At 49.7% G+C, this 126,536-nt stretch overlaps 3 protein-coding genes, 1 long non-coding RNA gene and 4 gene segments (V, D, J or C); 6 read left to right on the forward strand and 2 right to left on the reverse strand.

The window, feature by feature from the left end:
• The window catches only part of LOC119002873 (T cell receptor beta variable 24-1-like), a 609-nt gene extending 149 nt beyond the window's left edge, over positions 1-460 (forward strand). The window contains 1 exon segment of the V gene segment in view: positions 57-460. Within this exon segment, the coding sequence occupies positions 57-460 (404 nt within the window).
• Positions 461-5,788: 5,328 nt separating this feature from the next.
• Positions 5,789-6,442, forward strand: LOC119002874 (T cell receptor beta variable 24-1-like). The segment is given in 2 exon segments: positions 5,789-5,932; positions 6,063-6,442. Coding segments are annotated over 2 exon segments (429 nt in total).
• Positions 6,443-11,159: 4,717 nt separating this feature from the next.
• Positions 11,160-11,879, forward strand: LOC119002875 (T cell receptor beta variable 27-like). The segment is given in 2 exon segments: positions 11,160-11,252; positions 11,380-11,879. Coding segments are annotated over 2 exon segments (549 nt in total).
• Positions 11,880-17,892: 6,013 nt separating this feature from the next.
• LOC119002880 (T cell receptor beta constant 1-like) lies at positions 17,893-45,753 on the forward strand. The segment is given in 8 exon segments: positions 17,893-17,956; positions 18,084-18,382; positions 38,683-38,700; positions 39,676-39,712; positions 44,189-44,578; positions 44,995-45,012; positions 45,140-45,246; positions 45,519-45,753. Coding segments are annotated over 8 exon segments (939 nt in total).
• LOC119002882 (uncharacterized) lies at positions 18,045-44,175 on the reverse strand. The gene is made up of 3 exons (XR_005069832.1): positions 44,103-44,175; positions 34,605-34,620; positions 18,045-18,055 (listed from the first exon to the last, which is right to left on the reverse strand). It is a non-coding gene; the product is annotated as an uncharacterized LOC119002882 (long non-coding RNA).
• On the forward strand, positions 32,000-35,371 carry LOC119002878 (anionic trypsin-like). The gene is made up of 5 exons (XM_037068959.1): positions 32,000-32,047; positions 33,041-33,203; positions 34,214-34,467; positions 34,883-35,019; positions 35,160-35,371. The coding sequence occupies exons 1-5, from the start codon at positions 32,008-32,010 to the stop codon at positions 35,310-35,312; spliced, it is 747 nt and encodes a 248-aa protein (XP_036924854.1). The 5' UTR covers positions 32,000-32,007; the 3' UTR covers positions 35,313-35,371.
• Positions 45,754-86,155: 40,402 nt separating the features above from the next.
• EPHB6 (EPH receptor B6) lies at positions 86,156-101,405 on the forward strand. Of its 4 annotated transcripts, none has more exons than XM_037068974.1 (19): positions 86,156-86,458; positions 86,740-86,938; positions 91,792-91,955; positions 93,960-94,159; positions 94,430-94,494; positions 94,761-95,514; positions 96,239-96,394; positions 96,699-97,049; positions 97,160-97,284; positions 97,487-97,649; positions 97,863-97,977; positions 98,197-98,249; positions 98,466-98,585; positions 98,701-98,948; positions 99,199-99,372; positions 100,095-100,244; positions 100,501-100,694; positions 100,826-100,981; positions 101,087-101,405. In XM_037068974.1, the coding sequence occupies exons 4-19, from the start codon at positions 94,060-94,062 to the stop codon at positions 101,193-101,195; spliced, it is 3,033 nt and encodes a 1,010-aa protein (XP_036924869.1). In that variant the 5' UTR covers positions 86,156-86,458; positions 86,740-86,938; positions 91,792-91,955; positions 93,960-94,059; the 3' UTR covers positions 101,196-101,405. The 4 variants fall into 4 exon arrangements, with proteins under 4 accessions (XP_036924869.1, XP_036924870.1, XP_036924868.1 ...); XM_037068975.1 differs by having other exon boundaries at positions 86,777-86,938; XM_037068973.1 differs by lacking the exon at positions 86,740-86,938.
• Positions 101,406-101,764: 359 nt separating this feature from the next.
• On the reverse strand, positions 101,765-116,665 carry TRPV6 (transient receptor potential cation channel subfamily V member 6). Of its 4 annotated transcripts, none has more exons than XM_037068978.1 (16): positions 116,424-116,665; positions 115,612-115,766; positions 107,784-107,881; positions 107,533-107,655; positions 107,043-107,180; positions 106,670-106,768; positions 106,408-106,583; positions 105,750-105,896; positions 105,454-105,666; positions 105,058-105,144; positions 104,904-104,980; positions 104,537-104,702; positions 104,121-104,187; positions 103,527-103,795; positions 102,348-102,454; positions 101,765-102,189 (listed from the first exon to the last, which is right to left on the reverse strand). In XM_037068978.1, the coding sequence occupies exons 1-16, from the start codon at positions 116,598-116,600 to the stop codon at positions 101,913-101,915; spliced, it is 2,376 nt and encodes a 791-aa protein (XP_036924873.1). In that variant the 5' UTR covers positions 116,601-116,665; the 3' UTR covers positions 101,765-101,912. The 4 variants fall into 4 exon arrangements, with proteins under 4 accessions (XP_036924873.1, XP_036924876.1, XP_036924875.1 ...); XM_037068981.1 differs by lacking the exon at positions 116,424-116,665 and adding an exon at positions 116,027-116,091; XM_037068980.1 differs by lacking the exon at positions 116,424-116,665 and adding an exon at positions 115,867-115,990.
• Between the last annotated feature and the right edge of the window lie 9,871 nt (positions 116,666-126,536).

The raw sequence follows: 126,536 nt of genomic DNA on the forward strand, positions 1-126,536 counted from the left end.
CAGTGAGAGGACCCTTCCTGGACTTTGTCTTCAGTTTCTGTGTGGTTTCCCCCCAGGGTCCATGGATGCTGGTGTTACCCAGTCCCCAAGGAATAAGATCGCCAAGACAGGACACAGCATCACTCTGCAGTGTTCTCAGAATATGAATCATGACTGCATGTACTGGTACCGACAAGACCCAGGACTGGGGCTACGGATGATCTACTATTCCCTCGATGTCAAAGACATTAACAACGGAGACATCCTCGATGGATACAGTGTCTCTAGAACTGAGAAAGCCAAGTTCCCCCTCACTGTGAAGACTGCCAGCCCCAACCAGACAGCTGTTTACTTCTGTGCCAGCAGTTACTCACACGGTGGTTCCTGGGCACCTGCTGTCTACACAGAAAGACAGACACATGGGCAAGTCACTTGCTCAGAAGGCACACAAGGCTTCCTGCATGAGGGATGTGGGCCCTGAGAGCTCTGAGTAGTTGCTGCTGAGTGAGGCTCCTTCTGTGCCGGGGGCCACCTTGGGGCAGCATCCCAGCCACAGGATCACTCTCCCTCCACAGGCGGGATTGAACCTGTCTCTCATGCCCACTGACCCTCTGTATCTCTCCTTTCATTTGTAGACCTTAATGTTTTCCAATTACAGTTTACATTCACTATTATTTTGTATCAGTTTTGGGTGCACAGCACAGAGGTTAGGAAATCAAATACTTACTTCACAGCATGGCCCTCCCAGTATTTCCACTAAACCCCTGGCCCATGTGCAGTTATCACCTCATTACTGACTCTCTTTCCTATGCTGTACTTTACCTACTGGTGTCCCTTCTCCAACTACCACCTTGGACTTCTTAACCTCTTCATCCTTTCATCCAGTCCCCCAAGTCCCCTCTCCTCTGAAAACCACCAGTCTTTTCTCTATAACAATATGGGTGTGTCCATTTTGTTTGTTCATTTCTTTTGTTCATTGGATGCCACGTATGAGTGAAATCATATGGTACTTGTCCTTCTCTGCATGACTCATTTCATTAATACTCTCTAGGACCATCCATGCTGTTACAAACATTCTATTTTGTGGACAAGTAAATATATAGTAAGGGTCATGAGCATATATACTGGTATTATATATACATATATATTATATATATACACATATATATATACATATATATTATATAATATATAATATATAATATATATTATATATTATATATACTGCTATTACATATATTAAATATATGTAATTAATTACATACCTATATATTACCTATATATATATAGGTATGTAATCAATTATATGCTATAATTATATATATACATATATATAATTATAGCATATAATTCATTACATACCTATATATAGGTAATATATAGGTATGTAATCAATTACATATATGTAATATATGTAATATATTATAATATAACCAATTACACGCTATAATTATATAGCATATATATTAAGGTATGTAATCAATATATATAATTGATATAGCTATATAGAGAGCATATATACTGGTATTATATATATAATATATAATACCAGTATATATGCTCTCTCTCTCTCTCTCTCTCTCTCTCTATATATATATATATATATATATATATATATATATACACATATATGCACATACACATACACACCACATTTTTATTCCTATTCATCTATACATAGGAACTTGGGTCCTATCCATAGCTTGCCTGTTGTAAATACTGCTGCAATGAACACAGGGGGCACATATTCTTTTGAATTGGTGTTTGGGGTTTCTTTGGATATATTCTCAGATGTGAAATCTCTGAGTCAGAATGCCCATTATTAATAAATCAGTAAAGAACAAATATTGGCCAGGATGTGGAGAAGTGGGAACCCTCATGCACGGTTGGTGGGAATGCCGACTGGAGTGGCCAATATGGAAAGCAGTATGGAGGGTCCTCAAAAAATGAAAAATGGAGCTGCCTTATGACTCTTTATCTCTTCTAGTGAGTCTAGCCCAGTAGTGTTCTTCTAGGAGAATGACCCTGAGCATTTCACAACAACATCATGATTTTCAATCAGAGTGTTTCTTACTATCTCAACTGCTATGTGGTTCCTAATGGTTCCTTGGCCTCTGTCTCCACCCACTGTGCAATATTCCCCACTCTCTTCTGTTCCTGCCTCCAGCCCCTTGATCCTGCCAGCCCTTTGTCTGTCCCAGTTCCTCAAAGGTCAAATGCTGCACAGGCCTATAGCCGGTTGCATTTATTCTAAGAAGACATTGACTGCCTTGTTCTCTGAAATTTCATTCTAAGTCAATTTAATTATCATTAAAACTGACTCAGAAGGTGAAGTCCAAGTACTAGACACAATGGTCTATAAAAGCTATCATTCATCTACTGGCTCACACTTGGATCTCTGCTGAGATTAATCAGAACCTGCAGGAGCAGACAGACTGGTCTTATTATCTGGATGGACTGAGTTGCAAGAAAGTTTGCCAGCTCTCCAACCTGGAGCCAGAGCAAGGAGCTTGGAGCTTCTGCTTTCCCTCAAGGCGATGGAGTGAATCCTTGGCTTATCTACAGGGGGCTCTCTGGGAGCCAGTGGATTCTTTCCAAGACTCTATATTCTTTAATTCCGGAGCGATGTCCCTCGAATGTCCTGTCCGCAGATGAGCACCATGCCTGACTTAGCAAGGGAAAGATAGAAGGAAGGAAGGGAAAGAGGGAAGGAAGAGACTCACTATGTCCTCAAGTAGTTTCTCAGGGTTTTCTTCCAAGTGACATGCTCTCGGAGTTCTGGTCCATGTTTAGTTAAGTCCTCCAAGATACCACCCTGCCTTAAAATTTACTCTAAAAGAAAGACAGTGCATTTGCTTAAGCATAGTTATATCAGACCACTAAAAGGACTGCAGAATGAGAGAGGGTGTTCTTTTGGGTTAAAACTATGTTTAGCCATATGTAGCAATTGCCTTTGATCATTCCTGTATTCGTTTTAGGCGTACAACAGAGTGTACAAACACTGAGGCATACAACAATCCTTCATTGTTGATACTTAGCACTTCTCAGCAGCTGATCCAGAGACTCCCCTGGATCCACCTGAAAGCTGGGCCTCATGGGAGTTATTCCAGTGCACAGAGATATGTGGGCTTTTATCAACTTGTCACTCAAATCCCAACTTCTTACACTTAGAACAACCGGAGACTCTCTCCTTCCTGTCTTTTTAAATTCATCAGAAAGAATCTTCCCAAATCTCTTCAGTGTCTATTTACCCATTTTGTATTTTTTCCAGCAGGGGTCAGTATCATTTTATTTATTCATTTTCCTTCCTCAACACTTTCTGTGACCTTAAGTCCAGCTTTCATTAATGACTTCAGTGATGACCTTTGCCTTAAAGGAGCCCCTGGTGGGACAAAACTGTTTCAGGGTTCGGCAGGCCATGATGCTATATTCCTTTAGGACACATGAGAAAGCAAGGGTGAGCAGGAACATAGGGGAATCATGTATAAAATATATATCTTCAGAAAGCTAAAAATGCAACTGACTTTTGAGTTAGGAATTCCACTACTGGAATTATACCCTAAGAATCCTGAAACACTAATCCAAAAGAACTGCAGCGTTCATACCAGTACAATGTACAATAGCCAAGTGCTGGAAGCAACATAAGTGCCCATCAGTAAATGAATGGATCAAAAAACCATGGTACATGTATGCAATGGAATACTACACAGCAGAAAGAAAGAAGGAGCTCCTACCCTTTACAACAACATGGATGGAACTGGACAGCATTATGCTAAGTGAAATAAGCTAGGCAGTGAGGGACAAATATTATATGATCTCACCTTTAACTGGTATGTAATCAACAAAAGAAAATAGCAAACTAAGCCGTGGCTGGTATAGATCAGTGGATTGAGCATGGGCCTGTGAACCAAAGGATCAGGGTTCCATTCCCAGTTAGGGCACATACCTGGGTTACTGGCCAGTACCCAGCAGGGGACATACGAGAGGCAACTATACATAGTTATATCCCTACCTCTCTCCTTCCTTTGCCTTCTAAAGATAAATACATAAACTATTTCAAAAAAAAAGAAAGAAAAAATCAAACAAAATATGACTAGAGACATTGAAATTAAGAAAAATCTAACAATAGAGGGGAGGGAGAAGGGGTCACTGGGGGGAATGCTTTTCAGGAGCTACTACAAAGGAAAGGTGGAAAAAATCAAGGGGGAGGGTGGAAGTAAGAAAGATAGATGGGATAGGCTGGGGTGGGGGGAAGTGGTGCAGGGAAAATGCAGACAACTGCAATTGAACAATAACAGAGTATTGAACAATAATAAAATAACATACATAAAGATTGAAGAGATGACCCCCACCTAGTGCAGCTATAATAGTCCAAATCTAAAACCCCAGACGAGCAGGATGTGAGCAAGAGTTTTATGGAATGTCAACTGTTAACCCTTGTGACTTAGGGCATGACAGGGAGCCATGACAGGGAAAGGGACTCCTAAGATTAATCTCTGAGACTCGGAATCAAAGCCAAAGGCTTATGCTGAGACACAACGAGGAACAGAGAAGAAAGAGGACAGCACTTGGTTTGGATGCTCTTTTCTCAGTAGCATCCCTACATGTTCAGCCACTGTAAACACAACGTGTATTGGAAAGAACTGCCAGTCTGAATTTTCTGCTCTGGCATGATTGATGGCGCAGACAAAAAAGATGAATGGAGTCTAAATTGAGAAATTTGGGGAAATCTGGGTGCCAAGATAGTGAGAATTAAGACTGAGAAACTTGGGTCATTACCACATTTTCTGGGAACTCAGTGAAAGTCAGGTACTGCTTGCAGCCCTTCATGGGTGTTATCCAAATGGGCTGCCTCACTGAATCCTTGCCATGTGCTCTCCTGCCCCCTGGCTGGTGGAGCCACTCTGCTCACTGGACCGTCCTGTTGAATGCTCTCTCTCAGCTTGCAGAGCTCCTTCTAGGTCAGCCTGCAGGTTGGCCCATGGACCATCACTTCCTTTTCCAACTTCCTAATGAGGCCAAAGCCTGCTATTATAGCCTGTCTAAGCTCTGCAGTCCTCATTTTCATAGCTGGCACCACAGTTGCAATTTAATGTTTTGTAAGAAAGTAGAGACTTGAGTTAAGATAAGTGAACAAAATCTCAGCCTACGTTGGATGTGAAGGGTAAGGAAAAATATGAGTCCTTGCCCTGGCTGGAGTGGCTTTGGAATGAGCGCCAGCCTGTGCACCAAAGAGTCCCTGGTTCCAGTACTGGTCAGGGCACAGGCCTGGGTTGCGGGCCAGGTCCCTGGTAGTGGGCACCCAGGAGGCAACCACACATGGATGTTTCTCTCCCTCTTTTTCCAACCATTCCCTTTCCAAAAAATAAATGAAGAAAATCTTAAAAAAAAAAAAAGAAAAACCTTTCAATCTTTATGTGACTATATTCAAATTGCATAAATTACCTTAATCTGAATTAGAAAAAAAATGAACAAATGCAGAAAGAAGAGAGATGTTAGTGTCACAACCCTCCAATGAGACTAAATTCTTTCTCTTTCATCAGTTGTTGAATTGTCCTGAAAGCCTATTCACCTGGGAGAATGATGCTTCTGGAGAGGCTGCTCTCTGATAGAGAGAAGGCAAGAAAGCCACAGGAAGGGAAGAGAAGAGAGTAAGAGTGTCAGCCTTCATTGACATAGGACATAGGGTCAGAACCAGGTGCCACCTGCTTGAGCAATAAAGAAGGACTGAGGTTGGACCTTTGAGTGAGCAGGGACAGGAGGCGTGCCTGTACCCTCCTCTGAGGCCTAGGAAGTCCTGAGGGCCCATGACATCACTCACAGAACACTTACAATGTCCTACTTCCCTGCCATGATACCCCAACACTCAGAGGTGGAAACATCTCTGCCCTGCCCCTCCCTGCCATGGGCTCCCTGCTCCTCTGCTGTGTGGCCTTTTGTCTCCTGGGAACAGGTGAGTTGGGAAACAGGTGGACAACCCCTGCCTTCCATCTCCTGGGTCCTGGCTGGCTCTTCTCCCTTGAGGCTGCAGTGGAGGACCGTTCCTTGGCTCTTTCTTCAGTTTCTGTGTGGTTTCCCCCCAGGGTCCATGGATGCTGGTGTTACCCAGTCCCCAAGGAATAAGATCGCCAAGACAGGACACAGCATCACTCTGAAATGTTCTCAGAATATGAATCATGACTGCATGTACTGGTACCGACAAGACCCAGGACTGGGGTTACGGATGATCTATTACTCCTCCGATGTCAAAAACATTTACAGAGGGGACATCCCCGATGGCTACAGTGTCTCTAGAACTGAGAAAGCCAAGTTCCCCCTCTCTGTGAAGACTGCCAGCCCCAACCAGACAGCTATTTACTTCTGTGCCAGCAGATACTCACACAGCAGTTCCTGGCCACCTGCTGTCTACACAGAAAGACAGGCACATGGGCAAGTCACTTGCTCAGAAGGCACACAAGGCTAGGAAGCCTTGAGGGATGTGGGCCCTTAGAGCTCTGAGTAGTTGCTGCTGAGTGAGGCTCAGTCTGAGCCGGGGGCCACCTTGGGGCAGCATCCCAGCCACAGGATCACTCTCCCTCCACAGGCTGGACTGAACCTCTCTCTCATGCCACTGACCCTCTGTATCTCTCCTTTCATTTGTAGACCTTAATGTTTTCCAATTACAGTTTACATTCACTATTATTTTGTATCAGTTTCAGGTGTACAGCACAGAAGTTTCACAGCATGGCCCTCCCAGTATTTCTACTACCCACCGAGGCCCACACGTAGTTATTACCTCATTCCTGACTTTTTTACCTATGCTGTGCTTTACCTCCTCATGTCTATTCTCGAGCCACTGACCCAATATTGATATAACGTTAATAACACAGAGAAAGAACTGCCCCTCTGAGTCCACCATCTCCAGAATGAGAAAGGAACATTTTCCTCTAATACTCTTGCAGACCAGCCCCCTCAGCCATCTGGGTACCTCTGTGCCTGCAGCCAACACAGTGCTGCCCAGCACCCACAGCCTGCACAAAAAGCATAGTCACAAAAGTGAGGACGTTCCACCTGCATCATCCTCTCAGCTACAGAAGTCACTGTGAATATTCCAAGATTCCCCAGCCTGAGGTTCCACTGTGGTCTGAGCATCACTCTGAGCAAAAAGCTTTCCCTGGGTCAGTCGCTCCTGAGCTGGCAGATGCTGGACCCATAGTCAGTGCTGATTCCTGCCCTGTGTCTATTTACAGTGCCCAACTGGAGCTTGCACAACACTTTCCTTCAATATGAGCGTGATATGACCCGACAGTTGCCTATGGCCACCTGCAGGACAGCCTTTGCCAGCCGGGGCGCAGGAATAGGTTCCCGTGGCTTTATCCCAATGCTGCCTGTCTCTGGTCAGTGGTTCCTTCCTCACATACAGCCAGTTACTTCTCAGAATTCCAAACCCGATCCCTCTTCCCACAGCCTCAGGTCCTCATTCCATGCCTCCAATCGCTTTCAGCACTCTACCTCTAAATCACTGGAGTTTTAACTAAATCTCCATGAGACAGAAACTGTCATTCCAAAGCAAACCCTCCACCAACTCCCCTGTCTTCATTCAGCCCTGGTTCTCTGGAGACTTCCCTGGCCACTGGGAAGCTGTTCCACAGATTGATGTTTCTTCTTACAGGAACATGCCACATCTTAGAGGCATCGGTCCCTACCTGCACGGGACTCAACCCTGACCATGCAACTTGCAGGCAAGGGACAAAAGTGCAGCCATCAGTTCAGGGGCCCTGTATCTGCTGAGAAGAGGTGAGTGTGGGCTCACAGGGGAGACCTCTGTTTTGAGGCTTCAGAGAGTAACTCCAGGCAGAGTCTTCCTTGGTTCCATCGGCTCACCATGGTACTAGTCACTATTCAAATGTTCACTAGAATATGAATTAGACTTATCTGGTCACATTTTAGTCTTGCCAAGCTACTTACCTGCTCTAAATATAATTTCCTAATCTATAAAATGAACTCAATAATCTGTGGCTCCCAGAGGTATTATTTAGTCAAGAGAATGTATGTGGAATGGCTAACACCATCCCTAGCACAAAAGTTAGACTCCATAATAAACAACAATTTTAGGAGCAGTACTACTAGTTAGCCACTTTGAACGTTAAACCTTAGTGAGTGATTGCTGTGTATTAGGCACTGTTATAACCACCAATATATTAACTTATTTAACCCTCACAGCAACTGTATAAGGTTTGTCCTTGTATTAGCACAAACTACAGGCAGTAAAACTGAGACACAACACAGTTCATTTACCTGCCTACGACGACAGACAGGCATTGGTGTCAGAGACCACATCCATCACAGTCAGAGACCACATCCATCAAAGTCCCAGAGGGCTTTTCACCTGCTGCTACATGGGTAGCAGGTTCCTCGGCTGTGTCTTCCTTTGTCTTGTCCGAGTAGGTGATTCCTGGATGCAGGTGAGGGACCCTGTCACTGGCTTACCAGGCTCCAACAGCAAAACATTTCTTCAGAACTGTAGCATCCGTGTCCCCGCCCCAGGCACTATCTTTCTTTAATCATCCTTCCCCACCTTCCATTCCCCATAAGCCTCCGGGATGCTGTAGTCATGCAGTTCCCAAGACATAGGGTTTCAGGGACAAAAAAGGAAAGAACTCTATTGTGTTCACAGAGTATGAATCATTTCGCCATGTACTGGCACCACCAAGACCCAGGATCCGGGCTACAGCTGATCTACTTACTCACCTGGTACCAGGACTATTGCAAAAGAGGTCTCCAGGGGGTATGGCATCTCTTGAAGAGAATTGAAGTGTTTTCCCCTGACCCTGGAGTTGGCCGGCACCCACCAGGCCTCTGCGCACCTCTGTACCAGCAGTGATGCCACAGCAACGCACAGCTGCCTCCTAGCTGCACAAAATAGACCTAAACCGAGGAGGAAACACTGCCCTCAAGGCTCCTGACCCCAGTTAGGAGAAGATTCCACACAAGATTTCACGGAAGCTCTGCCTTGACCTTAAACTTCCTTACTTCTCTTTTCCCAGTCTTGTCCGCTCTAAGGCACTGCTCCTGATACTTCACTGGGCATTAACTCAATGTGCATATTTTCTAAGGCAAACTTCAGTTTTTAGTTACAGGTGTGGGGAAATTTTGATGAAATTTGATTCTCATCAAGAGAAGAAAAAATAACCCCTCATTTTGAAAAGAGCCCCTGTATCCTTGGCTGTCATTGGGCGTTTCCCTTGGTCCCTTACAGTCTCTTTCCTGGCCCCTCCATCTTCAAAGAGAGAATGCTCATTCAACTCTTCTTAAGCTTCATCAAGTTCCCTGACCTCCACCTCTGTGCCCAGCTGGAGACAATGAGCTTTTAAAGGGCTTGCGAGATTAGAATATACCCATCTGGATAATAACACTCTCGCCAAAAAATATAATCTCAGGAATGATAGCTCATCATGTACATAGGTTCTACCGACACTCAAAAAAGAGGGGATTGTACCTGGGCTAGGGTCATCGGGGTCATACTTGAATTTCTGTCGTCCACACGCATGGGGAACAAGGCCAAGGAAAGCTGGACGCCTGAGAGCTGAGTCCCTCCGCACCAGCCATTCATCAATCCGGCCATGCTCTCTGCAGAAAAGTGGCAAACCCAAGGAGTGCAGTGGTCCCGCTCTCATGCGCAATGTTCCATCTCTATGTCCCTTCTTCCATGTTCATGTCTGCCTCTACCCATGGCATGGAAGGGTTCTCTACCTTTGAGGACCTGTGGGACTAGATTGGGCCCAACTGGGTGATCTGGGATCCTCTTCCAAACTCAAGGGCAGCTGATCAACAACCTTAACGGCATCCACAACCTTCATTTTCTCTTGCAATCTAATCATTTACGGGTTGTGAGGATTAGGACTTCGACACCTTTAGGGACTGTTATTCTGCCCTCGGTAGTACTATTCCACTAGAGGGCGCTAACATATCCCTTAATATAAACATTGCATTTCAGATAATGATGAAGGGGGGAGCTTGATAAAAAGGAACACTGTGTCACCAATGGAAAGAAACCCCAATACACAAATACCTCTCATGAGGTCTTTCAAAGGTCAATCATGTAGCGTAGGAAAACATAAGGCAGAGGGACTTCCTTAAGAACCAAGATGTCTTGCGGGTAAGTAAAACAGGATTTGACACGTGGTGAAAATTCTACAGTGGGCATCTGGGGCTTGGGATCACCCATGGAAAAAAAGATTTCCATATAATTAAGGGGATAAAACCTGTGTTCTTCTACAGGAGTTTCAGAGAAATGGCTCCTCCATTGGAGAAGGCAGCAGAGCAAAGCCGTAGGGAAGAGCACACAGAGAAACTGTGTGCGCCGTGAAAACGTGAGGTCACCAAAAGAAGGAGAGAGAAGAGGAAAGGGAGGAGAGGGACAGCAACCCCTGACCTTGAGGAAGGCAGCCGCCAGCGGCCATGACCAGTCTGCTGGCGAGGAGAGAGCCTTGCAGGTACGGTTTTGAACTGAGACAGACCAATCGAATAATCCAGGGATGGATTTGCCTGTTTTTACTAGTGAGACTCTTTGTAAAAGTAGTGGCTAACAGACACATCGGTGGCTATCCACAAAGGTAGAAAAGGGAATGCTTTTCTGCAGAGTAGAAGTGAGGACTCCTGTAGTTTTGATGATAGCGTGAGTTTCATGTTTTCACATTTCTAAGTGATACTCAAATATGCTGTGCCAATTTTCACTATAAAGTGGCAAAATGCAGAGATGTTTGCCAAGTTTGACAAGCATACGTGGAAAAGAAGACATTGTCAAACGCTTAGACACAAGCAGGGACGATGACAGTGACCACAAGCCTCGCCAGCCTGCCTTGGCGGGTTCTGGTTGCCGGAGTTAAACGCCTGCCCCCCTGAGAAAAGGGGAGTGGCTTCTTTCTCTCTTGGAAATGAGGGCCAGGTGGAGACATTACAGAAACCAACTGGAGCCCCCTGAGCTGGCAGACACCTGTGNAAGTTTGACAAGCATACGTGGAAAAGAAGACATTGTCAAACGCTTAGACACAAGCAGGGACGATGACAGTGACCACAAGCCTCGCCAGCCTGCGTTGGCGGGTTCTGGTTGCTGGAGTTAAACGCCTGCCCCCCTGAGAAAAGGGGAGTGGCTTCTTTCTCTCTTGGAAATGAGGGCCAGGTGGAGACATTACAGAAACCAACTGGAGCCCCCTGAGCTGGCAGACACCTGTGTGACACAGCAATGGGGCCCTGGCTCCTGGGCTGTGTGGTGCTTTGTCTCCTGGGAGCAGGTGAGTCTCAGAACTCATGGGCAGCCCTTGGCCATAACTTGCAAGTCTTAGCTGGAGCCCCTTCCTAGCGACAGCAGCACCAGGTGCCCTCCTCGGCTGTCTCTAGCTCTGTCTCCTTGCTTCACAGGCCCCCTGGAAGCTCAAGTGACCCAGATTCCGAGACACCTCATCACAGAGACCAAAAAGAAGTTGACAGTGGCTTGTTCGCAGAATATGGGCCATGAGGCTATGTACTGGTATCGACAAGACCCTGGACTGGGGCTCAAGCTGATTTATTATTCGATTAATGTGGGCCACACTGAAAGGGGAGAGGTCCCTGATGGGTACGAGGTGTCTCGAACAGAGAAGAAAAATTTCCCACTGATCCTGGAGTCGACCAGCATCAGCCAGACCTCTCTGTACCTTTGTGCCAGCAGTATATCCACAGCATGGCAGGGCCAGGGGCTCTCCCCACAAAAAGGGCAGCCACAGAGCACAGAGGCTCCTCCCCCCAGATGCCCCGCCCACCAGGAGGAAAATCTTCCCCCACCATCTGTGCCCAGGGGAGTCCCTCCCCCACTCTCCAGCTTCTGGCCTGACAGTCTGCAGGTCTGCAACCTGTCCTGCTCTCACTTGCTGTACCAATGAGCTTGTCAAAGTTCAGGCAGGACAAGAGAGCTGTGTTTGGTCTAGCGCCGAGGTAAGAAATTCCTTTCCTAGAAAAGCAATTTCACACACCCTGCCATCCTCTCTCTTTATTGACCTTCGCTGATGCCCAAGCTGAACACTCCATTCCAACCCAATCACTCAGTACAATTTTGTCCCATATTCTAGGTCCTATCCCTGGGTGTGTTGTTTCCGGGGAAGAGCGGGTTCTAAGTTGTTTGCTAAATCTGGCACCTCCCATTTTCATCTCAGCAACGGGCCCTATTGTCCAATCAAATGCTAAGGTGGCGTTGTCCTCACCCTCTGCATTTCTAAGCATTACATTTCTTGCAAATTTCACTAATTTTTCTAACCTCACTGATAATACCACGATTCAGCAAATGTCATCTGTCACCTTTCAAGTTGTCACCCTCCGCTCTAGTTTGCTGCCTGTCCCAACCCACAGACTACTCTCTTGAGCTTAAAACCCATCAGGGTCTTCCGTGAACCTAGCAAAAGTCTCAAGTTCATGTTACTTTACAAGCACCCTCCTTGATGTGATCTTGGCATGCCTGTCTACCACCCTAACATGAACTTCCTCTTTCTACACCTGAGGGGGGTCCATCTCTCTCCTGTCCCCAAGGTTGTCCCATGCTGACTCACTCCTGGGCCATCACCTATAATGTTCATTTTACCTAGAGCACCCTTCCTCTCCCTCTCTACCTGGATACCTACCTAATAATTCTTGTGCTTATCAGTTGGGAAGTTATTTCCCCCAGGAAAATGTCCTTGAACCCCCGACTGGTTTGGTTAGTTCCTCTGTTAGGTTCTGTATGGCAGCCAGAACCTCTGTCCTCATGGTAACTAAGACCCCCAATTGTTTGTTATTTGAAGTTCACACTAATTAGCGTTGAGGCTGATGAGAGCAGGGACCACTCGAGAGTGCCTGACGGAAGCACTCACAGTGTGAAGTGCATCAGTGAACCAATCTTCTCTCCATCAGCTCTCATACACCCCTCCGACTAGTCCAGGATCTAAGTCCCCTGCAAAGTCCCCTGCAAATTCCCACCCCCCCCACCACCATACAGGCTGGGGAGAATGCAGGGGTCTTCACACGGGTATATAAATCAGACAAATCATGTGCCCCAGTAGAGTTTATTGTTCCTCCACTTCAGCCCCATGTTTATCTATGCCATGTGTCACCCTGACAAGGATGTTATTGCCTCTCTTCTGTACCACTGTACCTTGGGATTCTTTTCTTTTCCTGATGGGCCCCAAACTCCCTGTCAGTCCCTGCTGATGCTTCTGCTCTGTACTGTTTTATCCCAAGCTCCACAATCCAGCAGGCCCTACTGTTCTTCCCAGCAGCTTCCACCATTACTCTGGGTACGGTTTCCTGCAAATTGGTAGGTGGCTCCATTCAGGAAGAATAAGAGGAAGCCTTTCGCTCAAGCTTTTCCTGTTCCTTTTCCTTCTCTCTGTGGGAGGGACAAGACCGCAGTTCTATTCCTTGATCCCCAATGTCTTACAGAGACTTGGGCATGAAGTCTCACTGAATCACATACATTCCTCACCAATCACTAAAATAGGAATTACAACGTGGAACCAGGGAATGCAGAGAACATCATCCAGGATACAAATCCTGGCAACAAAGCCCCAGTTTAGAATCCATTCATCCCTGCAAGAGCTATGGCCGTCTTACTGGGCTGGTCCATCCTGCCAGCCCCCTGCCTCCTCCTTTGGGATAAGCTCTCTCCTGGGGGAATCTCCACTGCTACACACATAGGCTTCTGGGGCTGCCATCCCTTTCGTTCAAAAGACTTTTCCAGACATTTCTAAACAACAGAAATTGCTGCTCTTTAGGTCTAAACTGGGTTTCCACTACACTTTTCATCACATCTCCAATATAATTAGAATTATACTAATTGAATCAGAGATGTAAGTGGAGGTTAAAAGACCAAAGACTGCTCCCTGTGAAATGAGTCCGCCACCCAGTGACATTATCTTAGTTCCCAGAAGTCATCGTCAGTGACGACTATCCCACGGGAGCCTGGGGGACGATGATGATGTAGAGAGACCCCCTTCATACTTACATAGAATTTCATGAACCTAGCCCCTGTGCCCCTGTTCTATCAGGGCCCAGAGATGGGATAGCCTTACCCTGAGCTTGGCCTGCTTTCGACACCACTTTACTCTGCTTTTTTAGCCCCTGTTTCCTAGGACCGGGAGAGTTCTCATTCTGCACTGTCCCTTAGAGGGATCCAGTCTCTGACTTCATGGAGGCTTCCAATGTCTAACTCACGCCTCATCGGCCTCACACATGCTAAAGAAATGTCTACAAGATTTAGCCGATTTTCAGGTTTGGAACAATTTTCATAATTTGTCCTAATATTAATTTGGGTTCTCTCCTTGTCCATGTTCATGGAAGACTACTATTTCTCTATTATTCCCTTAACAATGGTTTTCTTCAGTATTCCATCCGTTTATTGTACGATACACTTGTCCCGAACAATTTCACCCAGGTCCATCACTTTAACAAAAGTCAATGTTCTGATAACTCGAACGGCATATTCTAGCCAGGTATCTGATCTGAGCTCCAGCACAATTTATACAACTGCTTGCAGGATAATGTCTCTCAGTATCTCCATCAGTGCGTCAAACTTGACTCATCACCATATCCCACAAACTCAGTCCCCCTCCCAGTCATGATGAAAACACATGGACTTCACCCAGCTTCCCATGTCAGTAACCAGGGAGTTTTGGAGGACAAGCCAAGAGCCCAGTGTGACACCAACCCTTAAAATCAATTCCTGAAGTGAACTGAGTTTTTGATTGTGTGTATTTATTTCACCACGATATAAGAAATACAAAGGTAAACATGACCAAACTGCATGCAAAAGAATAGAGGAAGACACACAACCATGTGGACACACACACACACACATACATGTGAAATGTTAGATTTTCCCCTGGCAGCACCCAGTAATCCAGGTCTCTCTCAGGAGAAGCTTCTTTGTTTAGGATTCCTTACAAGTTCCTTGAACATGAAAAATAGATGTGAAATAGGTTCTTGGTTGAATAAATGTAGAAAGGAGTAAAAGGGGATGTCTAAGAATAAAAAATAAAAGTGAAGAACAGGAAACATAGTCTAGACCTGGGCTAAGCCAGGAGAACGAAGTTTCTTGGTGATTAGACTAAAATAGAGAAGGAGAAAGGGGAGCACAGGGTCACAAAGCAGAGTGGGTGGGCAGAATGGTGGTATGTCTCTGGAGGAAGAATTAAAAAGAAAAGGGGTGTGGATGTTACAGTCACTTCCCTTCCTCCTCAGAGTCCTCAGTGACAGATTGGCTTCTGTCAGCAAACTGCAGGGGACAGAGCACAATTCATGTAGTCTCTGATGAGGGGACAGTCTTGCATGGCCCCCACAAAGGAGAACTGTGGAAGACGGAAATCATTAAAACAAGACAGTCACTGAAATGAATATACATGTGGAGATTTGGGTACAGTTGTAAAAACAGTTTTGAGGAGGAGCTTAGGGAGATGCTAGAAATGATAAGGACTCACTCTAAGGATCCGGGCTATGGATATAATTGGAAAAATGTAATCACTATATATTAATAAAAATCGGTGTCATGCTGAAACAATAATGTGCACAGAGAGAAGCTTAAGCACCTGACACTAATAGAATATTGTTTGTCGACTGTAATTGAGAATAATAAATACGAATTTAAAAGTTAAAAAAGACGTTTAAGAAGACAACAAAAATAAGAATATACTGCTATAAGGCCTTGTGTAAACAGAGGCCCCCAGCTGCTGTCATTCTGAGCCGACAAGTCTACATAAAAATCTCATCCGGGGCTATGGAGACAATGGGTGTGGCTTCTGGTCTTCGGAAGATGGCTCTGAGCACAGACGCGGGGCAGACTTGATGATGTCGCAGGCTGGCACTCCAGGACCCAGGTCTTATTGTGCTAACACCAGAGCTAACACAGACCCGCTGCCCCCACCCATGAAGTCACCTGCCACAAGCACTGGGGCTTCTCTCGGATCCGCAGCCCTTTGTGTCTTTAGAGTAGGTGCCTCACGGGAACAGGTTGGATGACCTTGAACGTGGTGGGCCAGACCCCTATCCTAAGACTGTCTCCGGTACTTATACATTGGCGTCCCTCCTAAGCTCTCTCCTTCAGGTACCATCTCTTTTCATTCACAGTGTGTACGGATGGCAGTGTCACTAAAACCCCAGGGAATTAGGTTTCAGGGTCAGAAAAGAAGGTGTCTCTGTGATGTGACCAAACTATGTACCAGGACCGAAAGGTTGTGATTCAGACAAGAGCCAGGAATGAGGCTGCACTTGATCTATCGCTCCGTTGGTGCCAGGGGAACCGGCAGATGGGAAGTCTCTAAGACCTAGGGCCTCTTTTGAGGTCATTCTGAGAATTCTTCCTAACCTGAAGACATCTAGACATTCCCGCCAGCAGTTAACCCACAACACTGCACAGCCGCTTCCTCCTTTCCCAGACAGGGGTGTCACCAGGGGAGAGGTGGCTATGCCTTCCTCCGGCCAGACCCTTCCCCTGTTACCAACCCAGCCTCCCTGGTAGCACCTGGCTGGAGGGCGCTTCTCTGGACCTCAGACAAGCAGGGGTCCTCTGGGACTCCCTCCAGGGTCCCACAGCCAACCCAGCTTGCAGTGTGTCCCATTTCCAACACCCTCACCAGCAACAGTATTTGACTGTCCAGTCCGACTTATTCTCTACACAAACTGTCTTTGTCATTTTAGCTCTCGGCCCTGGGTTTCCCTTCTCCAGCTCAACACCTTATTTGCAGTCACTGGGTAACTGCATTGCTAGGTGACTGCCACCCCGCTCTGGAGGTCCCAGCTGAATGTACATGCCGCCCCCTGCGCCAGGTCCACCTGGCCGACTCCTCCTTACCCTCCAGGCCTCGGGGTTGCTTCTCTGGTTCCCCAGGCGGTATACGGCCATGCACGCAGCATGCCACTGCTCTCATGCCTGAGATTTATGACAGACCTGGATACACAGCTGGGTCAGAGGGGAAAAGATGCAGGCGGGGTGCAAAGGAATCTATGTGAGATGCTCCATGCTCTCTGCCTCCCATGAGGGCGCACACTTTCACCCAGCAATGAACATGCAGACCCTGTGGGCAGGATTTCTGCCAGGAGAAGCCCACCAGACACTCAGCACCCAGGTATTTTTGGCAGAGGGCCTTATGGGCTGAATTGTGTCCCCTCAAAATTCACGTTGCAGTTCTAACCCCCCTACCTCAGGATGGGACTATTTAGAGATAAGGTCTTTCAAGAAGTAATTCATGTTAATGAGGCCACTGGGGTGGGCTGGAATTCAGCGGGACTGGGGTCCTGATAAGAAGAGGAAATTAGGACATCGACATGCACAGAAGGAGGATCCTGCGAAGACAGAGAGAGAAGGTCGTCTCGACGCCCAGGAGAGAGGCCTCCGAAGAAGCCAGCCCTGCCGACACTTTGATCTTGGACTTCAAGCCTCCAGAATAGTGAGAAAACAGATTTCGGTCCCTTGTCCCTCATGATGGCAGCGCTAGCCCACTAGCGCAGCAGATTCCACGGGCACCCACTGCCCGGCATGAACCAACATTTCAAACTCAGAGAAGCAAAGTGGGTGTTGGACTAAACCTCTTGGCCTGGCCCGGCAGCCAGAAGCCGGACACAGCCAGCTGCACTCTCACCAGCTGCCAAATGGCAGGACACTGCCGAAACCCAGGTTCCCAGATGCAGGCCGAGAGCATGTCTTGCCAGCAGGTCCTTGTAAGATAGGCTTCTAGGGCCTGCTGGGTTTACCTTCTACACACACACACACACACACACACACACACACACAACACTGCCACGAGGAGATGGTGGTTTTCACTCTGGTCCCTCTAATCCCTCTGGGATCTGTAGGGTTGCTGCAGGCTCCTAACTGTGGGTGGTGACAGTGACATCAGAGACATTAGTCAGCCTGTTGTCTGCACGCCTGGGAGAAGACCCTTTCTGGCCATGGGACTCAGGCTCCTCTGCGGTGTGGCCTTTTGTCTCCTGGGAGTAGGTGAGTCTGGGGAATTAACAGCAAACCCCTGCCCTATTATTTCTAGACCCTGGATACAAGACTTTCTTTCCCCTTACCGGGCTTCCAGATGACCTCCTTCTCCACCTCCTTTTCCCCTCTTCTTCAGGTCTCACAGATGCTGAAGTAACCCAAACCGCAAGATACCTGGTCAAGAGAAAGGGAGAGAAAGTTGTGATGGAATGTTTCCAGAATATGGGGCATGACGGAATGTTCTGGTATCGACAAGACCCAGGTCTGGGGCTGCGGCTGCTCCATTTCTCATACGGGGTTGACGATCAACAGGAAGGGGATTTCCCTGATGGGTACAGTGTCTCCAGGAAGAAGAAGGAGGGCTTCTCCCTGACCGTGGAGTCCGCCACCCCCTCCCAGACATCTGTGTACTTCTGCGCCAGCAGTGAATCCACAGTGCTGCAGAGCTGCCTCCTCTCTGCACAGAAAGGGCAGGTGCCAGAGGGAAGGGACCAAACTCAGGGCTGAGTTCCACGGGCTCCTGTGGCACACGTGTGCCACTTGGGAAAAAAGGTGGCCCCACTGTGGAGCCAAGCCCACGGACACACGTCTTGGCCAGGAGAGCACAAAACATTTTTCATGTCCTATTCTCCTGCACTTCCCAGTTAGGGGCCATCCCCAAGTTAGCCTGCCCAAACCTGCATGTCGTTCCCACCCTAAATTTATGACACTCAACCCCAAACAGGAGGATAAGTCCTCACACCTGTTTACATGGAAGAAGCACCTTTCTACCATTTTTTTATCAGTTTTTCTTTCCCTTTCTTATTCTTGTCTGTCTTACTATCATTTGCCACTTTGTTCTACTTCTTTGCTCTTAATTAATGTTTCACTAGGGGGCGCTCACACAACCTAAACTCCTTCTTTAGGTCGATTTTATTGGCCATGTGCTAATGCAAGGAAAAGCTTGTGGAATGGGAATTCTGTTCATTCGGTCTAAAAATGGGAGAACGCTGATAAAAGTCTGTCTTTTTTCAGGTTCTCAAAGTGGTCAGTAATGCTTTACTGGGAAATTCTGGACAGGGAAGGAATAAATTATGGTGCAGAGGTTGTAAAAGTTGGATTATTCCTGTACAGATGATCATCTGGAAAAGTACTTGTTTATTTTTAAGAATGAGACACCCATCCTGTCAGTAAATACTAATTGAGCCCTTTGGGAGTGCAACAAAAATGTGGACAGTATTAGAAACCTTGGTAGACTTCCCAGGTGTATGCATTTGTTAAAACTTATTTAACGGAAGTGAAGAGTTGTATATTTATTTTACTGTGTCCAAATTTTACCTAAACAAAGAAATATAAGTAAATATTGAACCTTAGTTAATTATTGAACCTTAGAAATGAAGTGTGCCTTCAACTTTTAAATGTATCCAAAAATTTAGATGGGTAGATGGACAGTTTTATGGAAATACAATAAATAGCTTTATCTAGGTTGTGGGCACATGAACATTCATTATAACACTTTCAACTTCTCCAGATTTTGGATCTTCTCATCATAAAATGGAAAATAATAATGAGGCAAATGTTTAAGTACTGGTAATGAACTATTTTTATATCAATAAAAAAAGACATTGTGAATAACATCAGAAGCAAGGCACAGGATGATCTGAGCTGCTTGCTCCTATCTGTGTTTTAAAGAGGACCAATGAGGTACGCGTAAATTTGAATAAGTCAGGAGTATTTCCGGTAACATATATGGCAAACTTTTGACTGGTTGCTTCTGGGGAAAGTAACTTACTTTTCGCTCTCTGTTTTGTATTGTTTATATTTTAATCAGAGGCATGCATTAATTTAATAAATTCATTCAAATTCTACATCAATTTGGTATCTATGACACCCTTGAAATAAGTCTAGAGACACCACCGCTGTTTGAAGAATAGGAAAAGGGAGAAAAATATCTTTGCAGTTGGTTTAAAAGAGAGAAGATACCACCAATGGGGAGACAATTAAGAATTCAGTTAAGAATAGGAGTCACTTGGTAATTTTTAGAAAAAATTGAGATGAATGCAATAGGAAGAGATCTTGGGTTAATTTGGCAGAAAGTTTGACATATTTGACTAAGCTTTTTAAATGTATCCTTAGATGTCAAGAAAAAAATGGAGTGTTCTATACCTTTTACCAGTATACTACTTAGCAAAGTTTATCCCAAACCACTGTCTCGGGTACCTCGCATAGATGTAGGGACACACACACACACACATACACTCACCCTATAGGAGAAATGGTTACTAGAATAGTGTTATCCCTAACATGCCCCATTTCCTCTATCATAAAGTGAATTGCTTTTCCAGTTTTATTTTTCTGAAATATGGGTAAGTCCTATGATCTATATTCATTTCCAGTATAGTACTAATGACCACCCAAAAGTAATAATTGTGTTTTTCACCATGCATCTTACAAAGGAATCAGGGATATATAAGGCAGCTTCATTTTACCAGAATTTCTTTCTAAAGGTTCTTGTTTCCTTTAGGGAGTTTGGCCCACCGTCCTTAGTCACCCACCAGCTTCTGTGTTCGGACAACTGCAGATGTGAGACCGTCCTTTAGAGTACTGATGTGGACATTTGGGTTTGGGGGTCACAGCGGTATGGGTTTGAGTCCTGTCTCTGTCACTCACTCTTGGACTGTGTGAACTTGGATGGGTTAGTTACGATCTTTGTGTCTCATGCGTAAGATTCCTCATCTGTTGAGATGGGATGAGAGTAGCCTAAGTAGCCTAACTTCTAGATAGACTGAAATAATACATGTAAAGCACAGGGTAAGTGCTCAGAAAATTAACTCAGCTTTTATACAGAAGTGAAGTATTTTACTGGGAGGGAGGAAGTCAGGAGCAGAAGCCAGTTTACTGGAGTACGGGTTGAGAGAGGAATAACGGGACAGTTTGGGGCAAAGAAGATTCAACAGACAGTTGGAATTCTGAGTTATAAGGTTCCCCCATATTCTAAGGTTTCACCTTAGTTATCTGAGGTCCATGCTGCACCCCATTCTTGCTTTATACCCGAAGGGTAGCACAAATTCAGCGCTCCGTAGTGATGGACGGCAGTTGCACGCTGGGACACCTTGTGAGTGAAGAGCCAGACACCTCCACTAGGGGGCAGACTTATTTCCTCCATATTTTGTAGAAAGTCAACTTCCTGTTTACAGGAGGGGTACAGACAACCTGCAGGAAAGAAACTACACAGGGGTGAGGAAAGATGAACTTGAGTTTGACATCTTAGTGCCTTTGCTCAGGGAAGAGGTGAGGGTATCATCGAAAGATGCTGACTTTCCTGCTACTTCTCCTGGGACGAGGTAAGAGCCTTACAGGGTAGGGAAGTCTGGGACTAATGCTAATGCTGAGGGGAGGACTAGAGAGGGTCTGAGTCCAGCAGAGGATGTGGGTGGGGGGTGTTGGGTTAGAGGATTTGACAGGATAATGGTTGGCAGAACAAATTGAAGGCAGTGCCACAGGGTTCTTCGGGAGCCAAGGTGATACTGGAGCAAATAGTAAAAGATCTTCCTGCCTGGGGACGAGCTGGTCAGCCCTCATGGGTTTCTCTATCTCCCTGCAACCAGGCTCCGTGTTTGGTGCTGTTGTCTCTCAAAACCCAAGCAGGTTCATCTGTCAACGAGGGACCTCCGTGTCCATCCAATGTCAGGCTGACAGCCAACTCACCTTCATGTTCTGGTACCGTCAACTTCCAGGACAGAGCTTGACACTGATTGCAACAGCGAATCAGGGCTCTGACGCCACTTATGAAAGTGGATTTAAAAAGGACAAGTTTCCCATCACCCGCCCAGACCTAAGGTTCTCCATTCTGACTGTGAGCAACGCGGGCCCCGAAGACAGCAGCTCTTACTTCTGCAGTGCTGGAGACACAGTGCTGGGTGGAGAGCAAAGAGCCCAGCAAGAACCTCAGGTCCCTCCTCCCTAAGCCCTCCTTACAGCTCCCTCCTCCTTCCAGATGAGCCCAAACACCCAGGCTGGAGGGAGGAAGCCACAGCTTTGGGGCAGAGACAGCTGTTGGTGCGTTTGGTGAGTGCCTATGAGTGTGAATGGGAGAACTGGGAGGGAGAGAGAACTTGGAGGACTAACTGGAGGGCTCCATTCACAGACAGGAAGTATGGCTACTGAGAGCCTGAGGCTAAAACTTCTTCCAGGAGAGTGTTTAGACATGCTCAGTGAAGACAATCAGATGGCTTGCCTTCACGTGCCAGGTTCAGCAATACTTTTTAACAATTTTATCTCAGTGCTCCTTTAGCCTGTTCTTGATCAGCATACTGTATTTTGCTGTGTATAATGCACATCCCTCATTTTTGTGCACATTATACATGGGATTATTATACCCATGGTATGTAGTCATTATATCCATGTATAATGAGCACCCTTATTTTTCCCTAAAAAATTTGGGCAAAAAAGGGCATGCATTATACACAGCAAAATATGGTAGTTTAGAAGGCCCTTAGTCATCTTGATAGTGTACTGGTCCATTACACTGATGCTGATTGTTCTCGGTAAATAAAAATTATAAAGCACTCCAGGTGCCTCAGTATATGATATACGCATGCTAGACCAAGGCAAAACCTGCCAAAGTTCAGGGGCCTGCTGCATTGGTGAGCTTTGGAGCAGTCCAGAGGTATGGACATGTTGGAGTACCTGCTCTAAAGTGAGAGACCAGCGGCTGTGACTTATTACCATCTGCCACGCATGCAGAAAGTGATGAGACACTTTGAGCGCTTTTCTGGACTCTGGAGTTAACGCATACTACAGGTGGGTGTGCTGCTCTGGTCCCCTGCTGTGTCATCTGGAAGGTGGGGCACTGGCTGGGCACCAGAGAGTTCTGTAGCCCCATGGGGTTGGGATGAAAGCTGCCCCGCCTCCCGGACCAGAGACCAAGCAGGCTCAGTTGTTTGTGAAGTACCTATGGCCAATAGGAATACACTCTGAAGCCTACGGCATTCTCCGTTAAAGAGACTCTCAAGGCAGATGCAAAGAGTTTGGGGGTGTAGCTATACTCTCTTCTACCTGCCAACAGATATTCTTCCTTTGAAAAGCTGTTACCGACTCTCAACCGGAAGCCTCAATATGGCGCTCAGAACTGGGTGTTATCTGATCCCCAACACTGGCAAGTTGGACAAGCAGAGTTTTCTGTGATCAGTGGAAAATGTGTAGTCAAGATCAGACTCCAGCATAGCTGGAAGAAGGGAAAATTTAATTTCAAGAGCAAGTCCCAGTGACATGGTACCCACTTCTATTCCCACCCCCGCCCCCGCCGACCTTGGCCTTCAGTCCATACCTGAGGCTCCATGGGAAAAGCTTGGGCCTGTTTTCTGGATAGCACTGCACTGTTGTCTGGAATGCTCATCACTGTTCAATACAATGTGCTTCTGAAAGGTAGTGGTGAGAGGTAATCCTCCGAAGGGCGGGGCGTCAGTCCCTACATGTGGTTGTCTGCCTGTTATTGAAGGAGAGACCACCTACGGGTAGAGCTATCCTGTGGTCAACTCTCTCCCACACTGTCATTTCAACTCCACTACTCATATTATCCTTCTTTTTACTTCTCTGTACTGCCTTATGGGTCATTTCTTTAGACCCATTCTCCAGTTTACTAACTCATGCCTCAGCTCCAATGAGCCATTTATCCTTTTAATTGACTTTTTAATTTAAAATATATTAATTTTCATTTCTGGGAAATCTACTTGGGTCTTTTATCAAAAGGAGTGGCCATTTTTTAAAGTACCTCACTCCTTGTGTATTTTTTAATTACCTTGTTTCTTTAAGGGTATTAAGCATTGATTCAGAAGTTTATCAGTTAATGCCAACTGCTGAAGAGTTTTGCATCTGGTTTTCGAGTTTGGAGGTTCTGCTGATTCTCCCTCAGGGTGGCTTCGTTCCTTGTGCATCAAGTAACTTGATATTACAAATTCATCTTTGGGAGTATTTTAAATCCTGGAATAAGATGGGTTATTTTTTAGAAAATATTTGTTTTTGCCTCTGCCAAGCAGTTGGGATGAACAGATCTGATGTCATTTCATTTAATAATTCTCAGTATGTATCTTCTCGGTCATACAATGTTTATTCCAAACCCCAAAGGGCTGACGATTCAGTACCATGAATATTTAGAGGAAATTTTAAAATCCTCCACCCAAAGTTATGACCAAGAAAAACAATATTTGTTGTTAACCACCTGTGGGATTATTTTGTCCATTTGCCCTTTCATGAAGGGTGTGGCTCTTCCTACATCCTGGCTTCATACAGGAAAGATTTTTCCTCTCTCTCCTCCTTCAGTGAAGGGTCCAGCGGGTCTTGCCCGGTCTCCACACATGCTAGTGGGCCCCTGCCAGCTTCCCTTCCTGCCTCATGCTCCCATTTCCTGCAGGAGTGGGCACCTTCCCCTACAGGTAAGCCTTGGGTTGTGAGCACCTTCCTCTACAAGCCCACGTTTCTCTGAAGAGGCAGCAAGACACTGGTTAGAAGTTTGAATTCCGTCACCAAGCAGGCTTGAGTTTAAAACTTGGTTCTACTGCTTTATAATTGGCTCTAACCTTGAAAAAGTTGCACAAGTTCTTAACCTATCTCCTCATATGTAAAATGAAGACAATAATGATACCCATGCAATGAATCAGGAGGGTTTGCTATAAGAATGAGATGAAATTATCCACATAAACCACATGACACTGTGTTTGATAAAGATGAACCATGGGATTTACTAAGTTACTACCTAAATTTATTTCTCGCTGTAATACATGAAATTTTACCATTCCTTTCATGAGGTTAGCTATTGTCCTCTCTGGGAAATTTTTATTTATTATTACAATTGTTTCAATTATAATATAAATGCGTGTTATTGTAATATATACAGATTATTAAAATGAGAATTCAAATCATTTAAATAAAATTAGATCATAGGATACATACTGCCTTATAATTTACTCTCTTAACCCAACAATATTTCATAAGTACCATTTTATGTCAAAAAAACATGCTTTATATTTACTTCCATAAGAATATTTTAATGTGCCCTGGCTAGTGTGGCTCAGTGGATTGAGTGCAGACTGAACACCAAAGGGTCTCTGGTTTGATTCCCAGTCAGGGTACGTGCCTGGGTTGCAGGCCAGGTCCTCAGTGGGGTCCATGTGAGAGGCAACCACACACTGATGTTTCTCTCTTTCTTTCTTCCCCTCTTCCCCTCTCTAAAAATAAATAAATAAAATCTTTTTTTAAAAAAAGAATACTGTAATGTATTAATGACCACCCTTTATATATCAGTTTTTACAGTCAATTAACAGTGGCAAGACAAAGCTCCATATGCTGGATGGCAGGGTTATTTAATTTAAAAGGCAGCTGCTGTGTGTGTTGGTTCATTTCTGTTACAGACTCAGCGGGCAGTCACGGAAGCCCCTCCCTCCACCTTCACAGGGTTGAGTCCGTATTCAGATTTCAACTCAGATATCCTCTCCCCAAAGAGATCTTTCCAGACCACCTAACTAACTGTCGACTCAGCCACCAGTTACTCACATCGATGATCACTTTCCCCAATTTTAATTACACCTAATCACCACCGTCTGACAAGAACATCATCTGTCTATTGTCAGGATGGGTGGAGTAAAATGAAATAGCAGCCGGACTACAATCAAAATGGTGCACAACCAAAATGGCGCCCGGACTACAATCCGGAAAAGACGGCTGACATCAAACCAGAGAGCTGAAAGGGCAGGCTTTGCCAAAACGGATATCCCTGTAGCAACCTGAGTCCCAGGAAAAAACCACCAATGATGTATTGCGACTTTGTTCAGAGGGGACCAATCCCCCTCTCCCACGGGGAGCCAACGAAAGTAAAACCCCGCCATTTTCCCTATTCATGCAGTGACTTCTCTGATTCCACCCTGCGGACTGGGGAACTTCACCTGGGTCCACATACCCCAATAAAGCTCTATATTGCCTAACTTTGTGGCTGATTTGCATTTATTCCTCGGCAGAGCCTGAGAGAACCTCTCATCTATATCTGATATAGACAATCACCATTGTCTATATAGGCCATAGATGCATCATATATATTCTTATTTATTGTCTGTCTCCCACTGCTGTGCATACAAACCCAGATAAATGCCACAAAAGCAAGCACGGTTTCCATCTTCTGCATCACCGTTTCCTTACTGCTTAGAAAAACCACCCACCAGCACAGGAATCCAATAAATGGTTACTGAATGTTATGGGCTGAGTTCAAAATCCCTGTGTTACAGTCCTGTTCCCAAGTCCTGTGGCATGGGACTGTATTTGGAGACAGCGTCTTTAAGAGGCGAATTAAACCTAACTGAGGCCCTCAGTGTGGGCCTTAATGTCATCTGCCTGGTGTCCCTGTCAGAAGAGAGGACACACACAAAGAGACGCCAGGGTTGTGCCCAGAGAGGAAAGGCCATGTGAAGACACAGGGAGAAAGCGGCCCTCTGAAAGCCAAGGAGGGAGGCCTCGGGAGAAACCGAGCTTGTCGATGCCTTGATCTTGAACTTCCGGCCTTCAGACCTGAGAGAAAATAGATTCCTGTTGTTTAAGACACCCGGTGTGCCCTATTTTGCTATGGCAGCCCTGGCAGACTAACACACTGAATAGAGAAATACGATTCAGGAATAAAGGAAAATTGGCCAAGCAGTGCGGGTTTCCTTGGAGAAAAAAGTATTGGAATTTAGACAACATCAGCCCTTAAGGAAATGAACTAGATTGTTCTAACGGGAGGGAACAGCTGCTTTGACCTTTATGTTTGGATAGAGATGTGGCCCAACAACATGTGACAAGTCCTCTGCTGCCTCCTCCCGGGTTTGGGAAAGAAACAGGTGTAATAATTGGTTCTTGATACGTAAGCCCAGAACCTGCTCAAACACAGTAGCCTTGAAGTGGGTGGTCCTCAAACTAGAATTGTGTTGGTTGGCACCTGTGTGGATGGAGCAGTTGGCTTTGAACCTGGGGAGCCTTTCACAGATGCAGCTACAGGACAGGTTGGCCTACAGGAAGTAGGTGGGCCAGTTGGCCACCTTCCAAATAGACAAAACAGTCTAGAGCTTGACCAGCCAAGTGAGTACAGGGAGCCCAGTTGGCTTATCACCAAGCTGGGCTTGGCGAGTTCAACCTGAATCCAATATGATTTAGGGAAATAAATACGCATGTCCTTCATTAAACCCTGAGTATCATGGAGAAGTCACAGCTTCTGCGATAGCAACAGCCCACCTAGGTCGCCCTCCTGGACTCTCTGCTGGCTCTCCTCTGCTTACTCTCTGATAGACTCGGGGGTCACTTAAGCAGTTTTAGTAAGCCCAGGGAAGGGACAAAGAGTGACTGAAATGTGAACAGGGAGACATTATATTATAGGATCCAATCTATCTTTAGGTTTAAATAATAGCCTCCATTGCTAAAGACGTACCCATTCACCTCTCCATAGAAGGCCAAAGAATATATAATATACATATATTTTCCCTCTGGACATAAAACATGCCTGTGTTTTCTGGCTTCGGGGTGGGGAATAGCATGGGGCTAGGGGAGAAGCAGAGCTTACTCCAGGCAGCGGATCAGCCACAACCAGTGTATGTCTCCACCTCCCTCTTCCTTCGATTTTTCCAGATCACACTGAGCATCTCTACACTCCCCAGACTCCATGCGGATCTCCAGGCTAAGATACTCAAGAAAATAGTTCTTATTGGAGAAAAGGAAATTGTGCCATGGGGGAAATCCATTGTTTAGAAAAATAAGAGGTGAGGAAAGGAGCTAGGATGTTGGAGAAAAGACAGCCCAGAAGGTGACAATCTGGTTGGAGAGTGATAAGGGACACTGGGGACTAAGAACTGAGGAGAAATGCCTGAGCTGGGGGGGATTTGGAGAGGAAAAAATTTTTTTGAAGAAGAAATTAGTGACTTGTAGCCTGACCAAAATCTACATGTCAGACCACCGGGAGATCTGAAGGAGTCTCACATGTGGCAACACGACGGGAAACGGACTTGGCTTGAAGAGGGACAGGTTCTGGCGTCATCTGTTCATTCCTCAGCCAGGTGACCCTGGAGAAGTCCCTTCGCCTCTGAGCTTTAGATTTCTCATTGGCAGAAAGAAGAAACTGGTACCTCCTGCCCACCTTGTGAGGCCACACTGAACCCCAAGTACGGGGAAGGGGAGTGGGGGGTTCTGTGGTGGAGCACACAGGCTCTAGAGTCAGACTCCCAGGTCTCGCCCCATCTGCCCCACTGACTGGCCATGTGACCTTGAGCGGACTCCTTCACTCTGTACAGCTCATCTTAGCATCCATAAAATGGGCAACCCCCTACGTGGCTGTGAGAATAAAAACAATTTTTACAAGTTCCCTGAAAGACTTATACAATGCTTGGTAGAGTACGGTCAGAGAAACTATTCAATATTATCGTAATTAAAAGACAGTGGTTTGAGCCCTGGCCAGTGTGGCTCAGTTGGTTGGGTGTCATTCTGCAAAAAGATCTCTGGTTTGATTCCTGGTTAGGGCATTACGAAACAGCAAGTAGGGTCCTGCTGCCTACCACCACCCTCTAGGCAAAATTCCAGAGGCAAAGTTTTGGTGATAAAGGAAAGGAGTTTTTATTCAATGACTACACACTTTTGGAATAACAGCTTTCCACTTGCATTAGTCACTTAAGGCTAAAGTTCTTTAACTCTTTTAGTTACAGCTTTAATCACTTAAGGCTATCAATTAAAGCTAAACTCTTTAGAGTTCTAAAGTCCTATAGCACCATGCCCCCTGTTAGCTTTTATTTATCTTATTTCTGTAGGGTTAGTTTACAAACTAAAACAACATAGGATGCAGAAGCCACACCCTTTTGGAAGAATGGTGGGCTTCTGCCTCAGAACTCGTCCATTCTAGAACACTCTGCCAGGCCAGCCCGATCCTAGGCTGCACCCGGAGTTCCTTCCCGTCCAAAATCCACGCAAACTCCATCTAAATTACCGTCTGTTGGGAAACACAGGCAGCTGCAGCACGATTATCCAGGCATCCTCGAGGAAGAAAAGCCAAAGAGCCTGAAAAACCGCCCATCTAAGATCCTGAGAACCCTTCTTTTATTTCAAACCTTCTTGCCAGTAGTCCCATGCACTCTGGAGGCATTCAGCATCTCAGCCCATCCGTCCTAAGCTGTTTACTGTTGCCTTGGGCAACCTCCTCCCTGGGCCCCTTTCTACTCTTCCCCAGCAATCTGATCAGATCTCTCTGTAGCAAGGGCACATGCCAGGGCTGCAAGTTTGGTCCCCAGTCAATGTGTGCAAGACACAGCCAGTCGATGCTTCTCTCTCACATCACTGTTTCTCCCCCACTGTTTCTCCCTCCCTTTTCCTTTCTCTAGAATCATTAAAAGAAAAAAAAAACACAGTAGTTTGATGTTAAGCACTAAATAGGAACTAGGAGAACGTCTTAGAGATATAAACAAAAGAATCTATAGTTCAGACTGAATCGTATCAAGAGCTCCGTGACTTACCCAAACTGAACTGGGGCAAAGGTGGCCCTGAATCCACCCTACACCCATGGATCCAAGCCTACACTATGATGCCAGGGTCCCCACCCATAGCGATCTTCTCTGCCTGTAAGGTGGCCCCTGCTACTTTGAGGAAAACTAACCGCATAGTCTGTGTGGTGTGATAGCTTATTCTGAGAAGGAGTACAAAATATCAGGAGAAGGCTGGTCTTAAGGCTTTTGACAGAGAAAAGCCCCACGCTCTCAGCTGTTCCATGTTAGATAGTGTCAGAGCCACAAGCACCAATACCAAAATTCTCTCCCTGGTCTCAAAATAACTTCCTGTGTTCTACCAAGGATTACCTCCCCACATCTGCCCAGGGTGTGCTGGTATCTACAATAAGGGCCTCTCCTTGTCCTCTAAAGAGGGACTTCCTATGAAGACCCCACAAGAGGGGGATAAAACAAAGCAGGATATTTGGTGACATTACGGTACAAGCCCTGACTAGTGAGGCTCCATAACCTGGGTCTGCTACCTGTGAGCACAGAGAGGGGTGTCATCTAGGCCCAGATGTGTCCTAGAGGGGTCCCAGGCCATGGCCAGGCAAGGTCCTGAGACCAGGTGCCAGGTGGAAGGTTATTCAACCTTCTATTTCTGCCAGGGGAACAAGCCTCAGGACGGACCAGGAGGCAGTTTGTCCTCTGACTTGATGCCAAATAAACTTTCTTTAGATGGCACCTGCCATGGTTCCCAGGCGTTGCCACTCTCTCCAGGGTTCCCGTGGCCTCGAGGCTACTATTAGGTCTGTGTTCTTGGGCAAGGCAGAACCCGTCTAAGTCTCGGTCTCATCTTGTATCCAGCAAAATAGCTTTCTTCTCCATGCCTCACAATTAAAAGATTTGTGAGACGTTACACTGGAAACTCAACACAAACGAAAATTAGCATGGTGTGTGCGAAAGCTCATAAAACTCTGCCAGGCACTGTACCACAGAGCCGGAGTCCCACCTGCTGTGGACCCATGCGTGGTTGGAGGGTGGGCAGTGAGGGTGGGGCCCAGCTCCAAGCAGTGCAGCGAGAAGCTGTGCCGAGCACTGAACCAGAAGATGCCCCCAGGTCCCACTCAGCCCCATGAGTCCCCCATTTGCAGCTCCCCCAGTTCACTCTGGTCTGCATTTACTCCATCCCTCCAGACTACTTCCTGTCTCACCACCAGACTTCCGAGCTTTTCTCACTTGATCCTTCGGCTCCAGAACGTTTGCTCATTTCTACCTTTGAGAGAATTCAATGAACTCCACCTGCTCCTGCCCCTGGATAACCCCGAGCTCAGAGGAGCTCAGAAGTCTCTTCATCAGAGGGCTCCTCCTCCTACCTGTCTCCCGCAGACTCTAATGAGGCCTAGTTCCACCTCTATACTGCTGGCCAGGTTGTGCCTCAAAAAATCACAGCACTACGTCCGTCTTGGCGGCCATGGCAGGTCCCCAATTGAAATCAGCTCTGGGGAAAATTCACTCCATATGGGGCCCAGTACAACAGGCCCCATTGAGTCTAAAACAGAACATTTCAGAATCCTGCCTCCATCGGTTCACCTGCACTGTGTCATTGTTTTTGATCACCCAATACTTGACTCCTTCACGCCGTGCTAATCTGTCTACCCACCGCTGAGCCTTCGGCCAGAGCCCAGATTGATGATCTTCCAAGGCCTTTCTAATATCTGGTTTTGTAGCACATAATTCTCGCTCAGGATGTCGGCTCTTAGCAGGTAGGGCAATTTTCACCACTGTTTGTGCAGATTCCCATGGCAACCAGGAGACTGTTTAAAAGAGACCCCATCATAGCACGGGTGATGAGAAAGACCAGGGCCCCAATGGTGGGGAAGAGGAGGAATGGTCTTCTATCCCCCAGACATAGCGGGCAGACACTTATTTCACCCTTGCTCTGTCTGCTTTCCAAATACCTCCTCCATGCCCTCAGTAGGCAGGGGAGCAGTGGCATGCCCAGACTCCTAAGACACTCTACCTCTTCCTTCTCATCACCTCTTCACATTAGGATCCCGGTTCCCCAGAGCCCTGGGTTTGACCTTCCTGCCCACTGGTGTAGCGTTGAGAGAAGGGTCACAGATAGTGACTCCCTTCCTCTCAGCAGACTCCAGGACCCCCGAGCCGTCCCGTTCGCTCCCAATACAAGCCCTTCCTCAGTGTAAGTTAAATCAGTCTCCGTGAGGTCAGAGGATTCCTCAGGGCTCTGGATAGTCTCCTCTTCCCAACCCTCATCTCCTCAGCTTGAGAAGGCCCTGCTGTGATACATGGGGGCCGAGCTTGCCCTGTTGTCCCCAACCCGGAACACTCCTGGAAGCCAGCTGCCCTTCCTCTCTGCCCTCCGAGGGGGCGTGTTCTAATCTCCTGTAGGTCACAGCCCACAGAGTGGCCAAACATAACAGAAGTGATGCAAGGGCCTGGGAAGGGAAAAGCTGCAGCTGTGCTTGTGAGGGGAACAGCGGTGGCCCTCCACCTCCATGTCCATCCCTGCCCTCCCCGGGGGAGGTATAAAGGCTCTCCACCATCCACCGTCCACCCAACTTCGGGCGGGCCACCATGAATCCACTTCTGATCCTCGCCTTTGTGGGAGCTGCTGGTGAGTCCCGTGCGTCCCCACAGGGCCCTCTGGCCCGGTCTCCTGGTAGAAATACCTGCCCTGCTGTTGCCGATATTCTGTCTCCCCTGCCTAGCACCACTTTGTCCCATGTCTGGGCTCTCTTTGGGCCTTGCCTCGCCATCTTCTGCCAGACTCCACTCCCAGCCCATCATCATGCCTCCACCTCAGGGCTTTCATCAGAAAGGCTGGAAAGGGAGACCAGGGGAAGGTGGTCCATGGAATATGCCTGTGGTCTTGAGGCTTCCCTCTGACGGTGCTGGGCTAGCTCCACTGTGGCTGTTCTTAGCCCTACACACACCTAGGGAGCTGGAGGGACACTCAGCCCTAGAAACTCTAAGATCTAGGGGGTGGCCTGCGCATTGAGTTTTCAAGTTGTCCATGTCATTTTAAGATTCCCGGGTGTGCAGGCAAGGTTGAGAATCACTGTTCTATTGGCCAATAATAGTGCCTACCTATGTCCCATTGAATGGGCCTGGGGGCTGCTCTCCCTGGCCCTTGCCCTGCAGATTTGGGCTTTGGGAGAAGCTGGGTACAGTCAGAGCTACTGAACCAGGAGACATTTCTAGCTGGGCTAACCCGTCCTTACAAGTGGGGGCTCAAACAGCTGTGGGGAGTGGACAAGTGAGGAATAAGTGAGAGAAAAGTATTGAGTGGGCATGAAAACTGCATTCAGAGCCATATCACATTGAGGGCACTATGAGGACCCTCCTTGGTCCTTGGCCTCCTGATGCCCCCAGTCTGGGCCAGAGCCCTGTGAACCGGAGCCCTGTGAAGTACCTAGCTATGTGCCCTGCAGACACACAGAGAGATTCGGGAGGACCACCTCCATTGCACAGATCAGGGATGGCAGTGCACCCTGGCTGCCAGTCACCCTGCCTTTCGAGGAGCCCTAATTAGTACAATCCAGCCACAGTGCACGCTCCACCTCGAACATCCCGCTGAATCAGTTTCTCCCCCCTCTCTCCACTCAAGTCGCCTTCCCCACGAACGACGACGATGACAAGATCGTCGGGGGCTACACCTGCGAGGAGAGCTCCGTCCCCTACCAGGTGTCCCTGAACATTGGCTACCACTTCTGTGGCGGCTCCCTCATCAACGACCAGTGGGTGGTGTCCGCTGCTCACTGCTACAAGTCGTAAGTGCCAAGTGCAGGGCCCTCTCCCAGAGCTCGGGTCAGTCCTGGGGAGGGTGGGGAATGGGTAAGATGGGTGGGAATGCAGAGAGGAGGAAATGACAGCTGACCCCCAGGAGTGGGGGTGATGAGGGGCACATGTAGAAGGACGCTCACACCCCAAAGAGATAAAACAGTGAGGGGCTACAGTCCTGAGAACATTCCAGAAGGGGCTACTGGGGGTATAAGGCCTGACGGAGAAATAGGCAAGGATTTCACACAAATAACCTTTGCCAGCTGGCTGCACATTAAGAGCACCTAAGAAAGGTTAAAAAAAAAAAAAGATGCCTGGGTCCTATCTCAAGGTAATTTATTCAGAGTTTTCAGGAAGAGCATCTGAATGTTGGTGAGTGTTGAATGCTCTCTCTCTTTCTGCGGTAATTCTGTTCTACAACCGAGCTGGGAACCACTGTCTAGTCAAGCAAGGGTTCTCAGAGCTGAGTGCACACTGGAATCATCTGGAGGGCTGGCTGGACCTTGGGTAGCTGGGTCGCCCCCCACCCCCAGGGATTCTGATTCAGCAAGTCTGGGGTGGGAGCAGAGACTTTGTACGTCTACCGAGGTCCTGGGGCCACACTTGGAGACCCACCGGATTACATCATCCAGAATGGCAGTGCCCAGGATAGGAGGGAGGGAACCTCACTGCTGTACTTAGCCAGGTTGCAGAGGGGCAGGGATGTCTGGGGGACTTCAAGCCACTCGTTGGTGCCCTGGACATTGGAGACATGGAGCAGGGGGGTACAGGAAAAGGCAGCTTGAAAAAGCAGGTTGAAGAGCCATTGCAACCGGACCCCTTCACCCCATGCCCTCTCCACAAACACCTGCCTCTGAAGCACAATGGTTCTTGGTGTCATATCTGTACCATCCACCACCTCTGTACTGCCCCCTGACGTCGCCACAGCCCCACCGAGGGCAGCCCCCCGGGGAAGAGTGGGGGTGTGAGCACAGGTCCTCAGGTGCTTCCCTTTTGACAGCCGCATCCAGGTGAGGCTGGGAGAATACAACATCGATGTCCTGGAGGGGGGTGAGCAGTTCATCAACTCCGCCAAGGTCATCCGCCACCCTAGCTACAACAGCCGGTTCCTGGACAATGACATCATGCTGATCAAGCTCTCCTCAGCTGCAGTCTTCAGTAGCCGGGTGTCTGCTGTCTCCCTGCCCACTGCCTGTGCGCCTGCTGGCACCCAGTGCCTCATCTCTGGCTGGGGCAACACCTTGAGCTCTGGCTGTGAGTGGGGTCTTTGTTTCTTTACCCTCTGGCTTCCCAACATTTCCCAGACCCTCTGTCAGTGTCCTCTACACACAGAGGATTTTATTTACTTGGGGGGGGGGCGGAGAAGGGGGGAGAAAGAGAGGAAGAGAAACATCAATGTGTGGTTGCCTCGTGAGTGCCCCCTACTGGGCACCTAGCCCACAACCCAAGCATATGCCCTGACTGGGAATCAAACCAGTGGCCCTTTGGTTCACAAGGCGGCACTCAATACACTGAGCCACACTAGCCAGGGCTAAAGAGCATTGCTTCCTGCCATGGCTTATGTTCCTGGGGTCCTCTCCCAGCTGCCCTCTGTGTTCAGCCCCAGATTGTTGCCCCCCATCCTGGCCTTACTCACATTTCTCCTTTCCTTTATCTCTGCTCCTCAAAGACAACCTCCCTGAGCTGCTGCAGTGCCTGGATGCCCCACTGCTGCCCCAGGAGCAGTGTGAAGCCTCCTACCCCGGAAAGATCACCGACAACATGGTCTGCGTCGGCTTCCTCGAGGGCGGCAAGGATTCCTGCCAGGTGATTGGCCCCCTCCCATCGGAGACTCCTGCTCCTTCCCCTGACCTGCCTGGGAGCCAGATTGGAACCGCCATGGCTGTGGGGCAGTTCTCCCTTCTTTCTCACTCTTTACAAAGTGTGTCCTGTCTTCTTCGTCCCAGGGTGACTCTGGTGGCCCCGTGGTCTGCAATGGAGAGCTCCAGGGAATCGTCTCCTGGGGCTATGGCTGCGCCCAGAAGGACAATCCCGGGGTGTACACCAGGGTCTGCAAGTACGTGGATTGGATTCAGGAGACCATAGCCAAGTACAGCTAAAGCTCTTGCCCCACCCTCTGCCACCCCTATGCTAATAAAGCCACAGCTGATTCAACCAACTGTGTCTGTGCCTGCTCCCGCGGCCGCAAGGGGCTCTGGGAAATACCTCCCCTCCCCCCCCCAACCCCCGCCCAGTCAGAAGGGTCCCTGGCTCCTACAGAAGAGCAGAGTGCCCCCTTACCGCCTGTGCTCCCTGGAACCCTAGTTGGGCAGCATGTGAAGAGATGGAATCCAAAAAAATCACACACAGCGGGCGAGGACATGCCGTTTTCCTGGCGGGAAGTACGTTTCAGACTGTGGCTGCCCCGGAGCGCAGCGCTAGAGAAGGCCCGCGACAGCTCCCAGCACAGACACATCCAGGGCAGCACCGTGCAAACGCCTTGGCTGCTTCCCAGTCCCTCTGTCGTGTGCTCTGACCCAGCCTGCGCTCCCTCCTGGCAGCCCAAAGCACCACTGGGCCCCTATTTCTTGACAACCTGCCCGCATGTCTTCCCCTCAGGGTCTTGAGCCCTCAAGCTCCAGAGAAATCTGCCTTTTGTTCATCTCACCTGGCCATACCAATGCGTATGTGCCACATGGAGTGCTTTCCAGACATTTTCATGGGTGGTTTGCCCTCCCCTCTGGGGTGGATACTATCCCAGTGGTCAGAGGTTAGTTTACTCATGTCCCTTGTCCAGCAAGTGGTAGATCTGAGGGCAGTCTCCTTATTCGCCTGGCCCCAAAGCCTGTGTTCTCTCTAGTCCGCCTCACGGTCTCTCTTCTGGCCCCTGTGGTCCACCAGCTCTGCTCCCCGATGTCTCTCCAGCGCATCCCCTGCCTCACTGCATTTCCAGAGGGAGGGGTCTGGTCTCCCTTCCACTCTCCAACACTGTGTGCAGAGGGGTCTTGCACATCACATTAAGTCCTGATTCGTACCTTTCCAGACCTCCCACAGCTTCTGAAACAGGACTGGAGCTCCTGACCCTGGGGATGCAGGGGTGGGGGGGCTGTTGCCCTGGATTCCCAGCCCCTCCCCCTGGTCCTCTGCTCCCATGCTCAGAAGTCCTGGTGGTCCCTCCAAGGAGCCATGCACCTCTGACCTCGAGCTCCAGCGCCAGGGTCCATCTCGCTTGATGGCCTTCCCGCCTGCCCCTTCACCCCCTTCAGAAGAGTCTTTTCTGACTCTTCCCGTTCCCGATTCTCTTCTCCTCACCCCTGTACAGGCTGGTGGTGCTGGCCCCGGGGCCCGAGTGAGATGTTTTCCTTTCTGATGATGGCTGACAGCCTTGCTCACGCTGCTTAGTAAGCAAGCTGCGTCTAACTTGGCATTCAATGGTGAGCTCCTTGGGGAAGAAATCTCATTTTGCAAATCCTGATATATCTAGTGATTAAACAATGCCCAGAGTACAAGAGGCCCCCAATGCCTGAGTGAAGAAAGAATGCCCTAAGAGTGGAGGGAAATGTACTGAAGAAAGACAGAGCCTTCTAGGAAAAAAAAATATATATTGGTTCCCGAGGTGTGATCCCTGCACCAGCAGCCCCAGAATCACTTGGGAATTTAGGAGAAGTGCAAATTCTTGGGTCTGACCCCTGACCTACTGAGTCAGAAATTCTGGGACGAGACCCAGCGACTTGCACTTTGACAAGTCCTCCCAGGTGTTCTGACAGAAGCTAAAGCTGATAACCCCGTGCAGTAGAGAGATTCCTAGGTCATTTTCTCAGTGCAAGTCCTAGTGACTAACATTTTTACTATTTCAGGCCCCACGAGGAATTGGTCATTGTTGTTGTTGTTGTTGTTATTATTATTATTATTATTATTATTATATGAAGAGACGGGACTTGAAGAGCTTTGGCAGCTTGCACACCGTCTCATACACAGAACTGGAGGGCCTGGGTAGGGGCCAGGAGGTGGGCTTCCCTGAGGGGCAGGGCCCTCAGTGGCCTCAGGTACCAGGGCACCCAGCAGAGTCCGGACCTTAAGTAAGGAGGCCTGGGGGGCTGATTCCAGCCCTGCTTCAGCATCTGCCTGACTGGCAGCCCATGGGGCCGCCAAGTCTCAGTTCCCTCTGAAGAAATCAGGAGACACATTTTAGATTAAAATGAGAGCCTTCGCGTGCTTCAAGGATTTCAAGAATTGCACATATATAAGATGTCATTTACGTATCTCCTCCCCACATGGCAAGGCACGCCTTGAGAAAGGCACACAGGTAACCTGGCTTTCCACTCCGGTCTCCAGGAACACCATCCACATTCTTCTCACCCCCTCAAGTGGCCACGTTGAGATGTACAGTTACTTAGGTTTCAAAAAATGAGGAAAGGGTGTCCCCTGCTGTCCAAGATGATGAATGATCAAATTCAACAATAAGCTCCTTAAAAAAAAAAAAAGCTGCTAGCGTGCTGGTCACGTGACAGTGAGACAACCGCAAAGCTGGGACAAATCCCATCAGGATCAAAAATACCAAGATAGTGCTCACTTTGGCAGCACTTATACTAAAAATACCAAGACAGAGTGATGTTATTCTTTTTAAGGCCAGTTGGGATGAGGGTCCCCAGCTAGATGGTCCAAAGGCAATTTACTGAGAGGGTCAACTATTGGTAGACCCAACGGGTGAATAAGACAGGAAAATATACAGAAACAAATCGAAGTAAGCCATGACCTTGATGAAATTGATTCTCAGTGTGGAAAAGGAATAAAGACACGGTCTTGCCACCTATGGCCTTTGATTGAGGCTTGTGGTTGAGTGTTCTGAGGTCGCTATCCCTGAGTGAAATAAACAGACTGTCTCTCCTTCCTCTTTCTTTTCCCGCTAAATTCCGAGACATGTGGTTGCACCCACTGACACCACCACCAGGTAGCACTCTGGTGCTCTCCACGCTGACACCTGTGTCGGGGGACAAGAAGCAGGTCCCCAGCCTGGCACTGAAATAGAAACATCCAATGTAATTTAGGGCTTGATTGTTTATTTCCAAACCAATTAGTAAACCCAATCCTAGAATTTTTCATTGAAAAGATCCTGGAACTTCTCAGAAATATGCGTTTTTCACGAGCTTTCTAAGTGATTGGAGGCTCATTCGGCAGATTCACGGCCATGAAATAGCTTCTTACGCACACTGATCTTCTTGGGGGAAAATAGTACCTTTGGAAATTAAACAAGTAGGGTTTTTTTTTTTTAAGTAGCAGATTTCAAGGTATTACTTACAGCAGTATTTGTTATTTTTCTTTTCCTTAAAGTTTTGCTATTTTATTTTACATAGCTAATGTAGCCAGGGCTCAAGAATCAAAACAAGGTGACCCTGAACAATGCTACTTTTATTTCCACTCATGCAGGAAAGCCCTGCCTCTGGACACCTGGCAGTCGGTTCTCCGTCAGACCACCCTGGAGTGCCACAGCCCCAGGGCAGGCCCAAGGTAGAAGGGGGCTTCTGCTTCTAGACAGGGCAGCTCCCCACTACTATGACAGCAGCCCGCAGTGGGGCGGATACAGGGGTGGGGAGAAAACCAGGCCCCCGAGGCAGGCCGTCTCACAAAGACACTTGTCTCTGAGGAGCTAAGAATGTCCTGAAGACAGGGTGTGGGGTCAGGAGAGAGACCCTCCCGCCCGCGGGACCCTGCCACTGCCACCTCACACCGCAGGGCGGGGTCTGATGTCACAGCCCCCCAACTCTGACACCCTCAAAGGGCAGCTGCTCCGGCGGTCTCTTCCAGGCTCTGGGGGGCGGGCCCATGGGAGGGGCGGCTGTGGGAGGGGCGTTTTTGTACAAAGCTGAAACATTGTGGGGACAGGGGGCCACGGTGATTCATCTCTATGGGAAACCTTTACAAAAACCCCTCTGCCTGCCGTGTCCCCACAGGCAGGCCTCCAGGGTCACAGGCCCGAGGGTGGCCTGGTTCAGAATGCCTCCAGTGTATCCCTGTCTACTGCCCATTCAAGGCCAAGGATAAGGACAGGCCTGGATGGGAACTGAAACTTCCAGGCAGAGAGAGCCCAGATGTAAGAAGGACACCTCGGTGGGGGCTGTGGGGGAAGGACTGCGTCTCAGGACAAGGTCACTGGCAAGGGACGTGAGAGGGAAACCATTCTATAGAGGAAGAAGACCGAGGAAAGCTGGGTTCTGGGACCTTGTCCCCCTCTCCAGGCCACATCCCTTTGAGAGATACTCAGAGACCATTGAGAAAGGGGCCCTGGGCCCTCCGGATGGACTCGAGCCTTGCTCCGTGGCTCCAGGAGCCAGAGCCGAATCAGTCCTGTGCAACATCCAGAAGGCACGGGTTGGGGGGGCCCCATCAGCGCTCATCCCGGAGTCTCCCAGACCAGAAAAAGCCCCCCTTCCCATGCGTCCGTCTCTTTTCCTCCTGGCCCCATGTCACTGTGCGAACACCCAGGTTTTCTTTGGAAACGGCACCAGGCTCACAGTTGTAGGTAAGACATGCTCCGGGTCTTCCGGGCCCCTGGCAGGGGATGGCGGGTCCAAGGGCTGCATTTCAGAGTGGTCCTATTCTGATGTGTCAACTATGACTATACCTTCGGGCAAGGGACCAGGCTGACGGTCGTAGGTAAGGCTGGGGTCTCTGGTGGCGGGGCGGGGTGGGGGCCAGAGGGAAGTCCAGGAGGGGGGATTGGACCCCAGGAAATGTGGGCAGGAAGGGGTGAGCCGGCTCTGGGGTCCCGCCTGAGGAGACACCATCTCGGGGTCTGTGAAGGATTCAGACAAGGGTCCCTGGAGGGCACATCTGCCCAGCCACCTGGGGTCCCCTGTAAACCGAGAGCTGAGCCTCGAAGGCCGTGGGCAGAGAAGGGAAGGGGATGGTGCTGCCCCTCTGAGAACTTGCCTGGGGTAGGGGAACAGGGGAAGGGCCAGGAGGTCATGAACGGTCTCTGACATCACCCATCTTCCCTTGCTGGCAGAGGCTCAGAGATCCTGTCCTTTCTTGGTCTGGATCTCACAGGAGGCCACACTGTGTCTCTCTCCCTGGGGTGCGGGACCAGCTCGGGTAGGGTATGCAGGGTATCCAGGGCCCCAGCAAGGGGATCCCAGCTGCATTCAGCACACAAGGCGGGTTTTGAAATGGACTCAGACGGCTGTGTTCTGGAAACACCGTCTATTTTGGGCAGGGCAGCCGGCTCACGGTTGTAGGTAAGCAAATCGGGGCTGGAGGGCTGGGGGCTGACAGAGGACCAGGGACCCTGAGGAAGCCACCATCTTGGGGGCTCAGGGGAAAGCATGTTTTTATCAGAGAGATCCGACTCACTGTTTAGATGCAGACAGGAGGGGACAGACTCCATCTCCAGTAATTCCAGGGACTGGCTGTGCCATGTCTGGGTTCCCCTCCCCGGAGGCAAGTGGTCTGTGCTAGGAAGGGGCCACCTTGTCCACCTCTGTCTCCTTAGAGGGGGCCCCACCATGACTGTGACAGATGGAGAGCCTGGGGAACGTAGAGACGCCACAGTCCTGCTGTTTTTCTCCCTCACACAAAGGGGACGAACACAGGAGAAAGCGGGGATGGGGGGTGGTTCATGGGGCTGAATAGGTCTTCTTTTTGGGGGGGCAGGGTTGTCCTGCTGCCGCCACCTCCTGAAGCTAAAATTCAGCTGGGAAAAAGGAAAGAGAGCTGGCAGGTGGCCTTGGGGAGGAGTGGAGGGTCGCAGGGGCAGTTTTCCTCTTGGGCTTGCATGCTGTGCGGGTAATGAAAAGCTGTTTTTCGGCAGTGGGACCAAGCTGTCTGTCTTGGGTAAGTAAAGGTTTCTCTGGGGAGAGTGTGATATAAGGTTGGGGGCTCGGAAGGACCCCTTAGAAAGGACAGAGACTGAGAGCACCGCAGGAGAGAGGCTCAGAGCGTGTGGGTGAGCGGGGCAGAGCCCCCAGGAGGTCTGGGGGATGCTAGCTTCTGGAAGGAGTGGCCCCGCCGGTTCTGGGGTTTTGCACACGTGCATTGTGCTGTGGAACAACCAGGCACAGCACTTTGGAGCTGGGACTCGACTCTCTGTCATAGGTAAGGCACAGCATGGAGGCGGCAGAGCAGCGTCCCTGGGACCTGGACACTGCCCCTCCTCCCAGGCCTGGTGGAAGGGGCTTGAGTATGCTCTGTTATCCCTGGTGGGGGGGCTTCCAAGGAGCTGTATCTGGCCCCTTTGGTTCAGCACGGTGGACTCAGTCTTCAGTCCGTCCCCGGCCTCCTCCCCATTTTCCTGGTGCATCCTCGTTCTCACACAGGTGGCATGGCCCCTCCTGAGCCACTTCCTCTGTCCTCTCGTTCCCATTGGACGCTTTGGTCTTCCTCCCGTGGGAATCTCTTTGGCCCAGGGCCGTGACTCCAGGCAGGGAAAGGAGGCCGTCAGGTAGCTAAGATCTGCCTCCTGGAGGGAGACCGAGGCTGGGTTTTACCACAGCCCTCTGCTGCTGTGTTCCTATAATTCGCCCCTCAACTTTGGGGCCGGCACCAGGCTCACCGTGACAGGTACGGGGGTGACCTCCAGACCGGGCGGGGTGCCTGTGTTGGACCATGGTGATGGGTCCCTGGGAGGGCAGTGGGGGGTCAGGATGGGATCAGAGCCCCCCTTTCCTGCCGGAGCTCGGGGGCCCTCCCCATCCTGCCCGGAGCCTCCCCACCTCACTCTGCTGTGTGTGTGCCGCATCTCCGCGCTGGGCTCCTTGCTCGGTTTTCAGGCTCTGTGTTTCTTGCTCTGCTTTCTGTTGTTCCCCACACTCCTTCTCTCTTGTCTACTTTTTCAGTGGCTGTGTTGATTTACTTTCCTTTTTTTTCTTATCTGATCTCTGTTTTTTTTCCCCTCCTGTTTAACTCTGGCCCTGAATTGTTCACTCCGCTGTGGCAAATAGCTCTGTCTTCTATGTGAACGCCCTGCTCGACACCTGCCTCCAGCTCAGAACTCTGCCCTGGCCTTCATCACCCTCCTCCTCTGTCTCAACTGGTGTCCAGAGACCCGTGTGTGTCTTTCTGTGCTGGTTCAAGGGCTCAGGAGCAGTGGGGGTCCAGACCGGTGAGGCTGGGGTGGTTCGAAGGGTGATCCTGAGCCCCAAGGGCAGAAGTCTCAAATTGTCTCAAATTGCAAGGAAGGGGTCTCCAGAGGCAGCGTGCTTGGTCGGGGTTAGAGGAGATAAGTCAGTACAAATCACTACAACTGGAGACCCACACCATCTTAGGAACTGACGGGGTGTGAAGAGGAGAAATAGGCAGGAGGCCCCATTTTCTCAAACCTCTGACTGGGATTGCAGGGTTAGGGGTCCATTGTGAAACACTAAGACCTCATGACCATGCTTGGAAGAAAGCCAACAGTCGGAGGAGCAGGGCAGGGACAGGTGTGCCTGGGCTGGAGATGCAGACAAGGCTGGAGAAAGGGGACCCATAGGCCCCGGACTGGCTGGCTGGAGGGACTGAGCTTTGTCCACCGATGGGAGTACTGCCAGGACTGCGATGGAAACTCAAAAGTTCAAGTCACTGGCATTCAAAACGCCTGGGTCCCGGGGGAAAGGGGCTCATGCAATCAGAAAGTGACATGTATAAAATGGCGATAACAATGCCAGGCGCTTGGGGTTCTCCCGCTGGAAGGGGCTGGCTTTGGTGGGAAATCCTTGGTGAAGGACTCACCTTTGGTGAGACCATTCTTTTCATTCCCATTGTTCACCGTCCCTGGGCCACAGAGTTTGCCTTTTGCCGAACCTGTGTCTCAACTTCCGTGTCAGAAACTTGTCCCAAATTGGCATCAAAGAGAGATGTCTGGGTTTGTCCCACTGCCACTGCCAAACCTTATGCCTGTGATCGAAACGGAGCCAAATCCAGGGCTCGGGAAATTCTGACAAGAAGGAGCCTACTGGAGAGATAGACATGGTTTCTCCCACCTTTCTGTGTCTTCAACTGGGGACATGTCTTCAGACAATTCGAGAACTCCTTTCTCTCCCATCCACCAGGTTGTAAACAGGCCCAAGGGTGTGTACTATGGACCTACTGATGAAATGACCTTTGGACGTTGGGATTTGTTCCTATCCAGTGACCAAGCTCTTATTGCTTTTAAGATGGCAAAGCTCGGGGGTGAACCAGGTCCCCAAACCCGGCAGGAAGGCTTGCTGAGCACTGGAAGGAAGAAAGGGCTCAACCCATGAGAGTCACCCCTGACAAGCTACCACACACCCCATGTGCCCCAGGCTGGGAGGAAATATTATCTGAGAAGATAACAGCCACAGGCACCTTAGCTCCTCAAAGCAGGTTGCACATGAAAGAAAAGAGAAAAGAAAAGGGAGGGAGGAGGGGAGGGAAGGAAGGAAAGAAAGAGGGTTGAGTATAGTTTAGAGAAAACAATGTCATCAGATGTGATGGGAAAAGTGTCTCTTTTCCTAAGCAAGAAAAGGTAATGATTGTATGTGCAAGTGTCCAAACTGACAACCATGTACAGTTTAGGAAACAAGGCAGTGATAACAAGAAAGAGGCCATTTAGTTCTTAGGATGATGTTGCTAGTGAGAACCTTCTGCCTCAAATCCAGGCTCATTCAACTCTGCTATAGCCTGTCAAAGATGACACCATGCACCAAAGAGGGCTCTGCGCAAGGATGAAAAATAGAGAGACATACTCTTCTGAGAGATACTCGAACAAGGCCCTGAGTGTGAGACTTTGCAAAGAAACCCAAGAAAATCAGGACACAAAGTCCCCTTAGGGAGAGTGAGAGGACATGGGGTGATTGAAAAGGAGCTGGCAAAATTGAAGGGGAATGACAACAAAGAATGGGACAGTGTTCCCGAAACACACAGGACCCACTGCGTAGTTTTGCCTTGCAATGACCTTCTCAGTGCGCACGCACGCACATACACACACCACACACACAGCCTCTACCAAACCCAGACAGCTCTCAGACCAGCCCTGGTGCCCACCCCTCTCCCCCTCCAGAGGACCTGAAAAGGGTGAAGCCGCCCACTGTCACTGTGTTTGAACCATCGGAAGCAGAGATCGCCCGCACCCAAAAGGCCACGCTCGTGTGCCTGGCCACAGGCTTCTACCCCGACCACGTGGAGCTGAGCTGGTGGGTGAATGGCAATGAGGTCACCAGTGGGGTCAGCACAGACCCTCAGCCCTACAAGGAGCACCCCAACCTCACTGACTCCAACTACTGCCTGAGCAGCCGGCTGAGGGTCTCCTCCACCTTCTGGAACAACCCCCGCAACTACTTCCGCTGCCAAGTCCAGTTCTATGGGCTGGACAGCAATGACACCTGGGAGGAGAACGATGGTCCCAAGCCCACCACCCAGAACATCAGTGCTGGGGCCTGGGGCAGAGCAGGTGAGTGGGGCCTGGGAGGGCCAGGCAAGGAGTGAGGCAGACTCCTTGAGAGGTGGGGGAGGGGGGTATGTGCAAACCACCAAGGCCAGAGCCAGAGAAAAGGGGGAGGGGTGGGGACATGAAAGCCCACTGTGCAGGAAAACAGGGCCCCTCAGGCGAGTTCTTCCCCAGATCCCAGACAGAGTCACTTTGCTGCCAGGCCCCTTACTGCTGGACTGGGTGGCTCAGCATCTGTGTGGTGTGGCCCCATCCCCTTCAGAGCTGCCCCATGAATGTCAAGGACAGGATGTGCTCCTGAGCACAAAGGAAGGCAGAGAGTGCTAGACTTCTCTGGTCTGGGCCTGAAGTCACACTGACTACAAGGCTGACCTAGTGTGTCACCTGCTCACCCATTTCCCTCCTCTTTCTTCTTTCAGACTGTGGCGTCACCTCAGGTAAGTGACCCTCTGCTTCTTGCTCTCCATCTCCCATGGTTTTGCTGTGGAACCAGAGAATGGTGGGGGTGGCAGGGCTGAGACACCTGCTCCCAGGTACCTACCTGCTTTCCCTTCCTGCCAACAGTGTCCTATCAGCAAGGGGTCCTGTCTGCCACCCTCCTCTATGAGATCCTGCTGGGGAAGGCCACCGTGTATGCAGTGCTGGTCAGCGCCCTGGTGCTGATGGCCATGGTAAGAGGGGCAGGGTGGGCAGGGAGAGGGTGAAACATTATACATAGGATGGGACGGGATCTCAGAGCCTGAACTTGGCCCTGATATAGCCTTCCAGCTCCAGGGAGTGTAACAGGACAGCCAGAATGCGTAGGGATCGTTCCAGAGGGCTGCATCGGAGGATGGGGAGAGTCAGACAGCCCTACCCCAAATCAGGGCCAGAGTCAGCCCCCTCTGACCCACTTCTACTCTCCATGACCCGAAGCACCCTGAGAGTGTCCTCTTTTCTGCAGGTCAAGAAAAAGGATTCCTGAGACCAGTTCCAAAAGCACATCTACAGTCGTTCTTAATCCTCGCCCCAGATTCGCCTGTATGTGCTTCCAGTCTGTGTTCCTAAGAGGGTATTCTCTCTCTGCCTCTCATCTGCTTCCTACACACACACCTGTCCCTTCTCTCTGGGGCCCTGCAGACTGAGCCCCTCCAAACCTTGATCTAAATAGATTAAGCCAATAAAAATGTTGCGCTGGACCTGGTTGTAGTTCAAGAGTGTCTATGGAGTTCTGCCCTTCGAAGGCACATCTTCTCACTTGGGGACACCACCTCTCAGGCACAAGGAGTGATTGACTATCCTATCTGACGAATGTGCTTCCTCATGTTCATCCTGGTGAATGGTGAGCCATCGTATGGTCCATACTCAAGCATTCTGGGGCCCCAGTACATATGGTTAGTCTAAAGAACAAGGTTCTGGGCTCTTGAAAAAGGATGAGCCCAGGTGACTATAACCCCCACCTCAGTATAAGACCAAAGACAGGGTATACCTGCGGGTTAGAATGCCTGGTTGTTTCTCAATTCCAGATTCACATGCTATTTATTATGCATTTAGGTTTTATCTGTATCTCCTAACACCTACGTCTTATCTTATTTCTGGATTTTGGCACAAGATTTAGTTCTGTTCTGCATGTCTAGGTTAGAATCCTAAAGAAGGCTGCGGAGTTAAAAGTACTGAAATGTGAAACCTGAAAATTTCCCAGAGGCAGGACCCATGGGGTCAGGCCCTAGGGGAGGAATGGGGACAGGAAGCAGGGCTCACTGGGGGTCAAGGTCCTACATCTGCATAACCCTTCCAATGGGCACCTTCACTTAAAGGGACGGAGACCAGATGGCCCCAGAGGCAGCACACTGAGGGCCCCCATACTCAGTAAACTCTATGTGCAGGTTGCATTCACTGCACTGAGGAGACGGGGCATGCAAGTAGAGGAAAGAAGGAATAGATGGAGGGTGAGAAAGGCCACGTGTAAGCTACTTGAGGCTGAAGGTCAAGGGTGAGAAGGAAGTCTGAAAGCTGAGAAAGGGCAGAGAAGAGGGAGTCCTTACTGATGGCCTGCTTTACTTCAGACTTGGGGCCGAGCACTGTCCCAGTGAATGCCCACAACAACCCTAGAAGCTGCAGGGATCAGTCTCCCCACCTTACACTTGAAGATGGCACAGGTCATAGACCAACTGATGGGTAAGCTGTGACACTGGCACATTCCTCTGAAGATGGCCATTCAGGAAGTATTTCCAAGTCCTGACCAGGATGGTGTGATTGTCACAGGCTGGCCCTGCAGCAGCAGCTCCCAAACTCCAGGGCAGGACCCACGGTAAGAGCATGACGAGCCCTTGAGTCCTGAGTGTATCTGTTTCCCAGCGCTGCTGTAACAAAGAACCACAGCTTTGATGGTTTAAAACAAAAGGCTCCAGAAGTCCATAGTCATGCTGTCAGCCAGGTTGCACTCCCTTCAAAAGGTCTACGGCAGAATTCTTTCTGTGTCTTCCCATTTCTCTTGGCTCCTGGCATTCCTGAGTGTGTGGCAGCCACACGCCAACCTTACATCTGTCTTCATGTCACTTTCTCCCTGTGTCTCTGTCTAGATGTCCCTCTCCTTTTTCTTACCAAGGCAGGACTCATTGGACTGAGGACATACCCTAAATTCAGAAGGACTTCATCCCGAGATCCTTAACGTTTGTATCTGCAGAAATCTTATTTCCGTATTAGGTCACATTTGGGTATGAATTTCGGGGGGACATTATTTGTCCCCCTACAGTGAGCATCCAGGAACTGGAAGTGAGAGGGCTGTATGGATCAGCACTCTCACAGGGGCCAGGGAAGGAAGCAGCCCAGGGCAGGGGTGGCCGAGAGAAACCACCCCATGACTACAACTTCCCATCAGTCATAATTATCTCTGATTTCTCTAACTGCAGTGCAGTTCTTTTTTTTTTATTTGGTGTTGCTGTTGTTGTCTGTCTGTTTTTGTAATGACGACATAAGTCCCCAAACAAAGGACACAGAGTTTAGGCCCTAGACCAGCACCCACAAAACAGGGCCTTCCATTCTTTGGATGTGTGTCGTGGTCCCTCACAAGGTGTGGGGGTGGAGAGAGGAGTGGCTGAAGGGACAGCCAGTGCCTCAGAGGGGACAAGGCATCACATGGGCCAGAGGGAGTGGATGGGGACAGGGGCATTGGGGGATGAGGTGTAGGGGGATGGGCTGCTGGCAGACAGGCTATTGGGGGACAGAAGGTTGTTCCAGCAGCGCTGTGAGGAAGGAGCTGAGCAGAAGTAGGGCAAATGTCAAGGTGCAGGTGGGAGAGGAGGGTTACCCTCACCAAAGAGAAATGGGGTCTGCGGGCTCAGTGGCTGTCATCTTGGGGGTGCCCAAAGCAGAGGTCTTAGCAGGTGGGAGGATGTGGGAGAAACAGCTGGTTGGCCCCTGGGGCTCACCCAGGTGAGGAAAGAAGGCATGTCCCCTGCAGGATGGATGACTCGATGCTGGAGACATAACAGAGATGGAGAAAGTTACAAGCTCCATTGGGTCCCCAATGGATGACTCGATGCTGGAGACATAACAGAGATGGAGAAAGTTACAAGCTCCATTGGGTCCCCACCCAACACCCCACTCGACCCAGGGAAGGCTCCTTTCTCCAGTCTTCACAGCCACACAGAATTAGTACTTGAGACCTCTGTTGAAGAAGCTCTCTGGGTGTGTCAAACTCGTTTTCACCAGGGGCCACATCAGCCTCGTGGTTGCCTTCAAAAGGCTGAATGTAGAGCTCCTTGCCCCTGGTTACAGAGTAGTTGCATTTATACAGTCCTAAAATTGCATTTGGCCCTTTGAAGGCAACTGTGAGGCTGATGTGGCCCCCTGGTGAAAGTGAGTTTGACACCCCTGCCCTCTGTGTATGACCAGGATGTCTCTTGGACAGACAGTTAAATGCCCTTGGCGTTTAACCCACAGGCTCTGGGAACTTAGGCTCTTCTGCCCGTCTCTTTCTCTAGAACCTAAGTGAATCCTTCTGGGACAATTCTGGGTATCCCACTCCCTCATTCTCAGGTGGAACTGAGCACAGAAGGGTTAGATGTAGGACAAGCATATCATTTATTGTACAAATGGGGATTCTGTTGAGAGGACAATAGCACAATGGGACAAGTGGAGTAAATCAGGATTGTCCTCATAAGTGGCCAGGACACAGGGACACCCCAGTTAAAGGGGCCCTGAGGGGGACTCTGGGTCCAGATGTATTCCTGGAAGGGGAGCCATTAAAGCAGTTCCTCATCTACTTGGGCCTGGGGAGCTGTCCCAGTCTCAGGCTGGTCTGAGGTTCATTCTATTAAGGAAATCTATGGGCAAAATGTAGTCCAGGACAAGTGTCACCCAGTGCAGGGGCAGAACATCCTTACTTATGGGAGAGACTTAGAAGTCAATCATCTCTAGAAGAATGCCTGGGGTACCCTAAGTTCCCGCAATCCCCTGAGGTCGCAACTGGACTCTTCATGGTAGAAGCCCAGGAAATGAACCTCAACCCAAATGGCCCTTAGAGATGTATCCAGGAACTCAGGGGAGGAAGGAGGCATCCAACTGGTCACGTAATAATGGGGACATCCTGGTTGGAGGGTGGGGGGGTAGGGGAGAAGGGATTCCCATGGGGCAGGGCTAGTCAAATCACTGTCACTTGCTCAGAAGAATTCNCGGGGTACCCTAAGTTCCCGCCATCCCCTGAGGTCGCAACTGGACTCTTCATGGTAGAAGCCCAGGAAATGAACCTCAACCCAAATGGCCCTTAGAGATGTATCCAGGAACTCAGGGGAGGAAGGAGGCATCCAACTGGTCACGTAATAATGGGGACATCCTGGTTGGAGGGTGGGGGGGTAGGGGAGAAGGGATTCCCATGGGGCAGGGCTAGTCAAATCACTGTCACTTGCTCAGAAGAATTCTCCTATCCGCATCAGTATCCACTAGAGACTGCAACCCTTCCTACTGCACAGCTCATGGCCGGGCTGTGCAGGCTTGGGCAGTGGCAGTGGGGGATAGATGAGGCTGGGACCAACAGAGACAAAGACTTTCTTTTGCTTAAGTAAGTGGAAGACAGAAAAAAAGGATTTTGATGATTATATAAAGAAGATGCGGTACATATCTACAAGGGAATATGAGTCAGTCATAAAAAGAAGAGTGAAATCTTACCATTTGCAACAACATCGATGGACCTAGAGGGCATTATGTTCAGGGAAGTAAGTCAGATAGAGGAAGACAAGTGCTGCTTGATTTCACTTGTATGTGGAACCTTAAAAAATAAATAAATAAACAAAGCAGAAACAAACTCATAGATACAAAGAGCAAATTGATGATTGCCAGATGGGAGGGGGATTGGAAATTTGGATAAAAAAGTTGACATGGATTAAAAAGACAAATTGTCAGTTATAAAAATAGTCACAGGGATATAAAGTATGGGGAATATAGTCAATAATCTTGTCATAACTGGGCATGGTGTCAGACGGGTACCAGACGTCTCAGGGTGATGACTTTTTAAGTTATATAAATGTCCAATCACTGTGAAACTAATATAACAATGCATGCCAATTGTAATTTAAAAATACATTAAAAAATAAAAAAGGATTTTGGAACAAGAGAGGTTGGGATAACAGCAAGGGACCCTGAAAGATACTAATATCTCCATTTTCTGCCCTGAGCTATTTCCCCATCTTTCTTCTTCCGTGGGCCCCAGAGAGTGGCAGCCTGAGTGACCTCAGCCCCTAGCAGTGTGTGCAAACAGAGCTCCAGATGTCCCATAAAGGAGAAACTTCATGAGGTCTGTCTTCGTAGGGGTGGATATGGGAACAAAGAACTGGTATAAAGCTATATGCATACAACCAAAATGCACTCTTACCTAGGTGTACTACATTTAGGGGTGCTGAGATGTTGGTGGAGACCTCGGGAATCGCACAAAACCCCAGGTCCCTTCTTAGCACTGCCACTGACCCAAGGACGAATCTGTGCTCTGCAGCCCCACTGACCTCTCTTTCCACTCTCATCACCATGTCCCCTTTGACCATGGTCAGATGGAAATTACCCTTCGCCACATAGGACTCACAGTAGAGAAAGCCACCAAGCCTGAGCAATGGTTTTAATTACAGTTCATCCTCATGACTTGTGGCAGACTCCCATTGCTTAAAGAAAGGTTATTTCTGGGTCTTGACACCCCATCACGGGAGGCACTATCCTACCCCATCACAGGAGGCATTATCCTTCCCAACAGAGCCCAAGACACAAAGCATTCCCTGCCTCAGTCTAGGGTTGGAAGTCCTCCCCTCCCATCGTGGGACTCCCTTCTCTTGCAGTGTGCTTGTGGACCTGGAGTCCCTGGGTTCTTAGTGCCTGCCTCTCCTTAAGATGTATGGTGACAATATTTGGTTGTGCCCTGAATCATGTCCCTCCAACAGACCACATATTCTCTACTTGACACAGCCCTTCACCCCATAGTTCTAGGTACATGGCTTTCTCCTCCATCTCTACCCATGGTCTTCATCTCTGTTGCACTTGGACTCCTTGAGGGCTTCTTGGGGAAGATGGGGTCCCATTGGTGAATCAATAGATTTACACGTGAGCGAGGAGGGCCTGAAAATGAGTCCCCAGTTGTGACAATTCCCACAGAAGTTCCATCAGCCTGCTCTTACCTACCTCAACTGTCTTCCCTAAGTACAAGGTGGGGTCTTGACAGGAATACTGCATCCTGGCCAGACTTGCTGACATGAGTGAACTTTAAAGCAGTGCCTTCGTAGTGATCCTGGGTATGACCCCTTCTGACCAGGACTAGGCTATTGCAGCAATGACACCTCGGCCCTCTGCACCCTCCCTCCCATAGTGGGACTGGATCCCGACTAGATCTTAGACTCATCGACACTCTGGTTGGTAAAGAAGCATAAAATGCAGAGTCTTGAGTCCCTCCCCAGAAAACCCTTGACTTGTCCAGTTAGGCCATGTCCTCCCTGGGTAGCTCTATGAAGAATCTGGCCTGATTGGGTGTCCATGAAACTGTGCAATGCCCTTCATTGGCCATAATTATACTCTTATGAGACCCCCTCCTAAGACGTCTCAAGCTAAGGGTCCACAAGTCTATGAGAGACAGAATGAGCAGAAGCCTTAAAAGCTTGAGTTGGCAGAATGGAGAAAGCATGTGCGCGACGGGTGAGAAGGTCACATAAAGAATGTGGACGTTACTGAAACAGAGAACAGGCTGACAGTGACCTGAGAGGCGAGGGAATTTCCGGGGAAAAGGGGAAGGGTTTGCAGGAACCAGTATAAAGGACACGTGGACAATAACAAAGAGGGGTGGAAATGAGAGGGAGGTGGGGAGGGCTGGGGGGTGGGCTGGGATGGGAGTAAAAGACAGAAAACTGTACTCGAACAACAATTAAAATTAAAAAAAGAATGTGGACTTTATGAAAGTTCACTTCTGAGGATGGGAATAAGTCACTCATGAGTAAAAGTGGAGAAAGCCACTAGGTTTCCAAATAACACCCTGGAACTATGCCAGATATCATTTAAGATAAATTCGCAGTAATGTATGTATACTAATATCGTATAAAGCAAAACTGTGAATTTTACAGAAACCTAACAAAATGCACACTGTCATCACTATCAATCAAAGCAGAGTCACGCATTCTCCTGTAATCCTATAGCAGGAGAGAAAAGGAGTGTAATTCGTGTTACAGAGACGGCATTGTGGTCTGTTCGGATTCTGTGCTGGTCTTTGAACTGTAACAGGGTGTTTAGGTTTGAAACTATGTGAAAGACACCAAATTGACTCTACTGCATTATTTTCCAAGTAAGACAGAAACTAATTAAATTTGAATTTCAACAATATCTACAACACATAGATGGAACAGTAGCTTTTAAAAATGAATATATATATATATATATATATATATATATACATGTATATACTTGAAGCATATATATGCCTCAAAGCCAAAAAGACCCAGGTTCAAGCCTTAGACATGCCACTTATCAGCTATGTGGCCTGGGGCAAGGGCCCAGCTCTAGGACACAGCCTTCCTTCCTACAAAACAGGCTGAGTGACCACCCCCACTTCACACGAGGTGATTTCATTTTGTTTAATCCACACACCAGGTAAAGCTGTCATCACAGCAACAATAAGCATCGGCTGCTCTTATCATCACCAGTATCAGCCTAAAGATTTTTTTCAGGTTGAACGTGTCCAGCTGTCTCACTTCTCGTCCCGTGCAGCACAGTTTTGAGCAGCCCCTGCCCTGTGCAGCCCAGCCGCTGTGCTCTGAAAACATTCTCTAAAAGGGTGGTGTCCTGGACCAGAGCCTCTGTACCTCCTCATTCTCAGTATCCTCTCCACTGGGCCATTAGGGCAACTCTTCACCCGCCTGACGCACAGAGCTCCCTTTTCACTCCAGCCCCTGTCTTGTTCACACCCACTGCATATGTGCACAATACATGAGCCGCGTGTTACCCTGGCAGTGTTCATGGGGTTGGCACTCTCTGTTTTGGAGGACGGCTGGGGTTGGGGAACACTTGTTCCATTGTATCGTACGTCTCCGGCCCGTCTCTCCACCCTATCTCTTTTCTGCAGGATTCTAATTGTGGTTCGTCCTATTAACCCCTCCAGCCTCATGCCTCCTCAGATGCCGTGGCCACGCGTTATTCATTCTTACACAAGTAGTGCATGAAATGTGTAGGAAGATCTCAGCTCAATGTGAAGCCCGAGTTCCCTGAACGTTGTCTGAGATCTGGGAGCTGCTGAGACACAGAGAGTGGCTTTTGGCCCTCCTCTGCCCTCAGCTGCGTGGCCCTGGACACCTCGTTTCTCTTCTTGAGGCTTCTATAGCCTCCCCTGTGAGGTGCAGATCGGGGGAAGTGATCTTTAAGCAACCTTCCACCTTGCTCTTCAGATTCAGCAATTCATCGATTCATCATCTGCAGGCCTCAAACCCCATAAGGAAGGCAATTCAGCTGGGGAATCTAAGCTCATCCCAGACGCAAATCACTCACACCTGTGACACAGCCTCAGCGGGTGACGATGGTGTAAGGGGGGACGGGGCTGACCCTGGGTCCCACACTTCCCCAAGACACCAACCTGGCACCCTGGCACCTGTGCCCTGACCCTCCTCTAGGAAAGAGCTCCAGGGCCATGAATGAGGAGATAAAAATCATCTTTAAAGGAGAATGGCCTTGAATCAAAGGCCAGGAAGTAAGGAGCTGGAGTTGGGGTCTCTCAGGAGACACCTGGGGAAGAAGGCACAGGGTGTCTGAAGCCAGCGCTCACTGGCAGCCTGGCTGTTTATCTCTGAGTAACATCAGCCCAGGGAATAACAGCCACCCACCTGCCCCTAGCACCATCTCGGGGACTCACAACAGGATGTGGTTTGACATTTACCAGATCCTGCCTCTGGGGTGCCTGTGAAAGTCCCTCCCTGCCACCCACCTTCTGAGCACCAGGACAGCCACAGCACCACATCCTGGCCCCCCCCTTCCGGTGCTGCTCTCTCTACCTGCGCCCCTGGCTAGCACCCCAGCTGTGCGAGGGGAGGAGAAGAGGGGGGTCTCTGGAGAGGCATCGGGGCACCTCAGTTCCAGCTGCAGACCACCCAGCCCCCAGCTCAACTTCTACACCTGCTGGAGGTCATGCCCCAGACCCAGGCTGCAGCGGGGCCCTGCAGATAGTGAGGAATGAAAAACACTGCAGTAACTGCTCCGACCCAGTTGGGGTCCCTTCTGGCCACACATCACATGGGCCACTCCCTTCTCCCAGGGGCCCCCTAAGTGCCTGCCCCCACCCCATGCTCACCCTCCCTCTTCCTTCCACTCATCTAATGAGAGCTGCTAATGAGTCACTGAAAAGGGACAGGGAGATAATGAGCAGACTGGAACGAACAGTCTGGGCTGTCTTGGTGTTCTGTCCTGACTGGGTTTCTTTACGTGTCACCCCCACTGCTAAGGCTGAAAGGTCTGGATGATGGGTGTCCTGTGCCATCTGGGTAAGAGGAGGAGAAAGACATGATGCAGGAGAGAATGGAAAGCCACAAAGTAGGACCACCCCCCAAAGGAGGGATCGGAGAATAACAGGATACAGAACAGGCCAAGCCTGCTTTGCTGCAGCTCAAAGTCTATCTCATACTCAACCCACAGCTTACAATCCCGGCCCAAACTAAAAAGTAGCCAATGCAGCGTCACCACCTTCCCACCCTGGGTATTCCCATCTTCCTCAAGCTTCCCAGAGGCCACAGACTTTCTCCCTGTACATCCATGAGCAGCTGAGATCCAGGCGAGAGGACTTGAAAGGAATCCCATGTGTGGGACTGGTTGTCAGGGCACACCTACAAAGTCAGAGCCAAGAGCCAAGAGCTACAAAGTCCTGTAGCTCTCCTAAAAAAGGGCGGTCTCATCTCCCCAAGGGGCAGATGAGATGGATGAATCAGGGCCGGAGAGAGTGTACCTGTGCCCCTCCTGCGCCATTTTGCGGTGCTTTCTCCTTTGTCTCCTGAAATGACGAGGATGGTCAATTTTTCTGGGTCATTGACACCATGGAAACCCACAAAACAGTGATTTTTTCATCCATGTGCCTCCAGAATTTTTAAAATCTGCAATACCTGACTCTTTAGGCAGGGGCACTGACCTCTTTTCTCCTGGATTGTCAAATTAAAAAATGACAACAGTGTGTCATTTTTTTACCATTCGGTGTGAATCAATCAAAATTTTACCTACTTTTTGTCAGATTGGCAAAACATATATTTTTGGTGAATCACAGAATTTTAGTAATCAGCGTATGTGTGCCTCGAGATGAAAAAGGTTGAAAATCGCTGCTATAAGGGAACAGGTCTGAGGAATGGGGCCAACAACATTGAGAATATTAACTTGTTCTGATGAATTTAGGTGGTTTTCAGCCTCTCCTTACCTGGTATTGCCTTCCTGTCTCTCTTTCACCCCATTCTGGGACCAGGACTATTTCCTGAATGCTTTTCTGGGACTTGCAGTGTTCACCAAGACTCCACATTGCCACTCAAACCAGTTCTCCTGCTGAGAGGGTCATTTAGCTTCATCTAAAACTAGCCTTCCGAAACCCTAAATCCTGCTAAAATTCTCTCTCATCCGTGAAGTTGCCCAGAACTTGTCTGAATTTCCCACGGGAATGAAAACTCTGTTTTACTTCTCCTATGGACCACACCTGGACAGCGGGGACCACCTGGATCAGCTAGGTGCACAGAGTCCCAAAAGAAGACACCCGTGACCAACATCTGAATGTGGAGGGTCTAAGTTTCATGGCTTTGTCACCCAACGATCTTTAGCACTTTAAAATATTTACTCCATGGTTTCCAATCTAATTTTTAAAAATACAAGTATTTCTTGTGAGCAAGTTGGAATTAAAATATCTCGTAAACTTAAAGAGAGGAAAGGAATATTTAGCTGTTGAAAATTAGGCCCTGTAATAGGGCTTTATAAGGTAAATGCCATTTCATGTAATATACTTAACAATCCCATAAGGGAAATTTAGATAATTAGCCCAAGGTCATGACAACTCATATATTTAGACTTGAAAATCCAGTGCCTTAAAGCAACAGAGGTGGTGAAAAGATCAGGGTGTCCAGGGAAGAGAAGTTAGACGAAGCATAAGGGATTTGGGGTGGTGGGACTATTTTTTGTGACTCTGGAGGTCAGGACAAGACGTGCTCTATGTGTCCAAAACCATATCAATGTACGGCACAGAGCAAACCGTGGACTTTGGTTGATAATAATGTGTCCGTGTTGGTTCACTAACAGTAACAAACACGGTATGACCATGTGAGATGTTAATCGCAGGAGAGACCAGGGAAGGAAAGGGACCTATGAGAACTTTCTCTCTTATCTGCTCAGTTTTTATGTTAATCTCAAACTGTCCTAGATACTGAAGTCTATTAGCTAAAAATAATCAGACAGCACTGCTTCCAGGCGGGATCTGTTTCTGCTTGTGTTTAAAAATCAGCTCGTATCCAAACATTAGCTGGAGGCTCTGCTTACTATTCAATGAGCTGCAAATACTTGCCTTTACTTCTACGGTCTCAGCACTACTGCTGGACTTAGCAGCTAAAAATCTGTACGCAGGAAAATAAACAACAAAGCCAACCAAGTGCCTTGACTGAGCCATGCTGTGACCCTGGCCAGCATCAACCTGAACATAATTCATTTTGATATTGAATCCCTGGGAGGGCTCAGAGGGCCCAGCACTCAATGGCTGCTTAATAAATTGTTGATCCCAGAGGTCCAAGGGGAACGCTTGGGCATCGTTAAACACTGTCTTGATACTTCGTGGCTCTGTCTCAGATTTTCCTCTGCAGACTCAAACGATACTGAAACCGAACCCATCTGAATTGCCGGAACAAAGTGATGCTAAAGACAGAGCATCTTAAGGCCTGTTATGCCCCCTCGTGGAGCAGAAGGGATCTGCAGAAAGAAAACCTTTTTTAAGAAAAAAGAGGACAGTGACTGAGTAATGAGGAAGCTCGGTTGCCAAGGTAACTGTGACATCTCTTTCCAGCCACCCCTTTCTAAGCCTTTCCTCCGCTTCGCTCCCATCCAAGTAATTTCTCTTTTTTAGGACTTTTCTATCACCCAGACATGCCAGTTTTTTATCTTCTCTTGTCTCTCCTTGGTCACCAGCCGCTTCTCTGCCCCCCCCCTTTTTTTTTGCTACAGGGGAAGGGATGCGAAACCCTAGAACAGGAATTTTTAGAAAAGCTTAAAATGCAAAACAATCATCACAATCCCTCGGTGCATGTTTTTGGTACTGACAGAACCACACTTGGAGCCCGCACGGGAACGGCCCACAACCACCTTGCCCTTCCTTCCCTGGCTCCGGGCCTCATCCAAGCCACCACAAAGTGTCCAGAGCAATCAGAGGGGGCTCTCCCGGTGATGAAACGTAACCGGTTAAGTCCCCAGAAATGGCATCCTCACATTTTGTCATCAGTTCACTGCCACACCACCCCGCATGCCAGGTGCATGATTCCTTTCTCTCCGGCACTTGCTCAAACCCGCCCCCAGCGCAGACCTACAGGAACTGGGGAGAACAGTGCACTTTGAGAGCTGCAATATGGCGGCCTGGGGCTGGACGTCCACGTGTTGGGGGCTTGACTGTGGGTGCCGTTCACAGGTTCTGCAGGCATAAGCCTTTTTGTTCTCCCCGAGAACTACTCAGTAAGGTTCTTTGGGGAGATCTGGCTTGATTCAATTGCTCTCATGCTGACTGGCAGTGAGAATCCCAGTGAAGAACACCCTGCACCTGGTCCCTGAGGGAGGGCCCCTGGAGAGGGTGGTGAGGACGCAGGGGGGCGTCTGGTTTTTGCACAGAGGTCTGCCCCACCCAGCGCAGTGTGATACTCCAGGCGCAGAGGTAGAGACCAGAGTCGTTGAGGAGGAGCTTCTTAGAATGCAGGGTAAAGCGGTCATCCTGGGGCCTGGAGGCTGTGAAGTGCCCGGGCGCCTGAGACTCTACCTGCTCAACACTGACGGAGAGGAAGAGCATCTGGGGGGCCCCGCCTCTGGCCTGCCGGTACCAGTACAGGTTGGGGCTTGATGCCCCCTTCACTGTGCAGTCCAGGGAGAGTGGGCTGCCCGTGGGCTGCACTTCAGTAGGTGGCCATTGATGGATGGTCTGAGCTCTGGCACCTGGGGGGAGTATAAAGGCCACTCAGAGTTAAGAATCCAGCTGTCTGGACAGAGGGGAGGCTCACATACTTCAAATGGCTCATGCAAATGGGATCAATCACAGGATCTCACAGGTTCTCACAAGTGCCTTGGGAGAACCAAGGGTGCAGAGGGTCACTGGGTAAGGGGACACCCAGGGAGCAAACTCCTTCCCAGGGGACAGGGAAACCAAGACCCAGCACCCCAGCCATAAAGTCCCACCATATTCACTCTGACCAATTGGAGGAATGTAGCAATGACCATGCAACCAGTAGCTGAGGCTCTGGGTTCATAGGGTTGGGTGAGGGTGAGGGCTTGGGGGACACTTACCAGGGAAAAGAGCACCTGCTAAGAAAGTGCCCAGGAGAAGGGCAGGGAGGGAGCAGAGCATGGTTACAGCCAGCTGTCAGCTGAACCAGCCTGGCAGACAGGGCCAGAGAGGTGGCCGTGCCCCTCCCTCTTGGAGATCCGCAGGGCCACGGGGTAAAGGAAACGGTTCCCCTCAGCTGGGGAGGAAATGAGGCCAGTCACCTCTTTAAGTGTGTGGTGAATCGCCCCCACCCTGCCTGGGACTAGCAGCTTCACCCTGCACTTGGTTTTCCCTGGGAAAATCCTGCTGGGGTTCTGGTATGTAAAACAGGTTTAATGACTCTGTTAGGTGTCTGTAAACAAGGAATGACTCTGGCTCCCCCAGGAGCCCATCAGGACTGCACCCATCCCAGAAACCGTGATTCTGGCAGGTTCCTGGAGAGAGATTTTGGTCTATCTGAAGTTGGAAACCAGCTACAGGACAGGGCTCCTGGGTAGCTGGGGAGAAAAGCAGATCAAGGCTTGAGAAATCTAGGTCTTCGGGGTTTTCAAAGCAAAAGAGCTCAGCCCTGAGGGAAAGTGGGGAGCTGCCTTGCCAGCCAATCAAGGGATCCGCCTGTTTTTCATCCTGGCGGATGGGATCTGAGACCCAGACAGTGAGATCAGCTCCTGAACTGATCAAAGCTGGACTCTGTGTTCCCTGTGCCACTAACAACCTCGCTGGATCTAATTATCCTCTTAATACAACGTGAGGTACAAGATGCATCACGGGGGCTTGGAATCAAATAGATCTGGGCTCTAATTGCTGCTCTGCTTCTTGCTGGTTAGAAACCCCTGGCAAAGTAATCTTTCATTTTCTCATCTGTGAAATTAAAATCAGGATTATAATGCCTACAAATGGTTGAAGGATGCCTTTTGCTTGGCGCCCCGCATGCACTCCTAAGCATTGGTTGTTTTTTTAGACTACAGGGAAAGCTTCCAGCAAAGAGTGGAAGGTTTACAATGAGATGTGGTAGAGGGTGGGACCGAGGGCATGACAGAGACATCAGAAGCATTGTCGGGCCATTGATGCATAACAGCTAAGGGTGAGAATCTGCTAGGCAGCTGGTATGACCTCATTCTGTTGAAATGAGACAAAGGAACCCTATGTATTCCTGGGAACTGCCCCTTCTCTTTGAGATTCCTTTTCCAAACAATGACTCAGTTGGGGTTGGGTGTGCTGGAGAGGAGGAAGCTGGGTACCTGGGAAAAAGAGGAGAAGAAGCAGCCAATGAGGGAGAATGAGCCTGAAGCAAAGCATTCGTTCATGATGGGTTCCCATGTCATCAGGGTCTAGTGATGTATCTGTTGCTGTTGCTGAGGCTGCAGGAACACAATTTAAAGTTAATGTTGGGGTTCTTGCTTCTAACAGCCTTCCAGCTGTGGTACGGGTTTTGTTTGCATGTGAATGCATTGTATTTGTGGGAGTGTTTTTACTTTTATTCTTTCTAAATGTGATGAATCCTCTTATAATATTTACTTAGAAGATGACAAAGTGCATGGTAAGCATAGTGTGCACCCTGTGAACATTCGGAACATATGGTAAAAAGTAGCTACAGGCAACAAAAGAAGCCAGTGGTGTTGTGCCATTGTTCAACCTCAACCTTTATAAACCTGCTAATAGAACTCAATATAACATCTGTGCATGTCAGGATCGGAGGGAGTCAGCCAGAGATAGATGGTGCCTATATGGACACACACAAACTCCTTCCTCCTCTTCCTTCCCTTTCTGTTCTCCTTTGTCTTTGCTCCTGGAATTTTTGTTGAGTTAGTCCTGAGCGGGGGTGTAAATGGAAGGAGGGTGGACAGGAGAAGGCAGCAGATACAAGAAAGAGGGAACAGATCTTGCTCTAGATAGGACCATGTCATGCTTCCATAGGGCTGGCAGACTTCCACACCCACGAAGGCCATATGGGTCTTGCATAGCCCAGGAGCGCTGATGTCACTCATCAGCTGCATTAGCTCAGTGTCATCACCAGGGAGACAATCTGATGCTATCTTCTTCTCTAGAGATGGCGCAGCAGATTGGAGGGTGAAGTCAGATCAGAGTGAATAGCTGGCTCCTGACTCTCTGGTCACTGTTGTAACTTGGTAGCTTAGAGCTCCTTCCAGACGGCAGATGCCTTGGAAACATATCTCCTCATTCTCCATCCTGACCTGCCACACTGCTACCTTTTTCCTCTGCTTTCTTTCCACAGCCACTCCCATCCTCATTTTCACCCCGGATAATCCATCTCTTGAAAAGTATATCCAACAAAATGAATGTGTCATAGCGGACCAGCCTCACTTGGAAAGCAGTTCCATGACTACCTCTTGGAATATGAGCTCAGTCCTTTTGGATGGTACCCCCTTCACCAAAAATAACCCATCCAAGTATTTAGTAGACAAAATGAGTCTCTATTTAAGGAGAATTCTGTGAATTAGAAAATAAGGGTTTTCTCCCTCGTGCTACCCACAGCCATTAGTAAAATGATAAAAATTGCTTTGGAACACAGTGGGCACAATAAGTTACAGTGGCCCAATAAGTTAGAATAAGTTTTCAGTGGGAAAAGTGCCACTGAAAGATGGACTTTGGATGAGGTGTCAGGACTAGTGATGCTGATTTGGGAATCTTTTCCATAAAAATAGTCGTTGAAACATTTGCCATGGATGCAATTTCCAGAGTTACTAGGAAGGTAAAGAATAAAGGTCCAAACATAGGAATCACTGAAAATCCACATTTTTTTTTTGGCAAAGGAAGGATACTTAAAAAAAAAACTTGAGGGAGAAAGAAGTTAGTCCTAGAGGTCAGAAGAGATTTGGGATGGCATCTGGGAGTTAAGAGAAGTCAGTGACTAAAAACAAAAGGCACTGGTGAAGCTGGGACTGAGGAAAACCACTGACTGGGATTAGTGATCAGAGGCGGTCCGAGGAGCAGGAGCAGGTGGGAGCCCTCATTTGACAAGTATAGGAGTGGAGAGAACGAGGGAGGAGTCAGAGGGAACGGTGGAGTTGAGTCAAGTCTTTTATACCAAGGCAACTGCAATCTGGTTTTGTTCAGAGGAAATCTATGAGAACGAGGAAACTGAAGATGCTAGAGGCTGGGAAAAAGGAAGCACGAGGAATTAATTCTTGGGCACCAAGAGGGGCAATTTCTTCCTCTGAAACAGGAGAAAAAGAATAAGAGAATGTATACAGGACAGATGGTGTAGAAGGTCAATAAACATACTGAAAGATGCTTAAGTGAACAAATAATCAGTGAAATGTGAATATTTCAAAAAACAAGCACCATTTCACCCATCAGAGCGGCAACATTAAAGGAATCGATAATATCAGACACTGGTATGAGTGTGGGGAAATTCATCTTCTCCTCCACAGCTACAATGTGAACTGCAACGGCCCTTGAAGAGGGTGATTTGGTCACGGTTATTAAAAATACACAGACCATCTTGCTCCACAATGCCCTTCAAAGAAACAGTTCCAGAAAAATACATGTACAGGTGGGCAGAAAGTTTTGCCAGAATTTATGTTATAGCACTATTTCTAAGTGGCAAATACAGGAAACATGTAAATATCCACCAGTAAAGGAATAAACAAATAAATGTCATAATACATGATACTGTGCAGGAGAACTATTGACTGAAATAGAGCAATTTATGGTGGCATAAAAATATTCGTAAGATATACTGTTAAGCAAAACAAGAAAGCTGCCAAGTAATATTCACAAAGCATATGATTTACATCAAAACACATGCAAATATATACATGCACATATGTGCATTCATTTATTCAACCAGTAGTAACTGGGTACCTGCTATCCATTCCTGTGTAGCTTATTTTAGCAAGAGATGCAAACATACGTAGAGAAGAAGGACTGGAAAAATGGACATCTGATTGATAATAATGGTTACCTCTGAGAAATAAAGCAGGAGAGGTAAGTAGCAAGAGGGCCTTTGTTGGATTTGCAGTGTTTGTAAATTTTTTTTCAGGTAGCTGTAGTTGTATAACGTATGTTGGGTACCATCAACTGAGCCTCGGTCTCCCTCCCCTTCACCGATTTCAGCAGGAATATAAGTGAATTACAGTCATCAGGGCTCAAACTCCATCTTCCTTCCTTCCATCCCTAGTAAATGCCTATTGGGAACAGCATCAAAAAAAGGTGCAGAGTAGTTCAGACCAACAAGAGTCAGGATGCCCAGCAAAGGATGAGTAAGTAAAAGAAACAGAAGAAAGGATCCGAGAGAGGAAGAGAGACTGTGGATTGGAAATGCTGACAGAAGGCCCTGGCTGGCATAGCAGAAGGCCCTGGCTGGCGTAGCTCAGTGGATTGAGCGCGGGCCTGCGAACCAGACGATCGCGGTTCGATTCCCAGTCAGGGCACATGCCTGGGTTGCAGGCTGGTTCCTTGCAGGCTAACTACCAGCAGGGGACGCACAAAAGGCAACCGTACATTGATATTTCTCTCCCTCTCTCCTTCCCCTCTGAAGATAAATAAATAAATTTAAAAAAAAATTTAAAAAAAAAAGAAATGCTGACAGAAAAGATGTTGAGGAAGAACTGTCTTGTAAGATAAAGGCATTCAGTGTTTGGCCCAAGTGATCTGGACCCTTGAGGCGTTCCTCAACATTATGAGCCTGAGCTCATAAATAAACGCCAGGAAGCGGGGACTAGAGAAAAGAACACGAACAGGTTACTGAATCACCTAAGGTTGTGAAAATGGGTCAGCAGAGGATGCCGAGCTATAGATTTCAAGAAGGCCGTGGACATAAAACGCAAAGACTTCAAATAATGACGAGCAGAGGAAGGGTGGTAGAAATGGCCCAGAGGACAGCCTGTCCCACCCCCACCCACCAGGGCACCTCCTCTCCTGTTGGTTTTGGAGAAATCTCAGTGGAAGCCAAGAGTGAGAGGAGGAGTTTCTACAGAGGAGTAGATAGGGTAAGGGTGGGAAGCTAAAAGAAAAGAGTTGGGAAAAGAAGAAAATAGGATGTACTATTACTAACTGCATTACTAAGTAACTGCATAATGTAACCAACATTATGGGGCTGACGCTGGGTGCTGTCAGCAAGATGGTTAGGGTGAAAGGGCCATGCCCTGGGCTCTGGGTGTGGTTAATTGGGATAATGGAAACATTTGGGCAGGTGGCAAAAAGGGGAGCCATTCAGGGGAAGTCAGAATGAGAACTGGAGTGTCCGGTTGCCATTGCACCCTCATCAAGGTGCCTCAAAGTGGGAAAAAGATGTTCTAGAGGGGAGAGGCCAATGCATGTACACACACACACAGGCACACACACACTTTCTCTCAGATATACACCTTGAGTTCCTGAATGTGAGGCTGGCAGTGAATCATATCGACAGCAACAATTATCTGACCTGTCAGGCATCTGTATTCTCGACTGTGTTACTAAGAGCAGTGAGGATGTGAGAAAGCTGCACTCACAGCTTCATTTAAAATCTTGCTGGGCTCTGTTAAAAGTTGTGTGCTAGGTTAAAACTTAATTCTCTCTTACTAAAGGAAGTTGAGGCAGAAGCAGTTTGGAAAGGTTTCAGGAAGGTCAACAGATGCTAAATAAAGCACCTCATGAGCCCTGGGTTTTGTGGCTCAGTGGACTGAGTGCCGGCTTGTGAACCATAAGGTGGCCGGTTTGATTCCTAGGCAGGGTACGTGCCTGCGTTGTGGGTCTGGTATCCAGTTGAGGGGCATGTGAGGGGCAACGGGTCCATGTATCTCTTGTGCATCGATGTTTCTCTCCCTCTCTTTCTCTGTCCCTCTAAAAACATAAATAAAATCTTTTTAAAAAACAAAGAAAGCATCTCATGAAAATAAAACAATACACTTCATATGCAAATTGAAGAAATCCCCAAAAGAAGCTTAAAAACTAATGGACTAAAGAGATGCAAGGAATATGTCCAGATGCCATCTGGTTGTTTTCATATATTATTGCCCTGAAAGTAAAACTGCATAATCCTGAGAGGTGGTTGGTATTCAGCCCATTTAACAAATGAGGGCACTGAGGCTTGGAGAAGCTAAATCACTTACCCAAGGTCACACACAACACAGGCAACATCTGGGTCACATCGAATGTGGACCAACTCGGAAGCTTGTGTGTTTAATGTGCTCCACTCCATTACTTCTCGTCACGGAGCAAGGGCAGCAGAGATTCATTCACAGGGCTGCTGGGCAGAGCATGGCGTGTCCCACTAACATCTACCAGTGTGACTCTGTCTCAGACACCAAGCATTGAAATGTTTAACAACTCTATCCTGACAAAGACCTTATGCTACAGATGCTTTTATCGCCACCTCTGTTTTGCAGATAAGAAATCACAGATGGGTGAGATAACTCTGCTCATGGTCACATGATTAGTAAGTAGTTAGATGAGCCAAGAGACCAACCCAGGCAGTCTGGCTCCAAGGCTCTCAATGACAGAGCTGGGTCGTATAGTGGAAAATGGTTGGAGAGAGAAGCAATAAAAAGCTAGGATAGGAGGCAAGAGATGAAATTTTTGAAAAATTTTCCTCTTCATAGGGGTGTTGAGCAGAAAGAACAACAGAGTTGGGGGGTTCTTTTATCATGTATATTTGCAGTCTTAAGAAATTCAAGCACTTGGAAGACAATGGGAATTTCAGAGAAACTGAAAATTTCAGCATTCCCAAAGGACTCTCAAAAACTAAGGGCCTGTAAGCAAGATCAAATTTGGCCAAAGGATAAGGTGTGAAGGAATCAGAGGAAAAGAGAAAGAGAGAGAAAATTCCAAGGTAAGTTGAATCAAAGTATAATGATCATAATAACAATAATAAACATGTATTGAGTATTTATCACTACCAGCCATGGCTGCAGACAGCCTGCTCCCTGGGATGGAATGAGTGTCAATGCACTCAGAACCTCCTCCAGCACGTGAATAGAAGATGGGATTAATTGAGCAATCATATCTCTTTAGCTGGAATTCATTTAAAAATCCAATTAAGTAAATAAAGGCTTACTCTCTGAATGATTCTAGATTCAATGCTTCTAGAAATAAAACAAGATTCCAAGAACATAGCCAGAGAAACAAACTGCTTGAAGAGCTGTTACAACAAAATAATAAAACAGGGCAGGCAAACACACACACACACACACACACACAGAGGAGTTGGGTCCTGCGTGTTTCATGAAAGCCACTACCTCTAGGCTTACTGAAGCTATAATTATGAAAGAAAAAAACAAGAAGAAGCCTCTATGACGGTATTTTCACTAATAGAAGAGGCTCGTCTAGGTCAGATGAATTCCAGTATTTCTTCCTAACAATGCCCAAGGAAAGTAAAGATTAAGAAGAGAAAGATTAAAGAAAGAAGCTGACACAGGCCAACTGGCTTAGACTTCAAACATTTCGATCTAGTGAAAAACCAAGAGAGAAGTAATGAAAAGATATTGTCACGTGCTTACGCATTGTTATTTCTATACGGTGCATATCTAGGATTTATATATGTTACAAATCTAACATTACAAGAAAGTTAAAATCTGCTGTAGAGAACAAGAAAGAAAAGTAGAGGATAAAGAAACTAAGCATAGAGGTCAGGAGCTTGTAAGACATTGGCAGCATTCATAAGATGTGCTAAATACAGATAAATAAGTTAGTAATCTCTGAGACACATGCAACTAGATAAAACACAGCATGAATGTGCCAAATGTAGATAGAAATGGATGGGGGGGTGGGAAAGGGAAAAGAAGGAAGGGAGAATGGGAGGAAGGGAAGAAGGAAGGAAGGAAGGAAGGAAGGAAGGAAGGAAGGAAGGAAGGAAGGAAGGAGAGAAGGAAGGAGAGAAGGAAGGAAGGGGAGAAGGAAGGTAGGGAGGAAGTTGTTCTGAGTTCTGGTCATTATGCAGATTCTGCAGCTGCCCTGAACTACCTACACTCAGGCTTTTATAGGAAAGAGAAAAATGATCTTGTCAAAAACCACAATGCAGCCTTTTTATCAGCTCTAGACTGCCTCACTCTGGGCTTCTTTTATGTAAATAAAAGAAATACCCTTTTTTGTGTTTGCTTTAAGCACTGATTATTGAACATCCCTTACCAGCAATAGAATGCATAACCTAATAGACAGAGCTCAAAAAACGACATCCTTCCTGCGGACACGTGGCCTGGTTCATCTGCTTCCTAAGGCAGCACTTCGGAGACGCCAGAGTTGATTTCAGGGCGCAGATGGAGGGAACAAAGCAGGACGCAGGCACTGCGTGAGTGGGTCTAGTAACACTTATTCCTAATCAAATGCATTTTAGACCTGAATGTGATGTAAAACAATGGCTTCATTTCACTGAGTAGGGTGTACTCCGGGACAGGAAGCACAGAGGGGAAAGGAAGAAAAGAGAAGGAAGAAAATAAGGCTCTTGATGTAAAATGCTTCACCCAATCGATATTTCATCCCAAAGATCCTAAATGTACAGAAAAGGTCAAGGCAGAGACACGGCTGGATGATTATTCTACCCGTTCAACCCAGGTTCTCTTGATCCTACAATTTCTGGACCTAACTCTCCATTATTTGTACATTCACCTTTCTGTATCCCAGATCATCCCTTTAAATATTCACAATGCATATTGTGCTAGTTCTTTTCTCTTTCCCTTTTTAAAAACTCTGTCCGTTCCTGCCTGCCAACTGGTTATCGAAATCCCCAATGCTCTTGAGTGAGCCAGAAACATGTCCTCTCTGTACCTGGGTCATATTCATACAAACACACTCGGTGGAGTGGGGATGAGCAGAAAATCTCTTAGCCACGGGGATGGGGCACAGGGAAGAGATGACAGAAGCCTTGCAGAGAAATTGCTCACACGCAGATGCTCAGATAAATCTGTAATCAAAAGAAAATCTGGATGCTCAGCCAAGGGGAAGTGAATTCCCCAAGGCCAATCCTTTGTTGGTCCCTTTGATCTTCGTCACTAATGGGTCCTTTCTACCCCCTGCCCCCAAGCTATCCACAGGATTCCTTGCTTTCCCTGTGTCCTAGCTAGGGCTTGGCTTTTGAATATCCTTGCATTCAAGAGACCTGGATTAGAAAGACAACAATAATACTTAACACTATAATATTATATACATACCACTTCTGTTCATTTAAATGTGTACTAATATTCATAATGACCTTGAGAGACAGCCAGCTTATTCTTCTATCTTTGAAATACTGTATTGTTTTTGTAAAACAAAGTTACTCCTATTTTAGTTTGTCATAGGTACATATGAGGTACATGTTTAATCTTTACAAGACTTCAACAGCAAGGCCATATTTTACAGTTGAGGAAACCAAGGTAGCCAGTTAGTAAGTGCGACTGGCATAAATAAATTGATGAAGATTTTTTTAATGATAACTTGACTGCTGATGGACTTATGAGACAGTATGCTATTTCTAGAGGGCAATTTGCTAGGCATATATAAAGTCCTAAAAAAGCAAATACCCTTTGAGTTAGCAATTGCCCTTCAAGGAATTTGATCTAAAAAATATCGTCAAACATTTAACATCCCAGGTACAAGAATGTGTATTGCAAACTTGTTTATAATTGTCAAAAACAATAGTGATCTCAGATAAGAAAAAGCTAAGGGAGTTCATTACCACAAAGCCAGCATTACAAGAAACACTAAAGGGAGTTCTTTTATATATTTATTTAATCTTTATTGTATTTTTTCCATTCTCATTTTGTCCCCTTATACCCCCTCCCCCAGCAATCACCACACTGTTGTCCATGTCCATGAGTCTAAGGGGAGTTCTTTAAGATGAAAGACAAAGATCAAAAATATGAATAATAAAATGGCAATAATTACACATCTATCAATAGCTTAAACGCAAATGGATTAAATGCTCCAATCCAAAGGCACAGGGTAGCTGAATGGATAAGAAAACATGACCCATATAAATGCTGCCTACAAGAGACTCACTTCAGATGGAAAGACACACATGGGCTGAAAATAAAGAGATGAAAAAAGATATTTCATGAAAATGGAAATTTAAAAAAACACAAAGAAGCTGAGTTAGCAATACTTAACCCAGACACAATAGACTTTAAAATGATGGCTGTAACAAGAGGCAAAGAAGGACCTAGCAATTCTGCTTCTGGGTATTTATCCAAAGAAAACACGAATTTGAGAAGACGTATGCATTCACGTGTTCATTGCAGCATTATTCACAATAGCCAAGATATGGAAGCAGGGGCTATGGCTTTCAGAGGAGAGGTTGCCTGGCCACTTATCTCAGAGGGGAGCCTGCTGGTCCACACACCACACCCACTGACGCAGCCTGAGTCAGTTCTCAGGCAGGGAAGGGGCCCCATCTATCAGAGGAGATGGTAGTCAGCCACAGGGAACAATCTACATTTTTTATTTACGAACACGATTGGAGGACAGGGTTATCAGCAGACATTTGTTGCTGTTGTGTTTTGAGAAAACAGCTGTGGAGTGGCTGTGGTGGGGAAAAATAAACGAAACTCGGTAATGGGTGTTTAACTACACTTATTGTGATGATCATTTTGTAATATATACAAATATGGAATCATTATGTTGCACGCCTGAAACTAATATGTCAATTATACCTCAGTAAAAAAATATCTAAAGCAACAGTTACTTTAAATAGTTTGTGGAGATTTCTTAATATGACATATATGCCAGTTGATAATACTAATAAATGTCCAAAAAAGATTTGTTGCTTTAAAAAAAAAAAAACAGCTGTGGCTAAGACAGTGCCACGGATTTATCAAACCATTCCATTATCCTCTGGGGAGTATGAGGAAATGACCTTTCCCAGTTCCCTTGCATGGAGGCGGAGCCGGATGACTGATAGTTCTGAACGGGGGTGTGCGGAGTGTGAGCAGAAGCAGACGCCACTTCCAGGCTTGGTCCAGACCCCAAGTCTTCAACGTGGGACTCCCCTCTTTCTCACCTTTTGTCACACCAATGGGAAGCCTGCATCTCTCAGAGGAGAGGGGCTGCCCATGTGAGCTTCCTGGCCAGAAAGCTGTGCTCTGGCCATTACAGAAACAGAAAACAACTTTTCTACTAGCCACTAAGAACTGGAGGGCCGTTCATTATAACAGGTATCATTAATTACTCTTACAAAGTCCCTTTTTTTTTCTTTTCGGGTAAGTTTGAGGATATATGGTATTCATTGATCTAGAGAAGGATAAAGTGAAAACAAATTTTAAAGACAAAGAATAAGAGAAAGTTTGTGGAAGTTAAAAACGTTCCCTTACATGAAAATTTCAAAAAAGCTCAGATACAGATCCCAAACACACACGTACAGAGTGGAAAACATGAGGGGAAAGGTTGAAACTAATGGGTAGATGTTTCTGAGATATTTTTACAAAGTGGTCACTATACCAGCTTAAAGTGAAGTTTGCATAGTGCTGAGGAGCTGGCTCTGCCTGGAACCCCTGGGTGTTCCTCTGCCCACGAATCCCATGTAATGGAAACAACAGCCACCCAGAGAAGCCAGGACCCCACAGACTCAGATGCTCTGGGAATGAAGGTGTCGTGTTCGCCCCACCACGAAACAACTCCGTCCTGCTCAGGTGCAGGCAGAGGACAGAGGGAACGTTGAGATGACACAAGGAAGAAGTGTAACTGCAGAACCAGCTCCAAACAGCCCTTTTAAGAAAGATACTGAGTGGCTTTTCAGAGTCTACAGACAAAAACTGCAGGTTGTGCGGCCAAAGCAGGGGCAGAGGAGAGAACTTCGACCTCCAGCTGCAAATAAAAGGACCAGGACAGGACCAGAACTTGAACACAGGAACCCTTTCAGAAGCTAAGGGTCCAGTTGTCCTAGATGATGCAGTATTGATGCACCTTTACTCTAAATGGCCAAGTTCCAAGGTTCTCCAATTAAAACTTGCCCCACCAGCACTCCTGAATACCTGTTCCCCATCCCCTTGAAAACCCTTAATCTAGTCCAGAGAACAAGAAGGATCTGAGGCACCATTAAGTCTCTCCATCTTCTCAGTTGGCACCTTCTTGATCAATAAACCCTTCCTTATTCCAAACTGATGTTTTGGATTTTGGCTTTTCAAAGCACCAGGCACATGAACTTGGGTTTTGGTAACCAAAGGTCACAATGACTATTTAGACCTCATGACCAGCGACAGAGGCAAGGACTGAGGCAGCCATGTTTTGTATTATTTAATGCTTTCTTTCCCTCTCCCCCTGCCCCTGCAACATTCCCGTAATGGGAAGAACCCTGGAATAGGGGCTTAAGTTTTAGGTTTTAGGTAGGTCCCACTCAAACCCCTGCTCAGTAACCACTTTCTCTGGTCCTTTCATTCCTGCACCCACGTGAACAGCCTCTGGGTTCTCTATACACCAGCAGAATGTATTACCAACATCTGCAGCTGTAACAAGTGAATCCTAGACTTTATAATGGCACATGGTAGAAGTTTATTGCTTGTTCATGTAAAGTCCTACCTTGGTGGGTGCTCCTGGTTGGTGGGAATCCCCTCTCCAGGCAATAATTTAAAGACTGAGGAGTTATTGTTTTTCTCAACTGCCTTCTTAAAAATGTAACTTCCAAGATCCTTCTACTGATCTGTATCTACTCAGTAAATAGAAAAGAGACTGTAGATAAAGTTTCTTGGCTGGGCGGTGACACAGTTACCTTGAACTGCAAACCCTAGGAGGAACTAGTCACAGGAAGCCCTCTGGCTACTCCCCCCCAGTTTCATTGTGTCTTTTCCGTTTCATCAGATGTCCCTCCTCTATCTCAGATTCCACGAGAAATTCTCCAGGTGGCCCCCCCAGGCAAGGTTATGAGGTAATTTTTACATCTTAGGGAAACTGGTTGATGTGGCTCAGTTGGTTGGAGCATCATCCTGTAGACCAAAGAATCGCAGGTTCAGTCCCCAGTCAGGGCACATACACAGGTTGCAGTTTTGATCCCCAGCGAGGGCATGTGTTCAAGAAGGCAACAACATTGATGTTTCTCTTTCTTTCTCTCCCCCTTCCCCTCTCTCTAAAAGCAATGAAAAAATGTCCTCAGGCGAGGGAAAAAAAAGAACAGAGGTACTAAGAGATAATGACCATTACCGAAAGAAAGGTAATTCAGTCAGTGCATCTTTTCCTTAGAGATACATGTCTGCCTATACTGGGGTCATATCTATTGATACATTCTTTAGATATCTTGTTGGCTTACATTCTTGTTTCATTAGTAGATTAGGAAGAAAGTGTCTGTTAATATCCAAAATAAGACAAAATAATTGTTACTGGATTTTTCCAGAAGACTCCTGAGAAGCAAACATTAGGGTCCTGCCCCAAGGGAAAGTAACATTTATGACCAAGATGCACCCTCTCTCTTCAGAAGCCTGGGAGACTGAGCCCTGAGGCGATCACCAGTACCTCTGATGTCATTACTCCCCATCCCCACCAGAGTCCCTGATGACGATGACACAGAAGATATGAAGTAGTGTAGCTGACAGCTGCCTCTCCTATGGCCAGTATAATTTATTGGGAAGAAACAAAGTGTGATCCCAGCTTGAAGATCGGCCACCATACTATGAGTGACACAGTAGCGATGCAAACCGGGAAGTTCATGACCAACAGACTACCTCGGTGGTAGCCAATAGTCAATGTCACCCTTCACGTTGCGAAGGCAACAATACGCAGGAAAAACTAGCCAAAACATGGAAGACCTCACCGGTGTCATCTTTGTGTTCAGATTTAGAACCTGTGTTGATGACGGCCACACCGCTGGCTCTGCCATGATTTCTGATCCCTGGGATGACGCCTAGAAAAGTGAACCCAAACATAGACCTGCAAGATAGGGTCTGTGTGAGAAGAAGTAGACCTCAAGGAAACAGAAAAAGAAATGCAAGAACAGGATGAAGAAAGTCAGGGGGACTGTGAAGGCCAATGCTGGTGCAGCCAAAAGTCAGCCAGAGATGGGGCAGCAGGAGGAGTAGATTCCTCAGTGCCTTTACCTGTGGCCATTGTACAGATTTTTCAGGAGGGTTAATAGACGAAGAACTTCCAAAAGCAAAAAGAAAAACAAAAAAAAGGAAACATGATCCCCTTTGACTGCTTCCCCCTCCTCCTCCCCCCCCTTCTTTGGTATCCTGAAATTTCCAACTAATTGCTATTTAAAAAATAGATAAACACAAACCCCTATACTACTCAGTCCTTTCTTATGCAAAGCAATTTCAATACTCAAAACAACAAACCTGGACAAGAAAAAAAAGGAGGGAGGGATGAGGGATAGTCAACCTGCCCAAACACTGGATCTGGGAGGCAGCTTGGGAGCATTTTCAAGTTCAGCTTAGGGACACATTTCCTCCAAACATGACAAAACAACATTCCCCAAGGAGAATTTTCAAGCCAGATGCTAAGAAGAATGAACCAAAAACATTTCCTATCATATGATACTATTTCTATATTCTACTGCTTGAATGCTATCTCTCTGCCAACCAGTGTCTTAGCAACTTAGTTTTTTAATTATTCAGTAGCATTTAGCAGATGGAAACACCCTGGGTCACAGGGAAAAGTACCCATCACAATTACACATAAATGTATCAGGGTCCCCCCCAAAACAGACTCAAAGGCCTTAATTATTTATTAACAAAGACATAAACTTGTTTCCATTTGGAAAAATAGACTAAGTAACATAACTGGTGAATAAACTCCTTCAAAGCAGATTAAATAAGAATTGACACCTAATAAAATAACTTCAATACAATCAACATAACTACAGAGATCCCCTATTTTGAATAGTATTAAGTCTACCATCTTCACCACCACTATTACTACTACTAAAAGGAGGGTATTAGGAAGAATTGCTTTAGAAAAATGCATACGGAATAAAATTTTGTCATTATTCTTCCAGGTATTTAGAATCTAAAGCACTCTCCAAAGAAGCTATCCTGAAATCTTAAATTTCCTACTCAAATGAGAAAACAAAAATAAAACTAGGTTTAAATCTCTCTTTCTCTCTCTCCCCACCACTCGAACTATTAGCAATTGCATGGAAAGTTATTGCAAATCATTACATATAAAAGTCCATAATACTAACCCGCTCTGCTAGTTTATTGAAGCCCATTGCAAGGTAGGTAGACTCTCATAGGTGACTTTGTTCACTTACCATGATTACTAGTCTTCGGAATGAATTACGTGGAACAAAAATGTGTCCCTGTGCCCCTTTCTAATTCCTACCAAACTCAAATGAAAGGAAATGAGAGCCCTTGGAGACCACTGGGAATAACCATCCCGTCTGCAATCTGCAATTTGATCATGGATAATTACATGAAGTGACGATAGGATAATTAGACTTGTTTCTCTGTCTGTGTTTGTGTGTGGCCCAGTCATGCCACATTTGCTAAATTATATTTTAAATGACCTATTAAAATTCGTTAACTTGGTAAATGCCATACCTAGGAATGATTTAGATAATAGCAGTGTTTGTGAAACTCAAAATTGTGTTTTAGTTTCTTTCTTAATATAGGAAAAAAATAATTCAATGACAACATCTACGCCAAATTCTATCAATGGGCTAGACACTATCGGAAGGTATGTAAGCAAATGACATGGAACTCATTGTGGAGTGCACAGTCCCGGGGAAGAGTGAGACATTCCTCAAAAGCCACGCAAATAATTACATATTTACAAAGCAGCATGAATATGGTGAAAGAAAAAGCACAATGAGTGAGTGTCACATGATTTCAGAAGGGTTCCCTGAAGCAGCAATATGTGAGCTAAGATTTTTTTTCCATTTTGGTGAACTACACATAAAAAAATTTATTATTTTAACCAATTAAAGTAGTATTAGGTATGTTCTAAATGCTGTGAATCACTACCTACACCAAAAATATTTTCATCTTTCCCAACAAAAACTCTACTTCTAGTAAAGAATAATTCTCCTTCCCCTTCAGTCCCTGGAGGCCTCTATTCTATTCTCTGTCTTTATGGATTTGTCTATTCGAGGTACGTCATAAAGCTGAAATTAGATGATATTTTTCCTACATCTGGCTTAATTTCACTAAGCGTAATGTTTTCAAGGTCCAGCCATGTTGGAGCATGTATCAAAATGTGACTCCCCTTTCTGGTTGAATAATATTCCATTACATGTATACACCACATTTTGTTTGTTTATTCACCTGTTAATGGACACTGGGGTTGTTCCCACCTTTCAGCTCTTGGGAATAATGCTGCTATGAACATTGGTGTGCAAATATCTGTTCTGCTCCATGCTTTCAATTCTTCTGGATATACACACTTAGGGGTGAGATGGTTGGGTCGTGTGGTAATTCAACAGTTAACCATTTAGAAAATTATCGAACTTTTTCCCACAGCTGCTACCATGGCACATTCCCACCAACAACATGTGAGAGTTCCAATTTCTCCACATCCTCACCAACACTTGTTATTTTCCATTTTGAAATTATACCCATCCTAGTAAGTGTGAAGTGGTACCTCCTTATGGTTTGGATTTACATGTCCCTAATGACAAATGATGTTGAGCATATTTTCATGTGCTTATTGGTCATTTGTACATCTTCTTTGGAGAAATGCCTATTCAAATCTTTTGCCCATTTTGGAATTAGGTGGTTTGGTTCTCATTGTTGAGTTTCAGGAGTTTTAAATATATATATATATATTCTGCATAGTAATCACTTATCAGATATATAATTTGCAAATAATTTCTCCCAGTCTGTGAGTTGGCTTTTTGATTCCTTGATAATCTCATTTGATGTACAAAAGTTCTTAATTTTGATGAAGTCCTATTCTTTCTTTTAGTGCCACTGCTTCTGGTGGCATGTCCACGAAATCATTGCTAAATCCAATGTCACAAGAATTTTCCCTAATTTTTTTTCTAGGAGTTTATAGTTTTACTCATAAGGTTAGGTCTTTGATCCATTTTGAATTAAGTTTTGTTTGTAGAGTCAGTTAACTATCCAACTTCAGTATTTTGCGTCTTATAACCAGTTTTTCCAAAACCATTTGTTGAAGACCATCCTTTCCTCATTTAATGGTCTTGCCCCACTGGTCAAAATCAATTGACCATGCCCTGACTGGTGTGGCTCAGTTGGTTGGAGCACCATCCCTTAAACTGAAAGGTCACTGGTTTGATTCCCAGTCAGCACCCATGCCTGGGTTGTGGGTTCAGTCCCAGATAGGTCCCAGTTTAGGGTGGTTGGGGGTTGTAGGAGAGGCAAATGATTGATGTTTCTCTTTCACATCAGTGTTTCTCTCCCTCCCTCTCCCTCTCTTTAAAAACAATAAGCATATCTTCAGGTGAGGATAAAAAAAATCAACTGACTATATGAATAAGTGTTTATTTCTGGGCTGTGAGCTGAGATTTAAAGAATGAACAGGAGTTAAATAGATGACAAAAGAGAGAAAAGTCCCTCTAAGTAGAAAGATGAGTTTGAGCCACAGTAAGTGTTGACTTTCTCCTCAAGGAATGTAGCATTAATATGTCATTCTTCTATTTCTCTCACACACACTGCATTAAATCAATCTGGCATTTCAAACCTCTTTTGGGGGAGACCCTGGCTGGGTAGCTCAGTTGGTTAGAGCATCCTCCTGAAACACCAAGGTTGTGGGTTTGATTCCCAGTCAGGGGACATACAAGAATCAACCAATGGATGCACAAATGGGTGAAGCATCAAATTGATGTTTCTCTCAATCTCAAAATCAATCAATAAAAAATGTTTTAATCTCTTTTGGGTGAGATTCTGAGTTACTACTTCACTCTGGAGTCTCCAGCAGAATAACACAGGATGGCACCAAATCCATTCTCCTTCCAACTAATGTCATAAATACAACACTTCTTTCCTTCTGGTATCCAACAGGTAACGGTGATTCAGAAAAGCACAATTCGCAGGGCTGAACATTAATCCTCATGAGTGGCACAGAACAAAATTGCAAGGAGGAACTTAATTACCTAACAATTAGTGAAGCCCACCTCGCCTGCAGTAAAATTAGTAATTACCGCATTCTACAGAGCAGTGTTAGAAAAGCTCCTTCCAGGCAATTAAAGGGTTTGGGCTGGCGGGGCGGGGCGGGGGGGGGGGGAGCGGGGGTGGGGGTGGAGAAAGGGGGAATTGATGTTTTCAGAAGTGACTTTAGGAGAATAAACATGGGAAATTTCTGTCATTTATACCAGTTTAATTTAACACCTTACATGTCAAATGTCTCTGCTTCATTAATCTACTTTGAAGGGAATGAATGAATGCGACCCCATTAAATTATTCTATTTTCCAATACGAAAATAAACACTTTCGTGTTTTCATTTGATTAAAGTCTTTAAGCCTATATTTTTGTTGAACTTCAATGCTATAATACCATGATTCTTTAAAATCATCTCGTACCTTCATACCGCCTCCCCTTGGATTTATAATAAATAAAAAGTGAGCTCATGTCTTAGTTTTATCAGTATTCATGATTGCTGCTTTAGCTACACAAAGGCTCAGATGAAGCTTCTGAATTATTGATTGTAAGAGCCTAATCAATTCCATAGACACATGTCAACATCTTCCCATTTCTCATTGCATTGTGATGGTTCAGGGAGAGAGAGGGGTGGGAGAGGAAAGCTGGGACGCAGGGGGACGATGGGCATTTTTTCCTTCCAATTACATGTGCATGTATTCGTATGTTTGAACTCCGTGTGTAAATATGTCAAAATTACTTATTTAATTTTAACAGTATTACTTTGTACTGTGACTAATGGTCCCATTTTTATTTAAGAAATGAAAGGGTCAAATGTCCCCCTCAATACTGTCTCGTTGATATAAACATTTCTAGAAATGCAAAAGACAACAGTTTACTTTAGTATATTATAAAATTTGAGCCTTTTTGTTTCTTTCTACATGAAGAAATTTCGCATTTATTCCACTGCTGTGCTCGCCTCGGCAGCACATATATTTATTCCACTGCCTTACCTTAGAAATTGGTCTAAAATATTATGCTTATTAAGACATTGTACTTGGTTTGAGAACTTTCAATCAAGATGTCAGCATAGGCAGATATGACTTGCCTCTTCGCACAACCACATCAAAATTACATCTAAAATATAGAACAACTATCACTCAGGAATGCCAGAAATTAGGTCAAATGGGAGTCTGACAACCTCAGAATTGAAGAAACCACATCCATCCAGACTGGTAGGAGGGGCGCAGACACGGAATGGGCTGGCCCCACACCCACATGGATAAAAATTTGGGAGGAATATCTTTGGAGCAAGGCATCCCAGACCCACACCAGGTCCCCCAGCCCAGGATTCCAATGCTAGGAGGATAAGTCCCCACAACTTCTGGCTTCAGAAACCAGTGGGGATTGAGTCGATGGAGGAGGCAGCTGGAGCCCCAAGCAGTTCCTCTAAAAGAACCCACACACAGACTCACCTACTCAGACTCACACCCTCTGAGTTCCAGCACTGGGGTGGCAGCTTGAAGGGCACCAGTGGTATTCAGGGAGAGACTGAGTGTCTGGCATTGGGGTGTGTAAAGGCCATTGTCCCTTTACTGAGCCTGCCCTGCAAAGAGCCAGTAGGCTGGTGCCGTACCTGAGACTCCATCAACCTGGCTAACGCTGTGTGATTCACTGTGGTTATCTACAGAGGCTCTATCTTACCCAAGTCACCAGTACACCCCAGCGGCCATTCCATAAGAATGGCTCGTCTTGGCTCCTAAATCCTATCAAACAAGCAACAGCTGACCTCAGTGAGTCCTAGCAGCAGCCAGATTAGATTCACAGTTTGGCTTCATCTGGGAATCTCTAAGCCCAGCACAGGTAAGCAGCCATCTCACATTGCTTAATAGCTCAGGCAGGGTGTCCTGGGAAAAACACAGTGGGGGCTGATCTTGGCCTGCACCATCCAGGAAACTCCAGGGCCAATGCTGCCAGTGGACAGCTACAGACCATGTTGGAGCACCACCACCCTGCCCTGCATAGTTGATCCTCCATGGAGAGTGGAGGTTGGTGTTCAGTGGTCTCAGCCAGTCCTTGAAGCTGACAGACCTGGGTAAATCCCCCCCATTGTTCTCCCAACAGCAACCAAGACTCAACAACAAGAGGATGGAGTATTTACCCCACATGAAGGGTGCACCTCAAGTACCCAGCTTGGGTGATAGGGGAAGCTGTGCCACTGGACTTTACAGGACGCCTACTACATTAGACCACACTACCAAGACGCTCAGTCAAAGCAGCTCTGCCTAAACATAGAAATAAACACAGGGAGGCTGCCAAAACAAAGAGATAAAGGAACATGGCCCAAATTAAAGAACAGATCAAAACTGCAGAAAAGGAGCTAAATGAAATGGAGACAAGCAATCTATTAGGTGCAAGGTTCAAAAAGCTGTTTATAACGATGCTCAAGGACCTTAGTGAGGACCTCAGAAGCATAAAAAAGACCCAGTCAGAAATGAAAAATACACTAACTTAAATAAAGAACAGGTAAACAACAGTAGAGTGGATGAAGCCGAGAATCAAATCAATAATTTGGAACATAAAGAAGCAAAACACAGCCAATCAGAACCACAAGAAGAAAAAAAATCCAAAAAAAGTAGGAGAGTATAAACAGCCTCTGGGACAACTTTAAGAGGCCCAACATTCCCCTCATAAGGATGCCAGAAGGAGAAGAGAAAGAGCAAGAAACTGAAAATCTATCTGAAAACATAGTGAAAGAAAACTTCCTAATTTGGTGAAGGAAAGAGACACGCAAGTTTAGAAAGCACAGAGAGTCCTAATTGTGATGAATGCAAAGAGGCCCACTCCAAGACACATCATTAGTAAAAGGTCAAAGGTTAAAGATAAAGAGAGCCTCTTAAAAACATGAAAAAAGAAGTTAGTTACCCAAAGGTTACCAGATGGGAGGGAGGGGGGTGCGGGAGAATGGGTGAAGAGGTGAGGGGATAAAGAAGTATAAATTGGTAGTTATAGAATAGCCATGGGGATGTAAAGCTCAGTATAGGAAATGGAGCAGCTGAAGAACTTATACCCATGACCCCTGGACATGAACAATGGTAGGGGGTGGATTGCCTGAGGGAGTAGAGGGTGCTGGGTGGAAGGAGGCAAAGGTGAGGATCAGGACAACTGTAACAGCATAATCGATAAAATATAACTAGAAGATCAAAATTAAAAATTTTCATAAAAAATAAATAAAATGTGAAAAAAAGACATTGCTTGATATCTGTCACTTTAATTATGCTTCCACATTTTAATGCTTCCTTGTTATCTTTTATTATTTTGCCTTTGGATGAATGAATTATATTCATTTACTTTTATCTCTTATCTATGTTTCGTAAGGTTAACACCCTACTTCAAAGATAATCTTACCTGATTATCTTAACACATGAAAATTCTTTTACCCAATTATTCCAACAATAACTATTGACTCCCTTTGATAGAAATCAAAGAAGCTAACCCTGCTGACATCTCCATTTTTCCACTTCCCTTTTGTACTTTATACTATACTAATCTGAAGTTTAATTAATATCTCCTTTAAAAACAAGACTTTCTCTTCTATAGCTACATGAAGCATTTCACTTTTGTTCCCATAATTACCCTCAATTACTTAATTTTTCTCTTTTTATTGCTTAGTAATTTGCAGGTTTCTATTTTTTATTTTATTTATCCTACAATTTTAGATCGTTTCAGTGATTATAACCACTTTTCCTCAATCACAACTTCCCTAATGAAGGATGCAATTGCTTATTCATCTCTTAATTGTTCAGAGTACATTTGCAATGCATCTTACTGGAAAATGGACTTGAGTGGTAAATGTTCTCAGAATTTGAAGATCTGAGAATGACCTTATCTTGCCTTTGGAAAAAATTAAGCCCTTGGCTGGGGATATAATATTTGAGTGTATATCCAATGGGGAAGTATGAAGCTACATTTTTTTTTTAAATCACAACTATAGGCATTTATTTTTCTCATGTAATAAGACATGTAGGTGGTTGCCAGCTTTGGTTCAGCAGCCAATATGGTCATTACTCTGTGGTAGGCAGGATAATGGTCCCCAAAGTTACCATGTCCTAATCCTTGGAATCTGTTGTGTTCCTTGGCATGGTAAAGGGGAATTAAGCTCGCAGAAAAATGAAGGTTGCCAATGAACTGACCTTGAGAGGGGGAGACCATCCTGGATTATCTAGATGGGCTCAATATAATCACAAGAGTCCTTACAAGTGGAAGGGGGCAGAGGAAGAGTCAGCTTGAGGCCTTGGCCCAACGCTTGAAGATAGAGAAGGCTGTGAATTAAGAGACACAGTGACCTCTAGAGGTCGCCCTAGAAAAGAAAGGGAAACAGTCCCCCCGGAGCCTCCAGAAGGAAAGCAGACCTGCTTATACCCTGATTTTTTTCTTTTCAAACCCAGTTAGACCCATCTTAGACTTCTGACCTCCGGAACTGTAAGATCATACATTTGTGTTGTTTTCAGCCACTCCGTTTCCTGTGGCGTTGGCAAGAAACCAGTACAATATTGCAAGGACGACTACTAAGGAAGACAAAGGAGAGAGAGAGGACCACATCGGCCAAATCAGAGTCCTTTTTATCAGAAATCCATAGGTGCTCTCAGCAGAATTCTGTTTCCTTCAGGTGAAGCAGAATTAGGTCTGGTCTCCACTCCTAACTGGGAGAAAGGCTAGGAAGGGCAATAATTTAGCTTCTCAGTCTCAATATTTTGGATAGCCAAGGACAGGTGTTGAGAAGTGCTTTCTAGAAGCTGGCCAATAGGGTTTTATCCTTTTCTCCTGGAAACCCAAAATTATTCAGTAATCAGTGCCCCAGAGAAGAGGTATGGATGCATTTTAATTTTTAACTCTTGTGTGTACGTGTAAACTTACGAGGTACTGATGGAAAACCTTTATTAGAATATAGCATGGCATTGATTTCTGCTCATCAGTTTTGCTTGGAAGATGGCAAAATCTCCAAGTTTTCAGTCTCATGATTTTTTAAAGTTAAACTATTTAATAAATATATATTTAAAGATTTTATTTATTTATCTTTAGAGGGGAAGGGAAGGAGAGGGAGAGAAATACCAATGTATGGTTGCCTCTCGTGCGTCCCCTGCTGGGAACTGGCCTGCAACCCAGGCATGTGCCCTGACTGGGAATCGAACCACGATCCTCTGGTTCACAGGTCCACACTCAATCCACTGAGCTACACCAACTAGGGCTATTTAATAAGTATTTGTTGAGTACTTAATATGTGCCAAATGCTAAAATACATTTTTGAAATTTTACATATATTGTATTTTTGCCTTTTGTGTATTTAATGTCTTCTCATTCTGGAATTATCATTTTATGGTTAAAATTGCCTATTGTATTTGCAGGCCTTTTACCTTCTCTGTTATTTAAAAATAATCTATTCATGTCTCACATCTTGGATGTCTTCCCAGGTTCCTGTTAAATTTCACTGGTTTATTTTTCCCAGAGTTTTGTCATTTTTTTCTTTCTGCGTGACGGAAGTTTTATTATGGCTATTGTGCTTTTCCTTTTTTAAATTTTTTCCCACTGCCTTTTATTGCAACCTTTAAAAAGTTTCCATATCTGCTTGTAACTCTCTAAGCATTTAAGTGGAACTCTTTCTTAAGCCCCTTACATCTTGGTTCCATTTCTATGTTGCCTCCAATTTTCAAAAGATCCCAAGTTTTATAGTTGCTGTGGCCAGTCCCAAGTTTTATAGTTGCTGTGGCCTACTTATTCTTGATAGTGATTTGTACCCTGTGATATTGGTGCTTAAAAGTCTGGTGGATTAGATTCTACAATCGTTAATGAATGGAGAGAGAGAGAGAGAGAGAGAGATACACTCTAAGACAAGGGAGCATCCAGCAGCTGGAGAACAAGGAAGTGATGCAGCTGCATCTCCACCAACAAGCAGATCTTGGAGCAGGCAGGTAGGTCACCCTCCTGTTTGGAGGAATGTGGATGTTTGCAAAGAACACCATCTGGGACCAGAGCTGGAGGACACGATGGCAGTTGACAGAGGAGCAGATGGGTCCTGCCAATGTCCTATTAAGATCCAGGATGCTTTCAACTCTTATTGTTTATATGAGTAACTACATAGGGTTTGTTATTGTTCTTTTGAGTTGGTGTCAGTTATTTTAGGGGGAGAAGGCTTCTAGCGTGTCCATTCATTCTACTAACCACCGAGAAATCATCTATGAGCATTAAAAATGTACTAAAGATGATGGTCTGGGGGGAGAGGTGGATACCAGCAAGGATGCCCCGTGAAAAGCAGTCATCTTTGGGGACTGCAGGAAAAGATGTAGGTATTGTGATCAACCACAGGCTGGTGGTTGCCTGCCTAACGTTCTTACTCTCCTCTCCCTAACCAAACTTTAACTGTATTCGATGTCCAATGCAATGCCCAGTCCCTTTCAGATGGGGTCATCACAGGGCACAGTCTTGGCCAGTAACATTATACAAGGAGATGTCACAGGGTGGAGCTTCCAGAAAGGTTCTTTAAAGGGTAACTCGGTTGAAGCTATGCCCTTTATTCTATGCCTATCTCCTTTTTCTTGACTACAATTAATAGAATGACAACTGGAGCTCGGGCTGACATGCTGAGAACTGGGGAGCAAGGCCACCCCTAAAGACGGAGGGGCAGAAACCTAAGTCTTATTGACTTGGGGCTTCAGAGCAGTGCTGAAGCAGTCCATGGAAATCACTGATGTGGAAATACGTTTTTTTCTGTTTCACGCAGCTGACTCTCCATCCCATAAAACATTCTGTAATGAGAGAATAGCCTTCCTCTCTCTCTCTGTGCACCAACACTTCCGAGTGTCTTTCCCTTATTACTCAAAGTCATGTCAAAGTGTGGACTCTCATGGGTAACTTTTGAAGATCGTTCACATTCAGCGTGCATTAGGGTACCAATCACCTTTAGTCTACAAATCAGTGGCAGACCAGGTGTGTCCTGAAAACAAACCAGTACTGTGAGAGAAGCGTAGAACACTCTGGAAATTTCTAAACAGGCAAAGAATAAAAAAAACAGTTCCATTGTATAAGTGAGCATTTGACTCTTTTATTAGAGACTAGACTCTGCAGCTTTTGGGAAGTAAGGTCACACCTAGAGGTCATAGGGCTGCAAGCCAGTTCAGGAAAGGGCCAGGACCCCTGCGAGGTGGGACCTCTGGAGCTATCATTAATGTTCTGGAATAAGAGATCTGGGGACTCAGCAAATTCTTTTATTGCTTTTTACTAGAATTCTTATCACTGGAATGACTTACAAAATTCCTTGTTTATAACATCCGCTTGCGTTAGCCATTCCAAATGGAAACAAAGAAAGAGACACACCTTGGGGGAGCAATAGCTGCTGAAGAGAGAAAAGCCCATGGAAGCCAAAACAGAAAAAAAGCCACAGAACCAATCAGAGCCAGCCCAAACCACCTGGCCTTTTCCACTCAGGAGCTTCTTCTGGGCTCCAAATTTGCACTACAGATGATTGTGTCCCAAGACAATGAATTCTGTGAGCCACAAATTTTATTGTCCTGCCCTTCTGAGCAGAACAAGTTTAAATACTATATTTTATTTAGTTATTCTAAAACACTCCTAAGCACCTAACAAGAGCCAGGCATTGAAAAAAAAAAACCGTAGCAAAGATTTATGTTCCACTTGAAAAAGGAATTCGTTACTTTGGTTTTTAATAGCTGCAGAGAGCTGCATAGCATAATGCGTGTGTGCTATCTCCCTGCCTTTAAAATTCACTTTGATAACAAATAGGAAATTAGGATACAGGGGTGACCACAATCACAGAGTTAAACCTCTTTGCCTGCAGAGTTCCATGAACTTTCTTTGAAGATTGGATGCCTCTCGAATTTTATCAACAACAACAAATAATAACTAATTACATAAACCTTGAACAACCACAACTTCATTTCATTTTCTAGGCACATAATGGGGCAGTGTAAACAATGAAACAAGTCAGACAATAGATAGGAATAGATATCCTTTTACTATGAGGTCAATATATGATGTGTTGCAAATTACTGCTGAAATGCCTGGATCTTATGAAGTAACGCCTACGTTTTGGTTTGGTCGATACTTTTATTTTTAAACATCATTTAATTCTCTGCTTTCCAAAAAGGGGGGGGGGTCCAGTATATCCATAGCTTTCGGGCGATCAATCATATTTTTAGTGCATCAAAGATCCTAAGTTATATAATACTGTATAAAGTGTAAATTCAGGTTTCACAAACGTCTGCCAGAGCTTTGGAGATAACTGGTTTGGAGATGAAGGCGATTCTCCACCACCGGCTCTCAGAGCAAAGGGCAGAAACGATACTGTTAAAGACTCATTAGTGCAAGTGGACTTGTGAGTGATGTCCAAACGCAGAACCATCCAACGCCATTAGACTTATTAATTAACTCCAGATATTGGGAGTGTACAGCCCCCTTGCCAAGTGGGGATTTGTTCAGCCGCCATCATCTTTCCTTCCATCACTCATTCAGCCAATTCATTAAAGCCCGTTTGTTTCTCCCAGGTGCCTCCTAATGAGTTTCATTGCTTTGTTTATTGTGCTTGTTGGTTCTCAGACCTCTTTCACAATTTTCCTCGGTTTCTGATGGCCCCTTAAGTACCAGTGTGGTTCAGTCCATTTTCCGCTAGTGCTTTAACAAACGCAAACGTGTCTTGACCAAATGACAGACTTTGGAGACTAAGATGATGGGACAGGATAGGAGTGGGAAGAAAAGGCCAGAGCGAATTCCACCAGGTGTCTGTGTTCCTTGAAGGAGCCAGCAGGTGGTAGCAACACCTCACGGGAGGCCCCAGCCCAGCGCGATCATACCCGAACAATGGACCCCCAATCCTGCCTAGGGTTTGAGCAGAGGCCAGGGGGTAAGCGGAAACAGCGCTCCTCGCAGCGCCCCCCTCCGTTCCCCACCCCTTCCTTCCAGGAACCTGCTGAGTCCCATCCACCACCTCTAATCCCCCTGGGGGAGGTTCTCTCCGCGGCTCCGGCAAAGGAGGCGGCACCCAGAGGTGCAGCGACTTGCCCGGGCCGTGCAAAGCCAGGCGCCGACACCCGGACTTCCCCTAAGACCCAGACTTCCTTGCCCTTTGGGGAGGGTAGAGTCAAGCCCCGACGACGACAAATATCCAGGGCCACGAACAGGGAGAAGAGTTTAAAGGCTGATCAGAGGTTCAGACCTAAACGCCCTCTCCCTTGCTGCCGACGCACCCCCACCACCCCGTACCCTTTGAGGTGTCTCAGTTTGTCTTTCCCTCCACCCTCTGCTTTTCCTTTTTTTCTTTCTTCTCTCAGTTCACACCCACCTGAATCCAAACCCGAGTAGGAACTAAAACTGCGGGTTTAGTTCCTAGAGTTGAAGCAGAAAAGCTGGGGAGGGGAGGGGGCGCAGGTGTGTGGCCCGGCTGCGACCCTGCTGGCCCAGCCCCGGCACCACTTGCCCCTCTCTCCCGGGGCCTGCATCGGTCCCTGGGGTTTTAAACGCGTCTCCCAGGTGCTCGGATCCGCGCCTCCGCCAGGCCCCTAGCGCGTGCCCACGTCCCTCCGCCCCGTGCAGCCACCTCGCTCTCCCGGCGCGCTCGCCGCCTGGGCCGGGAGGGCGGGCTCGGCTCCCCGGAAGAGGGGAGAGTGGGGCGGCTGCAGGGGCCGGAGAGGGGCGGGCCGGGCTGGGAGAGACGCTGAGGGGCGGGCCGGTCTGTTCTGGCTCCAGCCACCTCTCGGGAGCTGAGCCGCCGGCAGCGGGACCGCGACCCAGCGCGGCGACTGCGAGCGCGACGCTGGCCCCGCGCGATCCCCGGCGCTCCGCCTCCAGAGCAGCCCCGGCCGCCAGCCACCGTCCCCCCTCCCCGCCGCCTCTGAGCCCCGGAGACGTGCTGCGCGAGCGGACCCGGGCCGCGGAGAGCGGGGGCCCGGCACGGGAGCGGAGACGCGGGCGGCGCGGGGTGAACACGGGGCCTCGGGGGACGCAGACCTTCAGAGCCTGCGACTGGCAGAAAGGTGAGCCCGGGGGTCGCAGTCGGTTGAGGAGGGTGGGGTCGGTGCGTCTGGGGACAGAGGGATTAAGGTTTGCAAAAGTAGATGGTCCCTCCACACAGGGCCTCTGCCCACCCTCGGGGACCTCTTGGGGAGAGAAGGGGGTTGCCAAGTACCCCTCCCGAGACTAGAGCGGGTTTGAGAGGGAGCGCGGAACTTGGCCCACCTGGCTCCTCCGTCCCCTCTAAGCAGCCTCATTGACACCCCCATTACCCTTGCTGCCGCGGTGCCCACTGTGTTTGCAGACACTCCTCGGGCTCTGATATGAGGGTCCTGCTATAGGGGTCCTCACAGAGGCCGGGCTCCAAGCCTTCTGCAGAGATTCGCCCACCCCTCCAGTGGCATCCCTCCAATCCCGGTGGAGCTGGGAGGAGCAAGGAGGTTGATTCCACACCTGCCCCCAGCTCCCCACCGCTCTCCTGCTCCCCACCTCCATCACCACAGGTAAGCCTTGGGGTGGTGGGAAGACTTGGTTCTTGCTCCCTAGCCAAAACCCCAAGTCGCACCGAAGTGGACTGCTTGCTGCTGCCCCAGCCCCGCCCCTCTCTGTCTGGGAGCTTGGCCCCGCCAGCCCCCACCCACCGATCCTGGCTGTCTGGTCCCCTCTCCTCCCATCCCTGGGGGAGCTGGCGTGGGCCCAGCGTAGCCGATGTTGTAATGTCCCTGGCAGTGCCCGTGGAGAGAAGCGGCTGGACCTGTTCCCAATCAGTTAACCTGGGCCAGGCCCTTCGCTGCCAGGGGAACTTGACTCAGTCTCTGGAAGGGGAGATGCTGGTTCAATGGGAAAGGGGCTCTGGGACTGTGGGCAGTGCAGGGAAACTGGCCAAGTAATGGGGCTCTGGGGATTGAAACAAGTTGGGCGCTGTTCAGAGGGGCCACTTGGCTCCTTCGGGTGATGGACCTTTTCTATCACAGGAGGATTAGGGTCCCGGCTTCTCTGCACCTACCTAGTGGCCTAGGGAGGAGAACTCCTTTGGAGTCTGTTGGTTCACCCAGGGTGCAGGAAGATGGCTGGCAATGACACTCCTGTGCCACCAGGATGCTGGAGAGCCCCAGGCAGCCATGGGCTGAACCTGGGGAAGGCAGGACCATTGCTTCTCTGGGCCAGCTGCTCTCTGTCCCAGCTCATCACCATCTCCTGAGCTGGCCCTGGGCCCTGTGTTCATACGGCACGGCACTCCCTGCTACGTGGAAGGGATAGGGGGCAGGGGGAGGGGGCTGGCAGCCTCTTGTTTCCCTTTCTCTGTTTCCCTGCTTCCCTGCCTCTCCTTGCCCTTCTGCAGAAGCAACTCCTGAGTCAGAGAGCAGTTCACAGGCAGACTAGGGTTGGAGGTGGGCTCATGGGCATCTGAGGACCACTCTGGATCTCCACGGATAGACGTGTTCACACACACCTCCCGGGACCCACCACCCACACCCATCTCACGTCACACTCACNGCAGCCTCTTGTTTCCCTTTCTCTGTTTCCCTGCTTCCCTGCCTCTCTCCCTGCCCTTCTGCAGAAGCAACTCCTGAGTCAGAGAGCAGTTCACAGGCAGACTAGGGTTGGAGGTGGGCTCATGGGCATCTGAGGACCACTCTGGATCTCCACGGATAGACGTGTTCACACACACCTCCCGGGACCCACCACCCACACCCATCTCACGTCACACTCACTCCCTTACACACTCTCAATACTAGCTCTGGTCCTGGCACTCGGGGGGCTTTCTTCCACAATCTTCCACTTACTCACGCCTTGTGCACACGCATCGACTGCCCCAGCACCCTCCCTTATGCTCTTTTCCGGAGCCACGCATGTCCCCAGTCAGTGCACAGCCGGAGTAGCTTGTTCTGAGTGGCCGTCTGGCTAAACCCAGACACTGCCTGTATCTTAAGAGCCACCCCCGGCTCCACAGTGGGAGGCACATTCGTCAGCATCTTCATGCTCTAGGGGACAGTCTCAGGGCTGGAGACCTCAAGGGACACAAGACTGTCCTCTGCTGGGTAATTCATGAAGTGGCTTCCCCAGCCAGGGAAGAGGGGCTAGAGCCCTGGAGGACAGCCGCCTCCTCACTGTCTGCTCTGGATGCTGCCTTAAAGGCCAGTGGGATCCCTTACATGGCAGGAGGCTGCCTGAGACCAGGTCCGAGGAGGAGATTAAAGGGGAGAGGTTGCAGCATTAAGCTGAGCAAGGATTATCCTGGAATTTCCTGGGCGTTTAAACAGCTGCAGAACAGGACAGGAGGGCAGGGCCCGTGTGCTGACCCCTCCCACGCTGACCCCGTGGCTAACAGGTGTAAGGACCAGCTCAGCAACCACGCCAGAGATAAAACCATCATCGGCACCTTTGCCCTTGGGATGGCCCCTCAACCCCCCGAAGACCGCTGCAGCCTGCTTGGGCGTACTGCATGTTCCCATCTGAGCTCACTTCACCGTGGTGCCCCTCCTGTACATTCTGAAGGTCCAGTCCCCTCTCATCCCCTCTTTCCTTTTGAAGTCCCAGTTCTGACAATCCGGTAAGAGACTCGAGATGTTATCCGTGGGACAATGGGAGCTTCTGGGAGAGCAGCTTAAAGAAAACCCAGAGATAAAAGTTCTTTGCTTTTCTTGTGGGCATTCTTTTGCTCATTCATCCCCAGCTCCTCCTGCCTCTCTCTCTCTCTGCTTTCTTGTTCTCGGTGAAATTTTTTAGATATTTTGAAATCTAGAGGAGGAAAAAGAGGGGACAGTAAAATGTAAATGTCATAGGCTCTACTTGTCTAGGTTTTAAAATATTTCCCTTTTTATTTAGATTTTAGTTATGTGATATTTGTTTTAGTTATAAAAGTAAGATGTGCTCACTATACTAAGAAAAACAAGTCAAATATATGTAAGATAAAGTGAATACCTTGCCCCTTCAACCCTACCTCCTAAGGTAACCAATTTTAATGCCCAATACACTTACGCCGAACCTTCTCCCAAGCTTATTTGGCTTATCCATTTTTAAAAATTAATTTTGTGGATGGAGGCACGTAAACTATGTTGTCAGCTTGGTTTCTTCCTAAACTGATCATATTTACCATGTTGGTTAGAGAACAGCTCACTTTTCAAATGCTCGCAAATTTATTCCTGTTTAAGTCTTGCGTTTTTGTAGAGAGCTGAAATCATACGCTATGATCTACTAACTAAAATCCTATACGTCTGTAATCTTTGCCAGTTTCTGAAACAAACTATAACCCAGATGCCTAAGAAACTGCCATATTTTTGCAAACAAAAGACATGTAGTAGGCTGTGGATGTCGAGTTCTATATCCACATATCTAGAACTAGTTCATATAGTTCTACTATATGAACAAGACATAAAGGGATAGAGCCAGAAAGGAGCTGAGGAAAAAAAAAAACAAACAACAACAAAAAAGGAAATCACAGAATGCAGTTTTTGTCGCAGGAAACTTGGTCTAATCAGTCTCATTTTCTGAGCTATCATTTTATAGCTGTATTTCTGCTGTTTCTGGTGTTTTATTTTAAAAGCATGTACAGATCTGAAATTTGAAAGTTTTCCCAATTGGGCGAAGTTTTCTGCTCTTTCATGGGTTAGAGGATTTTTAAATGATACTAATTCCTTTCACTAGTTGGAGAAGATAGAGGAGGCTCAAGCAGGCCACAGGGAAGAGGGCCGGAAAGATGGCCTAGTCCTCAGCCACTGAAGGCACCTTTGAAAACCAAGTTCTGAGTCCTCCTTATTTAGTATTCTAGGCATGCGTGTGCAGTATCCATATTCTTGTCACTTATATTTCTGCCTTTGACACTTGTTTCAAAAGACTATGCAGTGGCCCCGACTTCTGTGGCTCAGCGGGTTGAGCATCATCCAACAAACCAGAAGGTCACTGGTTCACTCCTGGTCAGGGCACATGCCCGGGTTGCAGGCCAGGTCCTCGGTCTGGGGCATGTGAGAGGAAACCAATCAATGCTTCTCTTGCACATTGATGTTTCTGTCCCTCTCTTTCTCCCTCCCTTCCCCTCACTCTAAAAATATATAAATAAAATCTTTTAAAAAGTAATCTGCAGTGGTAGGAATTAGTTGACAGCAATTTCTTTCATAATCTTAATGAAGTTTATTCTTTTTATATTTTTATTTTAGCCATAGAGATGCACTCTGATTCTTTTTACCAACTAAAAAAGAAAAGACTTGAATTTATCTGGTTTCTTCAATAAGTGAGAGCTGACCTAACTGCCTAGTCTTACTCAGCCACAATTCTCTTTCTGAAGAAACCTATTTCTAACCCGTAGTCTTCTGGAGCTGAATCTAAAAGATGTCCTCATCAAACAGCCAAAGTACACTTCGGGGTACTTTATCACCCTCAACCATTTCTTTTTAATGAATATCTCTGTTCTTAGTAAAATTAAAAGAGAATTCCTGAAGCGGCAATCCATTTTACTCTTTCCTTCCTGATTCCTCTTGAGGACAGAGCTGAGTGGCTTTAACATGTTTTATAATTGCTTTTGCTCTTTTCTGGAATTTCTGGAGAGAGGCCAGCTTCATGTTGTCATTAAGATGCCTGAGAAAGTGATGCATACACACCCTGTTACAGCCACCGTGATACTCTTATTGTGGGTCATCAAAGCAAATGCTTTGCCATTCCGCATCTTCTAGAGTGTTCCATATTGCACAGCATCTTTTCTCTTGTGTTTTGGTGCCCTTCAAAAAAAATAAGATGGATCTAAATTGTTTTTTATCCCTTCTCCATGGTTATTTGCCTGGTTGGCGGGTTTAAGAAGACACAGTGTTTATAACGCCTTCTCTGTACAGACTCGAGAATCCGTCCATGCTCTGACGGAGACTATTTTAAAGAATGTCTGCTGGGCAAATGGTATCACAGCCTTTGCTGTGTAAAGACTCTGTGTGGGCATTTTCAGCTCTTGGTAAGAGCATTTCTAAAGGCTCTCTGGCTCTGAGCAGAATCTGGTTGATCTGGGTGAGTCAGGCATGTCTCTAAGTTAAGCCATGGAGAGTCTGGGGGTGCACCTGCCACGTGAATTAGTTCAGGATAGTTACTAAACAGCCCTTAGGAGTGGGGCTGTGCTTTACACTTCATGATCTCCCTGCTCTTCCTAGCAGCATGTGTTTAATCTGTGCATGACTCTAGTAGCATTTGGCAAAGGACCTTTGCTTCTTAGGAATAATATGCCCTTTGGAAATGCTTCTTGCTTTTCCCCAGCTTTATTGCAATACAACTGACAGACACCAGGATGTACGTTTCAGGTGTACAACATGGTGATTTGGAAATGCTCCTTTCTCACCTCCGTATGCCCTAAGTTGAACTCTGTCTTTCACAACAGGGTTCCAGAAACAGGAAATGCAGACGTCAGCGGCCAGTTGGCAGATACCCACCACACTACCAGCTCGTTCAGGTGTAGAAACGGTGTCTTTTCATGGGAAACACATGGTGTTCACCCTGAAGGCTTCATCTTCCTGTAGAGCCAGCGTTACCAGAAAAAATTAGGTCAGTAGAAATCAAATCACACTTTTCGTGTTTATCAAAGTGGAAGATAGTTCGATTTAAGCATAGTTTCGAATGTGCCATTTTCAACAGCACTGTGGATCACAGGGCCACAAATATCCAGGAAGACACGGGTTCCGACTTTCAGCTGGCTTTCTCTGTGTACTCTCAGTCCTGTGCCTTCCCACCAGCATGTCTGTCTCCTTCTCGACTGAAATAAATGCAGCCTGCTTCTCTCGTCCGTGCGACTCATGGACTTTTGAGACTCAGTCACAAGGAGAGAGATTGGCCACCACTCAGCACTAATCTCCAGGGCCTGTTTGTTGTCACTGTGACCCTGGAGGCAGCCATGCCTCCCGTCAGGTGCTCGTGGGCTGCATCACTGCACTTGTGGGCCTGGGGTGTTTTATGTGAAAGGGGAGCTCATGACGTAATCAGTCATTTTGGCGGCGTGCACACTATTTCAATTCACTTTACTAAACAGCTATTACTACAGATTTAAAGGAAAGTGTAATAAATGATCCACTGGAAATATAATATATATATATATATGATTTATATATATTATAAATGATTTTTAAAAAACAAAAGTTAAAAGAACACAATGAGTCTCACTTGAGCCAGCTGCCATCTCACCCCTCCACCTTTCTTCCCAGGTTTTGTCTACTCATCACCATGGTGCACATGCAGATACATACATCATTACACACCCAGTTGGGAGCACACTTTATATCGCTCTGCACTGGACAATTGTTTTCATATCAGTATATAAACAGTAGCCCTTGTTCCTTTTGAAGGTTGTGCCATAGTTTAAAAAGTTTTTTCAAGTACGGTTGACATACAATAGCTTATCAGTTCCAGGTATATAACAGAGTAGTTAGACATTTATATACTTTGCAAAGTAATGGCCTTGATTAGTCTTGTACCCATCTGACACCACACACATCTATCACAATGCTATTGGCTATATTCCCCGTGCTGTACTTTACATCCCTGTGAACCATCTTCCTAATTATGAAGAGTTACTTTGCAGTCTTTTCCTTCACACACAGTTCTGCAATAAATATCCCTGTTGGAACATCGGTGCAAAAGGATCCAAGTACATGGCACCTGAAGGACAAATTCTTAGAAGTGAAGCTGCTGGGGACACATCTCTGATTGTCCTCCCCAGAGACTATTCCAGGTTGACCTTATGAACGTCATGGGGCCTCCTTTCCATGCCTTCTCCGCCTTATTAATCTCACAGGACAAAATGGCTTGTCCCTGTTGTCTCAGCACACCGCCCTTTCATCCTGAGCAAACTAGCAGCATCTTTGCGTGCATTGAAGGCTGACTTTTCTATTTCTGTGAACCGTAGAAAAGATGTGCCCCTTGTGGAGAAAGGACCCCACCTGGGTTCACGAAGTGTCGGTATAACAGACCTCTGTAGCTCTCCCACCTCGGTGTTCGCTCATTTCTTAGATAGAGTGTTCACCCCGATGTCCCCACACATCTGCTCTGCCACCTCTCTCCCGTCATACCTGCCAGCTCTGCTGCAGCTGTCCCTCTTGCTTCACTGCTTCTCTGAGGTGCCTGGAGTGTCCACGTGTGATGGGGATGGGAGGAAGCGGGGGAGCAGGAATCGTGGGTCCCCAGGGAAGGAATAACTTCGAACCCACTTCCTGCTGGTGAGCAGGGTCTCCCAACACCCAATACACGGTGGCTGGAGGAGGGAGGAAGAGAAGAGGGAAAATGAAAAGAAAGAGCTGGAATAGCTCCTTCTGGAAGAAAAGGCCAAGACTGGCCCAGAACTAACTACCCTGTGCTCTAAGAGGGAAGGCCGTGGGGGCCAGACCACCAGCACAAAGGCCCTCCGAGCTGTGGGTTTGGCACCAGTCAGGAGAGAGTCGGGTCCCTGCTCAGTGCTGGGACAGGTTGAGAGCTCTAGCAAGAGCAACCTGAGCCATTGTGAAACAATGCAGTTACCTCCCCTGACCCCTGGCCTCTTCTGGTTCTGTGTCTCCCTAGGAAGCAAGCTTGGCTGCGGCCCCCAGGTCTTGCAAAACAGAAGCCCTGCCAGGGTGCAGGGTGGCAGCCAGGGCAATGGTGGGAACCTTGAAGATGCCCCATGGCTGCTGAGGGTACTGCCCGGTCAGGGAGTGGAGTGGCTGGCATGGTGTGCGGCGTCTGGGTCCTGGTCCTGGTGTCCTCTGTTCTGGCTCTGGAAGGTAGGAGGGGGTGGGGACCCGAGAAGCCCCAACTGCTTGCAGAGGCCCTGTGCAGGTGGGAAATCGGAAAGATTCAGAAGAAGCAGAAAGGGGGAGGGGTGTGGGGAGGGTTTCAGAGAAAGCCTCCTGGCAGTCAGCTGTACCCCACTGGTGGGTTAAATGGGCCAGGGAAGTAAATTCTGTCCTTTCTCACCGATATGGCAGGGGGCCTGGGTTAGCAGTGCTGGTGGGAGCCATGGCCCCTGCTTGTCGCTTCTTATCTTTGGGCAGAGGTATTGCTGGACACCACTGGAGAGACATCTGAGATAGGCTGGCTCACCCACCCACCAGGCGGGGTGAGTGTCATTCTGTCATTCTGAACCCATCGCCCCTCCCTCACCCTGCTCCCTGGAGGGTGGAAGTCAGGAAAGAAACCAGGGGTAGGGACTAACGGAATGAGACTCTCCCTCCAGAGGAACAAGGGCTTCGGGGTATCCTTTACCAAGCTTTACATGTCATTCATTTTAAGTCTCAGTGGAAGAGAAAAGCCCCCCACCTTCCTGCACCCTCCAAGTCTGGAGGCGCTGACACCCATCTTCTTCTGACCCGCCCCTCCCGGCAGTGGGACGAGGTGAGCGTGCTGGATGACCAGCGGCGCCTGACGCGGACCTTCGAGGCCTGCCACGTGGCAGGGGCCCCGCCGGGAACAGGGCAGGACAACTGGCTGCAGACACACTTCGTGGAGCGCCGAGGCGCCCAGAGGGTGCACATCCGACTGCACTTCTCCGTGCGGGCCTGCTCCAGCCTGGGTGTGGCGGGGGGCGCCTGCCGGGAGACCTTCACACTTTACTACCGACAGGCCGAGGAGCCCGATGGCCCCGACAGCGGGTCGGCCTGGCACCTCAAACGCTGGACAAAGGTGGACACAATTGCTGCAGACGAGAGCTTTCCTGTGGCCTCTGCGTGGACGGTGGGGCCCCGGGCCCCGGGGCCCAGGGCTGGGCTGCAGCTGAATGTCAAAGAGCGGAGCTTTGGCCCCCTGACCCAGCGCGGCTTCTACGTGGCCTTCCAGGACACCGGTGCCTGCCTGGCCCTCGTGGCTATCCAGCTCTTCCACCACGCCTGCCCCTCTGTGCTCCGTGCCTTTGCCTCCTTCCCCAAGACTCAGGCCAGTGGGGCCGGGGGGGCCTCTCTGGTGGCAGCTGTGGGCACCTGTGTGGCTCATGCAGAGCCAGAGGAGGATGGAGGTGGGGGCCAGGCCGGGAGCAGCCTCCCCAGGCTGCATTGCAACGGGGAGGGCAAGTGGATGGTGGCCGTGGGCAGCTGCCGCTGCCAGCCTGGGTACCAGCCTGCACGTGGAGACAAGGCCTGCCAAGGTGAGACCCCCCCACACACTCTCTCTTGTCCAAGATCTCCCCACCTGGCCCGACCTTTGGGCTCCTTTCCTGAACACCTCAAACTTCATCTTGTCCCCGAAAGGTCAGGCATAGGCTATTGGAGGGAAGAATTCCCATTTATTTCCTCAAGCACACAATCTCCCTCTCATCCACTCATCTGAGAAACTTCTAGCACCTTCTGGAGACATCCACAGCCATTGCTGAGGCTCTGAGGGCTGCAGGCCTGAGAAGGGGTGATGGAGATCAAAAGGAGCTGAACTCCTTGGTTATCTCCGGGCAGGGTCCTTTGTCCGCCTTTGCCCTGTTTTGGGGGCGGCCTCATCGTGGGGCCAGGTGCCCAGGATGCAGGTGGAAGGCAGGGAACCCCAGCTAAAGAAGGTCCAAGGAGAAAGACTCTGCTGCAGATGGGGGTGCAGGAGGTTTCTGCAGAGGGGGTTATGCAATCCAGCCCACAGACACCTGCCTCTGGTGCTTGGCCTGCTCATAACCCCCGCCCACCTCACTTTTTCCATCACTGGAAATGCAATTCCACCCCAGCGAAGCAGCAGGAGTAATCTCTGCCTGAGGGAGGGAAAGAGGGAAGAGAGGGTGGGGTTCCATCTCCAGAGAAAAGGAGGAGCCAGCCCTGTGGGTTGGGGGGAGGAGTGCTGGGGGGGGGGGGTAGAAGAGGGCACTGAGGCCTACGCTCTCCTCTGCCCCTCAGCCTGCCCTGAGGGCTCCTACAAGGCCTTGGTGGGGAACTCCCCCTGCTCACCGTGCCCTGCCCGCAGCCATGCCTCCGACCCTGCAGCCCCCGTTTGCCCCTGCCTTGTGGGCTTCTTCCGGGCCAGTTCGGACCCTCCAGAGGCTCCCTGCACCGGTGAGTCCTCGACCTGTCCCAGGGGTGGAAGCGGGACTGCAGGTGGGGCCAGAAGAGGAGGATCCTGAGGGTGACCTGTGGGGCTGGTGTGCATTGGCCGTGACTTCTCTTCCTCCTGTGCCCTTGTTTCCTCCCCTACCTGTGCCCCTCTCCCTGACCCCATTGCCCCTGGACCATCTCCTGTCTCTCTCTCTCCTCCCACCTGCCTCCTCTGCTTTCTGGCCCCACCCCATGCCGTTTGTCTCCTCCCTCCCTGAATCACGGCCTCCTTCCCCTCGCTTCCCTACCTCCTCCGCCCACCTAGGCCCTCCTTCGGCTCCTCGGGAGCTCTGGTTCGAGGTGCAAGGCTCAGCGCTCATGCTGCACTGGCGCCTGCCCCAGGAACTCGGCGGGCGCGGGGACCTGCTCTTCAACGTCGTGTGCAAGGAGTGCGGAGACCGCCAGGAGCCTGGCAGACGGGATGCTTGTCACCGCTGTGGGGATGAGGTGCACTTCGACCCCCGCCAAAGGGGCCTGACCGAGAGCCGGGTGTTAGTCGGAGGGCTCCGGGCGCACGTGCCCTACATCTTGGAGGTGCAAGCCGTCAACGGGGTGTCCGACCTCAGCCCCGACCCTCCCCAGGCGGCAGCCATTAATGTCAGCACCAGCCACGCAGGTGAGCCCTTTCCTCCACCCAACACTTTACCTCGCCTTCTTAGGACCCCTCTCCTACTTTCGCTTTCCTGTCCCCGGAAATCCCTTACCGACCAACGTCCCCCATCCCAGTTCCCTCCGCAGTCCCAGCGATGCACCAGGTGAGCCGCGCATCCGACAGCATCACGGTGTCCTGGCCGCAGCCAGACCAGGCCAACGGGAACATCCTGGACTATCAGCTGCGCTACTACGACCAGGTGGGGAGGGGCGGGGCAGCCCAACAGGACTGGGGGAAGCTTGCTGTGCCCCTCATGGGGCCAGAGGTAGGGGGATGTGGATGGGAGGAGGGAGCGTGCCCATGAGCCCTGGGGAAGGTGGGAAGGGCTGAAGCCTTGGAGGTAGGAGCAGGGGTGAGGGTCTGGGACAGCCCAGCAGGGAGTGAGTGGCTGTCACCCCCAGGCAGAAGATGAATCCCACTCCTTCACCCTGACCAGCGAGACCAACACGGCGACTGTGACACAGCTGAGCCCCGGCCACATCTATGGCTTCCAGGTCCGGGCGAGGACTGCCGCGGGCCATGGCCCCTACGGGGGCAAGGTCTATTTCCAGACGCTGCCTCAAGGTGAGAGGAAGCCTGGATAGATGGGGGGCAGGGGGGCGCTAGGGGTGCTGAGGAAAGGCCTGGGGACCTCCAGGCAGGAGGCTGTGAGGAGAGAGCAGAGGCCGATGGAGGATCTTCAGGTCTGTGGCTGGGTGCGGGTGGTGGGTGTGTGTTGGGGGGTGCTGCCCACGGGAGGCCTTGACCACCTGTGATCCTGGGCGGCTGCTTCCTCAGGCGAGCTGTCCGCCCAGCTTCCGGAGAGACTGTCCCTGGTGATCGGGTCTATCCTGGGGGCTTTGGCCTTTCTCCTGCTGGCGGCCATCACCGTGCTGGCCGTGGTCTTCCACAGGTGAGCCCCTCCTCGCCCCGTCCTCACACTGCTCACTCCGCCTCACACCCCCAAGTCCGGGAAGCCCAGAGCCCAGCACAGAAACCCCCAAACCAGGGTCCCGTCCATGTAGAGGTGGGAAGGGGGAACCTGGTTCCCAGCTAGCCAGCCGCATGAGTAGGGATAGATGGGGGCGGAACGGGGACAAACATCATCCCATGACCCTGGTTTGTCCCTCAGGAAGCGGCGTGGGACAGGCTACACCGAGCAACTGCAGCAGTACAGCAGCCCAGGTGAGGGGTTGGCGGCGGTGGAATGGGGTCAGTTTGGGGAGCTGCAGAGATGAAGAGCTGGGAGCTGGGGCTGGGCGCGTAGCCGGCAAGGCCAGACTCCCCTGAGGTCGAGGGGGCCTCCTTGGCATGTTCTTCGGAAGTCAGGGGGCATACCTGCAGTGTGTGGGCCGTCCTGGCTTGTACCACACCCTCATAACACACCCCACACACCTACAGGGCTGGGGGTGAAGTATTACATCGACCCATCCACGTACGAGGACCCGTGCCAGGCCGTCCGAGAATTCACCCGGGAGGTGGATCCCGCCTATATCAAGATCGAGGAGGTCATTGGGGCAGGTACTGCACCAGCCAGGAGGGAGGGCCTGGCAGGGTTCCTTCTAAACATGGCCAGACATCATCGTGAGCTCATTGTCCTTCCCCGAGCACCACCCAATCTCCACCTGTCCCCCAGGCTCCTTCGGAGAAGTCCGCCGAGGCCGGCTGCAGCCCAGGGGCCGGCGGGAGCAGGCTGTGGCCATCCAGGCCCTGTGGAACGGCGGCACCGAGAGCCTGCAGATGACTTTTCTCGGCCAGGCCGCAGTGCTCGGCCAGTTCCAGCACCCCAACATCCTGCGGCTGGAGGGTGTGGTCACCAAAAGCCGGCCCCTCATGGTGCTGACGGAGCTCATGGAGCTGGGTCCCCTGGACAGCTTCCTCAGGGTCAGTAGGCCTGGGGGAAGGTGTGCCGTTCCAGATGGTTCCAGAGGCAGAGCCCTGTACCTTTGCCCCTCCTGTCCACCTTTAGCAGTCTTTAGCCTCCACTCCCAGGCCACTTTTCTGGTTTCCAAATCCCCTGCCCTCTCATGCTGGTTAATGTCTGCTGTGCACGTGGGTGGGGAACCTTGACATGTGTGTGTGTGTGTGTTGAGGTTTCCCCCCCAGTGGCTGACCTCTGCCCCCTGCCCCTCAGCAGCGGGAGGGCCAGTTCAGCAGCCTGCAGCTGGTGGCCATGCAGCGGGGAGTGGCCGCCGCCATGCAGTACCTGTCCAGTTTTGCCTTTGTCCACCGAGCGCTGTCGGCCCACAGCGTGCTGGTGAATAGCCACCTGGTGTGCAAAGTGGCCCGTCTTGGTCACAGCCCTCAGGTAAGAGCACGACCTTGGGGGCTCTGCATTCTTTAGCAGCAGGCGCTGGAGAACGAGCCAGAACCTGGGGGCACGGGTGGGACCTTGGGTGGCATATCATTGTGTTCGGAGGGCAGGGGCTTGCCTGTGCTCCCTCCAGGAGAGAAGCCTGGGTAAGAGAGGCATTGAAGGATTTCAGGAACTGAGGCCACTGGGGAAGGCAGAACACCCCATAAATCTGGGACCACCTCCTGCCCTTTCCCCAGTGGTCACAGACTCTACCAGGGGTGCCCAACCCATGGCCCGTGGGCTGCATACAGCCCAGGATGGCTATGAATGCGGCCCGACACAAAATCCTAATTTCACTTACAACATTGTGAGATTTGTGTGTGTGTGTGATTACACATTGCAATGTATTTAGTGTGCAGCCCAAGGCAACTCTGCTTCTTCCAGTGTGGCCCAGAGATGCCAAAAGGCTGGACACCCCTGTGAGTCAGAGCAGCTGGGCACAAATCCTGAGCACTCTGCCCCAAGCTCTGTGACTTTGCCCCGGTTCCCTTTGCACGGTGCCTGAGCCTCTGCAAAAAGAAGACCGTGTCGTCTACCCCCCAGGGTTCTTACGAGGATGAAGGGAGATGCTTGATGTGACGCCTTTGACTCATGTCCGAGCACAGAGTAGTTGCTCAGTAAAGGCAACCCTTGCTGTGATTATCACTGTTGGTACTTTTGACCCGATCCCTCAGGGCCCAAGCCGGATGCTTCGCTGGGCAGCCCCAGAGGTCATTGCACATGGAAAACATACGACGTCCAGTGATGTCTGGAGCTTTGGAATAGTGATGTGGGAAGTGATGAGTTACGGAGAACGGCCCTACTGGGACATGAGTGACCAGGAGGTGAGCTCTTAGCCTGGACATTGCAGCTTCCCCCCGCCCCCCCAATCCTTTCAACCCATGGGCTTCCCCAACACACACATTCTGAGACCTCCCTTCTCTGATCCCTCCCTGCGATCTCATGGCTCTTGTTTCCTGTGTTTTTACGTTCCTTCACCTCTGCGACATGTCCTCCACAGCCCATGCCCTTGCTTCACAATGTACTCCTTTCTACTTGCAATAGCTTCCCCTCACACCACATTCTTCCTCTGATCCCCAGGTACTAAATGCAGTAGAGCAGGAGTTCCGGCTGCCCCCACCTCCAGGCTGTCCTCCTGGACTACATCTGCTTATGCTGGACACTTGGCAGAAAGACCGTACCCAGCGCCCCCACTTCGACCAGCTGGTGGCTGCGTTCGACAAGATGATTCGCAAGCCAGAGACTCTGCAGACTGGCGGGAGCCCCGGGGACAGGTCTGGAGCTTAGGGCTGGAGTCTGGGAAAGCCGGGGGGGGGGGGGGCGTCAATGCAAACTAAAAAGGCAAGTGAGGAGTAGGGACTAGCATGAAGAGGGGACTTTGACCTGCCTGCCCCTCCCCCCTTAGGCCGTCCCAGGCCCTTCTGAACCCTGTGGCCCTGGACTTTCCTTCTCTGGACTCACCTCAGGCTTGGCTCTCGGCCATTGGACTGGAGTGCTATCAGGACAGTTTCTCCAGGTGTGGCCTCTGCACCTTCACTGATGTGGCTCAGCTCAGCCTGGAGTAAGCAGGGAGAGGTGGGCGGGGGAGCCCCTGAACCTGAGGCCCGGGTCCTGCCTGGGACCTTGGAGAAGCTGGCCTGGATTTGATGCGCTCCTTCCCCACCAGAGACCTGCCTGCCCTGGGCGTTACCCTGGCTGGCCACCAGAAGAAACTGCTGCACCATGTCCGGCTCCTTCAGCACCACCTAAGGCAGCCAGGCGCAGTGGAGGTCTGAGGCCTTGGCAGGAAGCTGTGACTGACCCTGCTTAGGACACAGCCAGGACACAGGTCCAAGGAGGGACGTGGGAGACATGAGCCAGCCCCATGTTGTCCTCTCACTCCTGGAACACTCAGCCCAACCCTCTAGATGCTTCCTTCTCCTGTCCTCTCCCCCTTCCTACCTTCCCTCCCCGCATTAAAGGGAAAGAAGGGAATTTGCAAGCTGGAGGTGTGGTGAGGCCTCGGTGTGCAAGGGATGCTGGGAAGGTGACACCACACAGCAGGGGAGCAGAGTAGGGAACCATTTATTGGAAGGTAGAAGGTGACAAGACTCGGCCAAGGCCAACATCACCCCACCCCAGAGTGGTGTTTGTCCCCTTACTCACGCCCTCTCTCCACCAGCCTCCCCAGAACTCCCCTGAGCACCAGGCAGGGCTCGCCCCTCCCACTTGGACTCCTGGGCAGAGATGGGGTGGAGAGGTGGCAAGCCTGTCTTTAAAGTGCTTTGCTCTGACAGTGCAGCGGACTCCATGAACGCCTAAGAGGTGGAACCAGCCACCTCCTGGCCTTCCTTTTGCTCCAGAGCTGAGCGAAAAGCAGAGACCTGGGCACAGCTATTCCCAACTAATCTACTCCTTTCCCCCTTGACCTGAGGGGTTAGACTGCTCTGTATTTTGGGCTTGGGTTTGGGAACGTTCCCAGGACCATGAGCGCCCCTGCTGGGAACCCACGCTCAGATCTGATATTCCCAGCTTTCCTCTTCCAGACCCCTGTTGAGCACACCCCTCAATTCCGTCTTCAGGGCCCCTTGCCGAAGTTTCTCCCAGTTGGTGCTGCTCCGGGAGATGCTTCGGGACACTGAGGGGGTGGGGAGGGATAGGTTGTGGCCAGAGGGGCGGTGTGGCTGCAGTTTTTCCGAGTCCTTGTCCAAGTCGTAGGAACCCCGGTGGTGGAAGGCCCGCCCATAGCGCCGGGCTCGCTGCTGGTGGAGGTCCTGCCTGTCTTCCACCCTGAGGAGGACAGGGGACTTGAGAGGTGTCCACGGGCAAAGGGCTGGAGCTGCTTGTCTCCTGTGCCAGCCCCTCAGCAGGCAGGCCATCGGGACGAGGGAGGGCACAGGGCCCAACCCTGAGGTCACAGGAACGCCCAGCCCCTCATAGTCACTCACCGCAGGAACCAGCGGTCCCCCAGCCCATAATCTCCCCCAAAGATCCCAGAGCGAGGCCACAGGCAGCGAGGCAACTTCCGCTCCAGCATCACCGTGGTGGCCACAACCTGCAGATGGGGACAGGAGGGGAAGTCAGTGAGGCTGGGTGTCGAGGGAGCTGAAGTGTAGGGAGATGGGAGGACAGTTAAGCAGCAGCTTGGAAAGTCAGGGACTCTGTGGTGTCCCAGAGGGGGCAAACAGCACCCCTAAGCTAAGGATGATGGTGTCAGCTCTGTCAGCCCCCTTTTGTGGAGTCAGTGGGAGCCACTCAGTTCTGTGCCCAGTGACCTGACATCCATGCAGATGCCAGGCTGGTCCTGCAGGGGGCGAGAGACCTGAATCCCAGGACAAATGGGGAAGGTGAGCAAAGCAAATAGAGAGAGGCCCTCGGGGCTACAGGATATTTTGACCCTATAGACACATAGGCCGTGTATAAATGCAAGCACCCTCCTGAGACATCTAACGTCAGTACATTTGCCTGGAAAAAGCATTTTCCTGAGTAAATCCCATTTAGCCAGTTTAGGAAGGTTCTTTTTTTTTTTTTTTTTTTTGTTAGTTGGTTTTTTAGCTCCATTTTCTACACAGCACAGTTAAATGCCATCCAGTTTTCAGGATTTCCATTTTTATTTTACAGGAATTATTTTTGTTGAGATGAATTATTTTCCTCATGTATTTTTAAGTGATGATTTGATTTTTTAATGGCCTCTTGTCCCCACCATGATGCTCTGACTGAAGGAAGTTTCTGCTACTATAGGGGAGTTTTTGTGGCGTTATTTTTAACATGTCTGATTTTTCTGGGTCAAATTTCGAAGACTGAAATATTGCCAAGAAAATGGAAATACTCCAGTTTGTATTCAGTTGCAAAGTTTACGAAATGCCATTACCTTTATTCTTGATTTAATTCGTGTTGATTACTCTAGAAAAGACAGGCTTTCGTTTTTTGAGCAAACTGTGAGGAATTCTTTTCAGCTATTCCAGCCTTGCTCAGTGGTCTTGCTAATCCAGTTCTATTGTATACTCTGTATCATTCTGTTCACTGTGCGATAATGGTCCAAACACATGAAGTCAAAATACCCTGCTTCTGAATTTGGCACAAAGGAAAGGACATGCACCAGCCCACCCAGCCACCAGGGGGCTCACCTGAGCCCGCCAGAGTTCATCCCGCTCGTGAGCCACCCGCCAGTGAGTGTCGCCCATCATGGCGATGAGGAGATTGAGCATGAGCAGGGTGGCGATGATGGCGAAGGCAGCGTAGGTGATGCTGTACATGAAGGGTAGGTCCACGTCGTAGTTGGCAGGGCCATCGATGATGGTGAGGAACATCTCAAAGGTGCTGAACAGGGCCATGGGGTAGTTGTAGAAGTGCCCCAGCTCATCGGGGTTCTCTGTCTGGAAGATGATATAGAAGGCTGCTCCACCCAAGGGGGTGAGAGTTACCATGGTGAGGGCAACCGTGGCCGTGACCGAACCACAGCCAGCTCTTTGCTGCCCATCCCCCACATCTCCACAGCACCAGCCCAGCCCTTCACGCTCCGTACATTAGGTTCTTAGATTGCCTTCTTTTCCAAAGGATTCATCCTTCTGATCCCAGGAGCCACCTCTCCCTGTCACCCCTAGTTGTCCCTCACCTCTGCCTCTTCCCACCTTTTCCCAAGTCTGTCTGAGCCCTTCTGTGCTGTCCAGGCTCCTCCAGCCTCCCCTTCCCATGGCCTCCATCCTAACCAGGTGGTTTACCTGAGGTAAAGCCCAGGATGACCACAGCCATCAACCAGCAGAATCTCATCAAGTCACCAAAAATCATCTATAGAGTGGAGAGGGGGAAGATCACGTTCATCTCCCCAGCCACTGCCCATCCCGGCCTCGAATGGACCTGGGAACCCTGGCGGCTCCACCCTCCAGGTCAGGGTTGGCAAACGGGCTGCAGGCCAGGGCTGGTTGGTCTATTTCGGTATGGCCCTTGAACTAAGAATAGTTTTTACATTTTTAAAGACTTGGGAAAAAAGAAGAGGGGGGGAAAGAATATGCAGCAGAGACCATACGTGGCTCACAAAGCCTGAGACGTCGTCTGTTATGTGGCTTTTGACCGGAATGTTTGCAGTCCCTTTTCTAGGCCCGTTCTCTAGGACCCTTGGGGGTAGAGGGGCACAGACCTTCTGGATCATGATGGTGAAGGGGCCTAGCATCTGGAATCCTCGGGCGAAGTACATGACGTTGCACCAGCCCAGCACCAGGGCGAAGGACATGGGCACCACCTCCCCGCTGGTGTTGGTGAGCCTCATCACCATGGTGACCAGCACCATGCATGCATAGGTGATGCTGGAGGGAGAGCAGAGGGCAGGGAGGGATGAGAGGGGCCTGGGATTATCCTGGGCACCCAAGAGTAAGAGGCAGTATGAACACGTGCAGATTCAGTCTTCTCGAGCTCAGTGCTCGGGGTCACACACAAGGCTTGAGGGGACAGGCTCTCCAGGGGCTCCCCAGGGGTCAGGAATCCAGGAGAGAAGGGACGAGACTCACATGAGGACATGGAACGGCCCCCCGAGGATGGTGTGTCCGAAGAAGCGCGTGAACCCCACCCTGAAGATGTCTGGGATCTGCAGACACAAAGGCCGGGGCTCGGGCTGGATCCTCAGGGCAGGCAGCCACGCCCAGGACCCAGTCCACGCCGCACCTCTACGATCAGAATGATCACAGCTCCGATGACCGTCACTAGTTCCCCCACCAGTCGGACGGCATCCTGGTGGGTCACGTAGGCCTCCTGAAGGGGGGGAGTGTGGTCAGGGCACGCAGGGTCTCGTGTGTCTGCCCTGCCGGCCCCTGGTCAGAGGTCAGTGTCTCTTGTTCGAGTCTTTTTAACTTGGTAGTTTGGCTTTCTCATACCCTGCTCTTTGAGTGCATGTGTGTTTCTCTCTGTGTGTGTGTGTGTGTGTTTGGGGGCTGTGCCTGTGTGTTTGAGACCTGGGTGAGGGGAGAAATGTGGGTGGAAGGACAGGACCATGATTCAATCAAATCTGAGGAAGGGCCGACAGCCGATCCTGTCCCAGGTCCTGCTGCTCCCACACGTCACCTGAAGCAGTTTTTGCTGCAGGAGGGTGTTGTCCCGGGGCTGGGTGCGGTTGTCCGTCCTGGGCTTCAGGGGGCGGTAGACGCAGCACATGGTGAAGCAGATGATGTAGAGCACGTACAAGGCGCCCAGCAGGCAGAAGTAGGGCCGGCCGTATCGCTTCCACTTGAGGCTCACCAGCTCCTTCACTGGCGTTTGGTCCAGGATCTGGCGAGCCTGCAGCAGGGAGACCCCAGAGCAGGCGGCTCAAAGACCCTGGCGCCCCTCCCCCACTGCTCTCCAACCCGAACACCCTGTACCTCCCGCTTCTTGGTGGTGACAATAAGTTCCAGTAGCGAAGGTTCATCTCCAGAGGAATCGATCTCCGTGAGGTCATAGAGGGTGTAGGTCGTCAACCCAAAGGTCCCCTGGCTGTGCTTCCATTTCTGCATCAGGTGGTGGAACATCTAAGGTGGGGGGCAAGACTGAGGCATGAGGGGCACGCAAAGGAGAGAGTCACAGGGTGGGAGTGGGGAGCAGGTCCAGGAGGGCAGCACTACCGGAAGTGGTGGCCACTCTCTGCTCCACGACCACCCACCGCCGCTGGGGCAGAAGAACCCATGCTCATGCTGACCCCCTAGGTTGCTCCCTGACCACCCCCCCCCCACAGCTCTCTCTAAATCTTGGGAAGAGGAGAGAGTTGGGAGGGCTGCAGCCCTGTGGTGTAGAAGGTAGATGTGGGCATCACCGCTCCAGGGTGAGATCTAGACCCTGTTGACCCCCAGCGCCTCAGGGAAGAGAAAAAGGACAAGAAAGCGACCAGTGGACAAGGGACATAGGGCCTTAAAGAGACACTGAAACCTGAAAATGAGACCTCGGCATCAGGGTGGCGTGCTTACATCTGCTTTCCCAAAAGACTAAGAGTATGGGACCGGGGTCAGTAGGACAACACCGTGGGGTGGAGGGTGTGTCCCTCACCACAGTATTGCCCTCCACTCCCGCCAACTTGAAGGGGGTGAGGCCCTGGTGATTGGGCACAAGGTCCAGGGGCTGCAGGTGGGCTCCACGCCCATCGTAGGACAGCAGCAGGTTGTACATCTGGCAGGCAGAGGTCTTGTTGGGCTGGAAGATGAGGATGTGCAGCACTGTGTTTCCTGGGGGAGGACACGGGTGTCACATGGCCACAAGACCCACTGTCCCAGCCCCTCTGCTCCCCTCGCCTCCTGCTCCCAGTGCTTACCCAGGGAGTCCTGGGCCCGGATGTTCGCTCCATGTTCGATGAGCAGACGCACGAGCTCCTCGCTGCCCACGCAGGCAGCAAAGGACAGAGGGTGCTCCCCTGGGGACACAGAGGGCTCTGGAGCATGAGTGCAGGCTGGGGTGTGAATTCTCCCAGGGACTACCTGTTCCTCCCCACATCTCCGTGCTGGGCTTGGGGACACTTGTCAGCAGAACCAGAGGCAGGGATGGTGCAGGAGTGGCCTTAAGCCCTCTAAGGGCTGACCCTACTCCCCTCCCCCCTCCACCACCAGCCTCCCAGGCACGGGGCACAGGGCCCTCCTCTCTTGCCCACCACTCACCTCCCTCCCCCCAGGCCTGGCCCTGGCTCTCACCAAAGTAGACGTGGTTTTGGGGGCTGTGGCGGAAAGCTGAGCCTGTAGCTCTGGCAGAAATGCTGGCCCCGTGGGTGAGCAGGGCTCGCACCAAGTTCACATTCTGGTTCAGGATGGCCACGTGCAGTGCAGTCTGGCCTGGTTCAGAGAGAGCCCTGAGTCGTGGGGTTGTGCTCAGCATTATGCAGGGGGGCCCATATCCATACATGATCCAGCACCAGGGCAGCCTGGGGCGTGGGGACTCGAGGCCCCCAGCCAGGCAGGGTCCCAAGGGGATCCAGCAGCCACCCACTTCTTCCCACTCTCTGGGCTTCTCTATTTCAGGGGGTTGTGCCCTAATGAGGTGCAGTGAGAATGACAAAGGAGAAGGGAACAGGGAGCAGCAGAGCTCAGATTCCCTGTTTGGTTTCCCCGAATCATCCAGCAAAGCTTGACTTGAAATATCCAACAGGCCTCCCCTTCCCTCCACCCCGGGCCCCTGTCTCCTCACCCTCGTAGAGCTCAGAGGTCATGGGCTCAGAGACCAGGTCTGGGGCAGCCTCCATCAGCAGCGCGGCCGCCTCCAAGTTGTCATAGAGGGCTGCTATGTGCAACGCTGTCTCCCCCAGGGCTCCTGGGCAGAAAGAGGAGGTGCAGGGCTTCTATGGGCAGGGGAATGGGGATGAGAGTGATGTAGGTGCCCAAGGCGCCTGGGGCTGATCAGGGAGGGGAGAGGTGCCCAGGGCTCTGCTCCTTCCTTACCTCTTTGGTGCACCTCACAGGCCTGATACTTGAGCAGCTTGTTGAGAGCCTGGACATCATTCTCTTTGGCAGCTAGAAGGAGAGGGCACCCCAAGATCCTAGAAGGCAATGGGGTCAGAAAGGCGGCAACTGTGAGCATGCCCCAGTGGTGGAGCAAGGGGTAATGGCTTTGCTTCATCCTATACAAACATGTAGCTCAGTGACAATGAACCCCAAGGTCCCTGGGGCAGGGAAGTGAGGCCATTGAGCTGCAAAGCGTTGCCTGATCTCTTTTTTCCTGCGCAGTGAGTTCACAGAAATCTCAGCGGCTGGTTTCCTACCCCTGGGTACAGACACCAGAATGCGTGAATGTACCTGTGCTTGTCAGGTATGGAGGGGAGGGGCTTTACCTAGGCACTCATTCACCTCCTGACCTGTTGACTGTGCAGCAACCCTGATTCAAGTTCACTGAGTGTCTTGAGATTACCCTCCACGATAAGCCTTGTTTTCTAGGACGAGGAGTACCAGGCATCCCTCCGTCTTGTTTGTGGAGGAAGTCGACAGGAAGAGTTTAGCAGATTTTCTCCTGTGCTCTTCCTCCCAGACTTCTTAGAGAACCCTGTGACCCTGGCACCTCCCTTCCCTCTACCAGCATCTTAGGGCTTCATCCAATAGAAATGGCACATGTTTTCCTGGGCCCCAAGTCGGGGTATAGTTTCTCCCTACTTCCTCTTTGTTTCTCACTTGTTCTAAGCAACAATCATCTTCTCTTCCGGCTCCCCAAACCCTCTCTTGAGTTTTATTCCGACCGTGAACTTTAAAACTTTTTTAAAGGTCAAGACTTACTTCAACTAAGACCCAGGGGACCCCTTTCGTTCAATGTTCTCTTTTGATCCAGAGCCATGGGATCTCTATGGGAGTGAATGAAATAACCCTGTTTATCCAGAGATGGCCAGTTGCGTGACTGACAAAGAGACCCAGACAGGCGCCCACATACCAAGGACTCATAGTGGCAGGAAATCCACTCCTGCACTGGGGGTGGGGGTGGGGGTGGGGGATTGGGGGAGGAGGGAGAGCTCAAGACGCACACCCCACAACGCTGGCTTCAAACCCCCTTACCCCACACAGGCAGCCCCAGCCCTGCCAATTGTTCCTCAACTCATCCTCTCCCCAGTCAATCCCCTCCTCCTCGTCCTGACTGCCTCTCCTGATTCACGTCCCCATTCTCCAGCCCCAGATTCGCAAAAGCCTCTCCTAACTAGTCTCCCCACACCCTGGTTACCCCCTGGCTATCCTGGATGCCGCCAATACACTGTCTTTGAGTGGCAAATGCAATCAAAGCTTTCAAAAGTATCCAAGGAGAAGGAACCAAGGGGTCCTTTCCAGTGTTCAGGCCACACTTTTCCACGCTCGTCTTCACCCTCACGCTTCTCCCACGCAGCCCACTGGCCTCGCCGCCCGAGGGCATATCATTCTGTACCACTGCCCTAATGCCCCTCAGCCCTGAAATATACCCCCCACCCTCATAATTGTCTCTTCTGCATTCCTAGGATATGTGCCCGGCGTGAGGCAGCCAGCCCCCCGCCCCTCTGCAGAATGACTGAGGAACGGTGCCAAAACGTGGTTTAGTCTTACTGTCTCCTTATTATCTTTATTGGTCACCCTGAAGCCAACCTGAAGCAGACGTATAATCTAAGTTAAAAAAAAAAAGAGTATGCTTGGTATGCAAACAGCTGCAAAACGAGTTTTCTGTACACACCTCCACCACCGCCTTCCCAACAAACAACTTGACCAAACCGCTCCTCAACCGATATTTTGGAGTCAGCACTACGCCCACACAGGGACACACGGCCTCCCCAGGGACGTCGGCGCTCTCCTCCGGCCGTTCCACCATTGAGTATGCGTGTTGTGGTCGGTGTCTGTCCCTCGCTCTGCTCTAGGGGGACGTGAAGGCAGCGATCAGCCGCTTTCTCTCCTCTGTATGCTTGTCCTGCCCTCCTCCGATTGCCTTCTAGTTTTGTGCCTGGCTTTGACTAAATGCCTGGAAGGCGAACGGCAAAGCTAGGGGTGGGCTCTCACTCCCTGGGGCTCTCACTACCCAAGGTCCAGCTTTGCCGTAGCTCCCTGCCTTCTAGGGTATGAGGGGGCAGGCTAGTCTGTGACAGGCCCGAAGATATATATCCCTTTCAGTCCCTCCACATCTCCGAAGGCAGTGAACATCCCCCGCAGGCATTCTCTGTGTGTTCATTTCCTTCCGTCTGCTGAGGGCACTGCTAGGCCGGGAAGGTCAAGGAGCTGCTGTCTGACTCAGGCTCACCAGGGCCACCCAACAAGAACATGGGATGCTCCGTTCAATTTGAATTCTAGATACGCAACAAATAATGTTTTAGTGTAAGTCTGTGCCATGTAATATTTGTGACATACTTACAAGGGAGGGGCCCCAAGAGAACAGAATTTACCTATAAAGCATTGTGCATGTATTCTTGCATGTTTAAATGTCGGTCACCTTCCAAGTCCTCTCCATTTGATGCAATGCACCTGTCAAAACTTCTTTTCCACGGCTCAGAATGGTTTTTGAACTTGTTGATTTTGATGGTTTTTAGCGCTTCTACTTTTTTGTTTGTTTGTTTGTTTCACCTTTTCTACATTGGGGAAATGAAAAAGTTGCTTGGGGTGAGATCCAGTGAATAGAAAGGATGGGGCACAGGAGTCATGCTGTTTTCAGTAAAAAACTGCTGAACACTCGGCGCAGTGTGGGCGGGTACAGTCATAAATCACCCATCGTGAAAATGGGCAAATGCGTTGAAAGAGCCTTCACAAAAATTCACTGAAGCCTAATGCAGCCTCTCACAACAACACCAGCTGGTGCAATGACACAGATGGGTTCCTAGAACACTCACCTAGTGGGGGAAGCCTGTACTATGAGGGGTCTGTCCTCCAGAATGTAATTCTTTTTGGGGGGTGGTTCCTTATCTCATACTAATAATGTATTGTTTATCTAAACTTCACATTTAACTCCATGCCCTCCATTTTATCTGGCGTGCACAGTCAGACCACACTCTGGTTAAAGACCCCACTTAGAACCCAGCCCGGCACGGTTATGAGGGCCCGCCTCCTCTGGTTGGCAAATTCAGCCAAAAGGGGAGCAGCCTGGGGACTGTTCTGAGAGGATCAGGCAGAGCCATTACTTGCAATAGCACCACAGGGCCACAAGGGGACAGTAGAGAAAACCCTCGCTCACATTCCTGGCAATAGGGGGGATCCCCAAAACACCCGACTGTACTTGGGCCCCCTAAAAACGATGCAAGAACAGACCCACCCAAAGATTCCTGGGCCTGAGGCCCCAGTAGTTTCTTTGATGGCGACCCAGCGGAGAAGTTTACATCTGGAGCAAACCCTTTATGCCTTCACCAGAAGGCTGCCAGATGCCTCCCGAGGGCAGGAAGCAGAGAGATACCGAAGAGGTAGAAGCTCCTCGTTTGAATGGTTAGATTACACTCTCCTTCCCAGGGGAAAGGGTCGCTTTATTTAGCAGAATGCTCTGCATTGCTACCCAAATCCCCTAGTTATACAAAGAGCACTGGTTCTCAAACAGAGGCTACGCCCAGCCCCTCCCCCAAGGAATCTGGCAATGTTGGGGGACATTTTGGGTTGTTACAACTGGGGGAAGGGTGCTAACTTCCAGTGGGTGGAGGGGAGGGTGTGGTAAGCACCTCACACAGGCAGCTTCCCATAACAAAGGGTTTTCCTGCCCATCCTGTGCCAAGGTAGAGAAACCCCAACTGGGAAGTTGTAATTATTCCTAATCCATTTTTTAAAAGGGATACCTCAACATTACAAAGGACGAGAAATGACCTACACGCGCATGTTTGCATACACACCATTAAACAAAAAGGTGAAGCCTTTGAAGCACCCACTGACTAAGGAGCCCCAGGACATGACAGAGGGGGTCTGACACTGAGTCTGAGAAAAAGGGGTTTGCAGGATTTAGAATGTTTTCTTTTGCTGGACAATTATTTGTCAGATCGAACCATTGAGTTCCATATTAAACTGGTGCGAGACTTAACCATGGGATTCCTGGCAGAAAACTTAGCACATCACTTGTAAACCAACCGTGGCGCCCCCTCCCCCTCAGGCTTCCCTCTGGCCCCGCAGTGGGAACCCCTCACTTCCCCCTGCCCAGGTCCCGCTACCCTGTGCTCTGCCCATCCGTTCCCGAGGATGTGTATGTGCCGGTGTGTGTGCACACCCCCGTGTGCAGGGTGCACAGGTTTTGTATATGGATGCTGGGAAACAAGGCAGGGCTGGGAATATCTGCAGGAGAAGTGAAATCAGAATTTTAGAGCAGGGAAGTCCCTGGAAAACTAGTCTAATCTGTTTGTGCAACAGACGGATCTTTCTCAGGCGTGGAGTCTGAGGGGACTTGTCCTAACACGTCAGAGGTAGAGCTGGGATGAGCGCCCCAGTTGTCATGTACTCTGTTCTCATTCTTGGTGTCATCAGGGTTTGCAACGGGGTTGGAAGATGCACGGGGGGGCTGTGTGGGTTCCCCTGGTTGGGCCACAAGCATCCTCTGGGGCGTGGGGGTGGGGGGTGTCCTTTGGGAAGGGGAGGGCACAGACAACACGGTGGCTCAGAGTACGTTTCCAGAATGAATATGGCTTTGACAGGAGGAAGCTCCCAAGCCCTCTCCGCTCCTGCTGTCCTTTCGCTCATTATCCCTTTTGCTCCTCCCAGCCCTGCCATGAAAGCTGGGCAATGCTCTCGTTTTTTTCAGAAAAGGAAACTGAGGCCGAATAGCCCAATCCTCCCGGGAAGATCACATAGAGAGTTAAAAGCAGAATGTTTCACCAAGAACCTAGCCTTAGGCTCTCACCACTAAATTATGTGGTTCTTCAAGTTTTATGACTCTTCCCAGGGGGAGAGGGCCAGCCCGGAGTAGTGACCACAGATGAAGGAAACCACAGTCAGGTATGGGGAGGAGGCACACACTGGCCACTTGTGGGCCACCTCCCTCCGGGTCAAGTTCTTGGCAACGGAATGAGGTTCAAAGCTTCCAGGAAAGTGGCTATTTGCAGCCTTGGAGTCGGGCTGCAACTCCGTCATGCGTGTAGGTAGACCCGTGTGCCAGCAAAGACGCAAGTGCACAGAGTTACGGAGGCGGGGAGTCCTGGGGCTGGCTTTCCATAGACACGTCCGCTCACCTGGAGTTCTGGGTGTCTGTCTCACCGGAGGGGAACCCGCGGCACTCCCTGCCTTCCTGCAGACTGTGGGGAGGGGGACGATGGCAGCAAAGGGCCCTCTCCAGAAGCTGCCCAGCACAGCCCACACCGGCCAAAATCAGACACCGCAGCACCCTTCTCTGTGCTCCCACGACACCGTTCACCCCCTCCTTAGGGTGCTGACCAAGCCTCGACACATTGAGGCACACCAGTGCATTTCGTCCACAAGAACCTGAGCTTGGGAGAGCAGGGAAGGTGCCCTGTTCTCGTTCCTGCAAACCCAGCAGAGTACTCCCTGCTGGATAAATGTTGAGCACGCTGAACATCAGGAAAGAAGACGGCTCAGGGCCCAGGGAGAGTTGCAACAGGAGCAAGGGGAGAGTTCAGCTTGGATGGCAACGTGGGGCATTTACCCAGAGTGGGTTTTGTGACTGAGACCCAAGGAAAGCCCTCCAGCTAGAGGAGCCCCGGGTTTTCTATCAGCCCAGGGAGACCAGGAAGCGCCCCCTTCTCACTGGACCATGCTCCACCCCCTGGAGGGCCCCCCAACCCCACCCTGAATCCCACTCTGAGCCCTTGGCACAGATTCCTATGCCCTCCCACCCCTCCTCGCTCTCCCTGGGCCTGCCTCTTTCCCAGGGGGTAAAGTCCCTCCTTCCCGCTGTTACACTGGGGCTTCCGAGATAAGATTGGTGCTGGTAACATTGTTGGCTACTTTCTTCCATCAGTGTACCCCCTGACCTGACTATATTGTCCTCGTGTCCATGGTTATCTCGTTTTTTTTTTTTTTTTTCTAATTACCTGGTGACTTCATGGCCTAGTCCTCTCCCCTTCCTGCTTACTTCAGGGTCCACCCAGGGGACAGTCAGTACTCCTGACTCCCGGTGGGTGGGAAGAAGAGGACCAAGGGGTTGCGGAATCAGGCAGGGAGATCAGTCACCGGAGGGGGATCCCTCCAAGTGAGGTAACATCAGGCCTCTCTAGCCCAAGGCACAGGAAGAGGCTCCCCAGATGGTCTCCAGAAGAAATGAGACAGAAAAGGCAGGTGGAAGCCGCCCCCACACAGCCAGGCTGTGGTCCCTCACTCTGTCTTCACCTCACGTGGGCACACACGGAACTCCCGTTACCCCTTCTTCCAAAACCCCAGGCCTTCCTGCGCTCTGAGGCTGCCGCCCCAGCCCTGGGGTCCTGGGAGTGGGATGGGGATGAGCGGGACCCGTGGTGGCCGAGTCTGCAACAACACCACCATTCTGTTGCCGCCAGACGTCACCAGCCAAACATGTACTCAGCCCCCACTCTCCCAGGCCTGGGGGACAGAGGTGGGCGGCTGGTGTGAGAGACGGGAAGCCCAGACTGAAACAGCCGGGGCTCAGCCCAGCCCAGAATCCTTGAGCGAAAGTGGGGAAAACCACAGGTCCTCCAAGTGGCCTCTTAGCCTCCTTCCTCCTGGTCAGGCCCAGAGGGGGACCCCAATGGGAGGACTCCCTTCAGGGGTACAACTCCGATCTGCAGAGACTTTGGAAGGAGACCACACAGAGGGATGGCTTCAAGCTTCCACCAGGTCCCCTCCTCCCAGCTCCCAGCTCTAAGCTGCCAGGGATGAGTGGGTGGGGGAGAATCAGAGGCATTCAGGGAAATTCTCAGGGGCTGGAAGCAGCAAGTGTGATTTCTCTAGAGCTCAAACTCTAGAGCTTCTCAGGTTCCCCAACCTGGATGAGACGGTGGGCGAACACCGGTCCTAAGTACGTTCTGGCCCGTTTTCTGTGCCTGTCTGCCGTGGCAGAGAGCAATAAATTGCAGGCTGGGTCCCAGGCCTGTTCATCTTTATACCCTCCCATCGACAGCTGAGGCAATTAATGCACAGGAATGATAACTATGATGCCATGATCCCATTTGGTCTTCTTCTGGGGTCATCCGAAGATCCTCCCTGTCCCATTCATCCCTGCATTCATTCATTTCCACATGCCTGGGTGTGTGCGCTGTACGTTTCTGCCAGGGAGGTCCTAGGGGCAGGGACCAGGGATGAAAGGCATAGCTGGGACCCACCCGTCTGGTGGAGGTTCATTGATGCCACAATCCTTCCAAGGCCCAGCAAGTTGTCTGGCCATCAGGAAAACACAGTCAACCCTTGCACAACATGAGTTTGAAATATCGGACCCCCCTATAAGTGAATGTTTTCAATGGACCCGCTCACTGCAGTCGGCAAGCACTATTTGATGGACTCTTGCAGCTGAAACCCACCTTGGCCAAGGGTCAACTGGCAGCTGAGAATCCTTGTACATGGAGGGCCGACATCAGTAATTCATGAGTTTCTTGAGTGCACACTCTCGGCCGTCCTAACCCCGGCATTGTTCAAGGGTCAACTGCACCCACAAGAAGCTGCATAACTGACTTGGATCTTAAAGATGGTGAGAACCTGTGTCCACACCAGCCCTCCTCCTGGAGCCCTGGGGCCCTGCAGGCCAAAACTCTTGAGGCAAAATGCTCCGGAGGGTCAGGTCTGGAGCACAGTCTGTCCAGACTGAGGTGCCGAACAAAGACAGAGAGGGAGGAGGGGTAGGGGGGAGGCTGAGGGAGAGGGACACACCTGGGGAGGGGGCAGCTGGCGGCAGCAGGTGGAGACTTACCTCTTCTGCTGCAGCAGGTTCTGCTCATCTCGGCTCTGAGCCCAGGACTCCTGTCTCTGGAACCATCTGCAGAACTTTCTCCATAGGCAGAGAATGGGCCCCGTCTTCTTGGTCAGTGGCAGCCCCATGTCTGGTAGGGCCGGCTCCTTGTGGGGCTGAGGTGGAGACCAGACCCCGACTGGACTCAGTTTGGGGGCCGCATCGGTCTCCCCAAGGGCCAGCCTGCCCTCCCCCTGGAGAGGCCCCATCTCCAACCTCCCTGGCCCCCACAGGAGTCTCGGGAAGCTGCCCCAGCCAGACTGCAGAAGCCTCCCAGGTGGTTACACTTGGCAGAGCTGAGACTCCCTCATTGGGCTCCTCTGGCAGGAGCTGCTGGGATCTGTGCAGACGAACTCCCTCCCTCCTCCCAAATTACCTGAGATTTAAAGAGACAGGCCAGCAGACCTGCCTGCCACCTGGGACCTTGCGTAAACTCCTTCACCCTGGTCTCTCTCTCTGCCCCCAGGCCAGTGCAGGGACAGACAGCCTTCAAAGAGACTAGAGAGACCTCTCTTGGACTTTGGGATACCTGCTGACCTTTTATAGAAGGGCCCGGAAGGGTCAGGCTAGCTTGAGAGACTCAAGGCAGTGACGGAGGAGGGAGGGGTCAGGCGATCCTTTGGGGGTTGGGGGCCCCTCAAGTGAGCGAGTGAGTGAGCCCTGCCTTCTCACAGGGCTTTTTCTTCAGCAGCCCACCCCCCACCCCCATCCTCTACAGAGCCTTCCCTGCTGGGGGCTTAGCTTTTCTTCACTCTCCCAGTTTAGTCTCTCACCTGTCCCAGAATAGGTACACAAGTCTTGAAAACCCTTAGACCCCTAACCAACTCCAGGTCAGCAAACTCTTCTGTAAAGGGCCGAGATAGTAAACGCAAATATTTCGGCTTTGCAAGCCCAGGCAAACAATCTCCGGCACATTCTTTTTCTTTTTCTCCTCCTCCTCCTTTTTTCATACCCCTTTAAAGATGTAAAATTTCTTCTGAGCTCATGGTCCAAGACATAAAACGGAGCCGGGGCAGAACCTGGGCCCAGGACAGAGTTTGCAGTCCCCTACTCTGGACCTCTAGAGAATGACCCTGCCACCACCCAACACAACATGTATGTACTAGGGTGCCAAATAAAATAGAAGATGTCCGGTTCAACTTGAATTTCGATAAACAACAAAGACTGTTTTTAGTGTACGTATGCCCAAGTATTACAAATACTTCCTCTGGCAACCTCCAGTTTATTCACCTGCTCGCTACTTCACTAAGTGGTCCCAGGTAGGCTTACATCACACCTGGAAGGCAGGTATTATTACCTGCATTTTACCACTGGGAGGAAAAACAAAGCTCAGAGCGGCAAACTGACCCAGGGCCATACGGCCCATTTGGCGGCAGAGACAGATTCAGCCTCAGTCCCCTGATGCCATGCGAAGCCGCTGTCTCAGCCCTACCACACTCCCTCTTCCCAGATGGCAGGCAGAGCTCCAGTGAGGAGAAGGGACCTGCAGTCCCAGAGATGAAGGATGACAGAGCCCATCCCAGTCCCACAATTCAGAACTCTGACCAGAAAGAGCTGGAAGCCATCAGGAAGGTCAGTTAGTTCAACCCCTACTTTGGGAAGAAACAGGCCTTGACTTCTGTGAAGGCCCAAGGCAACACACAGATCCTATGGCCTGGGCCTGGCTGTCAGAGTCCCAGGTATGTGGGGGTCACTAGCTTTAGAGTCTGCTTTTGTCCTATGTGTCCCTGATCCAGAGGGCTGCAGGATGCAGCAAGGACAGAGAACACTTAGGTGCAGGGTGGGGTGTCTCCGTGGGCAAGGTGGGGGGAGGGGGGAGGGTCAGTCTCGAATCTAAAGAGAAGCAAGTCTTCCATTCCTCCTGTTGGCCCGAGGCCAGGCCTGAGTGCCCTGAACAAACAATGCAGTTCAATCAGCTGCCGTCCCCACCCACCCAGGGGTCAGTAGGTTCAGACTGGGGTAGGGAGGGGAGAAGGCACCAGAACCCAAACCTTGAACTAAGACCTTTGTGCCCATTAAGCCAGTGTTTGTCTGCCTGCCGACCCACCCACCTTCTCTGTCCTCCAGCCAAAGACCCCAGGGCAGTGCCGGGTTGGGGAGGGGACAAGGCAGTGAGGAAGAGGAAGGCGAAGACAGGAGGAAGCAGTCATTTCGGACTTTCCTTCCCCCACCTGGTGCTTCTTTGAGTGGGTTACCAGGTCAAGTGGGAAATTGAGAGCAGACTGAAAATGGGCCTGGAGGGCTGGGGACAAAGGTACTAGCTTCTGCCCACAGCGTCCTCTCACCTATTGGACCCAACATTATGTGTTTGGACAGAGGGAAAGGCCGGGCCACGGTGTGGGTGACACTACCTATTTGGGTCCTCTCACATCTTAAAGCTACATTGCTGGCTCCGAGGGGACAGTGGGGGCTGTCCCAGAGCTCCTCCTCTCTTAAGGAGTGTGGCAGGGCTCCCCAGCCCACCTCAAGGCCGGGGCAGCGCCTCCCAACAGGGGAGGCCTCAGGTGGTTCTGCAACCCACAGCTCCAGACTCAAGTGTCCAAATATAGGAGGCTGTAGGTGCCTGGGATGAGGGGGGACAGAGAATGGGGCTCATGGGAAGATGAGTTTTGCCATCACACCCTCTCCAAGTTCCCTTGCCCAGACTCCAAATTTAAAAAGACTTTGATGACTCTGGGCAAGCCATCGTTCCTCTCAGTGGCCCTGTCTATGAGGATGAGCCTATGACTGGGGGTGGCTGTCATCCAGGATACCCCTAGCTTCGTGGGGCCTGTCTTCGGCCTTGGGGGAATGAAGAGCTGGGGGCCCACAGGGGAGGAAGGGCCGGAGGGTTCATGTTGACAGGCTCTTGAACAGGTTCTTACTGCCTCGGGCTAAGCTTGAACTCTAAGCAAAAGTTAGGTCCTCAGGAATCAGTGGAGGGGTGGGGTGGGGGCGGGTCAACCAGAGCGTGACTGGCCTTCTTTCTCTGAGGGCCACATCTACAGGACTGGGAAGGATCAGGGAGATGCTGTGTACATGTGCGTGGCGGTAGGCGCGGGATTAGGCCACAGGTGAACTGGGGACCTGTGTGGTGCTGAGTCCTGCATTTGCAGTGCTGTTTCTCAACCTGGGCACCACTGTTACCTTGAAACAAAGGACTGAGGGTGCGGGCTGCCTGGGCATAGCAGGGTGTTTAGCTGCCCTTCACTGGGTCACAGGAGCAGCCCCTTGGCCCAGGTATGACAATCATAGACATTACCTGAAGTCCTCTGGGGACAAAATCACTCTTCACTGAGAACCACGGATNCGTGACTGGCCTTCTTTCTCTGAGGGCCACATCTGCAGGACTGGGAAGGATCAGGGAGATGCTGTGTACATGTGCGTGGCGGTAGGTGCGGGATTAGGCCACTGGTGAACTGGGGACCTGTGTGGTGCTGAGTCCTGCATTTGCAGTGCTGTTTCTCAACCTGGGCACCACTGATACCTTGAAACAAAGGACTGAGGGTGCGGGCTGCCTGGGCATAGCAGGGTGTTTAGCTGCCCTTCACTGGGTCACAGGAGCAGCCCCTTGGCCCAGGTATGACAATCATAGACATTACCTGAAGTCCTCTGGGGACAAAATCACTCTTCACTGAGAACCACGGATCTAGGGCAAAAAGTATAAACATACTTTTTTCTGGTTTTGTCCCTCTTTCAGTTTGCTCTATGTCTTCCCACATTTCTGCATGTTACCTCTCTCCCCACCTCTGTCTCTCTGCAACTGTGCTTGCTCCCTTGATCCTGGGCTTTGTGCCAGCACGTGTGGGGTTGGCGTGCATATGTGTGAGTCATATGTGTATGTGTGTGGTTGGCATGTATTATTTGGGAGTGTGTGTGGCATGTGTACATGGGTGTGTGGTATGTGATGGATGCTATGTGTGATTGAGGTATGTGATATGGTGCATGTGTAGGGTTGTATGGTGTGTGGGGGTATGTTTGGGGGGATATGTGGTGTGTGATGGATGGTGTATGCAGTTGTGGTATGTGGCATGGGGTGTGTGTGTCCAGGGCCCTGAGTGATCTCTCCATGCAACCCTGGGCTTCCTTCTCTCCTTTCTCTCCTCTGTGCCTCTTTATTTCCCTGCCAAGCTTTGTCTGTGTCATCCCAGCCCTGCTCCCTATCCCCTCTTGGAGGGTGTCCCTTAGCTCTGTTGTCATGAGCAGGGCAGGCCCAGCAGGCCATGGGGCTGTGATGACGGAGCTGGCTCGGGGCAACAAGGTCACCGCCACCACGCACTCAGCTTGGAGTTTGTTCCGGTCACTGGGTTCACACACTAGATGCCTGCTCAGGAGTGGTGTCAGATTGACAGTGAGTATACACACACACACACACACACACACACACACATACCTGCATACACACCCATCACCACACTGCCCAGGGACTCTGGAGGGGAGGTGACTCTCACATGTCTGACTGTTGCCACTGGACCTGTGGCCACCTAGATGGCAGCTGATGCTTGAAACCCTCCACAGTCCTTTTCAGCTCAAACATCCTGCGATGCTGAAGGACTGCAAGTCACACGTGGTTCCTTGTGTACACAGGGGCACTTCCGTGGCCAGGGTCCAGGAGACCTGAGTTGCTGTACGACTGTCTAGCTCTTCTCCCCCACGTGTGACCTTAGTCCCTTTTCTTATCCCAGGTGGTACTTGTAGCTCCATGCCTTTGCCCTCATTTCTTCCATGGTCATCCCTGAGCCCACCTAGGTGCTCACCCCACAGCAACACTGCCACAGCTTCAGACGCTCCCTGCTATTTTGATAAGACTGGAGAAAGCCAAGAGAAAGGTGGCTGAGGAGCTGAATGGGAAACAGGGCATGGGGAGAGGGCAGAACAAAGGACACCCTGCAGCCAGCTCCCACCTTCTCAGGGATGCGTGTACATATTATTTGACATATGTTCTATTTTATGTGAAATGAATCAGTGGGTTGTAGCAATGCTTTAGAGCAGGGATGTGTGCGTGCATGTGTGTCTGTGTTCTGGCGTTGTCCTAAGGGTCTGAAGATTTTACAGTTCACAGGCATTGGTCCTGCTGGACCCTTAACCCTTGCAGAATGAGCCCAAGGGCACAGACGGGCATGCGGGTATAAGGTGTGGAGGATGTAGAATGTCAGGGAGCACCCTCCCTTCCTGCCCCACCTTCGCAGGGAAGGTGACTGGATCCAGCAGAGGTCTCCCTGGGTTTGCAGCCTCTCTCTCACCCCCTCAATGATTTTGAGCATCTTGTTTCCCAAATCCCCCATTCAGGAGATGACAGGGAAGGGGCTGAGGGCAGGAGGGAGTGGCCCCCACTCACACCCAGCCCTGACCTGACCCTCACTCTCTCTGGAGGTCTCTGCAGGCTGGATCCATGGCCCATAGTCCCATGTGGCCCCTGGAGAGGCACAGCAGCAGGCAGGAGGGTGTCAGAGCCCAGGGCCACACTTCCCGAGCCTCTTTTTCTTCCTCCCGTTCTTCTCTCTCTCCCTCACAGACCCCGAGGCCTTTTCCTTTCCCAAGCTGGACCCCCGCTGCTCTGCTGGCCCCCTGCCCCCACCCCTTTCACCCCCTCTTACCTAATCCCAAACTCCTCTATGTCAGACACTGAAGAAGTCACCCAGGAATGAAGCCACTGACATGTAAACAGACGCCAACGAGCTTTCCAAATACGGGGAGAGAACCGTGGCTTCTGGAAGAAGCAAAAGCGGAGAGCCAGCAGTGCGCCGTCAGGATCCCCGTGTCCCGACCCCAGTTCGACCAGAAATCACTGTGTGTGATCTTGGCAAAGTCACTCACCTTTTAGTGTCCTGGCCTCCAAACATAAGGACCCTGAAGTTCTTAAGTTTCCCTGGTCCTTTCAACAGGCAGCCCAGCCTCCACCCCAGCCTTCAACTTCCACCTGCAGAGGCTAGAGCTCAGAAGCATCTCCTAGCAGAAAGGGCTCTTATCTGTCAGGCGAAATCTGTCTGTCTTCGTCTCTGAATCACAGGGGCAGATCGCCACCAAGCCGAGAGGAAAGAGAGAAGGAAGGCAGGCAGAACAGGTGGCCACGAGACTTCTGGTCACCCCCTAACCTTAAAGTAGTGGGGCCCTGGGACTCCAGTCATCCAGGGTGAGGAGAGGGGAAAGCTCTAGACAGCCCGAGAAAGGGCCGGGAGCAGGCGTGTGGTCCTTCCCCGCTCCACTGCATTCCACTCCGGGCAGCGGGATGCCGGGCTCAGTCCACTAAGCCCAGAGTGAACAGGTAGGGCTGTGGCTCAGGAGACAGGACCTAGTCATTATGCCAAATCAGATCATCGCTCTAAAAACCCCACACGGAAGGGAAACGTTTTCCCAAAAGCATGGGTTCCCACTGGAAACCCAGCTTCTTCCAGCAGCTGGGGCAGCATTTTAACAGCAAGTGTCCCCATCTGCATTGCTCTTCTGGTCTTCTCCCCACTCCAACCAAGTCAGTGAAGAGGCAACAGCATGGTGATAAGAGAACTCTTTCAAATTCTACCCCCTGCCACCTCTGTGATAAAAACTGAGCAAATGGCAGACTTGAACTAAGAGTCAGGGCACTTGCTGAGTACAGGCAAGGTGCACTGTGGTGGTGGTGGGGGGGGTGCTGGTAGCAGGGAGGGGGGAGCAGGCAGGGCGTGAGAGGCGGTCATGGGGGTGTGGTGTGCACAGAGAAGGAGGCTGAAGCTTGAGAAGCAGATCTTGGAGGCAGCCCTGGGCCTCCTCTCCACATAGCCAGGCTTGTGGCTTTGGCCCTGGACTGAGCGGCCTCAGGGAGGGAGCCAGGGCTGCAAGGCAGAACTAAGGCCAGGGTGCAAGGCTGCAAGGCAGAACAAGGCTGGGGTGCCAGGATTCTGTGGCAGATACCTAAGCAGGGCGTGGTGGGAGCTGAGAGGAGGGTGGGGAGGCCAGGAGCCAGGGGGCCAGGAGGTGGTGCCCCGGCTGGGTACAAGGCAGGGACTGAAGCCAAACAGAACTTTCTCCAGGTAGCTATTGGGCAATTCTGGGCCTACCTAGGCAAGAAGAGCAGGAGGTCCCTGGGCAGCCACTATAATAACAAGCACTAGGAGAGAAAGAAAGTACCAGGTGCTATTCCTTACCTGTCCCGCCTCCCCAGACACGGTGACCCCACGCATGGAGCTCTGCGCAGGTGGGAGTGTAGCTGTCAAGGTATATTTTGGCACATCCAGGCTGGTCCCGACAGGGCATTCCACGATAGCGCTCCCTGTGATCTTCTGATAGGGATCTGCTCGCTGGCCCTGAGGAACCCGCGCATCGCCACATACTGTGTCCTGGGGTCAAGACTCGGGCCCCAGGCTTCCCTCCCTGACTCCGCCCCGTCCTCCTGGCCTGTCTGAAGTTCCCAACAACAAGAGGGCCTTAGATGTCGCCCCAAGCTACAGGGAAGTCCAGGATTCCTTAGACAGCTGCCAGGGCTCGGCCTAAAACCCTCAAGGGCAGAACAGAGTACTGGTGGAGGCTCCAGAGCGCAGGCGCGCAGTCTACGCGGAAGGTGCCTGTGTGGGATCCCTGTGGAATCCTCGAAGGTGGCTGATGGATGTCCTAAAACGTTTGCTGTCCGGGAGCTAGCTAGCACCGCACCGAGGCGTCTGTCTCTGAGTGCCTCCTTCTGCGTTGGTCCTTGCCAAAGATTTGGTGTAGAGAGTAGCACCCCACCTACCTGGGTCAGGATTTGTCCAGCTGTCCTTACAAGCAGGTGAGGGAGTGGTGGTAGGGACAGTTCTCTCCAGGAGCCCAGAAGCCCTGGGTTGTTGTCCAGCCCGGCACCAATGAGATGCGTGACTTCAGTCACACAATCTCTCTAAGAATCAGCCTCCGTGTGTATGGGAGAGTCACCCTGCCCTATTTACTCCACAGGGTTGCTGTTAGGACTGAAGATAAGGGACATGAAAAGACTTTATCCATCGTGCGTAGTCACATGAATGCGAATCATTTGCTTTATTTATCGTTGCTTGAGTGGGAGTGTTTGAAATTGAACCCATCCAGAAAAATAACTTTCTGGTGGAGGCTTTGGAGCTGTTTTGTCTCGAGGGCCCCGAATATAGTCGTGGAAGGAGCTGAGGCTTTGAGGACAGACCAGTCCAGGTATAAAGTCAAATTGTTCGCTGCTTGTTGAGAGGTCTTGGCCAGAGGAGCCTGCCTCTCGGAGCCCCAGTTTTCAGTCTACAGAATGAGCACAGTATTAGTCACTTGACCTTATGCCAGGCCCTCACCTCCTCTGGGCCTCAGCTGCCTGTCTGGAAAAGTAGAACTGCCACAGCTGGGGGTGAGAATCCGATGAGCCAGGTGTGGGAAGCACCTGGATCCACAGCAGGTGCACAGGGAGAGTCTCTATTTTTATTGCCTGGGTCTTCTCTTCTGCTGCTGTTTTGGAGCCTTGAAGGTCTTTCAGTGACCAGGGGATAAGTCCCCACTGGGGCCTGGAGCAGACCCAACCTCAGGGTGTTACCCCCTGTACAGAGTGGGCTTCTGCAGCATTCATTCCCCGGTCCTTGGCCCCTATCCTGCCAAACAGACCATTGAACTCCAGGCTCTTGTTCGCTGTGGAAAGGATTAGGGAGGAAGTAGGGTCTATGGCATTTTCTTACACCGTTGGTCCCAGCCTGACTTAGGAAGATGCCTCCCAGGAAATATCTGGTGTATAAACTCCAGCCCATCTCTTGAAACTCAGCTCAAATGTTCTCTTTTCTTCCCCCGGCGCCCATCCTCACCCAGCCAGGGCTGGGTCTCCTCTCTGCGGGTGTCCCCCAAGCTCCCTTGTCTCTATGTCCACAGCCTTTGTGTACAAGATAGCACTGCATTACCATGGAAACTTTACCTGCCCATCTCCCCCACTTGCAGACCCTCAGAGGCAGAGATGGAGGCAAAACCACAACGCATCCTTCTCTCCCCTGTTGGAGTCCCTGGTGTGAAGGATACGTTGAATTGTGTTCTGTGGAGTTTGACCGGTGCCAAGGACACTGCAAGCTACTGAGTGGGTGCATTTCTTTGCCTAGTCCCCAAAGGCAAAAGTGGGTCTGTGTGCAAGTGAGGCCCAGGAGGTGACAGAGGACAAGGGATGCTGACAGGGAAGTGTGTGTGTGTCCTGGGAGGTGGAAGGGTATGTGTCCATCCCAGCCCACACACAGAGACAATGGCTTCTGTCCTTGAGAGATTAATTGGCCTTGGAGGGCGGGAAGGGAGCAGCAGCTGGGGTGAACGGGAAGGTGTGGTGAGTGTGTGCAGAAAGCCACCTGTGGCTGACTGCAGCCACTATTTCCCACCCTCCTGTCCTGAGGCCCCTGTGGGCTGGCCTGGGACCCAGGGGCAGGGGGTGATCACTGACCTGAGACCTGGAGGGTCTAGAACAGAGGCCGTGGAGCCTGGGAATGGTCTCCTCTTTACCCAAGAGCTTCACCCATGGAGGAAGAGAGATGAAGAGGCAGAGACTTGTGCCGGCGATAAGGAGGAACAATTGGCAGGTGTCCCTTCAGATCTGGTAGAGGCAAGGAAAGGAGGGGCCAGATCTGACCCAGAGCAGGAGAGCATCTCAAAGGACAGGGTCCAAGGTCACCTTTAGGTAGCCACAGGCTTTGATATGTCTGTCTCTCTCCCTTACCTCTTATCTCTGAATCAGAAGGCAGGGCCTAGAGAGGGATGAGGAAACGCAGAGAAGGCGAGAGCGTTAAGAGAGGTGAACTGGGGGACGGCAAGTATACCCTGACAACAGTTCCCTCCGTCGGGGAAGTTTCGGTGGCCCACATGCTTTCCTGAGCACGCCACTGCCACACAACTTCATCAGGGAGACGAGTCTGGAACCACCAGATGATGCTGCAGCAGGGCATCAAAGGAAAACGGGACTGTTCACCGGCCCTTCTGGCCCCTAAAGGGCCCTTGCTGACTAGTGGGAACGAGGAAGTTGGCAGAGGTAAATCGAGTGGCCCTCAGGTCAGCCCAGAACCCAAGGTAACCAGCTGCTGGCTAACATAGTCCATGGTGGTGGGGGTGGTGGCAGGGACTGTGTCTCTTGGAGAAAGCTGCGTCAGCACCCCCACCGTTGAAGTCACAGCTTAATCAGGAAGAAATTAGGCAAGCCTCTAACTCAGCAGAAGGGTGGAGGGGAGAGTAAGCATAGATGAGGAGAGCACGGCCCTTTAGGGACCACTTATACACACACACACACACACACACACAAGCAGACCCCCTTCACAGGTGTCCGGAACTGCACAGGTGAGGAGGTCATGCACCCTCAGCCCCTCCAGCTGTGTCCCAGCCTTGCACACGCCCCTGCCGCCTCAGGCCCAGGGCTGTCACCACCGCCTCCTCAAGGCCAGGATAACAAAGAGGTGGTACAAGCAAAGGAAGCAGGTGTGTCCAGTCCCGCCCAGGTGGCTGCTGCCTGGCTGCCCTCCCAGGGCAGGGAGAGGAGACACGTTACCCAACCTACTCAGTGTTACGATTCAAGTGTTTCTTTCCTTGCACATTTCTCATCTTCCCCCATTGGCTTTTAAGAAACAAGTAGGCCTGACCCGGAGAAGTAAATGATCCTTGACCCCATGTCAAGGGGCTTTCTTGGTTTTTCATCACCTGGACTCAGGTGTGCAAAGGCACCTTGCGGGTGCCACAGTCGGTTCTTGCTCCAAATCCATTTTTCCACCCTGGTTTTGCCATGCACAGCGGGTGCCCCAGGCACCCACAAAGTCTGCCTCTCTGGCTTCTCACCTTCAGGACCCCAGACCTTCTCTGGCATTCCTTCAGTGTGGCACAGGGGAGGAACAGGGACCTGTGCCCTTCCTCCCAAAGCCACTGGCAGAGCCATTCCTCAGGGCTCCTCCATGGCCCTCCTCACCAGAACTTTGTCAATAAAATACTTGGCAAACAGCTGG

The sequence above is a fragment of the Sturnira hondurensis genome, unplaced genomic scaffold (assembly GCF_014824575.4).
Source record: "Sturnira hondurensis isolate 20B ecotype Veracruz unplaced genomic scaffold, ASM1482457v3 Scaffold0018310, whole genome shotgun sequence".
In the NCBI taxonomy this organism is placed as follows: domain Eukaryota; kingdom Metazoa; phylum Chordata; class Mammalia; order Chiroptera; family Phyllostomidae; genus Sturnira; species Sturnira hondurensis.

What these genes read in the sequence shown, in the direction of transcription:
- LOC119002878 (XM_037068959.1), top strand. Translation starts at nt 32,008, where the DNA reads ATGAATCCACTTCTGATCCTCGCCTTTGTGGGAGCTGCTG. An exon ending in CGCCTTTGTGGGAGCTGCTG is followed by an intron (nt 32,048 to 33,040) that starts GTGAGTCCCGTG and finishes TCTCCACTCAAG; the next exon opens with TCGCCTTCCCCACGAACGAC. An exon ending in CAACACCTTGAGCTCTGGCT is followed by an intron (nt 34,468 to 34,882) that starts GTGAGTGGGGTC and finishes TGCTCCTCAAAG; the next exon opens with ACAACCTCCCTGAGCTGCTG.
- EPHB6 (XM_037068974.1), top strand. Translation starts at nt 94,060, where the DNA reads ATGGCTGCTGAGGGTACTGCCCGGTCAGGGAGTGGAGTGGCTGGCATG. An exon ending in TGTCAGCACCAGCCACGCAG is followed by an intron (nt 97,050 to 97,159) that starts GTGAGCCCTTTC and finishes CCCCCATCCCAG; the next exon opens with TTCCCTCCGCAGTCCCAGCG. An exon ending in GTCTTGGTCACAGCCCTCAG is followed by an intron (nt 99,373 to 100,094) that starts GTAAGAGCACGA and finishes CCGATCCCTCAG; the next exon opens with GGCCCAAGCCGGATGCTTCG.
- TRPV6 (XM_037068978.1), bottom strand. Translation starts at nt 116,600, where the DNA reads ATGAAAAAAGGAGGAGGAGGAGAAAAAGAAAAAGAATGTGCCGGAGAT. An exon ending in ATGAACTCTGGCGGGCTCAG is followed by an intron (nt 102,455 to 103,526) that starts GTGAGCCCCCTG and finishes CCCCATCTGCAG; the next exon opens with GTTGTGGCCACCACGGTGAT. An exon ending in GGGGACCGCTGGTTCCTGCG is followed by an intron (nt 102,190 to 102,347) that starts GTGAGTGACTAT and finishes TGTCCTCCTCAG; the next exon opens with GGTGGAAGACAGGCAGGACC.